Source organism: Cinclus cinclus, chromosome 2, assembly GCF_963662255.1.
Source record: "Cinclus cinclus chromosome 2, bCinCin1.1, whole genome shotgun sequence".
Classification (NCBI taxonomy): domain Eukaryota; kingdom Metazoa; phylum Chordata; class Aves; order Passeriformes; family Cinclidae; genus Cinclus; species Cinclus cinclus.
The window spans coordinates 42,683,254-42,827,432 of record NC_085047.1 but is presented as its reverse complement, the minus strand read 5'-3'; the positions used below and the strand labels follow the sequence as shown (position 1 = coordinate 42,827,432).

Below are 144,179 nucleotides of genomic sequence, written 5' to 3'. Positions count from 1 at the left end.
AAGTTGCACTTTTCCACACAGAGTTCTATTACAAGAATTGATAGAATTATAGAAATGTTTAGGCTGGAAGTCATCTTAAAGATTGCTTTATTTCAGCCCTGCTGTCACAGGAAGGGACACCTTCCACTAAACCAGGTTGCTCAAACCACCACTAAACAGCTTTGAACACTTCCAGGGATGGGTCATCCACAACTTTTCTGGGCAACCTATTCCAGTGTCTCACCACACTCACTGGAAAGACTTTCTTCCTAATAACCAATCTAAGCCCACCTTATATAGTCACATCACATGCTATAAAGGTTTTTCCTCAATGACTTAAACTTCAGAGAATCCTCTCCTTTGGTCATACTCAGGCACTTGACATTTTTTGAGTGTTGACTCTGAAAAGTAGGGCTAGGAAACATTCCTGGCAGTTCAAATAGCAATCCTTCTCATAGTGTGCCACTCTATACAGTGGGCTCTCTGCTGAATGCTGAGATTCAGCTCAACTACACATTAGTTTAAAAGAAAATGAACCTGAAGAGAACTGGGTATCACAGACTAAACTTTGGGGGTTTTCACCTTTTTTTTTTTATCAGTAGGTTAATAGAAAAATCAATTTTGCCTAGCAGAGTCGATTCTTCTCTGCCAACTCTTTTTGAAAACAAAATTAGTGACCATGTTTCATTCACTTTTTCTCTAAAATTAACACAGAATGCCAAATTAATTAAATTATTATCAACATTAGAGAAGAAGATAATGGATTTGCTAATCTCATCCTATGTAATCAGGCATGACAAGTCATATCTCTATTCCACTGGAAACGTAGCAACAGGGTACAAAGCAGAGAGCCAGGGACCTAATTTGGTTTACTGACCCTCGGATTTGCAGAGGTATTTTTTAAAGTGGTGACTTGACCCGAGCGCAGACGCTGCCTGACAGACCGGCGAGGAAACACCAAAAAGGGGCTGGTGGTGTTTTAGCACCACCGGGTGGACAAAGGAGGGAAAAAAGTTCATTTTTGTGGCCCTATGCATGGGTGTCCTGGCCGGCAATAGTCCCACCTCGGAGCAGGAACCCTGCTGAACAGTGTCCCAACCTCACCCCTGCTGTTCTTATTGACAAGTGTCTCAGGAAGACATCTCCTCACCAAATGAGGCATTTCTGTCACACTGCATGTGATCCCAGAGTCTGGAAAGTCTTCCCAGAAAACATTAGGTTTGCAAATACAAACATAATATCTGTAATAAATATGACCACGATAGAAAACAAACGCGATCTGTAATTTTTAATTCAGAATTTCAGTTGCCGCAGAAATAGCTCAGACACTGCTCAGACACTCCTCAGTGTTTTCTGCCAGTTTTGTTTCTCCCTTGAAATCATTGCCCAGGTAGGTAAATGAGTGGGTTCTTTAAATCACAGGGGAAAAGCCCTGCTTAATGTAGTGTTTCAAAGTGTTTCTTACACCTTGACTGTTCTGCGGGCTTCTGAACAGTAATTGTTGTGGGTGGCCGGCCTTGGGCCGCTTTTAACGCTGTTCACAGAAGATACATGAAGACATGTAGCAGCTGTAGCTACCTAAGGACTGCTTTCCCCCGGCACCAGATAAGACAGTTTGTTGAATTAAGTAGAAGTGCTCTCACCCTCCCACTTATTTTCTGTGTGCTTTACTGGCACTCTTCTGCCTAAAGATTTGGCCAGCTCTGTGCCCTGTGGCTTATCTGTTATGGATCTGTTCTTTGGATTACTCTACAGCCCAGAGAGCCCTTTGTGCTACTCCACAAATGCACATGCTGTCTCTATGGGGCTCTTACCTTCGGCTGACACAAGCCAGGGAGAAAGTGAAAGCACAGGGCACTCTGCAGCTGGCCCAAGCTGGGGGAAAGCAGGCAGGGACGGCTCCTTTCCAGGAGGGCATCTTCAAGCTGATGTGGGAGACAAGGAGTGGCAAAACTCCCAAAATACATCCTATAATAGGGTAACACTCGGGTGACTGGTGAGTGTCCTTTGCGACACCTGACGGCGCTGCTGTAGCCAAGAGATCTCTCCTGGCAGCAGCTCCAGGGAATACTACACACACCCTTTCTGCAAATTCCACATTTAACAGCACGTTTGCTGCTTGCTTATCGCACACAGCCTGCTTAAAAATAGAAGCATTTAAGATGACGCCTCAGGTCCTCTCAGCTTTGAATGAAGGAGGAAAAAAAATTCCCCTTCAGAGATTCAAGGTGTACAAATTGCAGTTCTTGCTAAATCTGTGTCCTGTACTTCTCCTTTTCCCCGTCCCCCCCCCCCCCCCGCTCACACAGCTCTGAGGATCAAGTGAACTGCTCAGTCAGGTCTGGCAGTAGATTTCCCAGCTCCTTGTATGACATCAGAATATATGAATCCAAAATAATGCATCCAAAGACAACTAGTCCTGTGACTAGAGAAAGTGAGGACTCTGACTAGTATTTTGCACGTTAGGGCAATTTGGTGGAAGAAAATCCATCTCCTACCTACCTACCTGCCGCCGTAGACACCATGCCACCAGACATGGCATTCGTGTCTTCAGCCTCAGCACTCTATAATCCTTGGCTGCTTGACAGTCGAGGCACCTATAGGAAAATTGGCAAATCGCGGCATTATTGCAAGTTTTCCATAACCCAGACATGTTGGTGGTTCTCATTTAAGACTTGAGAGTAAGGAGGGAGTTGTCAACAGGTCCCCTGTATCCCGAGTACCTGAGCTGTGCAGCAGGCTAGCAGGCCAGGGGGGCTCAGCAGGGTGGCCCAGGTGCCAGGGCTGGCTCACCCTCTCAGCTGATGGCACACAAGTGCAGCTACAGGAGCACGACCCCTCACTTGCTCCTGGGCACTGCACAACTCACGGGGCTGGAGACCTGAACACACTGGGACACTGAAATGATTCAAAATCAGCAGGAATGGGCAATCAGTGTGTTAGATCCTGTACAATATCCCCTATCACAGCAACCTCAATCATTTTCTCTCTTCTAAAAAAATAATAAATTGCAAAGACAGCTGGGCTGAAGCCTCTGAGCTATGGACTTAAGTAAAACAGGACAGTGAAATCCCTGAAAGACAGTATTTTAAGAAATGTGTGCCCTTAGAACTTCTTGCTGGTTCATTCCAAGAAGCCTCCTAACTCTTGCCTTACCTGGTGGCATTTTGGATCATTTGAGTCTCCCTAAATGTTGCATACAGGGAAGGTGGGTGCATAACACGGGGTTCAACCTCCGTTTGGAGTAGGACAATCCTTAAACATTTGTTTCTCAACATCTAGGAGATCTGTTATAGAGCTTGTTTAGAAAACACACTTGATCTTGGTTCTGGCTGGAGCAGAGGGCCTGCATTTTGTCTCTCCTCAGTGTGCACTGCCCAGCAGTTTGTGTACCAGCTTTCTGTGTAAACAGAGCTGCTGCTGCCAGGTTCATTCAGCAGTTTCACAAGCCAGCATCTGTGACCTTGCTGTTCCCAGGCCTCCCTTGGAACAAGCTGATTAAAGGAGAGATTGTGCTATCTCACAGCTGTCCTGGTATCTTCCAGAAATAGGAAAAGATACAAATGGACCACAAATGCATTTGAATATAATTGAAGTTATTGTTCCAGCTCACAGCTGTGGCAATGACTTAAGGAAAGCAAAGAATTTGTGCCTTGATTTCCTAGGAGTACAAGGGCATTAAAAAGCTCAGATAAGAGTATATGACTCAGGTCTCTCTTACCCATCTTGCCGTGTGGCTGGCTAAAACCCTCAGGCTCTCTCACCTACTACAGTTCTGTTCAGAGCTGTAGCAATGTGTTTTATTTCCCAACTGAACTTCCATGGAAATGCAGCCTACATGTCTGACTTAACAGCACTCACCATTTCCCTGCCTCTTCCCTGCCTGGGGACCAACCAGCTTCTCACCCTGTCCCCCACCCCGACTATCTGATCCTCCCCAGGAGGCACCAACAAGCAATTAACTTTCTTATTCTGAACTTGTTTCTCACAAACACCATTCCCTAATTGGGTAACAGAACACAAGCATGGAAAGGAAACAGGACAAGACCCAGCCAGCAGGTCCCCACACCCCACATGCATCACACCATATCCCTTTAATCCAGGGTGCCACCTACCAAACCATCCGATTACATGCACCATTTCCAGAAGACAGTGAAGGAAGAAACCAGAAAGGTAAAGCATGTAAAAAGAGATTAAAATCAGAGAACCTATAAACGAAGAAAACTGTGGATTCTCTGCAGTTCTGATTTTCTCTCTTGGTCTCCTTTCTGACATCTGCAAACATCTTCAGAGCAGGATTCAGCAGCTGTGCAAAGGCAGTTGCCTCCTCAATGTGCAAAAGAGGTTTGCACTCACAGAAAACCCAGGCACTTGCACAGATTAGTGTAGACTGTAGATCAGTTTAACAGCAAACAATGTAAATGAACATGCTACTGAAATGTACTAGGTTATTTTTGAAACAAACTTTCTTGTTCCACAATTACAGCTGCTGGAACAGTTCTCATCCCAACGGAGGTGTCCATTTGGATTTACCCAGCAGCTGGGTAACTCCACATCACAGGGGTTCATCACCATTAAGCAGGCGCCAACGATTTAGGTAACTCTCAATTTACACCCACAGTTAACCTGAGAGCATTACAGATGTAAAACCTGGGGGCTCCTTATCTGGGGGCTCAGTGTGAGAAGTACCTACAGCTACCATAAAATAGTGCCAGGGTATTGCTTTTTCATGAAGATTATGGTCTAATTGGTCTATTTGAGTTAACATCAACCCAGGGAAACCCCACGGCCTGTGTTATGCCAGATATCAGATTAGATAACAGAACCTGTCTCCTGGATTTACAGCTGTGAAATGGCTGAATCCTTTCTACAACTGACTTTTAAGCCTCTGTGAATCCAAAGCAGAGCTGGCTAACCAAATTGTCCTGTAGACAGTTTATCCCATGGCCTTGGTGAGCAACAAATCTCCTAAATATGCCATTCGTATCTACTGTCTTATTTTTAAGCTTGTATCCGAAGGTGATATAAAGGAGATTCAAACAGTGTCTGTAGATGGGTGTTACAGACTACCAAGTTTTTTAGTTGTCTTTATCTGAAGCTCATTCATGTGCAAAATTGTAAGTCAATATTTCTTTCCTGTTTCTCACATGCAGCTTTTTCTCAGCGTCAGGAGTCTAAAAAATTATTACAAAATAGGGAGTGAAATGAAGCATCTAATAATATTTCTGATTTTGGGAAGAAACTAGATTTTGCTAAAAGCGCCTCCTTAAAATGGAGCTACTCCAATCTAAGATGTCCATGGCTTCATCACTGATTTTTTTGCTGCCTTCTTTTAAGTAATGGTTCATGATCTGGAAGCAGCTTTACATAAATTGTACAATGAAATTCAGTATCATAAATGTTAATGTAGTCAGGATCACATGAATTTGTAGATCTGTCTCCTTTGCATAACCCTTTTTAAAAATGAACCCCAAGTATTCTCAGCTGAGTTGAGCAAACCTTTTCATGTTTTCAGAGATGACTATTAGCAAAATGAGGAGAAGAGAGCAAAATACAAGAGTTCTCAGGTACAAATGTCACCCAAAGCTGACGTTAGAGCTGACAGGAGAGTTCAAGAGCGCTGCTCCAGATGGCAGGAGCTGCAAGGGAGGAAGAGCACGGCTGCGAGAAGCAATGAAGGGAAGCTAACGATAGATGAAGGGGGATGAGAAACAGACACTCCAAGGCATGCATCCAATTCTTCAGGTTATGTAAAATTATTTTTACCATTTATGCACTTATCCCCTTTTCTGGGCAATGCACATTGCAGATAGAGTTGGTAGCAGTGCTTGCAATTACCCCTGCCTGACAGTCCTTGTTACAAACTCCTGCTTTCAATTGCTGCTAAGTTTGTTAGATGTTACTCATCCAGGCTGAAATGGCTTTTGCAGAGGCTTGGCCTCGGGCTGATTCTTTCCCCTTCCATTTTCTTCTGGGAGGAGGAAGGGGGAAGGCAGTTTCAGTAAAAATGGTTCAGTGGTTTCCAGGGCAAGATTAGGCAACTGTTTATTTGAGCATGAACTTGAAATTTGGCAAAACAGGGGGGTAGGTGACCCCAATGCCAGAAGACGTAGCCAAGTTATAAATGTTTTTTTTAAAAAGTCTCAGCTCATGTAGTTTAACAGAGACTTGTCAGCTTGGCAGATGTATTTTCAGAGGGTTGTGTCAGCAGCACAGGGCGCAGTGTGTCCCCTGCCACTTTCCAGGCCCTCACAGGACTGCCCCCAGCAGAACTGGATGATGTCTCCAGTGCTGCCACTGGCCCTGAGCAGGGCAGGAGCTGCCTCTGGGTGTCCAGGCTGCCACTGCCTTGGGGGGCTGAAGGCTGGAGGTGGGTGTGAGCAGGGAAGTGGGGCTGAGGTATCAAGGTAAAAGGCACTTGGACAACAAACTGTGGAGAATCAGACTGTGATGACATAAGGAACTAGAAAGATGATTGTTAATGACCTAGCCTAGCAGAGAGCCCAGGGTCTGAAACAGGGTGACTGGTGGAACAAGAGGTGCAGGATGGTCAAGGGAAGGGAAGGGAAGGGAAGGGAAGGGAAGGGAAGGGAAGGGAAGGGAAGGGAAGGGAAGGGAAGGGAAGGGAAGGGAAGGGAAGGGAAGGGAAGGGAAGGGAAGGGAAGGGAAGGGAAGGGAAGGGAAGGGAAGGGAAGGGAAGGGAAGGGAAGGGAAGGGAAGGGCATCTTGATGATAGCTACCCTGTCCTTTCCAGAGCACAGAGCTGAGGTCACCTCCAACAGACATCTGGAAGTCAACTGGCATATGTGATTTTTCCTGCTTGCAGGGTCTTCTGCACTGGCTGAAAACTTGTAACTTCTTTTCCTTTTTTAGGTCTAAAGTTTCAATTCTCCAGCAGAGAGATGGATTAGCACCTCTCCTCATTGGAGCACCTCAGTTTGGGATCAGGGCAAACATCTCTGCCATCCATCATGCACACTCTCCCCGAGTGCTGCAGGGGAGATGAGGAGTGAGAGGTGGTGCAGAGCCAGACTAGCTGTCTGTGTTACCCTCGTTTTTTGGGGAAAGAAGAGCAGCTGTCCCCAGGCTGGGCTGCACAGAGGTGACCAGACATTGCTTCCAGTCCTGAAGCACAGCACAGAGCAGTTATGGAGGAAGAATTGAAGAAAGGCCAGAAGCAATGGCCATTAACCTTTTCCTTGCTCCTGGGTCCTAATGATCTCTTTCTTCCTTAGCCAAGTCAACAGTCAGTGTTCCCTCACAACCCTACAAATCCTCACTCCAATATTTTCAAACAAGATAAAATTAACACTCTGTCCTTATCACACCAGCATGACTTTGTTCTGCACTTCAGCATCTTCCCAATACCACTGCCACAAGTGACCATTATCCCTCAGGCCTCAGCTCCAGTAACATCTGAATATCCCAGCACCTTCCTGATAGTTCAAATCCAGTGACAGCCCTCTGGAGCCCTTCTGGCTCGTGCATTAAACCCTGTTACTCTGTAGCCTCCACACACTCACGCTCCAGACATCCCCACACCACCACTGACCCTCTCCAACACCCTCCTCATCCCTGGTGATGCCCAATTCCCAGTGTCACACTGAGCACCTTCTTCAGCCTTCTCTTCAGGTGGACATGAAGGCCTCACCAACAAAGCAGCACAGCACTTGTCTACAACCAGTGTCTGACTTTTCTAGATACAGCCCACTGTCCCCAGGGCTGGGATTCCTGCCAGCCGACCTTGCACACCTGGGTTCAATCCAGTGGGGATCCATTTCCTTCACAGTGATGAATGGAGATAGCTGGATACTTTTAGGTACCACTGACCCACTTTATTTTAGATATTTACTTAGACTGTTCCAAAAGAATCATTACCTCTCTAATCGCTATAAGAGAAGAATTATCTCAGTTTAGATGTGTCCTTTGCTCACAACACAGTTGGGCAAAGAAATGTCAGGGTGGTAAGAGTTATTGAAAGGCAGAAATAAGGGAAAGTTCCAGGAATGATTTCTCTACCAATTCCACCCTTGTTCCTAGAACACACCATTCTCAGCGGGGTGTTTTTTTAGAACACATTTAAGTGTTATTTTTTGTTAAGGTCAGTATATTCCAGTTTGATCAGCTTGACCAGAAAAGTTAGTTGAAAGTTATAGAGACTGGAGAATGGAGGAGACAACAACACTATACAATGGAGAGCTCCAGGTTGGGCTCATGTCTGTAATTCTCTGGGCAGTTTTCCCTGTTGAAAATGATAGTGTAGGAATGGCAAGGCTCCAAGAAGGGATGCAAAGGCTTGGAGGCTTAGGGACAATTTCACACAAGGAGTACTTGAGTGAGCTACAGTTTTTTCTGCTCATGAATAGGGAGAATTAAGGAGAAAAAAGATGAAATATAAATAGGAATAAAGTGAACAGGAAATTACTCCTCACCCTTTCTTGTGTTACAAAAAAAAAATAAAATCAGACAACATCAAATTAAATTTGTAGAGAACAAGTTTAAGACAAGTAAGATTCAATGGTTATTTTCACACGAGTTAATCAGGTGTGTGTGACTCCTTGCCACATGATGTAGTGAGTACTGAAGTGTTCCCATCTGTCAGGACAGCATTCAGGGCTTCCACAGCACACTCACAGTACACAGTGTGCAGTGTGTCAGTGCTCTGGCCTTCAAGCAGATGTGTGTGCATGCGTGTCTCCCAGTGCTTCCAGCCTCTCTGCTCTTGGCCATAGCTGGCGAGGGGGTACCTGCCTCTGCAGAGCTTTTCCCTAGGCATTTCTATGAGAAAAAGACAGAATTTAAACATGAAAATTCAGAAATGAAAACACAGTGCACAAATATGTAGATAAATGTATCTAAGTTCTTTTTCCAGTTGATCTTAAGCAGTTGTTTTCTAAGTTTTACAAGAGAAAAACTGATTTTTTGGGGGTGTGTGTATTGAAACAAGAAAATCTGAAATAACATTTTCTTTCAAAAATTAGTCTCAGTTCCAAACTTCTTTTGCACATCATAGGCTGGTTCCTCATTCACTGAATATTTTCATTATGTGCCTCTGTAGGGAAGTCAGTTTGTAGCCATATTTACTTGAAGACTATATTACAATGAATAAGCCAAAATAATGTATGTGAGAAGGCAAGATAGAATTGCCTGGCAGCCTTCAATCTGTCATTCCTTTGACTGCTAACTTGGCAATTTGTGTGGGACAAGTTATAAACCAAATAATCCTGAGGTAAGGCTTTCATTGCCTACACAGTGCTGAATGTATTTATTTTTTAATTCCATTCAGGTCCTGAGTGCTGTCAGAATGCCAGAGTTTCAGTCAATATGATTTTTCATACTGCAAAATCTTCTTTGTTTAATTTAAAATGGAGCTGTCATATCTCCAATGTTATTTTACAAAGTTATCAAAAACTATTGAAACTTTTCAAGCTCTCCTGAATATTTCTGCACGAGATAAGGTTGTTGAGGTGAGCCACAGTGTCTCTGGAGGCTGGCAGAGAACTTTATAACCTCTTGAGGTTTTTCTCTCTTTTCTCTTTTCTGGTGGTTTAGTAGGTGACATGGTGCCCAGCAAGAGCTGCATGCTCATTTAGAACACTTTCTGTGATGGTGATTCTACCACTGCCCCCAGCAGCCTGCTCCAATGCCTGACTACCCTCTTGGTGAAGAAGTTTTACCTAATGTCCAATCTAAACCTCCCCTGAGGCCATTTCCTCTTGTCCTGTCACTAGGTCCCTGTGCAAAAACATCACCTGAATCTGAAGGCTCTGCAGGGTCCCCTCAAAGTGCCTCTGCAGCAGCACTGAGTTGGGAAACTCTTTGTGGCATGTCAGCAGCAACCCACTGTCATGGAGGAAGAGTATCCTTAATGCACATCCCCCACTTTCCAAGGGACTTGCAAAGGCTTCTTCTCCCTTTATAAAGGGGCAGACAGTGGTTTGCCTGAGCTGGCAGAGAAGCAAATCTCCTAATGCTCTCCAGCTCATCCCCTCCTTCTTCTTCACATACAAATGAAAGGGGGAATGAAGGAGGAAGCTGAGCCCGCTTCTGGGGATGAAGCAGCTGAAGATCCAGTTAAAGCTGCCATATAGGTTTCTTCTTTATTTACTGCTGCAAAGCAGAATACAATTGCCAAGGATTTAGTTAATCTATCATAAAAAAATCAATCTACTTAGAAGGCTGATGTTTTCCTTCGTATCACTACAAATGACACATCCTTTTGCTGTTCCAGCATCAGTGGCATGAAAGTGTTAACAATTAACAAAAAAAGCTAAATTAATCATATTAAATTTGTAAGTATACTCTGTGAACAACATAAAAATAGCTTAGGGTGCTAGAATTGTTCCAAACCAAACACAACCTAAAAATAATGAAGTTAAATTTAACAGAAATCAAATATATTTAAGATCCAGGAAATGTTCAGCTAAAATAACCCTACTTTGCTCTGACTCTAAAAAGTTATTTCAGGATCATAAACACTATTTAGATTTATACTGAGGTAGGATTTTTTTGAGGTTTCATCTACATATTTTCTTCTATTTGAGATTGTGGCCTTTACAAATGTTTAGCATCGGGCATTCAAGAAGCAATTTAGCATTTAGAAATGGACATTCCCAACTGACTTTATGTCTAGAGCATTTTTCAGGAGGCAAAGGCTTGAGGACAAAGGAAATTCTTCAGTTTAAGACATAACCATTTCAGAAGTTAAGCACTACTCTGCATAAGAGAATTTTGGTTGAATAATGACATTTTCAAACCAAGAGATATATACTGCCATTTACTTCATACTTGGTAAAAACATCATTCAGTCACATATCTAATGTAATCCATTATGAGAATCTCTTCTGATTTAAAAAACATCAGCAAGCTGATATTCAGGTTGTATATTTGGGGTCTACGCTTATATATTTCCTGTTTAAAATTAGTGTGGTTCCTACCAACACGTCTCCATAAAGCCTCAAAGCTTTTGAATTAGGTAATGCTATGTAGGATACATTTTCTTTATCTTTTTTTAATGTAAGCAGCTGGTGCAAACTCCATATCTTTGGAAATTAGTCGTCACATATTTTCTTCTTTCCTGGGATATAGTTTTTATTTATCCCAATTTTCCATAAATCTGGGTTGAGGTTGCCATTCTGTTTGGGAGAAGGAGGGGAAAGACTATTGCTTCAGATAGGATTGGCTGTATCCATTTCAAATTCCTTGGGTTGGAAAAAGTAGCAGAATTGGACCAGAAGAAAAATTGGGAAGGGCCAAGACCCAAATATTAAAAAATCAGTTACAAATTGTAGGCTGCTCATTTATTACTAAGGAGAAGAAGAGATGAAGTCCTAGCTTTTTGTGTCTGTCGGTGAAAAACTGAGATTCTCCCAGCTGGTAACACAGCAAAATTCACCCCCAGGTTTGATGTTTATGAGCTCTCTCTCCCAGACAACTGTGAACTAATGACATAAATGCCACAAAATACAGAAAGTCAGCTTCAGCTGTAGAGCAACAGCCCTCAGGCAGTTTCAACAGCAAGAGTGTCACAAGGACCATCTCACCCACTGAAGTTACTTGGTGGCTTCTCCAAGCCAGTTAAGCCAAATCTCTCAGCACACACTTCCTGAAGATATATGGAGAGCTTAAAAGGTTCCCTTGCTCAGATGTAGCACTGCCACAGAATCCCATCTTTTGCTCGTGAATTTAATGGGTTAATCCCATTATCACAGGAATTTGTGTGGATGTGAGGACTTCAGAGGACTTGCTCAGGCAAGGATGCTGGTGCCTGAGTCACCAAATCATTGGTGATCCCAGTCTTTTATGTAGAGTTCCCTGTGGTTTGGGGGGACCTGTAAAGGGCTGTTGGAATATCTGACACCCTGGCAGGAACAGAGATGGTTCAAACCAGATTGGCCATTGTAGCATTTGGATCACTTTTCAATTCCTCCTATATCTTTTAAAGCAAAAGTGGAATTTACCCCGTAAAGGGAAGGTTAAAATCATGCAAGATTCATCAAGGAAAACTGGATTCAGTTGTTGTTGAATGTCCTGCACACAGATCTGTGATTTACTGTAGGCTGGAAGCAAGGTTTAGAGTTCCCTGTCATGGCTCCTAATTACGTTGTGCAGAGCTCCAAGCTTATTTAAAGTTGTAGCAGACAAGTATGATTTGTATGTTTAGGATCAGGGTGATTCACTCAGACACATGAAAACCTGTGGCCTGTACTGGCAGGGGGACAGCCCAAGGACAGCTCAAGGTCAGCTGAGAGTGGGCTCTGCTGGTATCAAGTGTAGTTATTCCTATACTTTATTTAATGCCAAAAAGAAGGAGCAATTTGAAGGTAGTAGATTTAAAAGTATTTCTATTGTAAATCAGGGGGGGGAAATCCATCTAAATGGAGAAATCTCTTTTAGGGGCTGCAGCTCCTACTGCCCCATTGGCTGCATTTCAGTTTTTTTTTCCTCAGACAGAAAAATAAGATAGGACCTAAACCAACCATTATTAACTTTCAATTTATGGCACAGCACAGTTGTCCAAAAGGATGCTGGATTACTGGCTCTGTTTGCTTTTATCTGTCCACATTCTGGAATAATGCACTTAATTCAGTGTTTCCTAAGTTTTAATTGTGGTCATGCTTTGATAATTGAACTACACCCTGGGAATGGGATACATTTCTGACACCTGGCTATCACACCCTCCACTAAAAAAAACACAGCGAAGGTGACATCATGATTATTTTTTTGGTAAATGATGTCTACATACTCCATGTACCTACTGAATGGATGAATCAAGCAATTCACCTTTCATCAAAAGCACTTTAAGATAGCTTTAGAGGATTAGTAAACTTCATGGGAAATAACAGATGAATGGGAAATGTACTCTCACTTAAGTCAATTGCACTGGCTATGACTGCATCATTACTGGCATCTTTGCAACCACTTTTGTCAGTCCTGAGGCTGACTACAGGTTCCTGTTCCCCTCTCCTGGCCAGATAGAATGGGATTAACAGGTTTGTATCAAACAGTGAATGCACTTGAAGAACATCCCAGTGAGAATTTTCCATGGTCTGTACTACCTGTGGTAACTCATTTCTACACCTGTGATTTGACTTGCCAGCATTTTGATCTTGCTTTTCATAGAAAAATCTGAGCAGCTTCTTAAACATCACAGAATTCATGAACCCTCTGGTACAAATGAGAGAGACCAGGCTCGCCAGGGCAGTTTTCTGGCATCCCAGAATTTCATGGCAGGTGTAAGCATTGCCAAGTCCAACAAGGTGACACTGTTGATGAGCTAGGCTCCCAGAGAAGGCACTTGCACTTTCAGAAAATATTTGGGGAATTCTTAACCCTGTATATTTTTTTTTGTGTGTGGCTTTCAAGAATGACTTGTTAGCTTGTAATATGAAAGAAACACTGCAATGGCTTGATAAAGCAAGTTACTTTCACAGTAGTAAATTAACTGTGCCCATTTCACCCATTAATACAGACATGTGATGGGAGGAGGTTTGCCAGAAGTCTGTGCTCCATTAGAGTTCAGGGTTTGGTTTGTGATCCTGTGTAATACCCCTGCCCATCCATTCACAGTGACTACTTCACTAGTCAGAAATATCGAACGACTTTCCATGCAAAGCAAACTAGAAGAACTTGCTCATATAAAACAGCTGTATTATTAATACCTTCTTTTCCATATCAGGGAATCTAGAGAACTACTGCATTTTGTAGATCAGGCCTCCAGCCACAGTTAATAATCTCAGAAAGATGGTGTGTTGTCTTTTGTGCAAGATGGATGTGTACGGTGGGAAGGAGGTCTCTGCCAACTGGACTCGAACACTACTTGAAGAGAACAAAGTGTTCCCAACCCTCTTTCCAAAAATAGAAAAGGGAGAAACAATACTCCTTAAGACATTTGCCAAAATGATAAGGGAGATGAACAAAAACCACTCCCAGCAATACTTTAAGCTCCCCAGAACGCTGCTTTACCTATTCTAGTGCTGATACTGCTGATCCTGAACTCTCGGAAGTCCCTTCCTACCTGTGCGAGGCAGCAAGAAACAGCAACATTATCTTGCCTGCAATTTGAAATAAAATCATTTGAGGGGAGAAAAATTGTTGGTGAACTTCTGAAGGAAGTGACAGAGTCTTTGATGGTATCACCTAAGTCGGCATGCCCGGGCCTGAAACCCCACCTCTCAACATGTTGTTCGCTGTACATTTAAGTCACTGAAGTACATCTCTAGGGAGGGGCTGTCTCCTGAAAGTTTCAAGATGCATTGCTTCCTGTCTCCCTAATCAGCTGTGCAACAGGGTAAATTTAGAAACAAAAGGCAGCACAGCAGTGCTGGCAAATGGGTTTAGTGCACATTAAAACCTGTTCTGGAGAAGTCAGAACAGGTTGTGCATGTCTTCAACTCAAGCTCTAAGCAAAATAATAAATGGCTTGCATACATTTAGCACCTTTCATCCTGAGAGAGCCTGCAGTATTTTACATAATAGGAGTTATCACCTACCCACCCATGAGCAGGCACCTGTGGAAGGCATGGCAGGCTGCATGGGCCAGATGGGGCACAAGCGTGGTAAAGAGGCAAGTGAAGACTACCATCTCTATTCAAACACACAGCAGGAATTTAGGTGGGCACATGAAATAGCCAGGTTGGAATTTAGCCAGGAAAACAGCATATGAAACAGTCCTTGCTTGGCAATAAGTACAGTGAATTATTTAATGACCCTGAGCCAAACACAGAGCATTTCATCTTAACTTACTGAAATTGCTCCCAAACATGTTTATATTCTACAAAATTCTCTTTCAAGTCTTCTGAAGCTTATTTATTTAAGGGCAGAAGTATGAACAGCAGAAAGTTTGCTACAAGGAAGACCTTTCTCAGTAGGGAAAAAAAGGAAAAAAAATGTTGTAGAGAGAAAGTTTTGAGGTGAAGGGGGAGGGAAATATGCCACTCCCTTAAGGGAAATACATACCAGTAAATAAATGATGTGTAAGTCTGCAGGCCATCATTTTTACCACACTGCTCTACACCAGAGAACGTGCAAAAAAGACTGTTCCATTAGAAAAGACCACACACTTATTTGGCTGGACTTTTTCCCCTCTTACCCAGTTTGATGCTTTTGTTTTTGCCAAGACTGGTATCTGGGCTTAGCTTCAAGCTCATCAGTATTTCTCCCCTAGAGTTTCAGCCAAAAATACATCTTTTCCACAAAGGCTGGATGATTTTCAGGATGATTTTACTTCTCTGCAGGAGGTTTTTCTCCTACTAAGTGGGAGCTGTGCTCAATCTATTGTATCTTGGCCACACTCGAACTCAACTTGCTGGGTTAATTCACAGACAAATTGCACACATGCAGTACATTTAGTTAGAAAACAGATAGCAATAAAGCAGCCCTTACCACAGTGGAAATATTTTGTCCAGTTTATTAAAGCAGTTGACCTTATTTAAAGCATGAAAATATTTTCAATGGAAGAAAAGAGAAGCTACCAAATGATGTCTTAAGCAGAGAAATAATCAAAGCTGGATGAATGGAACTATCAAGTAAGTTTCTTTGGATGTAATTTTTTGCATTTTTAGGCCATCAGTATGATTGTCCATTGTAAGGAATTACCAGACAAATCTGCAGGGTCAAAACTGCACCTTTCTAAGGTGTTTTTGTTAGCTAACAACAAATTGCAGGAGCAACAGCTGTTACTAGCTGATATAAGGAAGGGCTCCATTTTTCTGGAGCTCTAGGAACCTGCGTTTTCTAACCCAGTCCTTGAGCTCTAGCAGTGGTCCCAGTTCTCTGACTTGGTGCTCAGGAGTGGACCCCAGAGGTCACCTTGATCTTTCAGCCACCCTGAGGCCAGGCCAGCTCTGTCCCATTCTGAGAGATGCTCATCAAACTTGTTCTTTGAATGCTGCCATGACAGACACGCTACAGCCTCCTCAGGCACCACAACCAAACAGCCAGAAGAGTAAAAGGTTTTACTAAAGTTTACTTTACTCCAGTGTAACCTCTCACCCTTTACTCCATGGATAATAGATTCATAGTAGCACTTGCCTTTTACTTGAAGATCATCTTTCCCCATTCAGTCAGCTTTTCCGTAGATAAACAGCCCAGTTACTTTAATCTTCCTCTCTCACATTTTCCTCAACATCACTGCTTGTCTCTGGACAATGTTCAGTGCCTGTCTTTCATCAAATGCCGTACCCAAAAAGTCTGACCAGCGCTCCAGCTGGTCACTGATACAAACCAGCAGAGGATTCCCTAGTGCCTGCTCTATTTGCATTTGTGCATCCCATGACAGCATATACATTTATTTGTCAGTTAAACAACAGTTTTCTGTTGATCTCCTGAGCCACAAAAGCAATTTTATCTACTGTGCTAGTAGGTCCCAATTTATGGTTCCTGTAGCTGACTACTTAGTACATACGTGTGTATCTGTCTCAATTGGTTTGTCTCCATTTTTTCTCCAAACACTTCATTGTCTGATCTCTTATGGCACACTTGAAGCCTCTCCGAATTTTGTGTATTTCCAAATACAGTTCACAAAGTATTAGTTCACATAAATGCATAAAATGTAAATATCTCATCTGAGATTTGAATATTTGGATAACATAGAAAGTGTATAATCCATTTTTACAGATGACACAATGGGGAAAGAAAAAAAAAGAAAAACAAAAGAAAAGCCTAAGATAGTAGCCACTGGAGTAAGTTCTAGAAGCAGTCAGAGTATTGTATGACTATTATGGGATTTAAAAATCTCCTATTTGTTTCAGTAGCAGGCTAGGTCCAGTGCAAGGACAGCATGGAGTCCAAAGGGCTGATTCAAGATCTAAGGTCACACAATCATAGAATCATTACAGCTGGAAAAGACCTCCAAGATCATTGAGTCCAACCTTTGACCTAGCACCCCCTTGTCAACTAGACCATGTCCAGTCGTTTCTGGAACATCTCCATGATGTTCCATCTCCATGTTCCATGATGGAACATATCCATGGATAGTGCCTCCACCGCTTCCCTGAGGCGCTGAGGGGCACTCCAACCCCTCATCCAGATCCTCGATAAAGGCATTAAACAGGCCTGAGCCCTGCGGAACCCCACTTGTGACTGGCCCCCAGCTGGATGTAACTCCAGTCACCAGCCCTCTCTGGGCTTGGCCATCCAGTCAGGTCCTCAGCACCCAGCAAGCAGTGAGCACCCAGCACCTGTCCAAGCCATGAGCAGACAGCTTCTCCAGAAGCTGTGGGCAATGGTTCAAAGGCTTTACTGAGGTCCAGGCACACAACATCCACAGCCTTTCCCTCATCCACAGGCAGGTCACCTGGTCATAAAAGGAGACCAGGTTGATCAAGCAGGACCTGCCTTTCTTAACCTCATGCTTCCCAGACTTCTGGTTTCAAAAGCATCCCAAGTCTGCTTCAAATGCCTGCCATCCTATATTCCAGTGTTGCTGATCTAACAAAGACATACCCAGCAACAAAGTCAGAGCACAGAAGTAGTTACACTCAAGTGCAGAGTAAATCCACGTTAATACATTTTAAAACAGGCTAGGCCCACCCATGGAGGCATCTTAAATCTTTAAAACCAAAAGAAACCTTAGCAACTGCCATGGGATGTTGGGGAATAGGGAAGTAATAAAAAAAAAAATCTTAATCTCTATTTAAAGAGAATAGCTCAAGCAAGTAGCACAGTATGTGCTGTGTATCAGTGGAACATGGCACTCCATTGTATTAGGCACCCCTTAGGGGTTAATCCTTGCTATGAATAAACTCTTTGCTCTGTAATGTACCAGTTCATGTCTCGACTGCCACACACACACATTTCTCTTTGTGACTGTGCAGTGACAGAATGCACTCACACTAAGGTGCAAAACATGGATTATGCATTAAACGTGAAGGCAAACATCAGTGTAGACAAATCTAACCTGCAGCCAACTTCCCTTTGGTCCCAGCTTAAAAGGAACACATGCTCTCTCACAGAGGCAGAGACTGGCAACCCTACTTCTCTTACCCAGCTCTTTGGTTTTGTATTTTTTTGTGTGCAAGGTGCCTTAAAGTCCCCAAAAGCTGACTACTCAGGACCAGTTTCTCAAGAGGCAGTACAATGAAATAACATGCATGTCCATATTCTCTCATTGTTCATTCTGGTCTTCTGATTGAAATGATCCTATGTCGCACCTAAAACTCTAAATATTTAAAAATAAGTAACAACCATGCAGACCTTGTAACTGGGATGACACTTCTACTGCTTTTTTTTTTTTTCCTTGTGAAGCCTAGAACAAATATAATGCTCATGAGAAACAGAGTTATCCTTAGGCAGGAAATCAGTGTTTATATATAGAGTATCTATATATAGACACATACTCAAATGCATGCAACAATACTCTATGCCTGCATATATGTATAATGATTCAAGATTTCTTCCCCCTCACATTCATGATCATTGAATGCACTTCTAACGGGTCAGGCTGGCTTCCCAGAAGCAGCTCAACAAGAAAACTCAACCTAAAAACATAACTAAAAGCTTAAGGACTTAGGCACAAAAGTTTTCAGGGAAGGAAGAACTGGTGCCTGTTAATCTACCAGTGGTAACTCTGAACTCTTTTCTACCAAATAGAAGGGAATTGAAGCCAACCAGTGAGCAGCACAGGAGGGCTAACTTGAGTCAGTTCACCCTTCCTACCGGGTGTTCACATGCCAGTGAAAACCATCATTTGGCATGCGCCAATATATGACCTTCCTAAAATGCATTTGTGAGTTTAAACTTGTAGAATCAGATGCATACCTCATACTACATTGCAAAGATTATATTCATATGTGGTGATGTCACTGAGTAAAAGCCCCAGAATAGCACATCTTGAGAATGAATTAATAGGAAGCACTTAATGCTTAAAGCATTTTGCAAACATTCACATTTCGGTGCTCCGAGGACACAAGTAAAAACATGCACACAGCTTTCCTGGGAAATGGTAAAATGCCTCACTCAAAGGCTCAGCAGGAAGTCAGATGTGCCATTACAAGGTGGGAGCTGTCTTTATCCAGGCCAACGTGTACCCAGGTAGATTGTACATGATTGTACCTGATTTTAAAAACCATCTTTATCCTGTTTCAGATGTCTCCAGTGCAATCACTTCAATAATGTCATCTGTTAGATGTTAGCAACGTTGAAAATAAAATGCAAGAGAATGTGAAGTGCCAAGACCACCAGATGTCTTCAAAGTGAGACATTTCCAAGGGGATCTAAGAAACATGGTCCTCATGCTGCAGCAGTACACATCTGCTTCCTTCCTATTTTCACAAACCTCACCAGACTACATTACTTTCTTTTCGAGGTGATGCTAAAGCAAATCCACATATTGCAATAGCAAACTTCACCAGCAGAGATGACAGTTGAGAAAAACCTGAGCTCTACTGCAGTTATGGATTTTCATGTAAAATATCAGCTTGTTTTCCAAACTATGGCTAGTATGGATGAGAGGAACTTGGATGCTGATACTACTGTTTGGGTGACAGATTTTCTAGCATTCTTGTCACTAAGCTGCAAAGAAAAATTTCTATTTCTCATTGATCTATTGGTGCTTATCACACCCATATTAATTAGAAAAATCTGTATCCACACAAAGTTTACCAGATCCTGAAAGGCTGTTCACAGGAACAAAGACCTTTAAAAGGAGAGTAATGTTTGAAGTGAAAAATATTTGAAAAATAAATGAATTCAGAGTTTTACATGCTGGCAAATACAAATCTAAACCCCAGGGCTTCAGAGCAGTTGCTTGAATCACCTGAGGGCAAGGATGAAGGGGATGGCGGGTACAGGCTGCACTGATAGGGGAGCTTTAATCAGCCCAGCAGCTGCCACCTTCTGTAGCACTGACACTTTTCTCAACCACAGCCTGAATCTCTCCTGTATGGTAGGACTCAGGCTGCCCTACAGGCTTTGCTTTTGTCATCAACTTCTTGGACTACACAGCCATTGATAACCACTTTCAGGCTGAACTCCACTGGACTAACCAGAAGGTACCTCGCAGTTACTGCCATCTGCTGTGAGGTATCACCACCAAAGTAACACTATTTCTTAGCACTGTAGGTTTGGGATTTTGTCATACACAGATATAACCAGTTACCTCGTTTCAACTGTAGACTTTGACAGTCCAGGATTGCAGCTGAACCTCTTAGAGGCCTCTGGGTCACACTTCAACAGCAAATGATGGGTATGAAAGGATTACATTGCTTGGAAAGTCTGAAAAGGGCCCCTTGTCAGTCAACAGAGCTGAGACAATTGTATTTGCATGCCTAACAATGAAACTATGAGAGAAAGACTGAACTACTCAATCAGCTTAAAAAAAACCCCATCATGGCTAACATCAGGTTAAGTGCTGGGTAGGAGTTCTCCAACAGGCACTATGGCACTCCCTGCTCCTGCCAGGACAGCTGGCTGCAGAAATCAAAGCAATGACACAGCCAAAATTTTCCAGTTTCAAACAAGAACAGGAATCCACCACTGTTCAAAAAAAATCATTCTTCACCATAACCATCCTATACCAGAAGCTGGGCAGCAGCACATTTGGAGTCAGACTGTAATTCTGCATTATATCACAGATTTCAAACATGATGGCAGCTGGATTTCAGAATGGAGGAACTCTGCTCTCCCCTGGAGACAAACAACACCTAGTATTACAGTCCAGTTTCTAGGTGTTAGGAAAGCAAAACTCACAGATGATAAATACAATAAATAATTCGAAACACACTAGAGCACCCCAGAATTTACATATATGGGAGGAACAGAAGGAGCATTTCAGATGAGATTGAATGTACCATTTTTATAGAGCTCTAGTTTGTTGCTGCAAGGCGTTGAAAAAAAAGCCTCTTGGGCAGCTCCTGACCCCTTCCCTTAAAAAACAAAACAAAACAAAACAAAACAAAACAAAACAAAACAAAACAACCTCCTCCCCCCAGTCACACTTGCTAGTAGACAGGAAAATCCCATAAAATGACTTTGCCTCTGATGTTCTAAACCAAGCCAATTTCATATTGAATATTCAATCATCAGAGTGACCAACTGCATTCCCACACAGAGAAAATAAAACCAGTCTGTGACAGCCTAGATCTGTAGCATTCACTGTTACAACCTCTGTATTAAAGACACAGGAGTATGGAAAAGTAAAAACCATGAAGTTTTCCACAAAATCCAGAATTAGGCAGCTTTGTCAGGTGTGTGTCTATACGTTTCTCACTCAACATGCTCCCTCAGTGCCTAGAGAAAAACACACTGGCTGGTTTATTTAAGAGGCATTCAGTACTGGATATGGTCGTTGGTACAAAGTTCTACCCTCTCTTCTAAAGACAATTTGATTCTTCAGTTAAGAGTTGGATTCACCATTTCACAACAACCAAGATCTCTCAGCCTGTACTGACATCATCCTATTTTGATGATACCTAAGTTTAGAGGGTGCAGATAAACCCTGTTAGCAGTAAGAAGTGGTGACAACAAAGGTCAAGAAGCACACCTTTACTCTCCAGGAGGAACATATAAAATCTGGATGCTGATAATGTAAATAAAATCAATGGTTTATCTCCAAATGAACCTCAAAACAGGAGGTGCTATACAGATCATAGCTTGATCTCAAATAATTATTCTGTTGATGATCCAAGATAAAAAATGCTTTCTTTGGCGGGTAACTTGCACTTGCTTCCTTGGAAGCATATTATTTCTGGCTTACTGAAATAATTTTTTTTTAACTAAGCGTTGAAAATATTTCAAAGAGAAGTGCCAAGTGAGCCTGTAATACCTGGACCAAATACCCTGTTTTATAGTAATATAGTCTATTTAGGGCTGCCTCAGAAGGTCACTCGTACTTCAACTACTGCAATATGTCACCACCTTATAAATGAGAGTGATATCAGCAAAGAAAATTGGTGCCTTATCATTTCCTGGCACTGGCTGCCTACTCCCAGGTGGAAGGTGTGATGTTACATTTAAATGTAAAGGATCTGGGTGACTAAAGCTGGCTATGAACTCAGAACTGCAAGACAAACTGATAAATCCATCAGGGGCTGTACCCTTAACTAAGAAAACAAACGTGCTGAATTCCACAGGGTTGGGGCATTTGGTACTGAATATAACAATTTTGGAACTGCTAAAATGCAAACAGTGTCTGACTTTGGCCTTTCCAAATTGTACTACATTAAAAAAAAACCCCCATCTTTCAGACTGTTATACAGAAGGTCAAAATTAATGAAATCTGTCAAGGTATTTTAAACTAAAATCTTCAGGCACTTTCAAGGTATGTCATTACATATTTCACAATTCATAAGTCAAAACTTGGAAATGAAAATAGTGTGTCTTTATTGATAGTCTGCCACAAATTAATGCATAAACTTAAGTTAGAGAAAAATGTATCTGCCATCCTAACATGGCAAGCATTATCTGCAAAAAGTGGATGCTTTCTTCTAGTAGATACCCAGATGTTCTGTCACCAGGTCTCACTATAGTGCCATTTACAGTTAAAAGTATTGTTTTGCACAAACTACACGATGCTCACCAGAGTCACTGTCACTTCATTACTGCAAGCACACAAATGTACACTTTAATTCTAAGCCTTTACTGAAGCCAGTGGAATTTGTTTGTCTCACAGGTGAGCTTGCACACCGTATCTGCAGAACTGGAGGTTATGACTAGAAAAGCAATGACAAGGGGGACAAGAACAGACGCACTACAATAGGCATTCCAACAATTCAATGCATCTATCTTATGGAAGGAAATCATATCTTTACATACTATTGAATGCTAAAAACGAACAAAGATGTTTAAGCACAAAGTATATATTTATACCAAATAAAACAACTGAAAAAGTATTACATAAAGAAAAATAATGTAACAGAATGTACTTAAGTACCTAGCTTACAGTCATGCTCGTATCTAAAAATAACATTGTTAAGTAATATATATAATTTTGGACATAATTCTCTAACATACAACATGATTCTGTGATTCTAAATGTGGAGAGTACTTTTTCCATGATACAGAACACAAATTATTTTATACAGGCACACCTGCTAATTTGTATAAAAAACATGCTTGTAAGTGAAAAGGTCACTGTAGTACTAATTTACTAAGTAGTGTTAACCATATTGAAATTGTCTCTTTTCCTTTTGCATTGGTGAGCGCCAACACTGAATGGTACAATATTTGATCCATATGGTTCACTGACACTGCAACCTGTTCCCAAGCAGTAGCCCTGCCTAGGTGTTAACAGTACAGTTCTGTACAGCCCCATCTGTCTGCATATAGTGTATTTAAAACTAACAGCTATTACAATTATTACAATGATTTCTGTTTCAATATATACATCAGTATAAAATACTACCCAAAACACTTTTGCATTTCAAACAATTTTAACCACTTCATCAAACAATGCATTTGAAGAATTAAAAAAAAATCCAAATCAATATTGATTGCCAAGAGTACAGCATCTCTATGGTGTATTTCCTAGTAAGTAAGAGAACGGAAATGTCTTAATTAAAATAAGTATTACAAAACATAATTAATGTTAGAGCAGTTCAAGGATTCCCAGTTTGTCAGTATCTACCCTAAGCAGTGCTACCCGAATACAGTATAAGCCATTTAGTGTTTCTACAATGAGAATAAAACATTCAAATATTAAAGCTGTGACAAACACACAAAAGCAAGGAAAGATAATTTGTTCTGTATTCATTTCTGTTGTAGCAAGGTACAGCATGTCAGGAGTTTGCACTCAGCGCATCGTATCTTGTTGTGTGCATGGACTGGGGAATGAGATGCTAGGGAGCAGTGCCACGGAAAGTGACCTGGGGGTCCTGGTCAGTGGCAAGTTGGACATGAGGCAGCAGTGCCCTGGGAGCCAGGAGGGCCAGCCCTGTCCTGGGGGGCATCAGGGACAGCATCACAGCTGGGCAAGGGAGGGGATTGTCCTGCTCTGCTCTGAGCTGGGACAGCCTCACCTCCAGTGCTGGGGGCAGTTCTGAGTGCCACAGTATGAGAGGAATATTAAACTATTAGAGAATGTCCAAAGGAGGGCAATGAAGGAGGTGAGGGGCCTTGAGGGGAAGCCACTCCTCACAGCTGAGGTCACTTTGTCTGTTCAGCCTGGAGGAGGCTGAGGGGAGACCTCATTGCAGTCTACAGCTTCCTCATGAGAGCAAGAGGAGGCACAGGTAAGATCTCTTCTCTCTCAAGACCAGTGACAGGACCTGAGGGAATGGCGTGAAGCTGTGTCAGGGGAGGTTTGGGTCAGATATTAGGAAAAGGTTATTCACCTGGAGGGTGGTCAGGCACTAGAACACGTTCCCCAGGGCAGTGGTGACAGCACCAGCCTGGCAGAGGTCCAGAAACATTTGGACAGCACTCTCTGGCACATGATGTGACTCTTGGGGTGTCCTGTGCAGGGCCAGGAGCTGGACTTGATGATCCTGATGGGTCCCTTCCAACTCAGCTTATTCTGCGATTCTCTATGTGCTATGATACCTGGATACAACTGTGGAAGATAACTGAAATAGTATTAACTCTGGATTTCCTTGCTGTTGTGGTTTTATGTCAGATCGTTCAAGTTACAAAAACTTAGTGTCTTTTTCTTTTCCTGAAGGGAAGGAGAGAGAGGGATTCATAATGAAATTGCAAAAATGCTACTAAAATCCCTATCTTGGACACAGTACACTGCTTTAGGAGCTACTGTGTCATTGCACAAAATAAGTGGCCTATTTATCACTGATGGTGTAGCAGAATATATATAATTGTGAATGTGTTTTAAAACTTGCCTGTATCCCATAACAGACCACAAAATTTTGTGTTTTTCAAACACTAACACGTTTATGTAAAATAGTAAACATATGTTTACAGTGGCAAATTTCAAATCTCTGCCTCTGCTGCTTACTTTTTTAAAATGGGATTTGGTTAAGAGTTTTCATTCTTTACATCATCCTAAATCAGAATTATTTCTGAAGCATAGAAGAAATCCAAATGGCAATAGTAATATGATGGGGTTTTTTGTTTGTTTTGCTGTTTTGTTCCTAGCCTAAAAAATAATCAGTGTCTTTAAAAAAATAAGCAAAACAGTAAAACTCAAAAAATCTCTCCTCAGAAGTCCCTGCTGAGAGATTTTTTCCAAAACTAGGTTTCACACTTACAGTATTTTATAGTCATGCTACACACCCTTTGAAATAAAGGCTCCATGTGGAGAATGGTGACAGGCCCTTAATTATAGAGGTGTTAACTGGTGACACTATTTTTCATCAGAAAAAAAACCCCAAAAGCCCCCCTAAAATTCTATAGCTTATACTGAAAAGTTTGATTCATGCTCATTTTGTTCATTTAAAAATACTCTTTGGAAACTTGTGTCAACTCCTGCAGACTCCTGTAGTAATACATCTTTTCCTGTTAAAATAAAAATTATTCATATTCACCTCTACCCCATGCTAAGCTCTACTACTAATATACACTTCATTACCTGCTCATGTCACCATCTAACACATATCTTTACAGTCTTCTACATATAGTGTCCAGGGCTTATTTTTCACCAAACAGAACGTGGTAACTATTACACTTAGAAGTTTTTATTGAGAAGTTTTTTGGTGTTCTAGCCTTTTCACTGCAATGCACAGTAATAATAATAGTTCAGAATTTTTGTCTCTGTTAAGAAACTTTTTATAACTTTTTCCCATGAAGGATTTCAAAATCTGAACTCACTTAGAGACCAAAACTGAAAACCAGAAGAGGGATTGGATGTAATTTTAAAATGGTTCTGCTACTTTAAAATCCGTTTAAAATTTGTACACATGACAAAGGACTCTAACTTTTACACTGCTGTAATCAGATTCTAATTCAAAGTCTTGTAAATACACATGAAAAATAAGCCACTGGTCATGAAATCTAATGATTACATTCAAAGCTAGCCTTTAAACAAAATAAAAAAGTTACAGGCAAAACATACTGGTTTATGTACTCACTAGCTTATCAGGCTACAATAGGCATGGTTTAAGTATAAAAAAAAGCAGACAATTCAGATTTAAATAAGACTGTGTGAAATCAGAAAAAAACCTTAGATTTCACTATTTAAAAAAAAACCCAGAACACCTATAATTACTTCCCATCCTACAGCTACAGTTAAACCAACTAACAAAAATAATCAAAATATTTCTGACAAATGGAGTTAGGCTAGAGTATGTGGCAACAATCAAAATTCATACATGTTTCTATGTAAAATGACTCATGATTTACTATAACATAAAATACGAACAAGAGCACTTTGTGGCTAATGCAAGAGCTACTAGTAGGAACACTTAATGCCAAACAGTCTTCAGCCCTCCTTTATGTCATATCTCCAAATCAGTATTGACTTCTTTTGACCAGATACATCATTTTTGGCTTGTCACCCCAGTATGTCATGTTTTATCACTTGCTACAGGCAGCAGGAGACAACTAGCTGAGCAAACTACAAGCAGTGACATGCAGAAATTAACTCTCAAATCTGAGTACTTAGATAAAATGATATGCAAGCGCACACTAGGACAAAAGGAATGGCATTCGTCATCCAAAACAGGCTCATCATCCCTCCCCACCCCCCCAAACAGTAGTTGCAACAGCAATAGAAAAAGATCAAGAAGATGTCTGTTCTTCAGAGTCAACTGTGGAAAAAAGTCAGCAATATATAACAGCAGCGATGGACAAGGAAGAGCAAACCCAAAGAATCTTGTTGAGTATTTGTTCATTTACTTTTTATGAACACAAGCCAAAGTGCACCACACTGGCTTGTTCTGGACTTCAGATACAGATGTCCTAATCTCCTTAGATCCTTCACAGATTTAGAATTCAGTCTCCCTGAGGCCCCTATAACCAAGTAAGAAAACTCTCTTTATCTAGCTTGGTGGCTGCCAAGACAGATTCCATGTCATTAAGGATGTCAGAGCTCAAAGCCTCTTGCAGACTTGGCATCAGTTCTTCTCCTTCTATATTCATGCCATCTCCTTCCAGTGTCCCAAGGTCCACATTTGTCCCTGGAATGGCTTCAAGGTAGTCTGGGAAACGGTTCTGATGGGATGGTATGTTACTTTGGCCGATACTGTCACCTAGTTATAACACAAAGATGGATATTAAGTGTACTGCAAGTACCAAACCCACAATTTATCAGGACAACTGGTTAATTATGTACCTCTTGCATCATACAAGCAGTGTGACTCATAGAAATCCATCACAAACCCCAAAGATAACTTGACTGCATTCGGATGTACAAAGAACATGCCTTTGTTTCCAACTTTCACCTAGTGGCCCAAATCTTACAGATCTTTGATGTCATTTAGCAGAATTTAATTTTTACACTTGAAGGAAAAAGACAATACTGAGTCAAATATAGTTTTGGAGTAGTATTAATAACACTGTATGACATACTATTCCTAGCTCTGAACAACATTACTTCAAAAAGCAAACACACTCAAATTCCTTATAAAAACAGGAGTGGTACAACTTAGGAGCAATTTTCCCATCATCTCAATACAGTCGAATACAAGTATATTTTTTCATAAATCTAACCATAATGTTCCTATCAGAGGAACAGGGGAAATAGGAAAAGGTAAACAAACAATGCAAAAAGTATCACAGCTCTTCAGAAAAGTATCACAGCTCTTCAGAGTTCCTTGTTTTCATTGCAAATAGATACAAGAGTATTTGGAAAATAGGCATTAAAAATGTACACAAAACCTGACCTGTATCCATCTCATCCACGCTGTTCAGGAAGTCATCTGGGGTTCTGGGTACACTGTAGCTGCTCATGCTAAGTCCACTATCTGTGCTTTCATCTCTGGAGTGATACGTTCCACTGTAACAGAGAAAAGGAGGGAAAAAAAAATGAAGGTAGAGTACTGAAGAAAATAAAATATATGCTTGTTTTGAACTAATTTATGGGCTTTGAAAACATTGCTACTATGAGAAATCCTCTATTCTAATATAAAACTGAAGCATTTGTTTGCATGAGACACCTGGGTTTTATTTGACTGCAGACCTTTTCCAATTAAAACCATATTATTTAGATTCAACTTAACTTCATGAGAACATACCTAAGGAGCTTTAAGAAACTGCCTACTTGTGCTGTGCATAATTTTAATCTTTTCACACCCACCCACCCACAGCTGAAACCTTTTGGAGCATATCAGATAATCCATAATGATCATAAAAATAATAATAATGATGGTGCACCCTTTTATGCTTCCATAAGGATAAAAAAATTACTTCTAACTAATGTTCCCATGTTTAATCAACCACTGAAGTGTATTTTTAGGTCACTGCTGTTATAAATAGTTGGAACTCCTTTAGCAGTTCTTCAATTGCTTCCCACTGCTGCATTACTACTTGTTAAGTCACACATGTCAAGGCAAGAGAGCACCCAAATATAAATCAAATACTGGTACAGAAGCCATCCTATAAACAAACCCTGCTCAGAATGATCTCGCTGACAGAACAGTTAACCAAACTGATGGCATGGGGCCTTACATGCCTTCACTTTCTTACTGCCATCTCCTGCCAGCGCAGCAAGCAAGACCAAGAGAGCCACAGTGGAAAATGTGGGATGTGGAGGGGAAGCAGGCCAGTGTGTTGAGTTTCTACAGCACGGTTTTGGTAGCAGGGGTCTGCAGGGATCACTGGGTGACACAGCAGGAGGAGCTGATCCCATGTCAGCCAGAAGCTTCCAGCTGTCTCCAAAGTGGTGTAGCCGCCCAAAGCTGAGCCCATCAGTGACAATGGTGGTACTTTTGTGATAACATATTTAAGAAGAGGGGAAAAATGCTGAACAGCAGAAGGGAGAGAGGAGTGAGAATGTGAGAGCGTGAGAGAAACAGGCCTGCAGATCCCCAAGCTCAGTGCAGAAGGAAGGGCAGGAGGGGCTCCAAGCACCAGAGCAGAGAGTCCCCTGCAGCCCACGGTGCCCATGCCATGGTGAGGCAGCTGTGCCCCTGCAGCCCCTGGAGATTCAAGGGGGAGCAGAGATTCACCTGCAGCCCATGGAGGATCCATGCCAGAGCAGGGAGATGCCTGAAAGAGGCTGTGACCCCATTGGAAGCCTGTGCTGGAACAGGCTGACAGGACCAGTGGCCCCACAGAGACAGGAGCCCATGCTGGAGCAGCTTTGCTGGCAGGAGCTGTGGCCTGAATAAGCAGCTGTCGAAGGCCATCATTACCTCCCTCTCCTCTGCATCTCCTAATATTCAGTCTTCACAAAATATTTTCAAAATCTGTATTTCTTCAGGTTAGGGCAGCATTCACTGAGAATCCTTACTGGTTTTCCAGCTGGCATTCTAAATGAACCTCAACTTGATTTACTGTTCAAATTATCATTTGAAGACATACTGATCCTCCTCATGATGCACTTATGAAGTATACAGTACATGCCTTTTTGTCAAGTATGAAGAACCAAAAAAATTATGAACAGCTATAGAACAAAAAAAAATTATGAACAGATATTTAACATCGGATGCCAGTAGAATGCCTTCAGCCAAGTATATAAATATATATATTAAATATATATATTTGATTCCATGAGGACATCTTTGCCATACAAGAAAGGAACCTAGCATTTCTATATAGATAAATCGTAAATATTTATCTTTTTTTAGACTGATTTAAAAACAGAATCACCACACATTCAATACAATCCTAGTAAGTAAATGATTTGGAACTTCTGTGAACAAAAATGATGGTTTACTTTATGGGACAAAATACTAAAAACAGAACCGAGACTACGCTGAATTAAATCACTCCAGTGGAGAAGGCTTTTTGGCTGATGATCTCCCTTCCTGGAATGTCCATCACTTCTCTTCAAATCACTCCTTAATACACATTTCGTCTTTCTTCAACAAGGATTTGTTCATTTAGAAGTCACACCACCCAAAATTACCACATGCAACTAAACAGCATTACCCAAAATAGAGTGGATTCTTCTTCAACTAATCATTGTTAAAATATGTGTATACAAGAGAAGAAATACCAATTTAGGAGTTAAACAGAGAATTACCATCACTACCAATACAAATCTAACCGACAAAAATATATAAACAAGTGTGGCAAATGAAAAGGTGAAACAGTCTAATGAAGCCTGCACTGCTGAATATCCCATTAAAAAAAATTAAATAAACCTTAATGACAGTCAGTACTAAAGATAGCAGGCAGATTTGATTATACGTTTTCAACTACTACTGAGCATTATATCAAATTGCTCCAATGTAGTGATTTTCTGAGATTTTATGCTTCTATTATATAGGCAGCAAAAAATATTAAACAACCTAAAATCTGAATATATAACTTCGAGGCCTAAATTTAGTACTATCTCACCAGGGGCTTTATATACACCCTATAAAGATAGAAAGGAGCATTTCTCCAAGTCTAAACTTTAACATAAGGAGTATCAACAAGATCTTTAGGTCAAAATTATTGGACTGCTTTCTGAGACAGCAATGCATATTCACAAATGTCCTTTCTTAAAAATCCCTTTCCCGCACCCAGATGACAGAATTTAGTGTGGTGCCATCAGCCCAGGAGGAGACAAATGGTCAGACCAAAATGCAAATTAAGATTATCTCAACTCAAGTCAAATACAGATTTTCAATACTTTGCATGGGGTAAGGGCTACATAAAAAAAAAAAAACAAAACCAAAACCAAATCAAAACAGTTAAACATACATGCAACTAGGCAAGCAGTTTCTTTGTGCACTTTGCAGTAAATATCAACCAGCCATAAAATTACAAAATGCAATTTTGCCCTTTCTAGCTTTTCCCCCTGTTCCTAGTTAATGGCAAAGATCCATCACTTTACGTGTGCAGACTCACAACGTATAAACTGCATCAGTCCACTGCCATGCCCATTTGAAACCTGAAGATGCATTTCCTTCAGGTCAGAAAACAGGTTTTGAAGATGTGAGGACCTGTAAGATGTATGATGGCAACAGCCTTCCAGTAGTTCAAGCTAGAATGTTACTAAACCACATCAATACCATCATCTATTTACAGAGGCTTCCCATAGGAGAGCAAGTCAGGTTTAAATTGTCTTGTCTCTTTTATTTCTTAGGACAAAGCCAGCACAGTCGAGGCTCACACAGGAACACCCTACAGGATGAATTCCATATAGGATAATTCCTCAAAAAACCATCCAATTTTCTCATCATAATTGTCTGTATAGGACATAAATCTTCACAAAAGGATTACCCAAAATACAGACATCACTAATCTCAAGCTGCAGCAGTTCTCTAAAGTTATAATGTTCGGTATGAAGCATTTGCAAGCTGAAATTTGAACAGTAATTCCAACAAAATAAACACTTCAAGTCAGAGGGATTTAGGAAAAAGTTTTATGAAAGACTAGTCTGTACTGTAAGATTCTAAACCTTGAATGAAAATACCCACTTCAAAATAACACAGCATTTAAAATGAAACATGCCACTATTTGTAGACCTAACATTAGCAGAGTAAAAATACTGCTAAATACCTGGAGGGGAGGGGTGAATGGAGAAACCTTAAAATGAACCTCAAGCTGTAATCCTAAATGTGCCTCACTGTTCATTTGATCTCACAGCAAGCTATTCACAAATTATTTGAGTCAGTAATTTGAAATGACTGCTAGTCAACAGATTATGCAGAGGCAAACATGTTATGACTTTGAATAAAAACCTTCCTGCAAGTCTGAACAGACTACTTCCTCCCACAGGAGACAGCTTTTAATCTTCACTTTTACTAGACTTGCCATTTAAGGAAAGATTCATTTACAGCTGTGGCTCTTGGCACAGACAGATGTTCAAAATAAACTATTACATGTACCAAACAGAATTTTAAATCAAATTTCTTTCCTCTAGTAGCTACTCCTACAAACCTGTTAAGAAAGGGATCAGAACTATTTGTAGTCATTGTTCTCAGTTCCTGAGACATTCCAGGAGATGACACAGGGTTTTGAGATCCACCGTCTTGTTCCATTGTTGGAAGCTGGCTACGGAGAGCCAATTCCTAGAACAGCAGGAGAGGGAGAAAGAGAGATCATGCTAGGCATTTGAGCACACTTTCTGGATACATAAACACATGATATTATAGATAATTGATGCTTTTACTGCTTCCAGTTACAAGAGTTAAGTGAAATTAAACTAAAGTTTCTGAGGACAAACCAAGAATCTGTACTGGCTTCAATGAAAATGCAAGTTCCAACAGCCATGTCCAACATTACAGAGACTGCACTGTAAATGTATTTATGGATATAAACATCTGTATGTTTACACAAATATTTTCTAGTTCACTTCAGTATCTTTCTGCTAAATCTAGACTTAAACCAAACCAAACCAAGAATCGTTAATACTATCTGAGCCCTAATATAACCTGTTTAGCTCTGCTAAATAGCACTTTATCCCCATTTCTTTTAAATTCTGATTTAGTTCCTGGCTTCCTTTGTACCTTTCTTGTTTCAGTCAGCAAACTTTCAAGTCTTCCCCTGAAAGTTTCCATTCACTCCTCTGTTTGAGGCATGCATTTGAAATTTCTGACTGATCAAATCAGTGATTTGTTCCCTAAGTAAATTTCAAAGCTCTTCTGAAGTTACAAACCTATGCTACATACAATTTACACATCTGAATGTTCACCAGCTTGAATCAAACCATCCATTAAGCCTGTAATTACTAATTAATGAAAGTGTTTATATAAAAAGCATTAAAGGCGGATGAAAATAAGCAACACTTTATGTAATTTCCAGTGACTCCTCTCCCCTTTAAACAAGTAATTTTATAAATTTTTTAAACAAGTAATCCATGAGTTACATATGTGAAAATACAGTAATTTTGTTCAAGTAACTCAATTCAAACATCATCAGTGTCTCACCAAGATTGAACTTTGTTAATGAAGAGACTGGTGAATCTATTGACAAGCTTGTCACCATTACTGGTAGTGTGTGACTTCCAGGCTGTGCCCAGGAAGATAATCTCAGGCAAAACCAATCCTGTCAATCTTGACAATACTCAGTATTTCTCGGTTGTGAGATGAGAGGTCTTCATCCATTTTCAATGATAAGCTTAAGGACTACTGTACTGTAGTTTTTCAGTATATAAAACTAACTTTCCCCCAATTCTTCTTCAAAGTGATTTCTTTTTAAGAAATCCAAGGTTATTTTATTTCCAGCAGACCGCGTATTAAAGCTTCCCTACTGTCTGGTTTTATTTTCTTTTCTAATCTGCATATGCTCCACTCTCATTCCTGTGGATTACTATTCTACATTCCTTTTATTCCTTTAAGTTTTGTGTCATGCACTGGAAAATTTTCTCACCAAATTGATTAGATGTCTGCAGAAAGTATAAAAGCATACCATTGGTTTTTGTGTTCATCACACCCAATTACTACTTCAAGTAAACCCAGCCCTCTGCTCATCACCACTTATTTGGCCTCTGTTCTAACAAACAGTAATAATACTCCATATCTCCATTTTCAGACCACAGGATGTTAAGCATCTTTTAATAATCTGTAAAGGCTTATCCATATGATTTTCATTTGCTTATGTAAGAAAACCAAGTGTAAAGCCTATGTAATGACATCTTACTTCAAATATAAGTTTGCAACTTTATATCAGTCACAAGTTACCTGACATATAGGTAGTCTCATCCATTCGAAAAAATGAAAGAAAAAAATGTTCTTTCCTGGAATGCTTCCCAAACAGTGATCTGAAGAAGCCAGAAGGTCTTAGGAGCAGCTATCCCAGAGATGGCTCAAGAACTGCTCACCCACGTGCTCTGTCCTTTTCCCCTTCCCTCTTGGTTTGATCTGTATGTTACATCTTTATTTCCTTGGGCTGCAGCTCCTGATTTGGATGAAGAGGAGGAGCCAAAAGTGCCAGCAGACTGCAGAAGCAGCTTAATGACACACCAGTGCCACAAAGAGTGGTAACAAAGCAAAACCTATATGGAGTCGTATCTGTATATGAACTAAATTGACATTCTATCTCCTTTGTGTGGCTTTTCCAATCAGGACTTCCTCCTGACTCAATAGTTGTCAGGAAGAAAAGAAATCCATACACGTCTCTTTTTTCAAGAGCTACTGACACCGGGTAAGAAGAAAAAAACCCAAAATTTTTCCTCTATTATCTTGAAAAAAAGTCAATACAAAGGAACAATAAGTTTGGAAAAACAGGGAAGTTACCTTTGCATTTTTCTAAATCTTTAGTGTAGGAAAGGTTGAAGTTTCATCAATATATGAATTTCAATAGTATAGTAAAAATAAATGCAGCCCAAGACGCTAGCCAGCTAAAACAAACAAACAAACAAACAAACAATCTCATTTCTCTAAAGGTCCACTAAAGAGATGTATTGAACCAGGAGAGAGAACTGCATTTTGCCTATTCTTTGGCATGTACTAAGTAGTGAAACTAGTATTTTAAAATTAGAACTACTTTTATCTTTGTTTCAACAACATTGCTAAAAAATGCAAAATAGCAACTATTTTAAACTATTTTTAAGTAGCAATGCTGCTACTTTTTCAGGAGTTAGAAGCACTTTCCCCTCAAAAGAATGTTATTACTCATCTAAGTAATAAATTTATGTCATTCTGGGAGTCCGAAAGAGAAAGGAATTACCAAAAAAGAGAAGCTATTGAGAAACAAATACAGGGTAACTTTTAATCATTCTGCAAGAGAAGCACAGTTTCCTAAAGGCCTAAAGAGTATGTTAAGACTATTTTTCCTGAAAGGTGCATAAAATGGAAGCTGAAGTTGTGTTGCTTGAAGAACAGTATTTTCATTTCTACATCCTTATAAAACCTGTTTCGCAATAAAAAAGTTGTATGTTTTCTATACTTAAAAAAATGTATGGGAGTGTCAAAGTCTCTCCCAGCACCAAACACAGCAATGTGAACTCTAGGTTTGGAGGTAATGCTTTAAAATATATGCTTTATTAGAAGTATTAGAAGTCTGGAGGCAAAAATAAAACTATGACAAAATCCTGGCTTAGATTTCTACAAATTGATCTCATCCTATATTTAAGTATGTCAAACTTGTTTAAAGTACCTCTGGGAAAAGAAAAGCTTAGTATTCCTATTGTTAGCACTATAGCAGAATTTCAGTTATTACACAGAGACCAAAATGATTTGTCATCTCTAAGTAATTTTAAAAATAAGGTCAGTACTGTGTAATTTATCTGGCTGACCTCATCCACTTTTTTTTCGTAATTCCATATAGATTAAGTTTTACATGAAGTCACAGGTCATTCACACCATATCCAAATTAACTTCATAAAACTACCCTTTTCAGAGCATTTTTACCTTCACTGGCTTTTGAGGTAAGGCAGATGACTTGTGCAACTCACTTATATTCTTACTATGTTATGCTACTCAATTTGACTTGATACATCCCAATAATCGGTTTTGCAAATTTACTTTGAAAGTGCCAGTTGTTCTGCCCCTAACCATTGCTTGACTTCCAAATGATCCACATCCCTTTCCTGGGATGGGAGAGAAGTTTCAGGGGAAAGAGAAGACCACAACACTTATGGGCAGACTTGCAGTACCAGTTGTTTCTTCAGATTAAGTGTTTGCATTCTTGTGAGGGTGACAAAGTTACAGCACACATACAAAAGAAACAGATGACACGTGGACACATGGAAGACAAATGAACTCAGCAATGAGGAGTTAGGCAATTTGTGAGGACTGAGCAGGAAACAGACCATTCACTGCTTAAATCATGACGACCAGCACAGCCAGTGAATGCACAGCCAGTTCTGATTTACTAGACAGACTTTTAAACAAGATATTTATGCATAAAGATCTACAGATATGAGCAACCAATACAATTATTTTGTTGATCTGTAAAGCTTAGAAACAAGCAGCAGATACAGAATGAGCAAGCATATACAGAGGGACTTGTCTCATAAATGTGTAGTATGCTGACCTTACTAGCAAATACTCTAATATCAACAGCAAATAAACAAGAAATCTTCCATTCTCAGCACAAGAAAATAGTCTGCACAACATCCAAGAATAATGCCATCAGTACCTCAACATTATTTGCCTCTATTTCTTTCCACAGCACACTGTAAGGGAAGAAATCCGTTACTTAACATCTGTTCAATTTTGTGACATATACAAAACTTGATTGACATCTGTTCTACATTAGAAATTGTTGACAACCAGATGCTAACTGCATGAAAATGGAAAGAGAGCTGGAAAGAGAAGGAAAGAGTGGGGATGGAGTGAAAGCCGTCATTCAATCTCTTTACTAAGACAGATGGGCATCTTGAAGGTTTCACAAATAGATGATGATGATTAGCACAAGTAATTGTACAGATGCTTGGTGTTTTTAAATTTTCTGAATGTATTAACAGCTCTTGCTGATACACAGTAAGTCTGAAAGTTAAAATTTTTGCTACAGTTACCTTTGACAGTTTTAGAATTTCAGTAGAATACATCCTCATTCAAACAAGAAGAGTGTCCTACAGTGCTTGCCATAAAAAAATGAAGCTGAGCAGTCATTTACTCTTTTCAGAAGGTGCTAAGGCTTCCATACATAACACCTGGAGTGTTAGTGTCACCACAGGATACTACAGTATCATGGCAGAGAGACCAAAACCTGGCAGGGACACTACAGTTAGCCAATACCAAGAAAACCTGACCATAGATATCAATCCAACCATGGTACTGTATCCAGGCTACATGGGGAAAAATATCAAGAAGGATGAGGATGTTGGGCTAGATGACCTCCCCCAGTCCCTTCTAACCTAGTGATTGTGTGACATGAAAAGCTCAGAGATCCAGTTAAAAGTTAAGGAACATTTCTCAGATGTTTTTAATTGATCTGTACAAGAGAAATCATTGGAGGCAAGGTTCAAGAATGCTGGTGTTACATAATTTCTTTACAAATGAAAAGACTTTGGCAATCCCTTTCTGAAACAGACTTTTAGCCTTCCCAGAATTAGGAGCACTGAACATATGAAGATTTGATTTTTAGTATTCCTGAAAAGAACATCTAAAATTTAGCAAGAGAAAAAACTACTCTGCTATCAAGCACAGATTTATCATCAGGAAAGCAGATAATTCCTCCAAACTTCATTAATTTTATTCAAAAAGAAAGAAAAACCTGTCAGAAAGAAAAAGTTGAACAAATAAATTTTTATTCTTTCTACATGTTTTCCAGATTCACTAAGTCAGCTGTGGTCTGATCAGATGGGGGCTTCTGAACAGATTGGGACTTCAACAGCAGCATCATCAGAGAAGACAGACTACATTTGCCTGTACAGTGCAAGGCCTCAAGAACCATTTAGAAAACCAGAACCCAGAAGCAGTTCTCTAAGCACTTTCTTCCACCTGTGGCTGCCCATTACATTGCTGAGGTGATATGAAAGCACAAGAAATACATTTAGATGGTGCCACACAAATAGTCCAGTATTACAGAACTTTAAAAGGTGACATGATTGTCCATGCTTCTACCCAACAGATCACTCACACACACCTTAACTCATAAGCAAGTGCAGACTAAAAACTGATCCCAGGCAGGAGGTATGGTAGGAAGGAAGTTTAAATATAAATGGAATTCTGATTTTTGTGTAAATCCTTTCAACAGTTCCCACTCCAAATAAAGCAGAGTGACCACTACATATACATTTAATGAATTATCAGTATAGTCCCTTTGAGTTTTTGCAGTTTTTTAGGATTTAAAGCCATAATCTCAAGACGTTCCAAAAACCTCATCAAACAGACTTCAGTACGAAACTGATGACAAACTTCTCCATTTCCTGTATTTTTTTGAGTTGGCAACAGGAAGAAATTAGTGGAAGAGAGAAAAATGGTATGACAGGGCTTAAGGCATAGAAGAAATCATAGAATACAGAATACACTTTTGGCATTCCGTAAGAAAAACATCCCCTATGAATGACTCAATTATGCCAGAAAGTAAGGTGTTTTCAACTGGTGTGGAGGAGTCCTCCTTTATTCATTCTCTTGTATACCCACAATTCTTGAGGACTATTTTTGTCCTCCACAATAGGATCTAATATTGATTTATAAGATCATTACGTGGCTAATGCCTTGTAAATGAATCAAATTACTACATCTCAATTAAAATGCTTGTGTTAAAGAGCTGCTCTGGTACTGCCAAACAAACAAGTATTCTTTCCCAGGGTGTCAGTACTAAGGTCTGAAGTTCCTTTTTCTCAGAACTAGTAACATACAAATTGTTTGGTACTCTTCAGAATGCAACAGGTACACCAGTACTCATGGCTTCCAAGCAGAGGATGCTTTCTTTTCTTCTGTTTTTCCTGCCTAGTGCATACAGAGGTTTTTCTTAAAAAACAAAGTACAGTATAAGCCAATATAAATATTGTACTAAGAACCAGTATATTAAAACACTGTTACCAACAGTAAATATGAAGTTCTCTGAATATATCCATAAATCCACCCTTCCAGTGATTCATTCTATATTCAACTTCTTTAGAGACTAAAAGGAGACCATATTAAACTGCTTATTATGCTTCACATTTTGAACAATTGTACTTTGGTCTGAGCTTGAAAGGCTTTTCATAACTGTTGTTTGCCATACAGAAAACGTATCTGTGCAAGAGCCAGTTAAATGTCAAAATGGAAAAATTATATCTGCATAACAAGTATTTTGTTAGTCTAATCTATTAAGAAATTCTCTTATACTATACATGCTTAAAAATCTTAACTATTTCAAGTGACTTTCATTAACTGATAACAGATATTCATCTCTAAGATCATACCTGCTTAAACAAACTGATAAGAACATTCATACGAACAGTACTTAAAAGCCACCAACGAACAGTACTTAAAAGTCACCAACTACTACCTCAGATAGTTTGCTTAAATAAATATCTGGATGACATCACAACTGGAACAGCAGTATCCTCAAGAATGCTAAACAAGAAGGTTGTTTTCATTGTAAAAAAATGTGCCATGAATTTCTCATTTGCTCTTAAATATTGACATAAAGTTGTGGTAATGCAGCACTCCTAAAAACAGTGTTAGGGCTGTGACCAGAAAAGTGATTGAAAAATGTGCATGGCAGAGCTTCGTTTTTTTTTTTTTTTCCTTTTTTAGAACTTCAGCAAAAAGTTCCCTGCTAGCCTAATGCTTTCATTTTTCTAATTATGCTGAAACATCAGTTAAGAGCCTACCTGATGTTTTGGAGAATTTGCTGTGCTGGGATTGATATTCCGCAATGCCTAAGAGTAAAAATAAGATGGATAAAAATTACTTTAGCTGCATGGTTTACCTATGCAGGCTGTCTTATAAACACCATCTTGTAGTATCAAGCCCCCAAGACAGGCCAGATGAGACAGGATAAGGGAGTTAAGAAACTGTGAAAATTATGACACAGTGAAATAAAACTCACAGATTTACCAAGGATGCGTATTTGACAGATAAGCTTAACGACTAAAGAGAACAACATGAAGAGAACTGGTTGTCACCTGCTCCAAAGTTAGTCAGGTTCTCAATGACAACTGAGGGAAGAAGACAATTAGAAGGCCTACCTAGAAGCATGCTAGCACAGGGTAAAATGTCTGTTTGTGAATTAATTGCAAAGCAGGAACAGCAGAAACCCAGGTGCTTAAGCAGAGAGGAAAGTCCTGTTGCCACCTTTGCAATATATTCTTACCTAAAGTACTATAAAAAGTAACGGATGTAAAGATGACCCATCTTACACCAAGAGATGCTGAAGATTCCTACAAAACAGTCCTTGACTACAAAGGGGATAACGGGAGTCAGATTCCAGGACAGAATACTGCAGGCGATGAAGAAAGAGAAAAGCTGTCTTTGAGGACATTAAGATATTATCCTCTTCTGATACAAGGCCCATCACCCAAAGTGAAAAGGGAAAAATTCTAGAAGTTTTTCCTCAAAGAAAAGATTAGTACTTTTTCTGGCAGTGTCAAAAACCCAAAGAAATATCCTAAGTATCTAGCACAGATGGTAGTAACTCTTAAAACACTCAGATTGAACAATCGAAGCAGAAGGCTTAGAGTCAAAAGGAGATGAAGCCCGAATTCCAATCCAGAGATTGCAAAGTCCAATCCTACACTTTTACATTTGCTACAGCCATAGACATAGAGTGGATAATACAGCCATATCCATATAGTAGAAAACGCTGAAAAGGCATAGCTTGCAGTCTTATTACGAAGTTTGAAACTCTTCAGCATAAGAAAACCACAGGTACGAAATGCAGCGCAAGTTATTCATTTGTTCCATGCTCATTCCACTGTTGAATAGGTAAGATTTTGAAAACAAGGCATCTCCTCAATGTATCTTATATAAACGTTAAAAATACTTCAAAATCCTACAGACTGCAACAGGTTTTAAAACTGAAGATTCTCCTCCACTTAAAAGGGAGGACTAACTTAGCTGTGGGAAATAACTTTTTGCATGACTTGGAACTCAATGAATATGAAACACATTCTCAGGAGGAATATCCAATCACATCAACAGTCCATGTTGTCATTCTTACAGTTTGTGAAGCCTGCTCTTTTAAGAGTTTTGTTAGAGGGAGGAATGAGGAAGGAAAGCAAAATACTTCAGTCTAAAAAATCAGATACTTTCACCAACAAGCTGATGTCAGTAAGAGAATGAATTCAGATGTTTTTAGATCTCAAAAGTTTTGTGTACAGCCACAGTCTTTAAGACTCACTGAAACAACAACTTTGAAAAATCAAAACGTAACATACGAAAGAAATAGTGGAAGTAGGTTTCTAACCTGTGGCCTCACCTGCCGAAGCAGTTCTTGATGCTTCAGTCTCAGCCTTTCTTTCTCCATTTGTAGCTGCTGAAGCCTCATCTGTTGCTGCTGATTGGAGCTACTCCCTCCCATCACACCACCCTGGGGACTCTGAGGAGCCAGAGGAGGTGGCTGTTTGACTGGAGCACTTTGGCTGATTCGCTGATTCATGGCTAAGGAACCAAAACAATAAACATTTAAAAAATAAATTCAAACAAATACATGCAAGGGAAGTATTATCCATGAAAGGTATACATTAAAAAATCTACAAAATTACAAGGCATGGCAGTACAAAACATTCAGTTACACTGGTGTTGAGAGTGTGAAATTATGCTCATGTGTGAGCAATCAATGTGTGTAAAACTAATGCAACAGTCTCATGGTTAAGATTCCATTGTTCTAAAAGCTTCTGAAAACAGTTTAATATGCTAACTGGTGAAAAATTCGAAAGTGGTAGTAAAATATTTCAAGCTGAATTAGAAAAATCTCTGTTCTTTCCAATAAACTCTTCTCACTGCAGACACAAATAGTAAATGACTTGTTTTATCCATGTGTAATCTTAGATTCATTTAACTTGAGAACACAGAGAATGACAAAATGGGTCATTCCACTTTTAACAAAAAACAATTAAAAACTACCTATTGTGATGCAAGGTCATGCAACTAGCATTCACATCCTTGCCACATCAAGCTTTTAGTGTTAGAGACTTCATTTAGAGCTTTTTGACAGGCAAAATCAGAGTTGGTACAGAAATGGCAGATAAATTATATCGCAATAAATACTGACATCAACATAGGAAACATTTTGCTAGTGCCTAATTTTCTTTTACCCCTCAGAATTATGCATTTCATTTTTCCTGGGGAGCAGAGAAGAAAAAATGCAACTGTTTAAGCACAGTGCACAGTGAGAACCCATCTTCCCTTCCCGTACAAAAGCAAGGCCTAAGACAATTTTATTTTATAAAATAATACATGACTGGGATGCATCTATTTGACAAGCCTGATTTCTCCCTCACATGACACCAATACGGTTAAAGTCAACAGAGGCACCAGAGTTCCCAGAGTGAAAGAGAGGGTGGGAAACGCTGACTGTATTGCAAGGGCACTATTTTCAGGGGCTTTCAGTTTGGAATTAGTTCTCCATGATGTTCTCTGTAACAGACTGAATCTGTTAACACTCACAGTATTCTGCAGAATGCATTTACTGAAGCAGTGATGGGAGCATGGCTGGGATTTTTTTTTTTTCCTGGGAATGAGGATTATGGTTTACAGAAACCAAGGAAAAAAAAGAGAGAGCTTCTTTTAGGATGACAGGCTGAAGTGGGACAAAAAAAAAAATCGGTAGAATTAGTCTGAATTAATGTTTTCATCATGTAGAAGATTAAGGGAATGTTAACATTTATAAATACCTTAAGAAAGGAGAATTTTCTCAAAAAAAATCTGCATCATTTTTTCACTGAAAAGCTCTTCAGACTCCACTGTCTTTTGAGTGTTCAATCTGCTCTTCTTTCCCAAGAAAGCAAATATATATTTTTCACATAATACTAAACCAGTTAAGAGAACTAACTCTGCAGTCTACCCTTTCAACTAACCCACTGGTCCAGCACAGTAAAATGCACAAAAGGGTTCATATTTTCATGAGTCCAGAAAACACAAAATGCTGTCAAATAGCTTAAAGTGATTTGAAACAGTATTTCATGCAGAACCTTTTTAAAGAGCTTCATATATATGATTGCTGATACGATAAAATTTTCTCTAAGGTAAGTGAACCTGTGAAGTAGGAATAGAAACTGGATCCCAGTACCAAGAAAAAACAACTAGGGCTGCAGTTCAGCTCCAACCTGCAAGTCTCATCCTGATCCAGCATGAGAAAAAATAATGGGAAAAGGACATTCCTGTGGATGAAAGCCTAAAATCGAGCAGTTGATGTTGCAAGACATCTAACACCACCATCAGAATTGAACTTCAGAACAGAAGGTGACCTGAGTGAGCCAATTTACCAGCTTTGCTACACGAGCTATGGTCTCTGGGCCAGGGACAGGAAGATTGGCCCCAAGACACCAGAAATTGTTAAGCAAAAGTTCTAACAGCATCAACAGCAGCCCTGAAGGGTGTGGGATGTGAACATTTAACTATAAGCACCAGGAGCTCCCCTGGGCAGTATCTGCTGGAAGCTTGACAGCAATTAGACAACCTTCATTTATCAAAGCTGAAGCAAAGTTGAAGCTAGAGAAAGCAATGCAAAAAGCAAGGCAGCCCATCTAGCAGTTTTAGACAAGCTAGACACAACACTGCTGGAGTGGGGAATAGATCTCCTCCTTTCTCTCTCTTCAAACTGGAACCAGGACCGTGCCTTTTGCTCTATGTTGCTCTCTTTCAACTTACAAGCAGAACTGAAGAGGTTAGTAGGGGACAAAAGAAAACAGCCTTCTCCTGCTAGTTAATTCCGCAACCCTATCCAAAGTCTGTGCTACCCCTCAGAAGTTCCAGGATCCAAACCCTGCTATTAAACAAGATGGAAGCTCAATTGCAGTGTGAAGTCAAGAGGGAGAAAAGTTAGAAAATTACAATCACCTGAAATGAGCACATCTAAGTTAAAAACAAACTAGCTTGCAAAATTTAAGTACCCAAAGGTGAAAGATGTCAATTTTGTTTTGGTCAAAAAGGCTTCCTTTGTAGTCTAGTCCCCAGTTATATAATCATGGTTTCAGAGTCCTACCTCAACACAGTTCACAGCCAAATCATGTTACAGATAACCTCATAAAAATTTAACAATGTCTAACCTTAGTTAAACACTTCAGTGCAATTCCACTAACATTCCTTCAATGTGTTATGAATTTGTTTTTCCTGCATGCACCATACAAGTATTTCTTTTCCACAAATAGGCAGCTTTGTATTTCCTGCTCATGCCACTTTCTGCACTTATAACTTTATATGTGTGTCTTTCTGACAGCTGCTTGTATTATTCCTGTTCTCTCTGACCACTGTTTGCTCCATTCTTCTCATCTACTGACCTTGCAATTTTAACTTTAAGAAAGAAATCATGTTTCTGTGATGTTTTTAATTTTATTCCCTCATCCTAGAGTCCCAAAATGTCTTCTAATGTCTACTTTGAAAGTATTTCTAACTAAAAGCATATCTAGAGCAGGAATATAATAAGATATTGAGACTTTGGTGCACACTCAAAATTCATCAATAAATATCAGGGGATAACTTAATGATATGATTTGGTAACTAGTTGGAAACTGAATCTAAAATTAATTTCTAAATTATTACTATTACTATTCACACATCCATTGAAAGGATGTTTCTGAACGTTTTATTATTTCAAGAATGAAAGTGCAGAAGACTTCAAATTGATAAGATTTGAAACTGTCCTCAGAACAGGTCATGGAGATGTTTTTATGCAAATGAATTATTTTTAAGCATGAAACTAAACTAGGATATTAGAAGATGAAGCTGCTAACTGTATTTTACTGACTTAACATATCCAAGTGAAGAACCAGTGAAAAAACCCACAACAATATGATGTTCTATGATTATCTACAATTTCAAACATAGTATTTTGTGAAAAAGGTGGGGAGATGGGGGGGACACATCTTGTTTCAAGTGACAGGAAAAATAGAGGGTTTTAAAGCTTTTTGTTGTTGCTTTGGGGATGAGGTTTTTATGCTTGCTTGTTTTGTGGGTGAGTTTTTTCATTGTGCATTCCTATTCCCCATTACTTACCAGGACACAACTGCAGAAATCTGCCCTCTATAGAATATGCTTATTAATATGATCTCAGACAGCAGATTTTATTTTTTCTACACCTCAAGCATTTGTAATGATCCTGACATGCACAGCTCTTTTCAAGTATTTTGAATTCAAAGGCGAAGAGCTGCATTTTATCTGTTAGCTAGGACTCACCAGTTTCTAATGCATCCTGTTCCTTACCTTCCATGGCTATGGAAAGCATTTTAAATAAGGGGCTCTGCACCCACACAGCGGAGGCTGCAAAGACCTCACAGGCAGAACAGGAACAAACAAGTCTTTGTTTCTAGAAGAGGGGGATTTGAGGGAGGAGGAGGGGCAGACAAGTTAAAAAACACAGGCAACTTAAGACAATAAAAAAGATCTTGTCCTAAAATATTGCTTCACAGTCTGCAGAACACAGCCAATTGTAATTGCTGCAAAACCTTTTTGAGAAAATTACTCATCTTCAAATGCTATACATTAAATGTTCTACTGTCAACAGCAAAAATGCCTCTTCCATACTGTACTGTACCAGACAATGCCTGACAATTCCTGAAAAAAATTTAGACTGCTGTCTACATACATGAAAAAAACCAAACAACCAAAAAGCAAAAAACAAAACCAAGAGAGAGAAACAATTACCATGCATTGGTGCTAGAGAGAAAAGGCCAACCAAGTTTTAACAACTCAAACATAAAAGGGCAATTTCTCTCCAAAGATCCTCTGCCAGTTGAAAATCCCAAGTCCCAGGCAGTGTCAGTTTGCAGTAACAGAGCACCTCTCCCCTATGCAGAATTACATGAAGAGATTGAACCCTTAATTATTAGTAGACACAGCTGAATGTTTGACATTGTTTCTTTCCTACTTATAATTTCATCCTTTCAAGTAAAACCTAGTTTTAATCCGCAAATTCAAACATATTATTTAGTTGAACAAACAACAAAAAAGTTCAGGATGCCAGCATATACTAGCTGAGTGTCCTTACTAATAGTAATCAATGTTTTCACTGGGGCAACTAAAAAAAAAAAACAACAAAAAACCCAAAACCAACCAAACAAAAACAAACAAACGAAAAAAAAAAATCCCAACAAAACAACAACAACAAACCCCCCAAAACAAAAACAAACAAACAAAAAAACCCCAAACTTGTCCAGTTCAACTTCATGTTGAAACTAGACAGCTTATTGTGCATCATTTTTGGCTACAGACCGGTTTTTACCTGGTGCTAGCTTGCAACACATCAACAAAGGCAAAAATCCTCTTTGATTACATTTAAAAGAGCTGTGAAGAAAAAAAAAAAACAAACTACCAGCAGGATTTGAAAGAGTCTCGGAAGTAATAAAAACATGTTCCAGGGGGCTTTTTAAGAAAGGCTTGGTACAACAACTTGTTGTTTAATCAAGGATGTAAGTCATGTTTCTGGATTGTATTCTTTATAATGTATTGCTATGCTACTCTAAGGAAATCCCAGTCACAGTTTCATACTGCTGTTGTTATAAAACAACCTAAAAATTAGCACAGTAAAATATTCCATTGCTTTCAGTTTCTGATTAATCTGACAATCCTGGATCTTAAGAGTATGAGGGAAAGCACAAACAGACTTTTCTCTGGGCTCATTTTGCTGCTTTAAGTGCACAAACAAATCTTAGTGTATTAGGCAAACAGAAATATTCACAGACTCCTGAGCTGAACCTTTGGTTAAAGCAAAATATATCCAATGAAAATACTATTACAGAATCATGTCCAGACTACAGATTGGGTACTCTGCATATATCAACTAGTTTAATTCAAATTAAATTAGTATTTTTCTTTTTTTTGTTTTACTACCACTATCGCACCTGCTGGTTAAAACAATATAAATTAAGTTCCTTTTTTTTTTTTTTATAAATCTGCCTTTTTTTTTTTAAGTCTTTCTGTATTGTCAAATGTAGATGTGCAACAGCCGAGCTGACCAGAGCACCATTAAGACTCTACAGCAAGTACAGACAGACTCTTGAATCACTGGTAACTAAACCAGAGTAAAAAGCTGTGTCAGTTCTTTTCACCCCATAGCAGTAAACAGCAGTATTTATAAAGCACTTCCACTCAGTGCATGCCAGTTTCAGAAGAACTGTAATATTCTGTTGAGCCAGAATATGATACTCACCAGTAAAGTAAGTTAAGTAAGCAGCTTTTAGAAACTTCTGCTCAGTGTACACATAAAAACCAAAACTCTTTAAATAATGGGCTCTTACTGAAACTCTATATAACTCCTTTTCACCTTTTAAAAATAAATCAGTTTTAATTTTGGAAAGCTAATCAAGTTTTAAATTACTTGACTTACAGAATGCAACTGACACTGTAAGTATTAGCACTCCAGAGCCATATAAGACACACTGCATTTGACAGATTATGAGAAGAACCCTGAACTAATGGTATTTAAATTTAAATTCTATATATAAAATACTGAAGACTACAGTAAGTGCAGAAATCTGAACTCACCAAGGCCCCATGTTTGTCCACTGACTCTAGCAAAAACATGCTTCATGAAAGCTAGTCCACATGCTAGATCAAAGTTTAATCAGCGAAGAGTCTACTTAAGACTATTAGCTGTGAGCAGTTTCACTGTTTAATCACCACATAATACTTCCTGGGTAAACTAACCAAAAGACATGCTTCTTTACAACCTCTTATAAAAGAATATGATAATTTTTTTTGATGCAGGTTTACCTTTGAGTGGAACAAACCCTGCACATTTCATCTTTTTTAAAAATTTCTGTCTAATGGGCTTATGCCCATGAGAAATGATTAAACAGAAATTACAAAATCCAGAAAAACTACCATAAAAAAACCCCAACATTATATTGTCAAGAAACACTTCTGTATATAAGAAACTGCCAACATGTTTCAATTCAAAGACAAAAAACCTGGTGTATCTTTGAATTTAAGACCATATATGAGTAGATATAGACTACATAATTACTGCATGCATATATAGTTAGGTTACAGATAATGAATCATATTCAAAACAATCCACCTTCAACTTTTAACAGAGTATGCTCATTAACAGAGAAGTGCAAATTGCTGTATTAGAAGGATATGGTGGAAAAAGTGTCCCTGTTAGGAGTGCAGTTTCACTATCACAGCTGCTTAGCACAACACTGCAAGCATGCATTATTTTTACTGGCACCCAGACATCATTAGCAATAAATCTCTTTTCTCAAACAGGATTCAATTACTCTGAAAACAAAACAAACCCCAAAATAGATATAAACTTACATAAGCCTAATGTGCTGATAAATTCTTAAGAAAAGTGTGGGTTTCTCTTTTATAGTCTAAAAATATTCTACCTAAAGTGGGTAACTGCATCCTGACAATACTTGTGGACTGATTTAGTGATTTCTTCAGTGAACTAAAGAAGCAACAGCTAAGAGGTATAAATACATTGGGCTTTCAAACAAACCAAGATTTCACTTTCTGACTTTATCGTACACAAAAAGTAATTATTTATCATCATTACCATAAGGAAGCACCTGCCTTTCATAAAGGGATGCTTACCAGTGAAATTTCTTCTGCCTCTGCAGATTCGCAGCAGGCTTTGACAGAAGTCACTGGTTCACTGAAAACTGATATTGCCTCATCTGTACACATCTCCAACACACATACCATAATACAGAAGTCTTTACCCCACCCTAAGGGATGTCTTGAAACTGTTCTTTTGGAAAAACAGAGACAGGGAAGTGAAAAATCTAACACCACTAGACCTTTTTAGATGAATCAAATCCTCTTTCATTTCACAGAGTATGCAAAGAGGATATGCCACTGCATTTGCAGATCAAAACCACTTGTGGTTCATGCTCTGCTTTTTGGGCAAAAAACTGAAGGCAGATCTGGAACTTAAGAAGTCTAAAATGCTACTACGATCAGATACAAGGTCTGGGTTTATTTTTTTTTTTTTAACTGACTAGACAAAGGCCAAACCCCAGTTTTCCAATCCACAGTTACAGTTCCATCATGTACAAAAATTTGCAACTTGAAAGGCTTTTACAAACTAATTTGAAGGAACACATATTAAACAAAGTTCTAGACACGTAAGAAATAAGAAAGCAACGCTATGGAATACCTCCTTTTAATTTCTGATATTTAAGAATTAGCAGATGCTCTGAATCTTAAGCTTTTAATTGAATTTCAAGCTTGTTGTGTGTTTGCTTGCTTTATGTTTAAACAGAAATTATAAATACATGTTTTGATAAAATGTACATTTTACTACAATGTTTCTGAGCAAGCTCTTTTCACTTTTTCATGGTGCAATGTATTTATAGTACAAAAAAAAAAGGAAGCAGAAAAACCTGGTGTGCAATCTTTATAATCATACTGTCATCATCAGTTTTATTTCATTTTCTAATTATGTAGTCAAGCAGCTACTGTACACAGAGACCCTATGGCCCTTTACATGATGGTATTAAATACAGTCTTGCCTTACCTTTCCCCCTCACCCAAAATTTATGCAGAACGTCAAAGAACATTAACATTATCTCTAAGTGGGAATGATAAAGTCGTAGCAGTGATTTCAACCTGAGGTCACATATTTTGCTTCATACCCCATGAATGCAGCTCCAAGAACTGAAAGACCAGAAGGAAAGAGACTGGGAGTGTGCAACACTGGTATGACCACTGGTTACAAGCCTTTAAAACCCAAGTTTAGAATAAAGTAACAAGGAAGCTGAAACAATATCTTGTTTTATTCCAATCCCTACAGACACTTGCCTGACTACTCTACTGGAGTAGTAAGGTCTCCACATCAAACTTAAAACAGCAGAAACATGGAAATCAACTGCCAGTTTCTAGTATTTTCCCATTCCAACTTCATCTTTGAATTTAACCTATCAAGCAACCTCAAAGGGCAAATCATTTAAGGTTGCATTTCAAAACCACGTCCTATCATTGTCAAACTTAAATAAGAGTTAAAATCCCTTTAGTGGTTTTTGATGCAAAAGCCAATTCTTGGAAACAGCAAAAAAGCTGAACATTCTAAAATTTCAACTCATCCTAGGAAATTTGATTTTATAGGAAAAGCAGATGTTCTTCTATTTCACCAACTCCAGCTACTCTGAATGCATAGCTGACCTGCTTCCTATCCAGATGTTGAGTATCAAGAAAACGCATTATGCTATCTGAAAGGCTTAAAAACAATCAGCAAGATCTGTGAAGAATAGAACAACAGCAGAAAAGTCAAAATGGTCCAAAAGGCAAGTTCAACCTGACAGTCCAATTCCCTCAAGGAAAAAAACCCTTTAATAAATTAAAAAAACCCCAAAAACCCAAAAAAAAAAAAAAAACCCCCCAAAAAAATGCAAAACAAACAACAAAAAAAGCAACCCAAGGCAAATGGAAGCATCTTTCTACAAGGCCTACCAGGACACTGAGAAGGTAGGACAGCATGTTTTTACCAGATGCTCCACTAGACAAGAATCCTGCTGACACAGGCCTAAGGACCAACCCCCTCCCATCCCCACTCCTTTGATCCCATGTCATCTTTTTATGACTGTCTGTGCTTGGCATAAAAAGACCTTCCTTTCATAGATCTTTCTGATATTAAACTTTGTGAATTGCCCTAACACAAAGCTGTTTTAAAGTCACATTCGTAGACTTGGAGGATGAAAGTCTGAGCCACAGGACTTCACTGACACTTAAGTGGTGTAGCTGAAGACCTCAAACCCATTTCAAAGATGTTAGACTCGAATTTTGGAACTAAGTTCTCATCTTCAACTTGGAGCACTCAAGTTTTAGACCCAGCCTACCCCACAGCTATTCTGACAGAGACTCTTTTCTGATGCATTATTTCTAAAAGCCTGCTCCAAGACAAGAATACATACTAACTACATTCTTTTATTTTCTTTTTAAAAGCATAAATGCTATACCAAAATGCCCTGTATACCAAGTCAGTCCACCTAAAATAAATTTTCCAACTGATTCTCCTTCCCCTCTCTCTTTTCTACCCATAATAATGGAAAATTCCAATCACTATTTAAAAAAGAGCTGTATCCACACTTACTAGAGAAAATAAAGATGAATGCAAAGCTTCCATCTGATAAGGAGCATACAGAGACTTACTTAAAGGCTGTCTCCCTGGAAGCTGGGAATTCAGAAGCAATAAGGGCAAAGACTTCATACCTTCTGCTTCTGAATACTGGAACAGAGGAGTATGTTTGCACATACCATTCAAGAGCTTTGTTTTCTTCAATGGTTCTTAAGATTGGTGAAAGTGGCAGACAGAGAAATTAATTCCCCCTTCATTTTCAATCACCATTAGCATCACTGTAATAACCAAAAGCTTCAACAAGACAAAGATTAATTCATCCTGCTTCTGGAAGTATTAGTAGTCAAAAATATTGAAAAACCAAGCCCTTATATAAAAGCACAGAGACAGAAAAGGGTATGGTCATCCTCTGGGGTAAAATACCAACAGAAGTTTTCAACCTATATTAAGCACAGAAAGGTAAACTTCTGAGTCATTCACATGCTATTTAGGGTCACAGCACATATTTGTCGAGGATGTCCATATGGTAAATAAATGCAAGGCTCAGTAATTTAACTCTGTCAAAGAGATTTTTTTTCTTTTTGACTGGAGTGACTTAAGGAGGTTGCAAGTAAAGCAACAGGAATAGAATTTTGCATTTTCTTGGCTCAAATGATAAAAACATAAACCACAATACATTGTGTATAACTTAGGTTTTCAAGGAAAACTCCTTCAAGCTCAACAGCAGCTAGCAGCTTGTCTCTATTTGCTGTCACTCTAGATCAGAAGAGCCCACATGCTTTTTTTGCCTTTCCTGCCCCTTTCAGTTACACTTGAGTTCTTTGACTGAAAAGGTCTGGAACAGATTAAAAGTCCGACCACAAAATAAAGAGCCTTGGCATGTACTCAAGCCTGTCTGGGATACACATACACAGTGGGCCCAAAAAGGGAAGCTATGCAGCAAGAAACCCTTAATCAGTCTTTTGGACATTTCTAACTTCTTTCAGTTTAACTGCACGGCCTTAACATTTGATGGAGTTTCAGTATGCACAAGACAAGCAGCTTTTGACCTTACAATTGGACCACTCTATTTACAGGAATACAAAATAGTTGTGAAAAGCAAGATTCATCTCACTCACAACCTCTGTCCATTAAGGCATTTTCCACAGCCCTTTTTAATTCTAGTTCATCTTTGGAAACTATAAAGTAATGCACATAAAGAAAAACAGATATCCTGCCAGATTACCTGAGTAAATATAATTGCAAAAGACAACAGTGATTTTCAAAATGACTGCTTCCTTTTCAGCTTTATTCACATACTAAGTAATTGTGAAGTTGCAAATTACCCACACACTCCTTTTGCAACATGCAAACAGGTCTGTAGCTCTGGCTGGTGTTAAAGCCAGCATGGACATTTGCCAAAGCTGACACCCCACCTTTGGGCTCAAGTTGCATAGTGGTTCAACCTGTCTACAAACTGGTGAGCAGTTTATAAACAGAGTGTGACAATCTGGCCTTCTCCATAAGAGTAAATGGATGTTGCAAGTAAGCACTCAAGCCTACAGACCAAAAATGAAGAATTTCTAACAGACATTTCAGGGAAAAAAAACCAAAAAAAACCAGAACAGTGACTGTTGAGTTTTGTAGCTCTGTATTTATATGGCATTCATGGAGTTAATGCCTCTCCCAAAAGGGGCCCACAGCTGTTGTTAGGTCAACCCCTGTAAAGCTTCAAAGGTTTTGCATCCCCTCAGCCTGACCTACTCAGTGATCTGCACACTGTTTTCATTTAGCTGCATTGAGTCCAAAAGTAAAGCCTGAAAACCACAATGATCTCTTCTTCATTTTTTCTTTTTTTTTCTTTTTTTTTGTTTACTCCTACTGCTTTTCCATGGCTCTGGAAAAATAACTAAAATCCAAAGGAGTTGAAAATAGTAAGTTCTTGGGAAAACAAATCAAGGGCAAGCTAATAAGGCTGACACACACAGGTCATGGCTTTACAAAAAACCAGAAATTGTAATGCCATATTAAATTCATCACTTGGACAATCTAAGAAAGTAGTTGAGAGTCTTCACATTATATGTGATTTCTATTCATAGTCATCAGTGCCAATACTTTATTGAAAAGTATGCAGTCCTGCTCTTCATACAGACCAAAAACATTACTGAGAAAAATTACATAAAAGTTCTGTTTTGTTGAATTTCTCCATCTAGACTTTACACTTCTTCTCCATTCTAGTGATCATTAATTTACTATTTCTACTTCCAGTATTACATAGTTTTTACCCCACAGAAAGGTTATTAAAGTAGGAGCAACAAAACTAACAATTCCTTATCATATTGTTTAAAACAGAAAGTTTTGTTATGATAATCACAGTGACAAGCTGGAATTATAAGCTGGTATATGTTTCAAGTGTACTTAAATAGCATGAACTATTATTTGACAATGCCCTCTTAAGATAGCACTAAGGAAAGTAAATATTTGTTTATGAATTAAAAGATTCTTCCGTGGTGAAGTGTTGCTAATTTAAAGGGACGAGAGAGCTTGACTGAAACTGTCCCAATAAGTTACTTCTGAATGTCACCACTTTAGGGAACTGTATGGATCATATGGCAAAATACCAACCCGTAGCATTAGAAATTTGGGTAACATACAGTCCTGAAGGATATAAGCTAATAGTTTTTATCTTTAAAAAAATCTTTAAATGAGGCCTCTATAAATCAAAATATGTTTTAATTGTACTATAAAAAGTTTTCAAAATATGCCTAGAAAATTAAAGTTGAATGAATTGAAGCAAATCAAGAATTCTGAATTGAGATGAACTTTTACCAAAGCGTGGGTCAAGCCTTGGGTCTAGCCAAGATGTGGTCTTGTTCTTATGGTTTATGTAGTAAATTTCTCCATCCTGGGTCATAGCTTGTTCCCATCCATCGGGGAGTGGGCCTGCAATATAGAAGGAAGGAGTTGATGGCGGGCTCTTGTTTGCTCCAGCTGAAATTGATCTAAAAAAAATTTTAACATTTTACATATATAACAGTACATGAAACAGAAGAGTTTCAAGCTCATTTCTGGGATTAAGTGAAAAGAAGTGCTGGGTGGGAAACCAAGGAACAGGAAACACTTCTATCATTTTATTTAGGATTTGGACTTCAATTTTCAAACTTGTTTGCATCCTTTCATATGCTTTTAACACATCATTCTGCTATAGCATTCTAGTAAAAAACCAGCAATAAGTCAAGCCTGCCAGAATGAAACCAGCATGAGCACCAGGAAAAAGAAGCATAGAATAATTCTACCTGTCATAGGAAAGTTTATCTACTGATTAAGACACAGCAGCAGCAACAAGCTAACACTGAAGAGATCCTGAAATTTTCCTGTCTTTCACAATTAGAAAAAGAGGTGACAAAGCTCATTTCCCCTTTACCTCATACTCTAACTTTCGGTGAAAGCATTCAAGGCTTAAGCAGACAAAAATGCAAACCTGAAGAACAAGGCAGGCAAAAAAGCAGTGACAAAGCAAAGGCAAGAAAACACCATGAGCAGCCACAAAGACACAATGCTATGAACAGCAGTGCAACGCCTCCACAAGCAGAAAGCACATACAGGAAAAACTACTTCTAGAAAATGGTCAAAGGGAGGTAATGATGTTGTGGAGTCCACAGCTGATGTCTGAGCACAGAGCCATACGAGTAATTCCCGTATGTTCCCATCGACAGCTTTCAAGAAACTACCTTTCATTCCCATACAGTTCTTAAACCCCTCATTCCCATCTCTATATGATCACATTCACCCATACTTTACTTAGATTAAAAACTATTTAAAAAAAAAAATTATACTTATCCTATCTGGCAGGTGCTTTACAAATACATGGTTTTGAATTTTTATGTTCACACTGACATGGACTTTTAAAAACATCTAAATTAGATAAAGTTAAGATCTTCCCTGTATTTTAGATTTAAGTACAATCCTCAAATTATTGACATACACAACAAAAGATTCACTACATGTTAACAATGTACAAGAAATGATAACAAAACCTGCTGTAGCAGCAAGCCATTGTATTTCAAGTTCTTCTACTCTTCTTCAGTGTAATACAGCAATACAACAGCAGAAGCCATCTGGCTGTTAGACTTGGACTAACAGATTATTCTGTATAATGTAAGATACACTAAGTATACACAAACAGCATTATTTCATACATGCGATTCAGATATACCCAAAAATATGCATCTATCTGATAAATGTCTACTATATCCATCTTCAAACTACAATAGCTCTTGACTATAACTTTGTCCTGAAGCTATGCTCCTGCTGAAGAATTCAGTCTAAAGCTGGGAGGAGAGGTGGGTAGGATAGATTTGTTTGCTTAATCTCGGAAGATGTTCTTGGAGAAATGTCAAAAAGAGTGAAAAAATAATTCAACTGCATTCCAGTAATATCCCAAGGCATAACCAGGACAAGAATTTCTTACCGTGGTCTCTGAAGATCCCTTGCAAATTACATTTCTAATTTAAACTTTAATTTCATTCAGAAAACAAAGCCTTCTCTAATAACGTCACCACTCCATCATTAGAACTACAGATTTTCAAATGAGGAAAAACAGTGAACACTAGACATTTTCTTCCCACCTCTAACGCTCACAAGCTATAAATGTTGCCTACAAGTAATAAATACCTTAGCTTTTATCAGAAGCTAGTGAACAAACAGGCGAGAAAGAGTGACAATACTGCAAATAATTCTTAAACCCTAACCTATTCACTGTACAAAATGACTTTGATGGAGAAATGAAAGCTCCAGCGCAAAGAATGCTGTATTTTGTTACCATACCCAAAGACCAGCCAGCTAATCAGTGAGATTTTTTTTTTTATAAAACTGGGGCACAGGAGCACAGAGACATGCACTCCATCATCCAAGCGTAGAAGCCAACGAAGAACCAAAGCCTCTCCTTTACTGCTGAGCCAAAACACTAGCCATGCGGGCAGACCTTCTCACTACCATCCTCCTCAGAGTCCTGTTAAGCCACACATTCCTTGGAGAAACTTGGCAAGAAATTATTTGTGAACTGCAAAGCCAGAAAAACCCTCTGTGGGCCTTTAGGAAAAACAAAACCAGCCCTGGGGGTGTCAGTCTTGCTGAACACTGAAAGCTGTACTGGTCCAGCACGTTCCTTTGCAGCACGTAAGAACGAAACGCCTTTGAAGAAGGCTGCCAGGAGTTGATCAGTCCATCCACCTGGTGGAATAATGCTCCTTACGAGATTCAGTGATCTGATGAGTACTAGCTTACTACTAGAGACAAACCTGAGCAAGGCTCTCTTCCTAAATAAAATGCTCAGCTGTGGAACAGAAAGGCCCATCTGCTCACCTGGCCATCACAGCAGCAAGCCTTCCTTGCTAACTGCCATAAATGACCGTAGAAGCAGAGCTTTTCTCTCTAGAAACATTTGGCATCAATAACTTTCTTCATCAGTAGCTTTCTTCCTTGGACAACAAACTGCTCTTATGTTCTTGCTATCATCCTTACATATTGAAAAGGCAGTTCAAAAACTGAAATTATTGCCTTCTGTAACTCCTGTTTGGTTTTGTAAGTAATTATGAAACTAGAAGACAGGTCTGATTTTCTAAATGGTCACTTGACAAACTCTATTACAGGGAAGTACCATAGGAAAGAATGAAACCCATGCTGAGGAACAGGAGACACACTTGCCCAGAGCATATAGGAAAATTCCTTTGCAATTACATGCCCATTTTGCCCCAAAAGGCTCGACAGGAACAGCATTTTTAGTATTAGATAACCTAAGCCACAAAAGTTAAGTCCTATACTGCTGCTATTCAGACCTTCACTAAAGTTTCCAGAGTTACCTTAGCTCATGTTGTACAGAAACAGTAATACTGAGTCTGACCAAAAGTCCATTTAGTTCAGCCATCTAGCCTGGGGTGATGGACAGATCCTGTTGGTTGCTGAAAGTAGCCCATTTAGTGACTGTCACACTCTATAAACTTTTAAATAAAGCACCAAATACATATGGAGACCTAAAAGGTATAGAGGCTATGAACAGTCACTTGGCTTCCAAGTATGTTTGGCACTGGAACAGGCTCCCCAGGGACATGGTCATAGCCCCAGTCCTGACAGAACTCATGAAGTATTTGGACAACGCTCTCAATGCTGTGACTCTTGGGGATGTCCTGCGCAGGGCCAGGAGTTGGACTCAATGATCCTTGTGGATCTCTTCCAAATCTGGATATTCTGTGATTCTATCACAAGTTATTCATTGGGTCAATTTCCGTCTGCTTACTAAGTGCCAAGATATGTCTTTTACAAGTATCTGTCCAGTGTCCCCTCCAATTTTTGTAAATATTTAGCATAAACAATATCCTTGCAACATTGTCCCCTACTAGCTCTGTTTGGTACCTCCTATGACAATCGAACACTATCATAACTTCAAGTTTAGAATTCTATGGAATTATTTGCACAGGGAGACACAACCCTTCCAGGTAGGGAACTCAGCCAGCACTGAGCACTTTTAAGGACAAAGTTACCAAAAAATTAAATTCTAATTTCCAAATGTAAGCCATCTTTACAGAACTACTGACAAGCCACACCTCTGTAACTAAAAATTTATATAATGGAGTAACTTTATATAAATAACATGTAATTTTGAAAGCCTGTGTGGATGTTTCTGGTGCATGTCTCTACTTTTTATGAGGTTTTTTTTTTAAACATTCTCATATGCCATGGAATCCAGAATGCAAAGCAGAGCTTGCTGCTGGCAGATAGAAAGCAACTGGTAGAATAACATGAGCAAAAATGTAGCAGAAATTCAACCTACTCTGGGATCAGAAGTGAATCTTGCAAGACTCTACAGTTCCTAACACTAAATTTTAAAACAAATGTAAACAAAGACATATTTTATCAATAGGTCAATGCATGTAGGAGGGTATCTGTATCTATCTACCAACTGAATATGCATGGACAACCTAGTAACTAGAATACCTACGTTCAACAACAGGAATCACCTTCACCTAATACAAACACTGATCTCTAAGACCTTTCTTAATCTTTCTCTGTGAAAGCTGAACTTTTTCCCTTCAGCCACTGTGGTTCTAAAACTTCCAAAAATTATATCAAAGTCTACAAAATTTACTTAAAGTACACCTTTAGCCTGTCAAATTAGCATAAAAAGACACTATTTAAAAAGGGGTAGGCTTTGCAGATGAAGAAATAAATGAACATTACTGTCACACAGATACTTAGAAACTCGTATTTCGCAATTGTAGTGTTGACTGTAGTGCTGACTATATATAAAACAGGATCTTGTAGTATGACTGTCTACACAGGAGCAATATGCAACTGAAGTGAGCAAGGATCTAAGAGAAGAGCTAGAACTTGTTTTAGTAATTGGCATATTCCTTCCTGCCTTCCTGCCCCCGGAGAGTTGTGAATTCAAGTGTTCATTTTCATACCAACATTTAACATGGCACTACAACCCTACCTTAAGAGACAATGGAATTATACCATGTTTACAGACTTTCACTGGAAAACTCAGTTCAAAACTGCCACATAACAATGAAGACAAAAGAGGACAAAGACACAGTCTGCTCCAAAGCAAATTATCTAAGGTCTATGTGCAAGCAGAAGAGCCTATATTATGCAGTGTTGTCAAGCATGATTCAAGAATGATTCTGGAAGTAAAAGTATCTGAAGAACAGAAGTATATAAATACAATTATCCCATCTCTGTTGTATCAACTGTAATTGTATATGAAACAGCCACTGTTTATTTTCAAATGTGTAAATTTACCTCAGTAGGAAACGTATAGGAGGTGCACCTAAGAAGAACAATGTACTATTACTACTACCTTTTTGTTTGTTTTAAATCAACACAGAAGAAACTATGTTATTTTTTCTGTTCTTCCTGTTTTCCTTTAGGGGAAAAAATGGTTAGAAACATAGTGCAAAAAAAATCAGAACAGTCAGAATGAATTTTTATATACATGTGGCATATTTACAAGTAACAGTCTTGTTTACTTTCCACTATCGAAGATGGAATCCTATTTCACAGATTAACCAACAAATGCCATCTAAAAGACCACTGTGCTCCTTCTCTGCATACATATGGCCCAAACTATTTTAATTGATTACATGTAGTAAGCTAAGTTAAGAAAGCCTCTGAGACAAAAACCCCCTCAGTTTTCACACACTGATGACTTCCGAGAAAGGATGTAGCTAACTAACATTCATAGAATAACTCATTCACAAAAAGCATGCCTGGAACAGATCAAGCTGGTTCAAATGTCCATTAACTTCCTTGAAGAAACGTAATTTGCAGCAAGATACCTGGGTTCTCATCCAGTCTTCACTATCAAAAGAGATGGAATTTCTTAAGACAGATAACCTAAAGGTTTCAATGTCATGCTAAACTACATCTTTCCCATTTTTATGCTTTAGCAATCTTTTGACTTGCCCTTATCACATCTTTCCTGAGTTGTTCTTCTCCTATTTATCCAAAGAAGACAACGGGTTTATCTACAATATGCACACATCAGCCTTGAGAGTTCTCGTCTCTCTCTGCATCTTCAGTTTGTTTTCCTGTTGTTAATTCTAGCTAATGCCAAGAACTCGAATTCTGGCTAAATGGTTAAAACTTCTAAAGTCTCAAGACAGCTCACAGAAATCTCTCTTACATTTCAGCACAGTAACTTGACTTACAGGCTCCTGCAGCAGTACACTAGAACTTGGACAGTCACTTTAACAGCTAAAATTAACAAGCACCATACAAGGTATATACAGAAAGGAATATATTCTCCTTTGTGGCATTTCAGACACTTTTCTGCAACTCAGTGATCTCCAGCTGTCACAATACTTACACTAGTTTTTTCCTAAAATCTGTCATGAAAGGCTCTCATGCACTAGGATATGTTTCACTGCCAGCAATATTTCATAACAGGAAGCTTCTTGTCTTAAAGGTCTCAACTTGATTTCCCAGTTCTTGAGGATGAATACCCAAATTAGAACATTAAGCAGTCTTAAATCTGAGTGCCAACATCATGACTGTAAGTTCCACTGTGCTGAAGTGGTACACAGTTACTTGACTTTTCCATTTCTCTCAAAGATTATTCAAGAGGCTACCAAGGAAGCATAAGCTACCATGAACTCAGTAATAAAAAGTAACAAAACTAGGTATAAGGGACTTCAGTAAAAACAAATTTAAATTACAGTCATAATTTAAAATTAGTACATAAGCATTTGCCAGATGAAGCATCAGAAACAGAATCATAATCATATCCAATAAATGCAGGTTTGGTATTATTTCATTCAAAGCAGACTTCTGTTGATAGCAAATAGGAGTAAGCAAGTTCATCCGAAGAGCCAGTTTCAAGTCACACTACCTCAACTGACTTAAATTTAAAAAAACTTAACACCACATAATGTGGTGCAGTACACAAGAGTTCTGACTCCTTCATGCACTTTATCAGATTCAGAGTACTGGGGGAAAAAAAGAAAATTTCCCAGGATTTTCAGTTGATACTCAACACAGTATCATCTGTGAAATTAATAATAAATGCTTGATGAACTTGTATCCAAGTAGGTGCTTTCTCAAATCCCAAGATAACCCACTTGCACATTATAACTGTTCTTTATTGCATGAACAACAATATCTATGCAGCATCACTCATATCAGGCAATTTAATGTAAATTCTTCATGTTCTTTTAAAAATAATCCTTGTGTCCAGATTGGTAGCTTCTTTTATCACCCTGTTACAATCCAACAGTACATTTTTTTGCTAAGGACCCTTCATTTCTTTCTAAGTACATAAAGTGAGTCCTACTTTACTACCAGTATTTTTTCCTGTCAATTCTTGGTACAACAGAAGGTTTGAGGAGTTAACTTAAAATACAGAATTCATGTCAATACCAAAACAGCAAGCATCTGGTTTTAGTACAAATAAGCAAAAAGGCAGGACAGACGAAGGGAACTGTTTCCTTTCTCCTATTCTCCCTCCTTAAGCAGTGTCCCTGCAAAAACATGCCACCTCTATTGCTGCAGGTTTCCTGGGATAAATTTACAGGAAAAATAATCACACTATTTTATTTTCACATCCGAGCCTGAGACCTTAATTGTTGTGAATCACGACTTCCTGAACTTGAACAGGACTCATTTGTTTCAGGATAATCCAGCCTCCTGGCCTAGCCAGCAAAAAGTTTGATTAACTTCCCCTCTAATACTCAGTCATGAACGGCACAGTTTGGTCACGCCTGTTAATCTTTAGGTATTGTCTGCAGCACATGAATTGCAGCATGAAACAAAGCTGTCTAAACAGACCACAAAAAGCAGCACCAGAGAATAACCCTTGGGAAGTACAGGAACAGCAGACACACACAAAATACAGTCAGACTGTGAGAAAATAAATATAACATGAACCTCAGTGACAGACAGGAGGTGACAAAGCAAGAGGAACACCAAGCACTCAAACTAGCATGACAACAAATCTATCTGCTTGCTCTCTGCATAATCAGATGAGAGAGCTCTGAAAACATACAGTAGATTCCATAGCAAGAACAAGAACATTTTACTGCTGTCTACTGACAGCCCCCCACCAGGCCAGCTGAAAAACAATTCTATATTCCAGGAAAAGACATCAGACTTCCCCAGCTAGAGCAATAATGACCATGATACTGCATTTTGGATATAATAGGAACACAAAAGGAAAATCAAAACACCTCTCCTTCAAAACAAGATTTTCAAGGTATTTGCTTGATCCATTTAGGGAGGACAGGAAAAACTTGTATGTTCATATTAAATATTGGAAATGCAAACAAATGGCAGTATACCATGTCTAGTCAGTGAGCAAACAGAGTCAGAAGAACACTGTGAAGCACAAAAGCTTTCATGTAAATTGAGATTAATTTAATGGAAATTCCTAAATTTAACAGTACTTCCTAGTCAGAAGAAAATAGACAAAAATTCTGCTTCCTTAAAGTTTGAACCATTCATTTGAAAAAAATAAAAATACAAATCAAAGAACTGTATACAGTGTACTTTCTATTGACAACATAAATATTATAAAAATTCTCTTGCTTCAACTATTAGCCTCTTGCTTGATGAAGCAGGCATCAACAAATTTAAAGTTTTAAACCAGGATAACTAGAAGAACACTTATCAAATCTGGACTCCTTCCCCCCTGATTACAATAGCTTGTGATTTACTTGCATGATCTTTCTCATAAATGCAAATTTTGCTTACCTGATGCCGAGTTCATAATGTTCTGCTGCACAGAAGGACTGGTGGGAGCTGTAACATTCATCTGGGAAAGCATGGCCTTCCTAGGATCTTGCCATGTTGTTGTTTGATCAATGTGACTAAGACAAAACAAAGGAAGAGTTAGGACAGTCATGCATTCACAACAATGACCTGCTAGCACAGAAAGTTTAACAACAAAAGATTAAGCCTGCCAACAACAGCCACATTCAAAACCAAACACGAATTGCTTGGATTCTGTCCAAGCATCACTGTATGTCAGATTCTCAAACCCTCGCCCTGGCCACCACCACTTTCCCAACCAACAGCTGCAGCAATCAGAGCCAGAGCAATGGTGAGATAAAGTTCATAATGAATACCATAATCTAAACTGTTGTACCATAACTAGATGTTGTACCCTTGAACTTAAAACTCATTTCCTTCTCTCTTTGATCAGTTATTTGCCATTTTAAAATACGACTTCACAGATTTTCAAACCAAGCCAGTTATGTCTGGAATCTCAAGCATAGTCCAGTACCTTGGCATGATGAGTTCATATTCAGGACCTAGGGAGTGGTAATGAACTGGCTAGCACACAATCATTAGTCCTCCCAAACGTTTTGTGCATAGACGACCGCATCCTCAGACTATCAGACAGGCTACTCTCCTCCCCACTCCCACCTGAACAATCTGTCCACAGTAGCTGAAGTAACCAGTCACACTAAAGCAGTAATGTGAAAGGTATGTACAGCTGCCTTTCAACTTCATACGAAAAGATGAGTACAGTGGGACTATCAAATAACCCACCCAGCTCCCTGCAAAACTTTGGAAGCTTAGATTTCTCTGTTTTGAAAAAAAAAGGTGAGTATATTCATGGCTGCCATTCACAGAAGTATTCAATTCAATAAAAACACAGAAGTGTAATGAATCATTATTTTACTTTTGGAATATGTGATTAGCATGCTTTGTTAATGAGCAACAAATGCAGTCTATTCATAACAAGCATCAACATTGTCTTGACACCATTAAGCAACACTGCTCTGAGAAGTACACGGGGACAAAGATACAACTCCAAATGCACATGAACACTGACAACAAAATTTGTTATCCAATCATTTAGAACTGCTATCAATTAAAAATTATATTCAGATATTGTTATGAATTAGAATCCAGTGCATTATTAACGTGGTACCATTCTTTCCCTAAATAAATTATCCTTGGCATTATGCTTTTCTGGATTACATGGAATGCCCATTTTCAAATAATTCAGCAAAACCACAACAAGTAATGAATTCAGAAGAACATAAAATGAGGCAGTAGTCACCAAAACAATTACTTATGTCAAATCACTTATCACATTCTAATCTAACCTTCTGTTACAAGGCAGACATACCACAAAATGGCTTTTAAAAAAGTTTTAAGATATGTGTCTTTACCCTCTCTAAACATGCACACAAATAATTCCAGATCAAAGAGTTACAGACACACTATAGTAGGGTCACAATACAGCTCATTTAATACAGTATGTGCTGGTTTTGTCTGGGGTAGAGGTTATCTTCTGCACCATGACTAGTACTAGGCTACATTTTGAATGAACCTGACCTACTTCTGATCATCACACCAATAAATTAAACTGTTTGATGGCTGGGGTTAAACCTCAACAAGGTTTAACCTTTGCATCTTTGGTTGCATATGTTTTCAAATATTCAGCTTCACTGAGAAACATGCCACATACAGCAAGGCTACTTTACTTCTTTTTAAAGCTTATTTATTTATAAAGCATGGTGCAACATAGTACAGACTGCCCTATATATACTAGACTCTACATAAACCTTCATACTGGAGAACAATTTTTCATTTTTCTGCTGGTCAGTTTTGCAAAGAAAACAGGTAAAGATAATACAGATGTAAAAACAGTGCACTGTAATGCTTCATGTGTTTAAATTACTGTACCAGTATGTGCTACTCCTCTCCTACATTTCTGATTTGTTGTGTTTGCTTAACTCAGTTCTGGCAATACTGGAAACTGGGAAAACACCGCTACACCCATAATAATACATTCATGTATTTCCATTCAACTCTTATAAAAATCCATTTAACACTGTGAACTAATAAAATGTAAGGCACATAATTTATAGCCTTTTTTTTATATGCAGTATAGAGTGCAGAGTAAGAAATAGAAGGAAAAATGTTTTCTCCCTGCATTACAGAACCATTTTTACAGTTAACTGTAGAAACATACTCTCACAACATACTCTCAAACAACATTCATCAGTTTTTGAAAACATATCTGAACATGGGACAGAAGAATGGACTATGGAAGAAGCAGTTTTAGATGTACCTCCAATTTTCAGCACAAGGACAGCATTATTGATTCCTCAAGACAGCTTAAGCGTACCTCTTGAAGTACAGGTGATTTTCATATGGAGTTGTTAACATGGCTAGCTATTTTAGGCAGCAGCAGCTTCCAGCTTTTCCCTAACTCAGTATCACTTGAGAAAAGTCAGCATGTTCCTTACGTGACCAAGTGAACTACAGTCAGCGTCTCAGAGCCAAGAGCCATGGAGGAAAGACCTCAGAGTAAGCAAGCTGATTACATTAATATCATAATGACCACATGACTGGTTCAATAAGGCAAATGTTTTTCCCTTCCCACTCAGCTTAGTGCTTCATTACCTACATATCCATTTCCTCTACACCTTCCTTCAAAACCTTTCTCTTCAATCTCTATCAAATCATAGTCCTCATATATGTATCTTTCCCGCTCCCCATCTTGAGTGTTTGAATGCTATGTACTAAGAAACCACATAAAAAACACATCACAACAGAGCAGTTCTTTCCTACAAATTCCAAATAATGCTGAGCACCTGATGGAAGTAGGCAAGTTCCCCACTTACAGGGATGAAATGTTTAAATAAATCCTAGTAGTACATGGAGGAATATAGGACTTAATTTTGTTCCTACTTGCAGCACATGGACCAGGGTAACTTACTATAAACAATGTGTATTTTTAATTATCAAGTTAAGTATTGAAACAGGACATTCTCCACAGGAAAGATATTCCCCTCTGCTTTGAACAGGAGCACAGAAAAGGTCTCAATGGACATAACAAGAACTGATATCAACACTACATTATCTTTCCCTGCATTAAGCAGATTTTTTTCTCAGAATAGCTGAATTACATGACAACTGCCCCAACCCTTACACTGAAGATACATGAGCTTCACATCTCAAAAAGAAACTAGTGTCAACACAAAAGATTAAAAAATGCTAGCAAATTATATGACATCAGTGTAACCTATCAATCAGCCACTATATGTAGTATGTATTAGCAAATTAAAACTTAAAATTCTACCTACTCAGGAACACAAAACATAGCTCTGTACTGTGTGAACAGAACCAAGTGAGTAAATATTCCTGGAATTAAATCAAAATCTCCAGGATAATCAAGCAAGGTAAGACATTTTATTTCACAGAATAAAATCTCAAATCTAATATGTATCTACCATTTATTATTGTTCATTTATGTCCTGGAGAAGCAAAACTTTGTTAAACTGGACAAACTAAGTTTAAACTTTTTTTTTAAAGTTTGTCTTAAACTTAGTATAAACTAAGGAAATCAATTCAGACTGTACCCATAAATGTAGGTCTGTGGTAACAGGCCTTAGAAAAAGGTAAAGCAGCCACATGCTAAGTATTTATTAGCAAAGTTACATCACTTCTAGTATCAAGAAGACTGACTGTTCCAAGACACATCACCTACCATCCTCCACCAACAAGGACTTTCAAAATGCTGTGCATTACGAAGAGTACAAGCTGCATCTCCTTACCCATCCACAAGTACTACAGTCAAATACAAATTATTTGCATTTTGATAAGAACAATTTCAAAGAAAAGAAAAATGTTCTCATTTTATGTACATAAAGAGCACTTCTGCAGTTACTAAGAATCAGAATTTCCAATTGAAAGAAATCTTTAGTGGCATTAAACACTATCACATGCCTGAAGATTTGTCAGACTCAAATTCTAACCTAATTTTGGAGTCTAAGGTTTGAGGTTCGGGTTTGTTGTGGTGGTGGTTTGTTTCTTTTTTTTTGTTTGTTTGTTTTTTGAAGGAGAGGGGTGTTAAATATTTTGATTTGAGTTTTTTTTGTTTGTGTTGGGTTTTTTTTGAAAGTACATTGGAAAAGAATTAGGAGATCTAGAGACCAAAACAAGGAGAAAAATTTACTTTTTAAGAACCCTTTGGACTCTAGTAGACTCATAAAATAACACCATTTTAAAAACGAAGAACTCATCTACCCCTGTACAAAGTGTAATATACCTTTCCATTCATTCTCCAGTTGCAGCACTGAAAAGACATGTACTGTTTTGTAAAAATCCTTGTCAGAAACAAACTAACACAAAAAAGATACTCAAAGAATTACTTAAATGCTCCAAGAAAGGCTTATCTCAAAGGCCTTCAGTTTTGATATTCTGCAGTATGTATTGCAACTACAATGCCCCCTCTGGCAGGTACGCTTTCCAGAGTATGCTGAGAACTTCATTTAGAGTCACCTTATATATGCTACACAATTTGTAATCAGAACTTCCCTTTCACAAAACCAGACCTTAGGACAGACATAATTAACATAAGCAAGACAGAACTGCAAGACTATTTTACTGAAGTGTGCAATCGAAATGTAATGTCAGGAAGAAATGTAAAAAAGAATGAACAGGTATTTTAATCCTGAGTGCCAGATGAACATACTGTATGAAATTTCTGGAACAATAAAAAAATGTAAGAGGTCTGATCTACCCACAAAAGAATAGAGAAGAATAAATAATCTGTTGCTTCTCAGTACATTTGGACATGACTCTTCATGAAAGGACATTTCAAAAATTTAGTCTCAAACACACAGAAAGACAAGTTGCTCTTAAGTGTAAAAGAATCTCTCCATAATGTAATGCTTGTGTTTTAACAATCTAGACAAGACTTGTATTTTATGTCTGTGAGAAAATTATTTTCAGTCCCTAGTGAACTTGAGATGACTAACTTTGGACTTTGGTTTTCAGATTTTTGGGACTGTAAAGAATTCACATTTTATGAAAAGCAAAACATGAACACATACCACTGACCACATCATGACAGACCTCCCAAGGCTGTTGACGTGGCATTGAGTACTTTTTGTTCTGGGGATAGCTAGGAAAGTCTTTGTGAAACATAAGCAAGTGAACAAATGAAACTAAACTTAATTATGTTCTGTTTTTGGTGTGAAATTTAAACTTTTCATTAGATCCCAAATGTCAGCTGCTCCACTGACAAGCATGTCACCTATGATTCTGTTTTATGTTAAATGAATGAGATGCAGATTCTACTTTCATTTTTCTTTTGTTTTCCTAACCAGCTAGTTTCTTTAATCCACATATTGCACCACTTTCTGAAAGGCTCTCTCTTTTTATTTATATTTTTCTATTAACTTTAAGGACTACTAAAGAGAAAGTGTCTCCTCATAAAAGCCAGAATTATTTTAGAGCTCTCACCAGTGTATTTCAGCACATCAGGTCTTGATGTATATAATGAAAGCTAGCTTTCCTGGTAATGCCAGGAGAAACTGTGTATTTCTGCTCTTGAAACTACCATAAATCGTTAAAAAAAAAATCAACTAACCTCTCAACCAAATCTTATACAAACTTGTCCTGTGCACAGGCAGCATAGGGTATTCCAAGACACCAACCTAGCTATCCTTTTAGCAGGCAGAGAAGAAATCAGAATATCTACTTCTGCAGAGGCCTGAGCTCTACAGCAGAATACCAGTGTGGTGATTTGATCATAGGGCAGCTGTTAAAGTAGCAGCATCCACTAATTCAAGAACAGACATGTATTCCTAAGAAAGCAGCAATAGCTAGAAGGCCAAGATCAGTTTGGCAGGGCTGCTGAGCTAATGGGATTCCCATAGGTAAATTTTCCATAGCTGCATTTAGAAATGGGATGAAAAAGAAGGTTTAGAATATAAGGAGCCTCGACAACAACTGGTCTAATTACCACTCTCAAAACCTGGAGTGTAGCATGCAGAGACTTCTGTGAGACCACAGCTGTGATTCCACTAACTTTGAAATAAAACAAAAGCAAAAAGTAAGAGAAAGGTGGGCACAAGCATCCTGTTGATCAGGTGAGAAAAAAGCCTGTCAGAGCCCAAGTTTCTTAACCTAAATATGAAATAAAACTACATATGCCATCCTACAAAATTACAGTCCTAGGCAGCAGAAATTCTTCCAGCAAATTAATGGTTTGAATCTGAACTAGAAAATGCAGTAAGGGAAACTTAAATGCATCTGGCAAAAAATTTAATTTATCAATAAACAGATTTTGCACAAAGTCATTACTAGTCAGACAAGTTCTTCTACAAATCCCTCTGCAATTTATTCCTAAGGTGGCTGAATATTGTAAGATACTAACAGGCACCAGAAATTCCAGAAAGCATGGCCCATGAAGCTGTGAACACTGACAATTTTACAGAAACACAAAACACAGTATTTAGTATTAAGGTATTCAAAGGCAGCCTTCATTAGCACTGGCCTACCTGCAGACAGTGCACAACACATACAACAAGGACTTAAAAACATAAACTTCTTGTTCTGAGTATAAACACTCAGTTCTGAAGCTGCAGAACAGCACTGCACTTCTTAGGAAAGCACTCATAGAAAGGTCCTCACGTCAGAGTGTGTAATGCTAAAATGGATGTGTGGGCAGTAGGCAATCTGACCACACATGCATGATTAACAGAAAAGAGATGAACACGTGATATGATGTTCAAAGGTTTGCTAAGATAGCACCACTTTCATTATAATGTGCTCTTGAAACAACTACCTTTTGTCAAAGCAAAAATGGAGGCAATAATAGCCTTATTTTTGCATTTAGTATTCTTTTTCCTCCTGCCCCTTCTCCTGCCCTGCAGTTAAGGACCTCATATAGAAAAAGTAGGGTTGGTATCATAGTGCTTAGAAGTTTTTAAACTGATTCACAATAGTATTATTCTTGGATTCCTCTGTGGATTTCCCAAATAAAATAATTTTCTGAGTTTCAGGAACAAATAAGGAGTACAAGGACATTTTCATTTCCAGAACTTTTGCCATTACTTTCAAAACTGTAAGACATAACAGTATAACAGAGACTAAAAAGTTTTTACAGTTTTTTTACCAGTTTAATTATTTTCCAAAGTCTATAAAGGACTAAATGTTGTGATCACATTCTATAACAGATTTTAACTTCCCCTCCCAGTTACCCAGCAGAAAAAAGGCCGATTTTTAAAGAAAACCTCCCTTTTTTTCTATCCTACCTCCAAAGTTATGAAGTCTGCTTCCTATGGCTAAGTCATTCAGCATATGAAGAATCCATCTTTTTTTATCTCCTTAATTTTCAATTGAAGAGATAAAAATATATCACCAAGGAGGGCAAATCTAAAGGAGGAACTGTCTCTGCTACTATTTCAAGTGAAATTACAATATCTGTTTGACTTTACATATACACTCCTACACTCCTGTTTAGCAAATGCAGACCTCAAGATGCCTTCTGTAACACAAAAGCCAGGATTACACAAACACTAGCTTTCACGTTTATTAAGGGAAAGCAGAGGATTTTCAGAAGAGATGAGCCATGGAATACTTTATCACTTTCGTGTCCTTTTATCTCTGAGATTCTATGTCATTTCTCTCTCTTAAAAGGAGAAAAAGAAAGCAAGAGGGAAATCAAATGCTTCTTTGCATGAAGAGAAGCCAAGCAATTTTACGCCCCTCTCAAAACACCCTACTTTTGTTGCCTGAAGGTTTTCAATTCAGAAAGGCTTGCCTAAGCATGCTGCAATAAAAGCTGCTATAGCTAGCTAGCTGTCTTAGTGTCTAAAGGGGGTTGTTCCTAGCAATCCTGTCAATTAACCCTGAGGCTAACCAACACCAAGGAAAACAAAATATTAAGATAAAAAGATTCTTTAGGTTGTTTCCTTATTGCCCTAAGTCGGAAGTCTCAGAGGGCAGTTCAAACTGGTTGCTTGAGTGTTCAGACAATGATCACTCCCAGATGGCCTTGACAGGATGAGCTGACTCTTAGGGAACCATTAGGTAGGACCTACTGGAAATGAAGGCACAACTTTCGGCTACAAAGTGAACCTGTTTTACTTGCCATTAAAATCATTAATATTGACGGCTCTTTTTAATTTATGTTTCAGAGCTCACACTTCACAACTTGAGTAGATCATCTGTTCAGATGTTCTCAGTTTTAGTCATACAAATAGTCTTACGGACTATCTTTTCCCTCATTTGAGGGTTGCACTTTATTTCATAAAAAAAACCCCAAGTCATCTGTTTCCTTCTTATGACTCTGGGGAGAGCTTTTTATTTTTGCAATTCAGACAATTGCCACGTGCTGCTGAGGTAGGAGGCAATTATTCTCGTGCCTAAAGACTGCAGAATGCAAAGTAAAACAAAGAAGAGAATCTTCCAGCAGCAAGTTGCTGCCTGAGTCAGTACTTGTAAGATACCTGTAAGATACAACCCTAGGCAATCTTGTATACTGTTTTTCACCAGCAGATTATTCTTTTTCCTCCCCCACCCTTCAAGCCCCTGAAGACAGATTTCACAAGCTGCAATCCACCAGAGGGAACAGATTTCTTGACCCCAGATACACCACACTGTCTGAAGGCTATGCTTTGAAAAGCTATTTTTATTTACCCATTTGACCTAGAGTAGCAAAAAAAGAAGAAAAGAGCAAGAGTCTGAGAAGAAACTGAATTACTTAGTGCATAATTTTAATTATCATAGCTATCATTTAAATGTATAGTTCACTTAAATATAATAGCTATAATATTTATCTTTAAAAGTGACCTTAAAATATTTTTGACCTGAGAATTACAAAGTTTCAGGTTTTACATTTCTCTTCACCATTCACAGAGTTTAAGGAACATCGGTTTAAACAGTATTCAAAGGCCCATTGTAAAATAAGCAAAGGAAACCAAAACTAATTTTGAACTCAAATTTCACTGTATTTTTCAGAAGTTATCAACTAGAAATATTAATTTTCTGGTTTGTTTATTATATTATTAAGAATTTGGGTATTCACAGAAACCAAAAGGTTGAAGGGATTACTGGAGGTAATCCAGTCCAACCTTCCTGCTCAAGCAAGTAACAGAGTAATAGCCAAGTCCAGGATCAAATAGAAACTAAAAGTTTGACTGTAAAATCATCATCAGCAAAACAAACCCTAGCTTTCTAGAAACAATTAAAGTTTTAATTTATTTCATTAACTCATCATAATAAATATCAATACCTCAGCATTTATGTATTTGATTTGCAATACTTTAATTTGCTTTCCAAGTAACTTTTGGTACAGAGGGAATTACAAATAGGGATGACAAGATATGCCAAGGACATGATTTTACTTAAAAGCATGTCACTTAAATTACTAACAGTTCTTGAAGTACTAACAGTTTAGTCTTTGCCAAAATTAGCAACTACCACACTTTATCAATAAACATAGCAAAGTACTTATTTAGAAATTGTTCAACCCTACCCTTAGATGCAAAACAGATCACAAAGCAAAAATCACAGATCTCCTAATTTCACTAAATTTCAGCAGATTTCTAAGTGTTGAAGTTCCATATAAATCCTAAATAACTTAAAGTTATCACCTTAACTTAGTATAAATTAATCCCAAATTTATAACCAATGCAATCTTCATCTACTAGTTATGAAAATCAGCATTTGCCATCGGGGGAGGGTGATGGTGAAGGGACTGAGCTGCTGCCATGAGAGAGGGGGAAAAACACTGTATTTACCTATTGTCATACATTTTTAAAAAAACATGTACTCACCAAATACATGTCTAGCATTTAAAATCATGCTTACTAGTAACAGTAAGATACTAAGCCTCTCTAAAGATATGAATACATCCTACCCACACAAGAGATCAGACTGCAAGTCACACGCTACTGGCCACTACTAACTTCTGTCTCAGAAGACAGTTGTCTGGGTTTTTTAATGGCTAACATTGTAATCAAGCTTTCCTTCCAGCATTGCCCTTGCCCACTTTCTAACAGTCCAGTTTAGAGACTTACATAGCCCAAATTTTATGTTTGGATAATACAGAATTTGTTTTCCTTCAGGAAGTGAGATCAGTTCTTAAGAAAAGAACTCTTGTACAGTGAGTGTTTGCTCACCATTAGTCAGCACTTCCCTGTGACCCATCCCTTTCCTCCACTCCCTTTCAGTTCCAAAAGCTGCCATTATCGGCTTCCAGTTTTTTAGGATTTTTGCCTGCAAATTCACAAAGTGTTTTAGAAATCTCCAGGAGGATGAAGCAGCTTTTTTCCACGAGCATCGTCACTTCGAACTCTTGGACAAACTGAGTTCCTTTAATCTCTTCTGTAAGACAGACTTCCCATAGCCAGAAGTCATATCACTATCCTACAGGACCACGTTTGCCCATCAACTAGGCAACCAAAACTGTTTTGAAACTTTCAATTCAAACAAAATTCTAAGTGCAGGCTCTGGAGGTTGTCTAGGTTTTGTCAATTTACTTGGGTTCAGCTCATTCAGTAGCTAGCATATAAAATTCCAAAGACAAAATGTATTTTGTTTCATAACCCATGTTTAGAAAATATAATGTTCCTGATGTCAGAAGAGCCAAAGTGCACTATCACATATCAGTAATTTCAACAGCTGAGTAATAAGACACAGCTTTTCTGAAATTTTAGCAGTAGATTAGAGAACACAGTTAAAGGAACCATATTGATCCCAGTTCTATGCCAAGCTCTCAGGAAACAAGCCTGTATAAAGGTTACCCGATACACATCCGCTGGGGCAAGGTGCCTAAACTGCACATGAACAATTACAACACTCAGTGACTCATTGTCACTGCAAACTTCAGAATATATCCGCTCTCGCCCTTCAAACTCACTCCTCTAAATTGTAATCTTCAGATCAGAAGATGTAAACCAGACCTGAAGGCAAAAGATGAATGATATATCAAGGAGACTGAAATTCCCAATATATTTTTTAATTCATGATACTTCATAGTCATCCATGCTTGGCTTGCTAAAACTGAACACCGAACTAATATAATCCTTTTGGTTTGCCCCGTTCCAGTAATCTTTGGTATTCCCATAAAATGTCTGAACTGTATTTATCAATGCACATTGATTGCTTCTAGTCACCATGTAAAGAAAGCTTATTGCAACAGGTGTCTTTTTCTTTCCACATAATTTTTATATTCAGAATTATGGAAGAAGGAAACAAACCACTCTGCTCCTCAGCTCCAAGTTTCTCAGTTTTGAACTAAGATGCTTGAATAAACCAAAAAGTAAACATTTACTTGGCTAATGTTTTCTAAGCTGTGGTTTAACACTTTATAGTTCCAGGTACTTACACAACAACTTCCTTCCAGACTTTATCACTCAAAGTTCAGTAGCAAAAATTCACTCTTTAGTGTTATCTTAAAATTTATTTTGCAATCACTTCATTATCACTACACAGGTCATAATTTTAAACTTTATCTCAAAACCTTTTAAAAGTAAACTGTATATAAAAAATAAATAAATTTATTCCTAGATCCTGTGATTTTAGTTGTATAAACTGGGACATTAAACATTCCGGTCACTCTTCTCTGATATCTTGTTATCCTTTAAATATATTCTCAGAAATCTATTCCTTAAGAAAATTGTTACAAAATTGCTCAAATGAGAATGGAAAAGGACTGTTACATGTCTGACAATATGACATGCCTCTTTACAAGAGAACTACTTAGATTTTCATGTGTATCAAGAACCACAAAATTTAAGAGTACACCAAGAGCAAAGAATATACTGGAGAAGACATATGAAAGAAAGTCAACCAGGCCCTGGAGTCGACCGGCTGTATTTCAGAATCCCATTTTTTGTGCTACATTTCTCCTCACCTCTGACTTGACTACTTGTATATGCTGAGCTAGTCAGGATAGCAATCTTACTCAAGTAGCCTGCAGTAGTCCTGTAATCTTGCAGTCTATCCGATAACTCTCCTACTCTACTACAGGGAACAGCTGCTTGGATAGCAAGCATCACCTAAGCAGCCAAATACCACCTTTCTGTGCTACAGCACGCACCGAGCTGGCTGGAAGCTGCTGCTGCCAACACTGCTCCCACATGTGGGAGGAGCAGGGCCTGGGGCACCCTTGTCCTGCTCACAGAGAAGCCAAACTGCTCTATGATGATTCTGTCGATGCAATTACTGGGTGATTTGTCCCTTAAATACAGTAACTGCAGTGAGACCACGTCTGTGTCAGTACACAAGACAAATCTGCTGATAGACTCACACTGCTACAGTATACTTAGAAAATCATCTGTGGTGAGTGATTTCAAACAAATCAATTTCCTGAATATCTTCATCAGATGCTAAGTTATCTAGCACCTTATCTGAAAAATCACTGTATATGTTAGAGTAAAAATGTCCCGCAGGTAAAAGGTGCTGAAGAGCAGTTTGCACTAAATTAAAAATTAATTTGCATCCTATCCAGAACCATGCAATGATCTAATAAACTGTTTAATTACTGAACACCTGTAGCTATTTTCTGAGATAATGACACTCAAGTAATTTCTGTACTTTCATAAAACTGAAGGGCACTACACTTCAAAACAGCAGATTAAAACATTGTTTACCTGACTCCGTAACTGCTATTTATTTATAGTTATGTAAAAAAAGAATATCACTGTTAATCACTTCAGCACACTACTAGGGAACAGCAGAGGAAAGGATGAAACACCAAAAGAAAGTGAATACTCTAAGCATAAAAGAAGAAACGTCTTGCAGAGGGATCTGGCAATCTCGTAATAGCAACTTCTCCGAAGGAGCCAAGCTGCATGAAGAGATGCTATAGTAGCCAAGGAAGGAGGTCAAAATCTGCAAATTTCCAAACCACAGGAAGAATTCTTGCTGAGAATGAATGAGATGATCCACTGGACAGAAATATACTGGTCTGGAAGACTAAAATGAGAGGGAGAGTCTCACCAGAGTGGAACAAAGTACTGAATAAAAACATTATGAACCCTCTCCTACTCTCAGGCAGAGGAAGAACACAGAGCACTTCAGCTCAGGTGGGAGAATGAACCCAATCTGCTGAGCAGAAAACTTCCACAGATAAGCAACACAACTTATCAGAATACCAACAGTAACAGAAGGACACAGGCATTTGTGTATCAGTGGCAGAAGAACACTGAAAGAACATAAGGGAGAAGAGAAGATAAAAGATGATATAAATTTTTCCCAGTGTTAAGAACAGGTTTGATTTTTAATCTGTACAAGCCAAAGCAAAACTTTACATACATGCAAAGTGAAACTACAGTTCTTTCTCTAAGCACGCATTTGAAATTCACTGTAAGCGTCAACTGAAAAATGGAAAAAAATCATCAAAAGCTGCAAAGCAGTAAGTTTTACAGGAAAAAATATATGCCAGCTGCATACAAGAAATGATCACTTCCCAATGCTAGAATTATTTTTTTAGCATTGTGCAATCCTCTTTTGGAAGTCTTGACCTCCAAAAAAGTTTCCTCACTCTCACGTTGCAAATTATTAGATGAAATGCTTTTACTTCACCATAAGTGGCAACAACCGAGATTTTCCCTTAGTTTTGAACTGAAGGGTTTTCTAAACAGGCAACAAATATCCCAGTACCCTACAGAAATGTGCACGTACTTTATGTAAGGTGGTAACACTGTTCTCAGCACAGAGAATGCCAGTACTGACTTAGCAGTTTCGTGCACAAAGCTGCCCATTTGCTCCTTGCTCTTCTTGTTTTTGCTTTGCTGATCAAAGGAGTTGCCAAGTTTTTCTTTACCGTTACAAGGCAGGAAAAATGGCTCTCCTCGGAGAGGCCCCTTGTGAAGGTCAAAAAGGTTAGCTCCACAAGCCCTGGAGTCTGCTCTGATGCTGGAGTGATTGGCTGGCTTCCCTGCAGTTACCCTGCATTTCCCCTCCTTCACAATAGTGCACTGGTTATGGAAACTAAATATGAAAGAACTTGGTGGGGGAGGAAAGAATTTCTATGGAGACACATTCTAAAAGACTCAGAAGTTCTACTTGTTTGAGCAGCCTGGAAACCTAGCATTCTAAAATATTTGACTTCTTTCTGAAAAACTCAAAAATTTTCAGCCTGCAAGCCAGCCTGTCTATTCTGAAAGGAAAACCCACAAAGTTTGCTTCTTTTGGCATGTAAATACATAGATACCAGTCTGCCTTGGTCTGGAAGAAGTTTAAGATGTTTACTTGCCCTATCTCTGGATTTGAACAAGTGGAACCCACATGTCCTACCATCTTAATGTTAAGACCAAAATGAAACCAACTAATCGGGATTCAGATTTGTAGCACTTTCCAGCTCCAGAGCAGTATCACATCAAAGACATTTTTTTACTTTTAGGTCCCAAAGTTAAGTAATGCAGACATCTTGAGATATCCAGCAAAACAATCAGTACTGGTACAGGTACGAGAAAGTAGTACAAATTTTGTGTACTGAAGAATGAACTTTCTGAGGCTTCATATACTGAGGACACAATTTCGTAACACTTTACTCAAATAAAATTTGATTCTCAGCATTGCTCAAAAACCTTTCTTACCACCCTGAAAGTCAAGCCAGGCTCTTTCCTCTCTGTGTAACTGTAGGTGTCAAGTTCTGTCTCCAGTGCCATCCCCCCTATATTTGGACAGATGAAGCCAATTAAAATTCAGCCAGTGTGTTTGATGCTGAACCTACCTCTCTGCAGCTGTTCTGAGTTCATTATGTTACCAGGAGTCAAAAGTAATTCCAGAATAGTCAAGATGTGCAGCCCCACTAACTTGGTATTTCAAGCTGTTCAAGTACTCTCAAGACGTAACAATGCCTAGTAAGAGAGAGGCTCATATGTTACAGCTTTATCTTCCTAGGTGGAATCAACAGGCTTCCTCTTCTTAACCACTTGCCTCTGTCCACAAAACATTAAGGAAAACATACCCTCTATACTGGGACACACCAATAAAACACTGAGAATGCCAGAATCCTAAGGTGAAAACAATAAAATACGTAATTAAAGAAGGAATATTATAGATCGTATAAAAGAAGTGTAAGTGGGATTTTGACCCAGTTACTTGTATTTGTTCAGCTGTAAAAAGATATAACAAAAATAGAGACGCCTCACAGGGTCTCCAGAACTACTTCAGTAAGTTTAGACGTAGATACAAGAAATCCATACAATAACCATATTGTAATAAAAAGCAAAAAGTATATGTAGGAAAGAGCTGCATCTGATCATCATTAGTATTTACTGGAGAAACTTTTAAAGAGGTACAAAAACACAATACCAAATTCCTTTTCTCCTCTTTTGCAGGAGAGCTTTTATCATCAACACTTGCCATTTTTTTGTGAGCTGGGGTAATAAGGCATAGCACTTCTGACAAAAAGCTTTATCAGACTTCTCAAGCCTTTTCAGGGGTGGGCCACAAAGGTAAGCACACACCTAACACCTACCAAACCCAAGCCTTCCTCTACTCTCATACAAATGCTGGGTACAAAATGTGCTGGCCAGCAGAAAGCACAGACACCAGATCACCTGAGACATTTGCAACACCAACACAGCGCTTAACTTTTGAACTCACCATGACAATAAAACCCCAGAGGAGAAAGAACTGGGTCAAGAGTCAACAACACGTGCTATTTTGCCACCAGATGCATCTTTGACCTCCTCAGTACAGAACAGAAATTCTTATCCTTCTGGTTGATGTTGCTATGCAGACAAGAAGCCTCCCATGATATACATTGTGATAACATTAAGGTATTTCACCTGCTTTTGTTACTCAGGCAATACAAGGAAAAAAAATCCTTTCTTATGCCACCACCTATCCAAGCCACATTATGGGCCTCTGATGATTTCATCACATTTTCTGACAAGTATTTACTTCATGATTATATTAACCCCTTTCTATCTACAGAATGAAATTTATTATCTGAAAAATGTGGAGCAACATCAGCTTACTGCAGCTCCTGTGTTCTTACAATTCCCACAGTTAAGAGGAAAGAAAAAGCTTTGGCCCAAAATATCTACGACATCCAAAAGTAAAAAACCCAACAGTAGACACTTCTAAATGAACAAAAAACCCTCTCCGTAAGCAGCTGTAAGACCATGATACCACTCAAATCTGTAACATGGGAAAAGGCTAAAGTTTAGGACAATGGTTTTGTAAGTTTTTATGTTAAAGGTCCAGATAGCTGCAATGCTTTAATAATGACACAACTGGGCCAAGGAAAAGATGCACTGAAACTGGCCTCTTTCTGCTGTATGTAATACAGGAAGGATGTCCAAGACTGTTTTCGAAAGCGACCCCCTTCAAAAACATATTTTATGAAAATGCTGAGTAATTCCCTCATACAAGACTCAAGCAATTCAAGAATCTCTGGAGTGGCTGTAGGACCAAGTGTCCTACATCAATCCTGCAACTGTACAGAAAAAATATGTTCAGATCTATGCCTTTTCTTGAGCAAGTTAAAGAAAAATTACTAAAACCAGCCTGAACACCTGTATTTCTTAAAATTTGAACTGAAAAGACCTTCATGTATGGCAAAATGCTTAAATGTTTCATTTGCACCTCAGTTTCATTTCATTTCATGACTTATGATACAACCAAGAGGTCAATAAGCTTGTAATTTCCAAATTAACAAAATAAAAAAAGACATAAAACATAAATGAAAAATAATATAGACAAAAATGAGGATGAAGATCAAAATACTTCAGTTTTACGTTTCCCACTTGAGTAATATGGATGTCTCAACTCATCCATATGACACATGACCTCCAAAGTTAGGATTTTAGCTTAAACTGTGACAGGCCTTATTTTTGATTTAGCCTTTAAACACCAGTAAACCTAACACTATGTTGCTAAAAGCACACAGTATTTCTTGGAAATGTAAATTATGATATAACACAGAAGTGCAACTTCCAAGATTTTTATACCAGAGCAACTGAACCAAAGCAATCTTTACTACAATTTTATTATTCACACCAGACAAACTCACATACCCAGAGGTAAACCTGAAAAGTGAAAACCCCTTTGTTCCTGGTATTTTAAATACCAAGTTATAAGAGAATGCAGACGTTTTCCAATACGAAAGGGGACCAGGACAAAGAACACAACAAACTTACACATGGCAAAATGTTTGCTGCAAGGTAGCTTAGACCACTGGTCTCCAAACTTCTTTACCGCAAACCTTATCATCAAAATAATTTTGAGTATGCACCCACAATATATATACATTTATTAATAATATACATGTAATACATGATGCACATTATAAGACATATATAAATACAGGAAGTAGAAAAGGATGTACTAAAGATGAACTTAAGCATTATTTTACTTCTTAATTTTTATTTATTAATGGTCCAATACACATTTTCCTCACCCCACTGGACTGTCTCTCACAGCACTTGGGTTATACAGACCCCATACTGGAGACCACCAGCTTATACTGTCTGAAAGATGAATGTCATCTTTCTGAAATGCACTCAATTTCAGAACTCAGTCTTTTAAACGTAAGTTGAACAATTACTGGAAACGCTGATGAGAGCTATACTTTAAATCAAGGCTAAAATCATACATGTTTTGACTGTAATATACTTTTATTTTTAACAGGGATCACATTTGTTACATTCCACCAAAAGTTTTTTGAGCCTTCCAGAAGTGTAAGGAGGAGACAAAACAAAGCTGGCAGCATTTAACAGTGCAAAATACTATTTCATAGGTGGTTGCATAGCTTCACCTTTCCAGCTGGGGAATCCATTTAGACACATTACAAATATTACCTGAAATTAGAAGTCCACACTGAAAGCTACTGGAATATCTCTTGTCTGCTTTCATAAATGCAAAGAGAAATCTGATCTGAGGTTCATGCTGGAGGAGATTCAGTCTGAATTAATTTTCTACCAAATACAACAGGATTGGGAGAGAGAGTGAAAGAAGGAAGAAAGATTGTTTTAATACAAAGCTGAGTCCAAATCCAGTAGACAAAACAAAATCATATGCAGCAATGAAACCAGGCCTGATGTAAAAGGCACCATACACTACAAAGACAAGGCTCCTCCATTTGCTGCTTGCTGCAGACAAGAAATCCTTTAGTTTGCCATGATTTTAACAACAATTCATGTCTGGAAGGTGACCAGACAGTCCACTGGCCACCTCCTGAAAACTATTACTTAGAGGATGCTGACTTTAGCTTGAAGGATGATGCTCTATTAAGAAAACAGCTATGATGATTTACAGAAATACTTATTTCTTCTAAATGCTATTACTTTTTGCTAGATCAAACAATTAGGTGGTGTACTCAAGCTATTGAGAAGGGGGACAGGTTCAGCAATACTCTTAGTGATTTCTGAGCCACTGGGTCACAAGGTTACCTTTCTATATATGGATAAACGGGAAAAACAAATAAAAGTCATGTGCCCAGGAAAGTCAGGAAGACAGGCAACACTTTGAGAAAATCAGCCTTACATTGATCCAACACTCCCGAGGTAAATAGTATTAGCAACCCAACACAGTCACCAGAAAGACTGAAATTCTTCTTCTTCAGTTGCCCAAAAAATCCTGGTAAAGTGGTAGGGGAAATTATGGCCCACTTACTAAGCTTACATTTGTTATAAGAGAGTGCTATTTATAATGTCACATGCTGGAACTTGTTCCCAAGCTAGCTAAACCTACATGCTTAATTGACTCAATAGACAATGCTGCATTGTTAAGACTAATCTCTTCCTACAGGCTACAGTTTCCAAACCATGAAAGCTTTTATACATTTTAATTTTTTTTCAGAAGTTCTGAAATCAGAAAACTTCAAAATACACATGCACATACAGACACACACAGTGTGATATTGACTACCACTAAAATTCACATATCCATATGCAAACTGAGTAATCAGAAAGTTAAAGTATTTTAAACAACATATGAGCAAGCAGGTTCTTAAAGTTGCTATTTCAGACATCCAAGATGGAAGGGACTAAGGAAGAAAAAGCCTGGGAGTGTGCTTGTCATCATGGAGCAGCAGCTCTCACATCACACTAGATTTTGACTAAGCCACCTTATAAAAGTACTTGTTTCAAGTTACTTCCCAAGAGTAAGGTTCTGGGAACATCTAATTAGCTTTAAGTCTGACAAGTTCAAAATTAAAAACCAATTTAAACAAAAACTACCCTGAATGCTGCAGACAGACTGGATTGCAGACTACCTTAGTTTTGCACAGTAAACAAGTTTCATGAAGTAATTCAGCCATGAAAATGAACTCAAATTTTTAAATATTTACATACCAACTATCAAAATAATTGCTGAATTTTAGGAATTGAAGTGATTCAATTACTATTTATTTGAAACAGCATATTGGTTCAATCACTTCTATAACCATCTTCAGAAAGCTGAATTTTGATATCATAGGATCCATCAAGCTATTTTGATTTTAAAGTACTCCTTCTGACTCCACCCCAGTCTGAAATTGATGAAAAGAAACAACTTTGAGAACACTACTAAATCTCAAAATTTCTTGAGTAGCTTTAGGAAAAAACAACAAAGATGAAAAATAATTAAACTATGCCTTCTCAAACTACTGCCAGATGTAAGCGATTAGCAGAACTGAAGTCTTCACAACATCACCAAGCAACTCTGACAAGAAGACTTGAGTGCTCTAAGTCAATCATGATCGGCTGCTCTAAATGCCTATAAACCACAACTACACACATCTAACAGTTATCAAAATACAGAGACCGAAAGTCAAGATAAACATTAAAAGGTATCAGTGTACAGATGTACTTATGTTTTCATGTACAGACGTGCTGTTTAATGAGTTTACCTTTGAATTTTTTACAGTTAATATAATGAAGATTTTTATTTGAACTCCTTCTTTTTGTTGCTAGAATCTCAACAGGATAGCACTCAACAACCAAAACAATCATCCTCTTCAAACAACAATGCTTCCCTGTAAAGACAGCCTCTAAAAGGATATATTTACATACATGCAATGTTTCTCAAATAACATGACAGCAGGAATGACATGCCGAGCACTGCTGATAAAACCTGTTTTAGATAGTCTCCCATATCTCATGTTTCATTGACTTAAGCTGAAAACAGCCTTCTAAAACACTGGAGGGTTAAATTAACAACCATCACAGCTTTCCTCTATAACACATCTCCTAATTTTCCCATACCAAGAAGCCATCAGGTTTATACTGTAGGAGGATAAAACAGCTCTGCAAAAACAATGTATGATTCCTTTTAATCTGAAGGAGTTTTTAGGCTGAAGGGCATCTGGTCTCATTTGTTTCACTTTTTTATGATCTTCACAAAAACACTATTATTTAACCTGACTGTAAAAATAAAGAAAAATATGTAGATAGAAAACTATTAAATTACTTAAAGTATAAAAAATGGACTCCAAAAAGCCAAACCATGTTGGGAAGACACTCTTTCAATCGCCACAGGGTCTAATGATATTTTGACAAGACTGCAATTATGCTTCTGTTATAAGAACAGATCTTGTTCTTCACGTCTTGCCAGGATAACACTGCTTTTAATTAATGCTTTTGTTGTGAAGTGTTCCCTCAGGCAGTAATAACTTTTATAATAATTTCAGTATGTAGCATGTATTTCCCCACACCATTTACTCAAAATTTCTCATCATTTGGCCTCATGGATAATGCCCAGGCCCTTGCTTCCCAGAAGGCTTCAAAACATGGCCAACCACTGCCATGCTGAGCAAGACACTGTTAAAACATGTCTTCATATAATTGTTTTCCTCTGCTTCCCTCTAGAAGAGAGAAACATTACATACCTATCAGACTGGCACAACCACAAGAGAACCAAATTTCCTTATAAACATCAGTCCCAGTTTCACTTTCAGGAAGCAGCACACACGTCTTTCTTCCTTTCAAGTAGCTGATACACGCTTTTAGTGTAGATTTTAAAAAGAGTTGCAACCATTGCCAAAGTGTCATAAAATACTGATCTTTCATTCAATTTAGTGATCCCTAAACCTGGGTAAAACAAACCTGGGTGCAGCTTTTCTTCTTACAATCCACTGTATATCTCGCCTCTTGAATTTGTAAAGTTATGCTAAAGGAAGTTCCAAACCAGAGTTTCAGCAAACAAGCCATTACTGAAGTCATGGAACTACAGACACACATTTATCTGAAGCTTGAGATAAGTACAATAATGGGTGGGAAATATTATGAAATCCCTGTCAAGAAAACTAGGCCTCTGATTTATTCCACTCACTGCCTCTTTCTACCACCAACAGCTGTGAAATAACTAACTTGTTTTTGATTTAAATGTTACTAATTAATAAAACACGACTGTCTAACTCCACAAGAAGGTGGGAAGTTTCAAACAAATTCCTATACGCCAATTAAAACTGGCTTTACAAGGTGTTTTGATAGATTATTGACTTGTAAAGTCAATAAACATACTGCAGGGCCTCTGCAGGGACTTATTTTTGTCTGTCACATGTTCTCTGACCATTTCCAAGAAGAGAAATTAAAATACTAAAACTCACTTCCACTGAAATATTCAAACTTTGTGCCTTTTCTTTCCTTATTTAAAGTGTTAGTGAACCTTTAGCAGGTTCAGTTCTACAAAGTTTGAGCATTAAAAGCAACAGTATGTTTATACCTTCAACAGAGGGAATAATAAATGTTACAATTACAAACAGAATTACAAACATTATTTCCAATTATTTTACATTACGTTTTTATTTATCTAATAAAATGAATCCAATACTCTGTCTGATCTCTCAAAAGCAAAATTAGTTTCAGAATCCTGTCCCCATTTCAGGCACAGTTTCTCCTACATGGTCTTTACATGACTTCACTGGAAGTCAACATTCAAAAAGACCACTATTTATTAAGAATAAATGCACATACTGTCAACAGGAAAACTGATGGATTACATCACATAGCCTTTATCAAGAAGGTCAAAGTAGGTGACAGATGTCTCTAGTGCTTCCAAATTCCCTGGCTGTAGCTGGAAAATGCATCTATCTAGAAGCACATCATTTGAATTTTTTAGCCAGGTTGGACTTGTGGTTTAGTCTAAAATCCGATGAACTAGTAAAACCAACAAATTCTGTGATTGTGATTGGCAAAAGCTACCAGTAAACGAGTTCCAAGGCTTTCAGTGTAACAAAAAAATGAAGTTATTTAGTATGAACCCTATTTAACAGATATAAAACCACTCACACACAGGAACAAAAAATGGAATTGTGATTATGCAACTATTTTTACACTGAAACCTACCACAACCTTGAGCTTTTGCAACCTTAACTGACAATTTCTTTTACACTGATGACATATTTGCCCAGAAAATAATTACTGATGGACTTAATCAGAGGTCAAATCCAAACCAATAATAAACACAGGCTTTCTTTACAAATGGCTAAATTGCCCCAATCAATAGAGGTCCACTGGTTGCCTCTGAACAACAGGCTACAAGCATCAATTTAAGAAATTATCCTTTTGACCCTTCCCCTTTTCTTCCAAAGGAAGCCTTACTGCATTACTCCATTCCCAACATTTCTCATATTAAACCAAAACATAATTTTGGAATTAAAATGGACTCACCAAACAGAAGTAGACTGAATAAAGAGTTGAAATACTAGACCTCTGGTAATCAATCTTAATACAATTAATACCAAATTGTTCACTAAAGAAGGCAGTATCCAACCTCTAGAAACCTGCAGATTGGCTTTAATTGACCCTACAATCAAAAAAGCTTGTATTATGAAACAAAAATATTAAGAAAGGAAATCAAATTAATTAATTTTTTACTGTGTACCTCCTGTAGTTACTGGGTGACATTACCATCAGTGGCATACTAGTACTACTAGAAACAAAAAATAGCTTACAACCAAAGTGTAAAAGAAGTGCATAACTCAGAACAGAGATTTCTTTCTTTCTGATTTTGTCACACTGGCTAAGCTGTATAGTTACTGTATAAAGAGTATTAAAACCCACATGAAATTACTTCAAATGCAAAAAATTCCAGAATCAGAAATACCACCTTTTGATCTCAGGCACACCTGATAATTTCTACTTTGAGAGAAATGTCATGCTATACAAAGTACTTGACTGAATTTACACAAAATATTTACTGGTGCTGTGCTTTTTTTTTCCAAGATGCATCAGGTATTGACGTTCTGTATTGAGCACTGAGACTTTTAATGGGACTTAAGTCTTAAAATATACTTTTGTGTTACAAGACTGACTTCTGCTTAAAATCAAATTGTATTTTGATCTATGTATCTGATTATATACATATGGGAGAGTAAAAGATTTGCAGATGAGTTGAATACAACTTTCTGTAATGAAACATGCATCGAAACTATCTGCTCTATCCTTACACAGTATGACAGTTAATTAAAGCATTCAAGCTTTACTTTAGTTTTACACAGCACAGCAGTTAAACCAAGATGGTCAACTGGATTAACAAGTCACAAACCAAAAAGGCGCCAGCCATGTGTAGCAAGGAGCAAGGCCATTTTTTACTCTTATATTTGAGATGAACTGCAACTGCAGTAACTATTTACATAAAGAACAAGAGATTTTAGAAAAGGATTGAACTTTAGAAAATTTACAAAATACTATTGTTTAGTCACACTTTCAGATGTTTAGTAGCATATCTGAAGACAATGATACACACTTGAATTCTTTGTTAGTATCAGTTCTTCCAAGAATAAACCATGACAAATTCCTTTAGTAGCAGACCTGTACCTACATGTTTCTTGTTTTCTTGTTTCCCTACATCAATTCCTGTTGGTCTGACACTCAGTATTCTTCATCACCCTGTTCAGCCTAAGGCAAACAAAACATCCACATGCATTTTCAAGAAAAAAAACTGCAGCAAAATCCCAAGCCCATCCCTACTCTTAGGCTTCCATATCAAGTCTAATTTTACTACAGGACATAAAGCAGTAGCATGCTAATTCTGTCACTGAAAAGCATAACAGATTGTACTATATAAGCATGTGACTGTAATTTCAAACTGTCCTTACTACTTACAAGCAAGCTAAATCCTAAATCTTTTACTGCTCCTGTTGAACAACTTTTCTTTAACACAAGGAAAAAATGAAGAAATGCCAACGCTGCATTATTTTTCAGTTCCTTTCTATTTCAGTCTCCCTCTAAACCCTCCCTCACATTACCTGCTGTGTGAATTTGAACCTTGCTCAACATTTCAATTTTGCTAAGTGTGCTTCAAGAACTTGCAACATGGTCAGCAACAACAACAACAACAAAAAAAAACCTCAAAACATGTTCCCTAACAAAAAGCCCAACCAAGAAGCAGGAGTGCGGTGTGGATACACTTCTTAACAAATTTATTCATTTGCCCTTCTCAACAAAGCTTGCATTCTGTGATTTATTCTATTGACACAGACCTTCAGACCATTTGAGACTTTTGCTTGCACTGATGTACTTACAACAAAAAGCTTCTGAGAACAGAAAATAATTGTTCTGATTGTACCTGGACCAGGAACAGTCAGAGTTGCAACAGACCTACTACTTTAAAATTGGGCTGTTACGTACAATAGTTAGACCATTAAATATCCCACTTAGATCTAGCACAACTTGTAGTATTTAACAATACCTCACTTTAGATCTAAACCACTTGGCTTTTGTAAAAGGCTTTTTTTTCCCTCTCTCCATTTTATTCTTAGAATGCTTTTATCAAATTATTACTGAGTGCAGTTTTGCGCCAACAAGGCAAATATTTTGGTGGGAGTCTATTACAGACCACCCAACCAGGATGAAGAGGCAGATGAAATACTCCGTAAGCAGCTGGGAGAAGTCTTACCATCTCTGGCCCTTATCCTGATGGGGGACTTTGACTTACCAGACATCTGCTGGAAGTACAACACAGCAGAGAGGAAACAGTCCAGCATGTTCCTGGAGTCTATGAAAGAGACTTCCCTTACAGAGCTAGTGAGGGAGCCAGCTAGGGAAGGTGTGCCCCTGGACCAGCTGTTTGTGAGCACAGAAGGACTGGTGGGTGATCAGAGGCCATCTTGGTCACAGCACTCACAAAATGACAGTTTTCAATTCTCAAAATAAGAAGGGGCATCACCAGAACTGCCACCATGGACTTACAGAAGGAAGATTTTGGCCAGTTCAGGAGCCTGATTGAGAAAATCACTTTGGAGGCCATCCTAAAGGGCAAAGGAATGCAGGAAGGCTGGGCATTCTTCAGGAAGCAAATTGAAAGGTATGGAAATGGGCCATCCCCACATGGTCGAAAGACAAGCTGTTGAGGAAGACTGGTCTGGCTGAATGACAGATCTGGCCAGAAGTAATGATAAAAAGAAGAGTTTATGATCTTTGGGAGAAGGGGCAGGCAACTTATGAGGACTACAAAGATATCACTGGTTATGCAAGGAGAAAATTAGGACCAAAGCACAACTAGAACTTAAATTGATTACTGTTGCTAAGGACCATAAAAATGTTCCTATGAATGCATTAGCAACAAAAGGAGAGCTAAGGAGAATCTCTGTCCTTTACTGGAAACAGGGAGAAGCATAGTGACAAAGGATGATGAGAAGGCTTAGGTACTCTTAATACCTTAATTGCCTCAGCTCCCCTTAATAGTTAAGACAAGTTGTTCTCAGAGTATCCAGCCCCCTAAGATAACAGATTGGGATAGGGAGCAGAATAAAACTCCCATAATCCAAGAGGAAACCATCAGAGAGCTGCTACACCACACTGACACATGGCCGTAGTGGAAATGCTCACCAAGCCACTTTCCATTGTTTACCAGCAGCCCTGGGAACTAGTGAGGTCCCAGTTGACTGAAGGTCAGCAAATGTGATTCCCATTTACAAGAAAGGACAGAGGAGCTGTGGGAGCACAGGCATGTCAGCCTGAGCTCAGTGCTGGGAAGGTCATGGGACAAATCACCCTGAGTGCCAACACTCAACACATGCAGGACAACCAGGGAATCAGGCCCAGCCAGCACAGGTCTGTGAAAGGCAGGTCCTGCTTGACCAACCTGATCTCTTTGTGTGACCAAGTGACTCTCTCAGTGGATGAGAGAAAGGCTGTGGATTTCATCTACCAGGATGTCAGTAAAGCCTTTGGCACTGTTGCCCACAGCATTCTCCTGAAAAAAAACCAAAACTGTCTGCTTGTGGCTTGCAGGGGTAGATAGTTCACTGGATAGAAACTGCTGGGATGTCCAAGTCCAGAGAGGAGTTGTGAATGCAGTCACATCCAGCTGGCACCCAGTCACAAGTGGGGTTCTCAAGGGGTCAGTATTGGGCCCAGCCTTGTTTAATGTCCTTTCTGATGATCTGGATTAGAAGATCAAGTGTCTACTCAGCAAGTTTGCAGATGACACCAAGTTGAGTGGGAATGTTGATCTGTTGGTGGCTCTGCAGGGCAACCTGGACAGGCTGGATTAAAGATACAGTTGGTCAAGGGCAACTTTATGAGGTTCATCAAGGCCAACTGCTGGGTCCTGCACCTGGGTCACAGCAACTCCAGGCAGTGCTGCAGACAGGAGGCCATGGCTGGAAAACTGCTCAGAGGAAAAAGACTTGGGGGTGCTGGCAAACAGCAGCTGAACATGATCCAGGGTGTGTCCAGGTGGCCAAGAAGGGCATTGTCATCCTGTCCTGGATCAGCAGTGGTGTGGGCAGCAGGAGCAGGGCAGTGACCGTCCCCCTGTGCTGGGCACTGCTGAGGCCACAGCTCCAATCCTGTGCTCAGTTCTGGGCCCCTCACTGCAAGAAAGACATTGAGGGGCTGGAGCATGTCCAGAGAAGGGCAACGGAGCTGGGGAAGGGTCTGGAGCACAAGTCCTGTGAGGAGCAGCTGAGGGAGCTGGGGGTGGGCAGCCTGGAGAAAAGGAGGCTCAGGGGGGACCTCATCACTCTACAGCTGCCTGAAAGGAGGGGGCAGCTGGGGGGGGGTGGTCTCTTCTCCCAGGTAACGAGTGACAGGAGAAGAGGAAATGGCCTCAGGTTGTGCCGAAGAGGTTTACATGGGGTATCAGGAAAAATTTATTCACCAAAGTGTTGACTAGCATTGGAATGGACTACCCAGGGTAGTGGTAGAATCACCATCTCTGGAGGTATTTAAAAGACATATGGCTCTTTGGGTTGGTGAACACAGTAATGTCAGGTTAGCAGTTGGGCTGAAAGCTAACCACAGTAACATCATTCATTTTGTACAGATTTTAGATCTTGTTAATGGCTTGAACAGGCTGAAACCTGTTCGAGCACTTGTAGGCTCAAAAATCAACACTTACATGCAGTGATAAAAATCCAAGTTGTCTTCCTCCCAGCACTCCTCCAAAAACCCACACTATTTCAGATCTTCCAGTTAAGCTAGAAGTTTTGGACTCTGATAAATTACAAGGAAACAAAAGATTCTATACAACGGCAATACAATTTTATTTTAGCTTTATTAGCACATCATCTTTGATAGCACGTACAATGTGAGCTAACAGCTTAGTTCAATGTTCAAGTTTTTTAACTAAAGGGAAAAAAAATAAATCCAAAATCCTCATAACCACAAACCAGAAAGAAAAGAAAATCCAGCCACAAAACCACCACACATCCCTTGCTGATTTCAGCTGAATTTAGCTCACACATCAAATCTGTAGCTACAGCAAAGCCAAGTTTATCCATATTGTTAGAATAAAACCAAGCTCAGAACTCAATGAACTAGCTACAGAACACACAATGGATCACAGCAAAGTATAATACTTATCAAGCATTAAAGTATGCCTTTTTTTCTGGATTGTCCTTTTATTTTTAGTTGCCAGTCCTAAGTAACTAAGACATGTATTGATGAGATTGGAAGAACCATCGTATCACCCTAGTCCAATTTCTGTGAAGAAGAAAGGTGATAACTCTACACAGATGGCTGCAATAAAACTTGAAGAAGTTTACAAGCCAGACAAACATGACTGTGTTTGAATTTTTTTCTCCATATGGCTCACTAAAAACTCCTCCCCATTATTTTTTGCTGTTTGTGAAGTTCATATTAACCACATATTAATGGATGCGTTTATTTACTAAAAAGAAATCAAAAACACCAAGAATGATGCCCCAAAAGAGCCATCTAAACCAAATAATTATACATCCTCTGTCCCCCACTGATGTACCACATATTTGGACCAGAAGACTGATATTTTCAGTTAGATACTAAAGCAGACCATCTCACACCATGTTCCAGACTACTCCATTCAGTGAGACCTGTGCTTCTATAAACAGCACAAGAATGCAAATTCCACAAACATGATTATTATCACATACCTACAGGTGCCTATGCAAGGGGGATTGGTTTTTTTCTCGTTTTTTGAACCAAATATCTCCAAATACAATTTAAAAAGTGACAATCTGTACACTTTCAAAACTCACTTCTTGAGGATTTCAATCAGCTTTCTGAATTTTAGAATAAGGATTGCTGTATCTGTTGAGCATCACCATAGCTGCTACGATGTGCATAAAGATTAACAGAAAAACCTGAAGGGCCCCTTTTCTGGAAGTTTTTAATAGAATCTGGATTCAAGACAGACAAGCATAAACATTATGCCTTATTACTCAATTACTCTTGCAGTGACTGTGTTTAATTTCCACAGTAAAGTTATTAGCAAGAAGAGTATCAAAAGAACACTACTTAGAAGCTTTAGCCAAGAATTTAGAAGTAACATTTCAATAAAGCGTTAACAAAATCTATGTTGTTTATCCTGTACATGCAGGTTTATGTTCAGTCACTATGAAGTTTGTTAAAACATTGCTTGATTGCATCACAGGGTAAGAGAATAAAAACAGCATCAGATAAACCTAAAATATATTTAATGCAGACAAAACAAATGGATTAAATACCACTAAACCTGCCCAGAACAAGACAATATAGACTTCACTGATTTGTCCACAGGAGAAGATAAACATGTGATTTTGAATTGCAGAGAATAATACTTACAGTAAATGTAAAAAAATAAGCAAACTATACAACAAAACCTAGCACTCCCCCCCAGAAAACCCAAATCAAAATCCATAACCCACTACACACCCAACAACCTCCTCCTCTAAACCCCCAATCCTATCCCGTACATCCCAACTGTAAACGAAATATTTTATGGAATAGAATCTTGTTTTGACAAAAAAGTAAAACTAGATTTTGATGTCAGATAGAATCTTTCACACGCATCTCTCTTTTGTGCCATCACAGATCTGAGGCTTAAGTCACTCTCAGGAAGCATCTACCTCACTTCCTCCTCTGAGCAGTCATACCATGACCTTGGACCAGAGAATGAACTTAGTTGAAAAAACATAATCACAGAAAAAGCTGATATACTGCTTACAACATAACTACACAATAATTATGCATAGCTTTAGCTACAAAACCCAGTTAGGCTGCCTCAAACAAAATCTGTGAACAAACCTTGCTTTCACTCTTCAAGCTCAACCTCTTCTAACATCTCTAACCTCATTAGGCTCCACTGTCTTCCCATGACTTTACTTTTTCACATCCCATCTGCCATGACAAGTTCAACAACCAAGAGAGAAAAATTAAGACTGACTGCAGCACCAAGAGTCAGTGAGTACCACTACTGACAAAAGACCATCCCCATGTACCAGTGTGATGAGCTCACATTACAGCCACACTCTGGAAATCAGATGAGAAGTCAGTCCTGTAAGACGTCTTTCCAAAATCAAACTACATTATAAGACAAGCTTTCCCAATGGAACTAGGCTTCTCTCTGTTCTATCTAGTTTCCTCTTCTCAGTTCTAGCTTGTTCAGAAACCCATAATTACAGTACACTGAGTGTACACTGTGAGTACAAATAAAGAGGATGATTTCATAGACAAGGAGCAATTTCTTCTATTTTGAATAGGATTCCCTGCTATTATGACTTAGCACTCACCATATACATTTAAGAAACCATGTCACATGCAGACTGCAATGCAATTACTGTATTACACATCCAGTAACCTGTCAGAGCTTCATGAAATTTAAAAGAAATTGCACAAATATGATCACAACTGTAAGCAACAACCAAGGAAACTGATATATGTTAACCAGGTATTCCAGTAAGGCAGATCCCTGCATGAATTACTGAATATATACTACACTGCAGAGTACAGCAGTCATTTGAAGAACTTACTCAGCATAAGATGGTTATGGGATATCACAACACAGGACTAACTTAAGTATGAGAAACAGACCACGAAAATGTTAGTAGGCTGACCCTGTTGGGCCATCAAGTGCCCACCAAAGCTGTGCTATCTCTGCTCTCCTCAGCTGGAGAGAAAATAGAACAAAAGGCTCATGGGTTGAGGTAAGGACAGAGAACTCACCAGTTCAGTTACTGTCACAGGCAAAACACGTGATGCAGGGAAACAAGTTTAATTTACTGCCAGTCAAATCAGAGTGGAATAATAATAAATAAAAACAAACGCCTTTACTCCACGCTTCCTTCTCCCTGGGCTCAATTTCACTTCTGATTTCTCTACTTTCTCCCTGACAGCAGTGCAGTGGGACAGAGAATGGGGGCTGCTGTCAGTTCATGACATGCTGTCTACTCAGGGCCCCTGTTCCAGTGTGGGGTCCCTCACCATGGGTTGCAGTCCTTCACTAACAGCTCCAACATGAGATCTACCCATAGGCTGCAGACTGCTCCTGTGTGGGTCCTCCCCACAGCGTGGGGTTCCCTTCAGGAACAGGTTGCTCCAGTGTGGATGCCCCATGGGCTCACAAGTCCTGCCAGCAAACCTGCTCCAGTGTGGGCTTGTCTCTCCATGGAGCCACAAGTCCTGTCAGAAGCCTTGTTACAGTGTGGGCTTCCCATGGGATCACATATTCCTTCAGGCATCCACCTGGTCTGGCATGAGGTCCTGCAGGGGCTGCAGGTAAATCTCTGCATCCACATGGACCTCCATGGGGTGCAGGGGCATAGCTGCCTCACCATGGGCTGCAGCAGGAGCTGCAGGGAAATCTCAGCTCTAGAGGCTGGAGCACTTCCTGGCCCTCCTTCTGCACTGACCTTAGGGTCTATAGGGCTGTTTTCCCCTACTCTCACTCCTCTCTTCTGCTATTGCTGCTCTGCAGCAGCTTTTTGTCTTCTTCTTAAATACATTATTCCAGAAGAACTACCTCTGTCACTGATGGCCTCGGTCTTTGCCAGCTTCTCAGAGCCAGATGGCATTGGCTCTGAGAGACATGGAGGAAGCTTCCAGTAACTTTTCAAAGAAATCATCCCTATAACCCCCCCACTACCAAAATCCTGCTATGCAAACCCAATATAGCAACTTCCTTAACTGCCTTTTCTTTAATCATAAGACAATACCACCTAAAGAATATTTCTTTGTTTGGCTAGTAGAGAAACTTCAGCCCCTTGACAAAATCAGTGTGTCCATCAGAAGCTATATTAGATCTTTTGCTCTGCTGCAGAGAAATCATCTTATGAAGGATCATTTTAATACGAGGAAGGGAGGATGAGGTATCTCCAACCTTGGATGTTTTCCAGACTTGGCTCAACAGATCACTTCTGACCTGATTAAGCAACATTTGTTTGCTTTCAGCAGAAGGCTGGATGGATGATCAACCTTCACTAAGTTCTTGGTTGGATAGATAATTCTAGTGACACTAATGGCCATGGTTGTGAACTTCACAGGAAAAACTGAGAAAAAGATTTAGACCATGTCTAGTTCACTTGCTGATTCATGGTTCTTTGTACTTCCAGTCAGCTTAAGACCTGAACAATACTGAACTGTCTATGCAGAATCAATCAACCTTTACTGGTGTGAGAAGAAAGCTCCTGTTGAGCTAATTACTCAGGTGTTTTTCAGACTCAGACAACTGCCCCTTATTATCTATTTACTAATTGCTACACTTGGAACAACATTCAATATCACAAAATCAGTTACAGATGGTTGACAACCTTAAAAAAAATCACAAATCTGGTGAGCCAAATACTTCTCTTTTGATTAATGAACTCTTGTGCTATGTAGCCATATTGCATGACACAGAAAAATATGGTTTAAGCATTTGGTATTCAGATACTAGGAAGTAAATCATGGTACATGCAGAAGTGGTATTGTAGCAAAATTTAGTAGAAGATCAAATGACAGTTCCAAAGCATGGTTGAGACTGTCATTGTTTCAGCATCACTGAAATTGAGTATATGAAGAAACATAAGCCATCTTCCAAATACTCTGCCACTGCTCACTTCTTTAATCACACTTCCATTCAATTCAAGACCTACATACACTGAGTAGGTTCAGTACATCTACAGATAAATTAGTACATATGTACTGTTATCCACAATATATTTTATTCTAGAAATTGATCTTGCTTGGGTATTTTAAAGCACATACACCTCATTTTATCACACCAGCACACTTCCATTTGGTTGAAGCAGCTCCCAAATACAAGCCAGATGGAAGTGCAGATAACCTTTCTCTTTCAAGGTGAATGCACCAACAGAAATATTTGCATCCCAACATTTATACAGAAGGCTCCCCTTCTGCAGATACAGCAACCACAGTAGGCATTAAGCTTCAGAAACCAGTAACTACAATATCTAATTAGGAACAGCAAGTACTGCTAGCTTTTATTAAAATAAACAAAAGGCAGCTACAGGATGTGGATAGGTCCTGATAGGACATGAAGAAACAGTAACAGTAAGAAATTATTATAAAGCAAGCACAAAGCACTAGGAAGGAGGAATTCCCAGCTTTTGCACCAGAAGTGGAACTCTTGCAAACTTCCACGCGGGCTTATACACTGGAATCTATCCAAGAGAAAGCAGCAGCAACACCACAGTTCCCCAGTGATACAAAATTACTTTTGGTCAACTGCTAACTGCAAAGAACTGGGGAGAAAAACAGTTATATAGAGTAAAAGGACAAGTGGCAGTAAGAATAAACAGAGTACTTTTTATATGCAAGATTCAGAATGGTGAATGCTGCAAAACATTCCTAACCATTCACTTGAAAAATAACAAAAATTGGAAAATGCATGAGTTAAGGATATGAAAAAGATAGGTTGCAGGGATAACTGAAAAAACCAATCTATTTCATGAAGATCCGGCAGGTTAGGACCCTTCAAATTTCAAAAGCAGTAGTTTCCAGAGAAAAAGACAGCAATCTTGAACAGAACAAATATGAACCAACTGTCCATTTTCACATTTACAGTAAGACCTGGGCACCACTAAATGCCACTGATGGAAGCCAAGCTCAGCAAAGATGGAAGGTGTTTCTTCATGCAGTGGACAGACAACCAGTGAGACAGACTCCTTGCCAAAGCATGCAGCCAGTGCTAAGAGGGGCCTCAGGCAGAGACAACACAAGTCTTGGAGGGCAGCTGGAAGCCAGCAGAGTTCTCAGAGAAGAGTATTTGCTTGAAGAGTATATGCTTTCCCTGCTTATTAGTCTTTCCAAGAAATTTGTCCAGGATCACTGCTAGCATCAACACAGCTACCTGGACAGGCATCTGGACTCAGTCTGTGTAAATGAGGGTAGTTTCAAGTGATGCTGTTAACAAGGTCTCTTACAGAAGCAATGCTGGCAGGGCCCAGCAGTTGCTAGGTTTTAAACCATCTCAAGAACAGCAACAGGAGACTCAAGGAGAATAGCATAGCTACTTCTACTGCATCCCTACAGCCAGAATTGCTGGTTTTTATCTCCACTTCTATCACATCATCTTCTGATTCTTTTCAGTCACCTGATAATTTTAAATATACTTTAGATGTGTTGCTCAGAAAGATACCCCTATTATAACACAACACTATCATCTGATTCTAAAGTTCAGCCTTGCTGTAGGATCCACCAGCACTCATCTAAAATGCTGGGCATCAACATGAGCTAAACAGCCTAATAGCTGTTAGACAACAGACAAATAAATGGTTTTTTTCTCTTTAGCAGAAATATTGCCTCAAATGGTATGCAAGATTTATACAAACCTAATGAAAACCTACTAGTCCTAATGAAGTGCAAATGAAAGGACTGTGGTATAAAGCACAGCATGCCAACACCAGTTGTTACTGCACTGCAGTAATTTAATATAACTTTTTGGAGTTTGTTTACAAGAATTTGCATCTTTATAGTCTTCTGCAAGTCTTTTGCAGAACAGAGAAGATTTTTAGCTGAAAGTCAAGAACTGAACTGCATCCTATAGAACAGAAGAACAGCTTTTATCTAAAGTGTATCTTGCAGTTTGACTAGATGAAGGGACACAGTAAGTGCATAAATTGCTGCATAAGATAGTTGAGGCTGGAAGATTTTTATCAACAGTGAATGTGTAACTGAATGGTTACATTCAGTTTTTATATACTTCAGTAAAGTATTCTGAGATGTGGTAAGTTCATGTCCCAGTAAGGGCAATAATGATCAAATATATTTATCAGGAGAAATCAGAAAGAAATCATACAAGCTAGTTAAGAAGTAAAAGCACCACACATTAGCAAAATTGTAGGTTTGCTTATTATACTTTTCACATAAAGAATTTTACAAAGTTACAGGCAAGTTATGCAAAGATCCTGGTGAAGTAAAAAGCATCAACACAATCTCCTGTATTTCAAATAAATTCCATACAAACATGCATGCACAAAATAAGAGTTCAACTGTTTCTTGCGAATATAAAAAAGACTTCTTCCCATAAACTGATTTACATCAATTTTATCCATGACAAAAGCCAGCAATTTTCACTTTATTGCCACTCCCTCAACTATTTGGTAAGTTAGCTGTTAGCTTAGCTTGGAAACCACTTAAAATCATCCTCCTTAGGTTTCATTTGAGGACATTTTAAAAAGATAAAGTTTGGCACAGACAGGAACCCACACTTCTACTCCAACAAGGTTGCGAGCAAAGGAATCAAAGTTCATCCACGATGTCCGAGCTGCTCACCATCACAGCATAAACAGGATTCAAACTGTAGCTGTGAGCAAAAGCTACACAAATACTTGCACCAGAAGAAAAAAGCATACCCTTTCTGCTTCCCTGCTCCCTGTTCCAACACAACACTGAAACTGAAAGTTGGAAAATGGGTACCACAATGATGAAGCCGATTGATTGATTCTTTTTTCCTGGCTACATTACCACATAAAATTTAAATTTAATTAAAAAAACAATTAACTGTCCAAGTTCCTCAACAAATTTGCATAACACAAAGCTGATCATGTCAGGACCGGCAATAAAAAATGGGGACAATTTTGAACTGCAGACAATTTTTAAAAGCATGTAATTAAAGACTTCCTTTGACCTTGTTAACATGGATGCTAAAATGTTAATTCTTAACTAACTGTTCATGCTATGGTCTGTTTCACATTTTCTCTTCCTTATGCCTAACCAATGTCTAAATTACCAGGATATTGTTAAATATCCAACAGACCTTCTTCCTGCTACTAGTCATTACAGGAAAAATAAGAAGACAAAGCCAAACCCTCACAATCATAAAGATTAACAGTTCTAACACTACAAATCTGAAAGTTCCTGCTCTCTGTTACTTACTAATTATTTGGTATCAAAATCTAAGGTCTGCTTAGTTTTAGAATTAAAATCTCATAAAATGAAAACTTGAAAAACCAGGTTTTCATTCAAAGAGAATGCTTACTTCAGCTCAAATGTTATACTCACTGGCCAGAAGTGATATACACAGACAGAAATTAAGTGTGCACGTCTTTAGAGGCTGAAGGCATAAAAATGAAACACAGCTCCACACTGATGATAACATAATTCTGTCAACAGCAGAATAACAAAAAGCTCTCAAAAATCTATCCATACAAGAACTAGAACACAGGCAATTTTGGCTTAGCCAGGTTCTTTTGTACAAAACCCTGTAACCACAGAATGTGCTATTAACTGTTTTCACTGAACACTGGAGTATTTAAAACATTTCACAGTTTAATGAGTACAATTCATCATGACCCAAAGACCATCACTGAAGTCAATGGACACTTAAACTCCAGTTACAGTACGGTATTACTTTTTTCTGCAAACATGTTTTTTCTTATATATACAAAAACAGCCTCTAAAGATGGCATAGAACATGCTTCAAAGCAACTTTGTCACAGCCTTTTATATATCAGATTACACCTTTTCAAGAATATATATTTTATATCCTTAACTCATGCAAAGCTGGCTGCTCTGAGAGTGACAAAAGTTTTGTAAATAAAAATCACTGCTGAATTATGTGTTCATTGGACATTTAGATCTATTAACCACATTAACTACACCAACAGCATAGTCAGCACAGGAAGAAATTTCTCTTTTATTCTATTTTTCACTATTCTAAAGAGACTATGTGAAATGTTGCAATCAACTTGCCAATCAAGCTTTTCAAATAAATACAATTAGAAAAAATAATTGAGAAGTGAGATCCAGCAAGAAATTATACGTGTGAGTTGCATTTATTTCCTTTATTCAAAGAATTCCATTTTGCCTATAAACCTATGCTTTTTTGCTTTCAGATGCTTTATTCAGCCACAGACATCTAACTTGATAACATATCCAGTAAAGGCAAAAAGTTAACTTGCAACAAGGGAATCAGAATTGGAAAGGCATCCTTGAGGTTGTAACACTGTTTAAACGAATCTGTGTAATGCAGACAGACTTCCAACAAAGTTCTCAATAAATCAGAACTCACTGGAGATAAAATAGCAATAGTAAATGACCTTTACTTGACTTTCCTATAAAGCAATTCAGCATTAAAAACGGGCTTCACAACCTCAGTGTAATAATCAGTAACTACACTGAACCCCGAACACGGATCTAAGTTACCAAACAGTATGTCAGAGACTCAACAAAAGAGATCTGGTCTTTCACTGTGACGCAGAAAAGCCTCGTTAGCAAAATTAAAGCAAAGTCCAAGACTGTTTTCAAGACAGCTTTGTCTCCTTAGTAACTGACATGACTGACAGGCAGTATACTGGTAGAAGTCTAACTTTACAAGGCAGCTTTGTATTATTACTTTGACTTAACCAGCAATTTAGAATACTTGCCTGAAACACAGCCTGAAGTAACTTAGTTAAAAGCCAAATAAAACAGCAATAGAGTGAATCCCAGAAAACAGAATCCAAGAAGCACTTCAGGAGGCCATGAAACAGCAACACAGCTTAGTCACGCCTTACAAAAACTTGTCTTCTCCAAATAAAACTCCAGCTTTATTTAGCAAAAAGCAGCTATGAGGTACCGTTTTCATATTAAAAACAAATTTCCCCCATGCAGATTCCTATTCAAATGCCTAACAAAAAAATAATACAGTCCATCTAGTAAATTTCCCAATAGAGCCTGACATCAAAAATAGGTTTTAGCAAACTGGACACACTGTCCAGCCAGTACATGGCAACTATCTGTTAAGACTCCAATACAACATTCCCCCAAGAATGTTTCCCATCATGCTAACTCCCACACTGTTAGATCTCCCCTAGACACAATTCTGTCATTCTCTTGGGCCAACTACATGGTACCATGCCTGTATCTTAGAGGCATCTACCAGAGGACTGCTATTCATAGAAATCTCCTATAAATTTCCTGCATTCAACCAAGTGAAATTTTCTTTAGAATTCACTTGAGAAACGAGTCAGGTAAATATCAGTGTTTACATAATCACTCACAGCTTGTTGCCAGGGGGAGAGGTAAAAAAAAAAAAAGGAAAAAACACACCTTAAAAAAAGGAACATTTACTCAAATAGCAAAAGACAGCAAGTTCCACCCACCATTACTGAGTTCTACTGCAGATGTATATGAGAATTCTGCAAACGATAAATGCAAGTATGTTGGAATATAAAAAACACAAGTATAAAAACCATAAAAATATAAAAACCACAAGGACACAAATTAACATGAGAACTGAGCAGCTATCAGTTTTAAAAGGTTAAACTAAAACTAATTACATCATCTGAATTTGTTCCCAGCTGTGAAGATAAACACATGCAGTGCTCTGGCCACATATAAAAAAAAGACAAGCATCCCTAGTTTTGGATGACAGATCTCTGTTGCTGTTTACCTCATTTGTTCTTTTTTCCCCTATGGTTGGTTGCAGAGAAGTGTCTAGTCTTAATCAAGATTGCTTGTAATTCAGACTGGTTTTAACAGTTAATCTTGTACCTCAACCCTGAGCAACATCTCTTGCTCTCCCGGGCATCACTTCCTAAGTGCTTACATCCCATATGGGAAAATGTGTCTGAGAGCAACAGGAACTCTGCTTTAATTTTACATGTGACTTAATTTAGGTCCGGATGTTAAATATTTCAGCACTCCCAGTGCTAATAAGTTACTTTTCTCAGGGTTTAGTCAAAACAAGACAGAGGGAAAAATCCAATTTGCTTGCTGTGTCAGCTTTTAAAAATTTGCAGCTGTTGTGCCACAACTGCAGAGGGAAATTGAGCAAAGTATAAATGATGACTTTACATTTTGAATTTTAAAGCCAGTGCTCTTTTTCATTTCCATAAGGAGAAAGATAAGAGAGTAAGAGATGAAAAATTTGAAAAATTTCTTGTAAAATTTGGTCTAATTTTATCCAAACATGCCACTGATCAGTTCAACAACATTTACCTATTAGAAGCTTCTTGCAAGAATATGATGCAGCAGTGCTCAGTCTCAAATTGATGGGAATTTTCAAATTAACATTTTTTTTATTATTTTACTGGTTTCTATCAGGCAGCAATTTCCATCATGTGACTGAGGGGTTAAGACTACCCTACACTACAAGCCAGATAACTACTAAAAACCCCACTACTGTAATTCTTTACCATCTTCTGCATACAGAAAAAAAAAAAGGAAAAGGATAAAAATCCAGAAGACTCTCATCTTGATTTATATCAAATTCTTGTTTGTCTTTAGAAGTCAAGACCTCAGAAAAGTAGTTCCACAGCACTGTAACTACATTCAGAGTTTAATGCTACAGCTCTCAAATATAACCATTAAATATTTAATAAGTAGAACTGCAGCAACATATTTTTTAAAACAAGAAATTCTGATTAAACCTGTATTCAAATACTCTTCTCATTACTAATCAGAGATACTTCAGTATTTTTAATTTTAAAAGACTTTATAAGTTAAGACTTGGTCACAATTCCAGCTTTCAACATAATAAAAAGTTTTCAGATCATCAGTAAGATAAAACTGATCTCAAATTTAATTCAGGAGATAGGATAGCAGTACCACAAAACAGTATGAGATACCTAAAGCATATAAACCCAAAATCAGACACTATAAAGCACAAAGACTATTTTTGAGAGATATGTGAAAGATAAAACCTGTGGGAAGAAGAAAGGTTCAGATCAACAACTAATTTTAAAAAAATCCTCTGAGAGAATTTAATTATTAACTTCCAACAAGGTGCCACGGATGCTGTATTTTCCCCAGTCCTATTTTCTCCTGAAGATAATAAACGTCAATATGCTTATAGATAAAACAAAAAAAATCAGTGGAAACCACGAGATATGTTTTTGATTTAGCTGAAATCATATCTAAACTGCCTTTTGGAATAGTCTTATAAAATCACCTTGTACAGCAGGGTACTGAATGCATGGATATCGCTGTTTTACCCAACACAAGAAATGTGTGACACTGCTTTCACTGATGCCCAGTATCAGTGCTAACACAAATGAGGCATATGTTTGCCCTTATTCTTCCTTGGCCCTTTCAAAGATACTGAAATCTTCAGTAGAATTTGCAAATTCAAAGTAACTTGTGTTATTATTCTCTCACAGGACTCTTCAAAGTAAGAGGCAGAAGGAAAAATATACACTTGGTAGCACTGTGACTGTCTTCCCTTAAATTGCCGAAAACATACCACAACAAGCTTTCCTTTCAAAGTGTTTTAACTGAAGTTTTTCCTTCAGCTGTGTTCTGAAACTGACAGTGTCTACAGTGTCACTTTTTCATGACTTTTTCTAGGGAGATCTTTGATATTTTGAGTATAGTCTTAAACAGTCAAACCATCAACATAAAAATGCAACTAACTTGACATATTACAAATAGAATTTAGTAACCAAAGATCTTCATAAGTGGAGAAGTCCTTCAAAAGCAGTGGCTACAGTTTTGGCTTCCAACAATACTGCTATTTTACTGACCAGCTTGCCTGAATAATAGAATTATAAACACAAGAAGTCACACTGATGACTCTGAATATGCACCTGCACACTAAATTATGGTATTCAATAAAATATGCAGCTGTGGCTGCGTTTTTTCCAATGAACATCTTTTGTCCTTGGAATTACTTTGGTGAGGTGGGGAGACAGAGGGGAGCAGAGGATATCAGTGTAGTGGGTAGTACCAGGCAGGTGTAAAAACAGGATGCAAGAGGATCACTGAATATTCTTCACAGGTGACACGAGGAAATTTATAAAAACAGAAACAAAAATCATAGCAACAAACTTCCCTATTGTCTTAAAACTAGTTGGTTTCATAACATCCAAAGCCATACCTCTGTATGGAGCACATGAGAAATGTGTAACAGCAATCTTTTTTTTCTCCCCGATGGATAAACACCTCAAACACACCCACAAATACTAATGAAAAACACCTTGGCCTCCTTCAGGAAGTCATTCAACACTTCACAGAAAAAATAGGAAGTTGTTGATAAACTGCTTGCAAGAAGTACTTCCTGTAGGAAAAATAATTACAAGACTTGTTTGCTGGACAACCAGTTAGCTTTTCCTCACCCTACAACAAGAGAAGGGGTATTACACAAGCTCTGTAAGAATTAAAAGCATAACTCTAATTTAAAATGATACAAGAGTAATTCTAAAACTGAGCAAATTTGTTTATTCGTTCTGTAAGCTGTTGTCTGCTACTCCCACTGCACATTATCATTTGCCTCGAGAGCGATCCCCTATCTTTCTGCACAGTTCACTGAAATGTCAAGCAGCAGCTGGCTAACAGGAAGCGGTTAAAAAGCAATGCAATTGACATCACCACACAAACCAAGCTCAGCCTTCTTATTGCATGTTTAAGAATGGGCTAAAGCTACCACACCAGTAAGAGATGACTCAGATGTGGCCACTTACTAACCAGGCAAGTCTTAGCTTATGAGCTCCACTGAAGGAGCAGTATCAATAAAAAGTTTTACCAGCTGTACAGTAAGCAGGTCTTAACCCACTGCTCAAAAAAATCACTAAGGGAAAATTAAACTCAGCAGTACTACTCGTGAGATGAATGCTAATGAGTGAAATTCTGGCAAATCATATGTTAGGCATTCATACATACGGGGTCTATTTACCCAGATGACAGACTAATTTACAAGAGTAGTTCTGGTTCAAACCCTCTAGTACTACTCTCACCTTCTTATAACATGTATGGATACATGGGGTGTATAAATAAAATACCTGGCCAAACAACTGTGCATATACCTCTATATATACACACACGGAGAGATGATTAAGTATTTTCTCTCCCACATACACTCTTTTCATTTCTTTGCACAAATCACTATGTTTGCAGTGCTTGACCCACTGATTAGTGGAAGTGACTGTAATTCCAGGGTGTATTAAGTATGGTGCTCAATTTTGTATTATTCTCTTTGCACTGTAGCATATTATGATAACTACAACCATAAGGCCTACTGACATCTGGAAAAAGTCTAATATTGTTACCTATTCTGCAAAGATCTTTCTAGAGCCTGATTACCAGACTGCTCACAGAGGGGCTACAGAACAGAGCAAGTGGAAACAAAGAGTGATGCAGCCAATCAAGAAAAAAAGCTGAATACTTGGAAGAGACACTGTGCATATGGTAGAAGGAACCACATTAAAGTTATTTAGAATCAGAAATCTTAGTACACTTCAAACAAATGTTTAAGGTATAACCAGGCAAGGTATGAGTTTTAATAGGGGACTTGTAGGTGTGAGATAGAACTTACCACTCATCACTGAAAAACCCTTCAGTATACAAACTTGTTACTCAAAACTAGTCTTAAATTTCTTTGAGTTTACATATAGAGCAAACACTCCGGTAGTACTTTAAATGGCTTTTACAAATCTTAACAAACTCCAATTAAGTTGGTGGATCTCACCTGTAGATAGACTTAAGCAACCTTTCATGAACAAATGTTCTTCAAGTGTGAACAGAGCTGTCCTCATTACACTCTCCCATACCACTGCATCACCCAAAGAAAGCCAAAAGGAAACAGCCCATTACACTGTTTAAAATCTCCCAAGGTCAGCATGTGACCCAGCAGGGAGAGGTTCAAAAAGTACAGCCTTTATTTTTTTTCCTAACAACCTGGTTTGTTTCCACTCCTTTCCCCTTCAAGACACATCCTTCACAGCTAGCAGCTCTTTCAATCATTTACTTTGGATGTCTGCTTGAGAACAAACGACCTTGCTCATGCAGATGAGTTTGCCAGACTTGTGTGTACTTTCCAGTCTCAGTCAGGCTCTTTATTGTTCTTGCTGAAACCTGACCCTTTGAAATGGATACCAGGACACTAAGAAAGGACAAAAAAACTTGCAGAAGAAGAAGGAAAGATTGCTGTGGTAATAATCAAACAGCAGAAAAAGCTTTCCAAGAATAAATCTTTTGACTCTGATTTCACCTGAATGAGCACAATTTTAAAAATTCATTAGGAGCAGGAAGACATTTTTCATGTCTTAAACTTTTTAATCTTCTGTAAAATTGACAGGGCTATCAAGAACAACTACTTGAGGCAGTAAAACTTTAAAATCAGGTATCTATTTTTCATGCTTCATAAGCTGCTCTTTAAGAGCTCTCACCACCACAGTCAAAACAAAAGTTTGCTTTCCCTTTCAAAACTCATTCTCTTCTTTCCTCAGTGTTCAATGAGCTACAGTTCTCAAATGGCAGAAACTTACACAGCTTAAAAAAACCTTCTACTTGTGCCTGCTGAAGAGCTCATATTCTAGAACACACTGATCTGTTAAACTTCACCAAAGAAAATATCACATCTTCAAGATCAATAGCTAGTGCTTATTTTCACATTTCTAATAGAGAATGATTGTTCTCAAAAGGGAACCTTCAGGCTCAAATAATTTCAGACAACTACTGCAACCTCTTTTTAGTGAAAAGAAAGCTAATTTCTCTGTATGGAAATACCACAGCTACAGGAAAAAGAAACATTTTTCAGAAGTTCTGAAAGTTCAATTTTCATTGCAGACAATGTAGATTTGTTTTTGAGGGTACAATGTCAACTACTTCAATCAGATGTAGGTATGAATCACAATGTCTGAGAGAGAAAAGTAGGGATAAATATGTTTCCTTGGCTGAAACAACTTTTGCATAAGTAACACAGTATTACCTCTCTCCACCCTGCAAATGACATATAATGGGTTATTTACAGACTTGCTGTTAAATAAAAAGTTCAAATTATAGTCAAAATATTTGAGGGCAAGTTATGGTCTTGGTGGGCACACTTTCAGAAAGAAGGACAAGACCCTGGTTTTTAGAAAACTGCACAGAAAAAAATGCTTCCTGATGGATTGGGTGTCAAATGGATGACAGGTGTAACTTTTCTTCTTAGGGAGAAGGTGATACTAATTTTACTGTGGGGAAAAGTTACAGCTCTGGAAACATGAAACAATGTTAGAAATTCTGAAATTTCCTTTTCATTGCCAGGAATGCAGATGAGTTAAGTTACAAACACAAATACTGCAATCAAACACATATGTTAATTACCTCAGGAAGAGAGAGTAGGGGAAAAACATTTTGACTGTGTATTTAAACGATTGTTCTTAAACAAAACGTAAGAAGTCCTGACATATTGTCACTACAATCGTCTCCCACGTTAACTCTGTATTTTTACATCAGTATTATTAAAATGACATAAAATGACCTGCATGACAGCTCTGACAATATTCAGCAAATCCAAGTGTCTTATTGTTCAGGAATGACTATGTTCATTTCACTGATTTTTCAGTACACATTATAATGGATAACATTCTTTAGCTAAGATTAAGATAGGACAAATATTCACAGAATACCATACAGTTTTCAGAAACAGCAGAGTTGATACTGAAGTGGTAGGGTCCCCTACTTCAAATCAGGAGCAGGAAAAAATAAATTTATTGAAATTCTAAGAGTGTAAAACAAAATACATATTAAAAAAAAAATTAAAAAGACAGAGATACAGCTAATTGAAAATAAATTTTACTTACTTAAGAAAGTATCTCTGTCCAGATGGTGTCTTAGCCATCTCCCAACCTGGTGGCAAAGGTACATCATCAGGGATCTCAAAAGAAGACTGGCGGAGATGTTGAGAAGATGGAGCTCCAGGTCCACTCACTACTCCAGAGGGTGTAAGTGTCCCTGGAGAAACAGCTCCCAGCTGCAGAGATGCTGGAGAGGAATGAGCTCGGACATGCTGTGGGGTCAGGGCTCCGGCTGTCCCGGCATCAGTGCTGGCCTGCCAGGAGTGAAATAATTTTTATTAAGATTTCTATATTTCAGTAGAAATGCAGCTGTCAGAAGACATTTCACTTTAAATGAATGTTTCAGGAAAAGTTCATAGCTGAGTTGTTCTAAAGTTCTGCTTATTTTCCAGCTGTTACCGTTCAAGCAAACCTCTACTTAGTTTGATTAATTAGCATCACAAAAGCCCTTGTGCAAGTCAAGAAATATTAACTGTGCGTGTTGAGAGCCCTTAGTTTTATTTTGAAAACTGAAGTTCTTACTCCTCAGCACAGGGTTAAGAACAAACCTGCCTGCAGTCAGCAGATCTCTTCCAGCACAGTGAGTGGTTTGTTACTGGACTGCACCCACTCACTACCATCACTCCCACTTTCTGCTGGAGGAGTTAATTTCCCAGTCTCCTTTTCAAGTGGGGGTGTGGGGATTCAAGTACAGGAACACACCACCGCCCACCTTCCGTAGGGGTTTGAAGGATCACACAAAGAGCAAAGCAACACTGAAATGCCAACGGGCAGCAGTGAGTTCCAATGGAGGAAGACTCATGAATCCAGCCATAAAAAAAAAAACTATATAAGAAGACTGAACATAACATTTCCTAATAACTCAAACTTTTAAGGGTATAAAGAGTCTGTCCATGCTTTATCCAAAGCAAAGCTTCAGCAAATGGTTGAACCAGTCAATCAAAACAACTCACAAACACATTCACTGGAGCCACCACTTGTAAGTACACCGAACATCCCTGTCAGTAGTAAATACATGTCCAACAAGGAACAGAAAAGGCACCTCTGAAAACTTGATTAAAGTAAAAATAGCTTTTAAAAATATCTTAACCAATTAACTGGTTTTATAAATAGACCAGAAAAACATTAACACCTATAATGAGATGCATGTATCAGTCCCTGTCACACCTCTCTACACAAGGTATTGCACCATTTGAGGCCCCACTTACACACCCTTACAGTCCTGCTTCACTGCATCTGTATGCAAGCACACATGAAGTTCCATGTGTTCAACTGGAAATGAATCGGTCTGCACTTACATCCAGACAAAATAATCAAGTAGTAAATCAAGTGGATTTGCAGTATTTTAATTCCAGAGAGTCACAGAATTACAGAAAATAGAGATGTTTTCTTTAAGCAGAATGTTTATATGGCACAGCTAAACAAAAGGAAAAACGAAAACAATCCACAACGAAGTGAATTCTCTCTTGCTTTAGTTGGATTTCAAGTTTATGTTTTAGGAGCCACTGAGTGGTACAAGAACAGTGATTCAATTAAATATGCTTTACAGACGAAGATTAACATGAACAAGGAATATAAGGCTAAGCCTAAAAGTACATACATACAACCAAAAGTTGTATGACCATCACACACCTTATGTGCATTTCAAATATGATAGCTATTTAACTGCAGTCACTGTATTTAATAAGACAGCACCAAGTGTTAGACGAATGTCTACCCATTCAGATTTGCACACAACAGAACTGTGGTGAGATTTGCACAAATTGGGAAAACACTATACAGAAACCCCCTTATTCCTTGCTGGTTTTCAGTATGTTCAGTAAAGGTCTGCAACTCGGGAGCTAATGAAACTACAGAAGCAGATCAGCTCCACCCCTACCAATTTTCTTTTCAGTCTTCCTATATAAAGGCCAGACTGCTTTTTTGAGTATTTGGAAAATGAATTAACTCCTAGGATGGGAGATTATGTGCCAAGGTTCAGCCTGGAATGAACTTCTGAAGTAAAGTTATAAATCGTTTAAAACAGAAGTTTAATAATGGAAATGTTGACAGACCCTTAACACGGGTACCAGGCACCAGTACACAGCAAGTCTCACTGGCTACACAGATAAAGTGACAATAGACAGTAATAAAACTTATTTTATAGCTTAGCAACAAAGTTCATTACTTAATAACACGCAACTAGGTAGGCACAACCTCCTTCCAAAAAGTTGGTAACAACATTAGCTTTCGCTCGTATTCACACCAGCACTTAGGTCTTGGCACAAAAGTCCCGCTGTTTAAGCACCAAACGCTCTCGGAGATCGAGCGACGACCGTGCCCCGCATCCCCCACCCCGCTCCTCCACGGCCCTGCCCCCGCATCGCCCCTTCGCCCGGCCCCGCCCCGCCCCTCCCCAGCCCTGCCCCGCATCCCTCCTTCCCTCCCTCCCTCCCTCCCTCTCTCCCCCGGGCCGCCTCGGCCGAGGCCCCACGGCTCCGAGCCCCGGCCCCAGGCTGCCGCCGCTGCCCTGGATGCGGGCGCTGCGCCCGGCGGGCCCTGGACGCCGTCAGACCTGGCGTCTGGCTCGGGAATTAACTTCGGAAGTGGTGCATGGGTACGTGGGGGGTTAATCCAACTCAACCCAGCGCCGTGCTGAAATGGTGGAAAAGTCACATCCATATTTACTGTTCGACGGGGCGAGGGGGGGTGGGTTTGACACCGCTTCATCGACCCCTTCCACAGAGGGCAGGGAACTGGACCGCAAAGCTAAATTCTTAGCGAAGCGTTTTCGCCCATGTTTAAGGGGCTCACCCCCAACGTCGCCCTCCCGGTGAGGCTGATAGCCAAGGAGCGGATGTGGAGTTCGAGGGCCCCGCTGGAGACCAGGACGGGGCCAGCGCTCGCCCGCCCTCCCGCCGCGGCCCCGGCCCCGGCCCCGGCCCCGTCGGCGTCCCGGGGCGCGGGAGGCGGCTCTGCCGCAGGGGAAGAACAAATAAAGGGGTGTGGGGGCGGCAGAGAGCGCCCCGACAGCCCCAGCCGGGCGCCCCCCGCCCCGCGGATTCCCGCCCCGACCCCCTCCCCCACACGCCTCCCCCGGGAGGAGCTCGGCGGCGGGGAGGGGGAACACGGCCCGGCCCGGCCGCTCCCCGCCCGCCCGCGGTGCGGGCCCCTTCCTTCCATCCCCCTCACCTGGCGGGAGTGGGCCTTGGGCTCGGGCGGCTTGAAGAAGGAGTCGGGCAGTTTCCGCAGTCGCATGGGCAGCGTGTGTGGCACGTTGGCGCCCTTGGGGTTCATCACGGCGTTGAACAGCGCCTCCAAGTCGGTCTCCGAGTCGCCCCGCACATGGACGATCTGGTGCCCCGCCGGAGGGGGCCCCGCACCCGGGGGCTGCGCCGCGCCGGCCGGGGCCCCCGACACCGCGCCCGGGGGCTGCGGCGGCGGCTGCTGCTGCTGCGAGGCCGGGGGCTGCGCTGCCTGCGGCGGCTGCTGCGCTTGAGGCTGTCCAGGATCCATGGCTCCGTCGGGACCCCCCGGCGCTTCCCTGGCGGGGCTCGGCGGCTCAGAGCCCGGATTCCCAGTCCCGCATGCCCCGCTCCCCGGGCCGCGGGCTCGTCCTGCTGTCGCCGGTGCCTCTCACCCCTCGGTCGGGAAGCCGACCCGGCCGCGGCAACTGGCAAAACAACTCTGGCCGTGCGGCTCTTCCCCGAGCCCGGCCCAGCCCGGCCGGCGCCTCTGTCCCGGCGGCGGAAACTAACTCACACAACACACTAAACAAAAGTTCGCAGTTACGCCCGCCCGAATCACTCTCCGCCGCCGGCTCCGCCCCTCCTGAGCCCGCCCGCACCGTATCCGACCGAGGGAGCCCGTGCCCGCAGCGCTCCTGCGCGCGCCCGCCCGCACCGCCTCCCGCCCGGTGCGCTGGGGGCGCTGCGCGGGCCCCCCGGATCCCCCGGGCCGGCCGGCACCGCACCACCCCGCACCGCACCGCACCACCCCTCACTTCGCGCCCGCCCGCGCCTCTCTCCCCGCCGCCCGCCCGCCCGCGGCCGCCACGGAGCGCTGCCGCCAACCAGAACGTTTTTTTCCTTCCTAACTTCTATCCCAACTTCCAGGAGGCCGCTCCGCGAGGGGGTGGGGAGGGGCGGCCGCGCTTCCCTGCCCCCGGCCCGGAGGAGGCATCGGCCCGGGACCCCTCCCGCTCTTTCTCCCCGTCCCGCAGAGCCTTCTCCGGCTGCATAGCCTACCCTGCAGTTACGCGTCGCGGGTCTGTAAAGCTGACTCATAAAAATGACAAGACCTCTAGAGAAATAGTTTTTATTAGAGAAAATGGGTGCGGAAAGGGGGAAAACGGCCAAGACAACAGCTTCAAGAACTATAAATACCCGAAAACTTTTATCACTAACTACATCGTAACACCTGAGTGAACGGAAGCACTTCCGAGTGTGTCATCAAGGAGTAGAGCTTTCCTCGTCAGAAAACTATGCAATGTCTACCTGAACCCAACATAAAGAAACCAGCCGCCATTATAAAACTGGAGACCAGCCAAGTTTATAACTAGTTTGTAAATAGGCTTCCACCGAAACAGTGATACAGAATATTTACGTGTCGCTTGCAGGGATCCACAATCAAGTAGGCAAAAGTCTGTAGGTGGCTTTTGCTTGAAGGGTAACACAGGCCATTAGCATCCTGAGAGGAAGAAAAAAAAACCAAAACAGTATTAGGGACAAGAGGGCTATCCGTAAGAGAATTAATAAAAACTGAAGTTAATAATTTTGTTCCAATTGTAACTGTTCATTGCACAACAAAATAGCACAAATACACCACAGTTTATTTAAACGGCATGTCCCCATGAGGATCCCAACACCACAAAATGCACAGTAATTCTGGCTGGATGTATCAAATAACCTTGAAATGTAATATTAATATAAAATGTAAAATTAAAAATGCAAGCATGTGTTTACACAATTAGAGCTTAAAATACAAATGATTAAATATACAACAGCCCATCATGTTTCCTTTGAAAGAGAAAAAAAAAATCTATGTTAATATATAAAGCTGTTCCATCCATAATTTTTTTTTCACTTAACACTTGCTAATACATCTGTTCAGGCTGCAATATTTGCATTTAAGTGAAATGCTCATTACAGATCACATTAACAACTTTGGACTATTATTGAAAACATTTTGTGTGCCATTCCTCAGAAAGTGTTTGAAGGGATTCTAGACACCTAGCTGCAAAACCCTGGTTCTGAAAAAAAACCATTCAGCTGACAATGAGCATGGGAACTGGGCTCTTCACGTTAACATCCTACGTCTGCACATGTCAATAAAATCTTCAGTGTTGACAGAGCAGCACAGCTGGACCCACTTCAAATCCAGTAGGGATCCAGAAATTAGATGGAGGGATTTTTAAAGGGTTGGGTTTTTTTCAGTCAGCGTGGTAATTGAACATGTGAAAGATCAATAAATATGTAGCTGACACCTCCTTTCTTTTAAAACATAGAAGAGTTTCCTCCTGCTCCCTAACACCTTTGTGCAACAGTTGAAGAGATGTAGGTGCTGTTACACTTTTCTTGATTGAGGGAAATTGCTATATTGCATATATTGTTCATCTTCTCCAGGAAAATTTTAAACTCACGGACTACAGACTATTCTGGATTCCACATCTCTTGCATTCTTTTGTTGAAGCTGTCTTCCTTTGCATAAAACAATCTGTCTTTTTTTGGACCAAGGAAATATGAAAACTGTAACCTCTCTTGCTGGTTGAGTCAGTCAGCTGAGAAGGAAAAGAGCTGGGTCCTCATTTCTGCACCAAGAACCACTTGTCAATTTTATCCTTTAGCTGTTACTGGCATCCCATTTTCTGCTGCTATTTCAAAGAGAATGAATCCATTATTAGATGTTCTGGTGTCTTCCTTTGGGGGACTATTCAAACCCTTAAATCTTAAATTAAGACAAGCACCTCATAAAAACACTGTTTTGGCCAGGTAGAGATTTGATAATGTTTATTCCCAGAATTTTCCAATGGTAGTCAAATGCCACAAGCTAGAAATAGCATTCTATTTTTAAGTGGCACAGCACACACACAAGGTCTGTAGCTCCAATTGTAGGATACTTAGCTCTCTTCAGGTGTTTTTTTAAGGATATATGTGTAACAAACACTGGAATCTCAACTGCAGTAAGGAGAGCAAGTTTTAAGATTTTTATAGTGCTCAGCATCAAAAGGCCTTTGGAATTGATCCAAAAATAACCTAAGCTCATGCATGTAACTGAAGAAAAAAAAAAGTAGGACAAGATTAACATCATGATGTGATTTCTAGTTAAACTCTTTTCCCATTGCTACCAAGGATCCCACTCCTGAAGTCTTTGTGGAATTGATGGATGGCAGTTGAGGTCTTGACTGTTTACAGGCAGTGTGAGCCCACTAAAAATTTGCTCAACAACTCAAGAACAAAACCAATGTAAGTTCTGGTGATGAGGCATTTCAAGCAATATACCAAACTTGGTATCAGGAAAATAATCAATATAACCTAATTAAATGAAAAATATAACCAAATTAAATTTATTTTAATTAGCAGAAGAGGTCATAAAACCCCTAAAATGCTTGAGCATAAAGGCTCTTATATTTACAATCATGCATGTACAAAGTTAAGAATCATACCATTCCATCTGCAATCACTGCAATTCCATCTGCAGTGTGGACTTTGGTTCACACATGCAGGGGTGTAATGATTGATTTACTGATGTTAGAGTAGGATCATTTTATTTTTTCTTTGTAGCAACACAGCTGATGATTTAAGAATACATATGCCTAGCATAAAACAGAAATAAAAATACTGCTGAACATTCTCAAAACTACATCATATAATTGACAATTTTTAAAAATACTTCTTGAATAAACTTTGCATTATTCTGATTTCTAACACTGCCACAGTTTGGGTACAGGTAAAGAAAGTTCCAATATATCAGTGAGCATTCCAATACATAAGCTGTAAAAGTGTTTCATTATATGCAAGGTATTTGCAAAGCTCCAAAGCTCTCAAGGGTATTTCAACAGAGTTCAACAGAGTACTTTGTCACAAGACCTAAAATTATTTCTCTTGTGATGCCCAAGTCTATCAGGTTTTGATGCTGAAGAGCTCTACAGACATTTGCAAGAGAGTCCTCAACCAATCAGAGGGCTAGGCAATCACCAACCATATGGAGTTCAACAGGAGAAAGTGCTGGATTCTGTACCTGGGATTGTTCAACCCTGAATGTATGGACAGACTGGGGAATGAGATGCTGGGGAGCAGTGCCACGGAAAGGGACCTGGGAGTCCTGGTCGATGGCCAAGTTGGACATGAGGCAGCAGTGCCCTGGGAGCCAGGAGGGCCAGCCCTGTCCTGGGGGGCATCAGGGACAGCATCACAGCTGGGCAAGGGAGGGGATTGTCCTGCTCTGCTCTGAGCTGGGGTGGCCTCACCTCCAGTGCTGGGGGCAGTTCTGGGTGCTCCAGTATAAAAAAAGACAATAAATTGTTAGAGAGTGACCAAAGGAGAGCAAGGATGATGATGAAGGGCCTTGAGAGGAAAACGTATGAGGAGTGGCTGAGGTGACTTGGTGTGTTCAGCCTGGAGGAGACTGAGGACAGACCCCACTGCAGTCTGGAGCTTCCTTGAGAGGGGAAGAGGAGGGGCAGGCACTGATCTCTGCTCTGTGGTGACAGTGACAGGACCTGAGGGAATGGCCTGAAGCTGTGTCAGGGGAGGCTTAGGTTGGATATCAGGAAAGGGGTGGCCGAGCACTGAACAGGCTCCCCGGGGCAGTGGTCACAGCACCAGCCTGGCACAGTTCAAGAAGCGCTTGGACAACACTGGCACATGGTGTGACTCTTGGGGATGGTTCTGTGCAGGGCCAGGAGTTGGATTTGAGCATCCTCATGGGTCCCTTCTAACTCAGCATATTGTCTGATTCTGTGAACTATAACTTAAAACCTTGAGATATTTACATTTCTAGTAGTGTGTATTTTTAGATACCATTTTTAGATTGTGCTCAGCTGCAAAAGTCACTTCTATGAGATCAGCTTTTAAAAATTTATTTATTTAAAAAATTATTTATCTATTTACATGAGGCTAGGAAGGTATGTTCTTTTCTTCCAGATACAAACCTAGAAAACTTGGCTTAAGAACTGTCAGCTCAACATTAGGATTATAATAACACCCCACAGTTAATTATCAAATTCACTCAGAAACTAAATCCACTGCAGAAATGTAGTTACCTCCTTGAGAAAAACCTTTTCATCACAAACACAAGACATTTGTGCTCCAGTAAGTGTCCTTCCTGTAAGTGTCAGTAGAGTGGAGTAGTTTTGATGCACATAACCATCAAACAGTCTAGACACACTGTTTAAGCCTTTCTGTTTTCTGAGAGAAAATTCTTCAGGATGTTCCTTAATAGCAACTGTAATTTCAGAATTCTCCTTCATCCCACAAATTTTCCATTTTTCCTCCAAGGCTACAAGGAGGATAGCCTGCTCTACATTAACACTGGATCTTCTTTTGTCCATCCATTTTGTTTAAAAAAAGTTGCTAAAGTGTGTCTGGGGCTTTGTTTGTTTTTTGTTTTTTTCCTTTGTAGAACTGATGATATTTAGTGTATGGCCAACACAGTTAGGGGAGCTCTTTAATGTCCATCTACCTAAACATAGAAATCTGCAAAGTTCACATCAATGCATTTGATTTAGAGGTGAGAAAGGAACATTAATAACAGAAGAACATCCAGTTACCAGGGTTTTACTTTTTAATTTTTATTACAGCCCGCAACCTACCAGAAAGACAAATTTTGATACATCCATAAAGTGTTTGTTTTCAAAAGCCTTTTATGAATCACACATAGTACATAAAAGACAATGACCAACAGATGAACAACTGGGCTATTGGCAACCTCCAGGGAAGTTTGTGCAGTCTGAAATGACATCAGCTACTGCTGTTGAAAGTCAGTACATTATCTGACATTTAATTATCACATATTCTGGTTACTCAAGAAGAATTTGGAGTAGTTCATCCTACTGCAACAACTTAAATGACAGATATGCTGAACCTAGTAAACATGCAGCCAGTTCTCAAACTTATCTTGATGGCAAATGTATGATTTTGCAAGGAAAACAGATAGGAATGAGACTTAACAAGGGAGGGGAAAAGAGGTTAGCAGTCATCTCAACACCCCAGCCTTTTTGTTTGCTAAGCTTCCTTACAGTCTTTACAGAAACAGATGCAATACAAGCTACTCACAAAGCTCTAGCAACATTTCAAAAAACAGAACTGTAAGAAGTCAAGAGTGAATCCTTGATCCTTACTGTTAACTCAAATTTTATTAATACCTAAACCTAGAATTACTCAGACTTTTTTTCTTTTTTTTCATTAACTAGTTTTGGAATGACTATTAAGGCTTCCACTGTAATCCAGTAAACCTATTTTTTAGCGAGATACCAAATAAAACTTTAGCTGGTAGTTACTAATGAAGAGTTAGTAAAGAGGATGAGAAACAGGATGAGATCAGAGAAAGACTTAATGAATAAAAAGATGACAGCTATGGGAAAATAACCCATTACAATGGAATCTTACATTTTCTTTGTCAATCCATTATTTTCTTGTTATGTATATTACTGCCAGTAAAATCCCATATAAAAATTATTAATACTTACATATGCAGACACTCTGAAGACCGTAGAAATAACATGTATATCTTTTGTTTCAGGATTCTTTTGAACACTGAAATACAGGGGTGTAATACATACTTAATATATATCATAAATACTGATAATTAGACTTTAATTTATTAATTACATTTTAAACATATGAACAGTGTCCTTGCTCAAATTTTATGAAGGTCAAATTTATAGCTAAAATTCAACTTATGTCATATTAAACATTAAAAGCTATATAGCCATTGTTAGCAAACTGGTTATTGTAACATCTAACTGAAAAATATTGAATATATCTAATAATCTGACTTGGTTTCACTGTTCTCAGCTACTAAATCACAGCAATATTACCCAGACCTAGATGATTCCAAATAGTTTTCATTTTGATAGATATGCAAAATTATGCAGCTAAACATTTCATAAAAATCTCTTCACATATGCTTTGAAAAAGAAACCTGCAAAGTGAAATGCATCTTAATACAGACTACAAGAAGTAGCGGCAGTACTGCTGAAGAAATACATTCTTTAGCTCATTTTTAATTAGTATATAATTATAGTTAAGGTTTATTTTTTCTCCTTTGGAATTTTGTATATATAGTCAGCTATGCAACTTGGAATGGAATGAGTTCTGAGCTTTTATATTTCTAGACTGTTTGTTGTGAGGACTGCCATTTATTTAATCACATTTACTAATAACACTGAATATTACTGCAAAGCACCCAGGCATCTCAGACTATTTAAAGTGTTTTAATATGTCATTTTCCCACAAGTCTGCTTTAAGTGATGCTTACATTTCTTCAGAAATAAGATCATGCAACTGCTATTCATTTATCTAATTTTGCAGATTCCCATTTACATTAATTCACTTGTAGAACAGCTGAGGCTTAAAACTTCCATACTTACATGCTTCCAAGAAATGCATAGCTCAAAACCTGACTTGTCACAGATAGGTTCCATCCCCAAGAAAGGTCCCAGTACAGACAAGGTACAAGAGGATTTGTGAAACACAGCCCAGTTGAACACCACACCAGGTCCAAGATGTGACAGCAGTCCCCCACTACCAGTGCTTTGGCAAAGGTTCTTTTTATAAGAACAAAGGAACCCCCCCAAATCAACCAACAGCATCTTTGTTGAGTCAATCTCTGCAGCCAATAAGAGAGATTGGCTCTCCAATTAACTGATTGCATCTGCAGAGTAATGACGCAGTCACGTTTGAACCTATACTGTGAAGCTGATCTTCCCTGTGGTCAGTCAGTAATGAGGCTTTCTCAGAACTTTTTGTTGCATCTGACATGTTGACATAGTCAACAGCGGATGAAGGCAGCATTGCTGAAATCGGTACTGACCCAGCAGTCTGCCTTCCCGCCCCTCCAGAGATGATTGCCTCCTCAGCAGGACAGCTCAGCTACCTCATGACTCAGCTTCTGAACCACTGCAGTGTATGGACCAGCACTTTAAGCCAAACTAACACTGATGTCACTTCATGCTGACACACCAGGCTGTAACTGCAGCAGTTTAGAAACTCTTCAACCATCTCTGTGGAAGGAGTGACAACTTTCAGAACAAGGCATAGAGGATTAGTGACATTATTGCCTTCTACCATCTATCACCACCCCCAAAAGCAACAGTTGTGTTTAAATTACTCTAGCTTCAGAGTCTTCTGTCAGAAAACTATGTTATCAATTTTCATGTTTTATATTTATATCTAGGATACCAAAGTAAGAATTGACAGAGTAAATCTCTGTATTTATTCCATGACCTTGAGAAATTTTTCCCTTGTGGTTAGCTTCCTGTAAGTAATTTTCCAGAATGTTTATTTCGAGTACTTTGGTTATTTTTAAGGCAAAAATTGTGTCTGTTAAAATCAGATGAGATTCCTCCTTTGCTGACTTGAAAGAAAACCAAGAGGTTGCCTTTGACAAGCTCATTTGCTCCATTTCTTTTTTTTCCCCCAAAAGGTTTTAGAAAAGAACTATTTTGTCCTTTTGAAGAGGATAGTATTTCCTTAATAATGTTAATAGTCCCATGTTTTTTCAAATCATTAACTTCTACACTATTCATTGGATATGGTAGTTCATCATTTTAATGTGCATCTATTTGCTCTTTTTATGAAGAGCAAACATCCTCATGGTCTCTCTATTCACTTTTGGCTTTATTTATATCTTAACATTACTGGCAATATTTTACTAGGCTTTCCAAACAACTTAATATTTTCACATGCATTCATTCATTATGGGGGAAAGGGCATGGAGACTGTGATTAAGAAAGGCGAATAGAACAATCACTACAGGATGCTACAGCAGCTGTCACCATGGAGACACACTGTCAGAAAAATCAGGGATTAAGTACAGAGGACAAGATTTATCAACAGAGACTCATAGATTCTATTATAAATAACAAATTTTTGTCATGTAAATATATTATTTAAATCAAAGTACTACAAGGGATTTTATTTAGGTTATACAGGATACAATATTAACACTAGAATTTTGGATGGATTCAACTGATCACAGACTAATTTCTGATGGGTTAGTAACAGACAAAAGTTGTGAATTTTTTAGTAAGGATATCACTATTTTTGCAAACAAAAAAAAAGTCTGCCTTTTACCAGCTGTATTTGGAAGTCCCTAGCTTGTCAGGTATCTAGAGCTGTTAATTTCAAATAGATTATTGAATTCTCTCATGATAAAGCAATGTATATAGAAATGCTTTAGTAGAATGAAACCTCAGAACTTTTGACACTATTTTGAATGCTAGTGCCTTGGAGTTAGAATTCAGGTATGGTCAGAAAAAAAAGCTGTAATAAAGACAAGTAGGGAAAAACTCATTAACAGGTCTGCTGCTCCCAGCAGCCAAGGCTCTTGCCCATAAGGAATACTGTAACAGGACTAAACAGTGGTAGTTTATACAACCATAATCTTACTGTTATTAGACTGAATTCATCTGTGGCAGCTAATTTTTCAATGCACACCATCAGCCAGCAGCTAATAATTATTGAAGTATCCATTTGTTTTTTACCAGGCCTTCTGATCCTCAAACATAAAAATTAAACCTTAAGGACAGTACAGTTTACAGAATTTTAATACCATGGAAAAGCTTTTAATATCACTTTACAATGAGTAGAAAGTGTCCAATGCAACTGTAATCCAAGATACAATGAAACCAGACAAAAGATAGCAGTCTGAAAATAATACAAACAAAACTTGGTATTCAATAGGAATTTGAGGGTGAACTTTTCGGTAAACAGAATTTAAGAGATTACTACTATCATTAACAATCTTCTACGGAAAAATAGGAGGCTAAAAGAAAGTAATTTTAATTGCTTTATTTTCTGGTGCAATTCATGCAAGAATTAAGTAACACAAGACACAGCATGGACCAGAAATGAGATATTAAGTCAGGACTTAGGACTTAAGTCATTAGTGTCCCTATTCGGAGCCTGTCACCATCTTTTTTTCTCTTAGCACAGTGGAAATAAAACAGGAGCATCATTTTGGATAAACGAGGAGCAGGGGGAAATGAGACCAAAAAAAAGACAACTGTGATTCTGAAGGGGGAGGAAAGGTCTGAAATGTCAAGATCAAAAGCTTTTCTCATGGGATTGACAAAGAACTCAATACCAAAGGAGAAAGATAAAAGATTCAGTGAAATGGTAAGTTTTGTTTTCAACTGGTAACTAGTGCTATCACCAGCTCCTCTGGCAGTAAGAAACTAGCAGACATTTACAGGCACAGAAACAGAGAGACACATGGTACACAACTACTGAAGATTAGTTACGTCACTTCAAAACTTGGGAGGATAGAAAGCAATCTGCCAACTGGCAAAAAAAAAAAAAAAAAAGAAAACCAAACCAAAACAAACAAAAAACCCCCAAAACACAACAATAAAACAAAACAAAAAAAACCCTAAACCCAAAAAGCATAGGAATAGATCTTGAAATATTTTCTCCTATATGTTTTATAAAGGACAAAAGCAGCACGCAAGAGGAAAATACAAAGTGCTAATAGGAAACAGGCTGAGGACACAGAAAAAGTAAACTTTGAAAACAGGATTAAATTGCGGGAGGATCTTGGCAGAGGCTTTTTTCTGTTTTAAGCAACAAGACCTGTTTGACATCCTCATCAAATTTTACAGCATGAAAATGAAAAAGAATGGAAAGAGGTTTAAGGAGATAGGGAGGTAAAGAAAATGAGTGGCTTAGAACAGAACTTGAACATGTTTAGGATAAAACAACTCAACAGCAAAGGGGAGCAGTAAAGTGAAGGAACTGACTGGATTTGCACTTTGTCCTGGATTAATTCAACAACAGAAGGGAAGAAACAGCTGCAGTCAATGCAGAGTCACCTATGGCCCAGGACTGAAAGAACAGGCAGCTTGATTCACGTGCAGTATGAACAATATATATAAAAAAAGAAGGGAGGGTAGAGTTAAACACTGATGGATCCTTTTACCTCAGATTCTATATTTCTGAAGTACCCACTTGATTCTCATCTATGTACGAGACGAAAATACCAAAACTACTCATACTAACAGAAGTTTTAGTAATATATTTTACAATCTTTATATTCCCATTAGCTTAACTAAGAATGAGTCTGTATATCCAATAATTGTATTCCATTTCCCAGCAACCAGAACATAAGAAGTTTTGTCAATCAGAGAAGTCAGCATATGGATATATCAAAGCAGAGCAAAAACTGTGGTTTTAGTCTAATCAATTACCTCTAATCTCAATGGAAAAAGAAACCCCTCACATAAAGTTCCAAACAATTACAGACACCAAACCTGGTAAAAAATGGGTGTTAGTTCACTGTGTCATGTTAACAGCAAGATTCTATCACCTTTAGCTTTACACTGTGAGAAATGTATTTGCAGAACTAGGAAGACCAAAATCCAACTGTATTAAAAAAAAAAAAAAAAACAAACAAAAAAACCACAACAAACCAGCAGGGATAAAAAATATATGTAACTGAAAGTTTTATCAAATTATTTCAATTTTAAAATAAATAAATAAACAAGTAAATAAAAGCAGTCCAATTGAAAGTAGCTCAAGATCATACAGGCAAGATTTAATTGTTGATATTTTATCAATAACAGTGGTTACACAGTCTGTTTCCAGTACCATGCCATGTCTTCAGCAGACAATTAGAGAAAAACGTATCTCTAAATTTGGAATTAATTATAAACCATCAATGTCCATGAATGTAATATAAAAAATGTTCTTATGTGGGACTGATACAATTAAAATGGCATATATTTTGCCACTGAATTGCTACCACTGTTCCATGGTATTTTGAGAGTTGGACACAAATAAGCTTGCAGGTGGGTTAAATAACAGCCGCATTTTTGAAGCAGTAATGTACAATAAATTTACAGAAATCGACAAAAAGTATCTATGGACAGTACATGTATACAAGCTGTATAAAAAGTGAGCAACACCTACCTCACCAAGTCTTTATAAAAAGCTTTTGTAGTTTCTAAGTATGGGTCAACTGCATCTTCAAACTGGCAAAGAGTTCCTCCAATGCAAAAATGCTTAAAAAGACAGAACAGAAATTCCTCACGATCCAATTGAGTGAATAAGTCATAATGGTCAGAATCCTCCAGAAGCAAGACCTTGTGGAACAAGGAAAAACAAGAAAGTCAAATTGATAATAATTTATTTAAGATTCATTTTATAAATAATGCAGCTAGTATGCTGTATGGTACACGCAAATTATGTCCATATAAAATACGTGGATAAGGGACAGAAATACACGTTTCTAAATCCTTCTTCCAACAATGCAATTAGGTTCAAAATTCTTACATATAAGATAAACCAGAATCACTGTCAGATTTATGCCCAAAAGACAAACAGGAATATTTTTCAAGTCTTGTTATTTCACTGGTTCATTATCTGTAATGCTAATGAAACCATCAATCTGAAAATAATCTACCTGTATTTGATATGTCAGTTGCTGTTAATCAAACTGGTAGCTGTTTTTGGTAACATTTTCTTTTTCACTTTTAAATTGACACCGTTATTTCACATTTGTAAAGGAATCCTGAAGATCTCCCAGAGGAGATCACTCAAACTCCCATCATTCTTTACTGCAGACTCCAGTGAGCCTTGATCTGTAGCCCGGATTAGCCAGTCATGCATCCAGCTGCCTCCATGCATCTCACCTGTCTTTTGCTGAGACATTATATGAACACAGAGGACTTGCTAGATTAGTATCAATACTGGTTCATGTAAATATGGACAGGAATTGTAACTCACAATGGCTACAAGACACTGGTGTCATGTCAGCCAAACTGCAGATGCCAGCCCAGGCAAATTTGGACATCAGCCCATTGTTCTCTGTCCCTCTTTATAACGAAGCTACACAATCTGAGTATAAAGGGGACAGGGCAACAACTGTTCTGTATGGCCACGTCATACATATCCCAACTTCCTTGGCTGAAACAAGAGAAAACATGGTAGGTAGGAAAGAAACAGGGAGTGCGCCAGCCAAGGGCCACACTCTGACGCCAGGAGACAGTTTGGTGCCCCCTACAGTCTTTTTGTCCTAGAGACCCGACTAATTAATTTGAAGCTTTGATGTCATTCCTGGATTTTGACTTATTCTTTCTGCTGTCCTAGGAGTAGGAATCACCTTTGTTTCAAACCAGTGTTAAACCTCAACTTGCAAATGCTGACACACACATCACTTCCATGGGAAGCAAACTGGGAAGACACTGAAACCCCAGTAATTTCTAATTTTAAATGTTGCCTCTAACCTTCCTACACACAATATATTTAATTTTCAGAAAACATTTCACTTGTACCCAACTTATAAATAAATACATAGTATTTTGAACTGCTAGGCTACAAACTACATCTGAAATTCAAATATGAGCTTGAGTTCTCACCTTTTCCCAGAACTTTACAAGACAGACCAGTATTTCAGGCCACATCCTGTAACCAGTGTCACTGGTTCAAATACATTGCCTTCAAAGGATTTGCCAAGTGCAAATGAGTGCAACTCTATAATTATTTAGTACTTATGTTGATTATATATACAAGGAAGAGCAAAATCCAGTTCTCCCACACTGTGCTTTTCTAATGCTACACAAACATAAGTTTAAAAAATGTTTTTAGCTTATGAAGTCAAAAGAAACACAGTAAAGACATACATTGATTACAAGGGTGCCACTGTTAGAGATTCTTTTTCAGATAATCTGCTTTCTGACACTTCCACTAGAGCATACCAAAGTTTTACATTGCAGTCCTGTTCAGGAGTTGCATTTAGTCATTTTCCAGTATTATACTGAAAAATAATTTCCTCTTTCATAGTTCCTCTTGCTTTAGAGAAAATGTATTAAGAAGGCTTTCTTTAAATGCCTTAAGATATAATATGATCAGCACTCCTGTCCAAGAACGCTTCAGGGTGTAACTATTGAATACATTCAATTTCACCCACTACAGCTCCGAGTATCACAGCACCTTCTCTTTGGCACCCTTTCTTCCCCCTCCTAAGCAAACGAGTAGCTGCATTTCCCCACACATCCCCCAGCACTGTCTGCCTGAGACAAAGGTGGGAAGAAGGCTTTACCTTTTTCTCCCACCTAAAAATGAAAGAGGGCTTACAGGCACTGCAGTGCCTCAGTTGTTCGTAAACCATGGCTACTGATGTCTTTTTTTACCACTGTCAGAAAAAAAAAGCCTGAAAAATGTGCCCTTATAGTACCTAATAGAGTGAAGCAAATAGGAACAATGATAATAAATTATTCTTTACTATACCGACCTTCCTTAATTCATCAGCAATAAGAATATCATCATAATAGTCATCATAACATTTCACAATAGTCCCAGCTTCTCTAACAATTCCTTCAGAGTACAGCCGATCAAAAAATGACAAGGAAATCTGTGTACAGGGTACCACTGTAGCTTCAATTTTTGTCACTTTGGAACCTGGAAGATATAGAAAGCTGGTTGCATGTTTCATGTTTTTAAAAAAACCCACAGAACATGTAAGTATGAATCAATCACAGAGTCCCTAAAAAAAAATAGCCAAAGAAGGAAGAAAAGAAAGAAGGAAAGAAGTGCAAAGAAAACATTAAATTCATCTGAATACTACTTTCCATTAAGGCTCATGTGTCTGCTCCCCCTGTTGGTAAATACCATCAACCGAAACTAGGGATAGATGGAAACACCGTGTGAACCCAGCATCATATTAGATCACACCCTCAGAAAATCATATTCCACAGCTTAAGCCTTAAAGCATCTGAGGACCTATGCCAAGTTTGGCATCATGAAGTACGGAAGTCAACAGCTGCTAACAGCACCCCACAAAGTAAAAACCAAAATGAACACAGCCTCGAAGAATTTTTGATTTGTTAAGTATTATACTGAACTTCTTAAAAGCTTTTTCATAGCCACTGTGAGCTTTATTAACTAGCTATTTCAGAATATGAAAAAGGTACTATCAACATTTTCTGTATGAATATGGAGTATTATCTTGTAATCATTAAACGCAGAATATATTTTTCTATAATTTTTCCCCCTCTGCTTGCAAATGGTCCAAGGCTGGATCCTGTTGCTCACAGACATCTAATGCCATTTGAGATGCCCTACAGTATTTTCCTTAAAGAGGTATCAGTCCATAAGGGCACATATCTTCTCTATACACAGTGCTACATCTACAAATCTGTCTGCATGGTGTTGGATAACTTTTGGCATCTCCAGTAATTAGGCCCCATGTTTAAGAAGCTTTGGACTCAGCCTAGTTCTGTCTGCTCTCCACAGGCCAAGTGTTCAGCCCAAATGTTAGAACATGTTCTCTACCCATCTCCTGGTCCCTCTGAACACCCTTCAAAGTGCTTCTGAACAGGAGAGGGGAGGAGAGCACGAGTGAGCATTCAGCACAAGGGCAATGTGTCCCAGCAGAGAGAATAATCACAACATTCTAGCTGTCCATGAGTTTAATCTTATCTCTTCTCCTCTGTTCCCTTGATGGGAGACTGTCCAGCAACATCACAGTATCTAAAGGCTTCTTACCATGTAATTAAAGATAAAATTCAGTGCTGTCCTGGCAAACTGACCTAAGGGACCACAAAGCATTACTATTTAGGAAATGTCTAAATTTCCCTCTGGATGACAATATGTCAGGAGCAGAAACATGCCAAAAAGGGATGCATGAACCATGATCCTTCCAAGACCACCTACCATTTCACTTCAATCCTAATCTTTGAAAGCACAGCATAAGCTAAATTCTCTCTTGCCCCCACACCTGTAGAAAGCCTTGGAATTTCTGCCATATACTATTACATAGAGACTATTTATTCATAGGTTAAGTAGGGCTAGCATTTTAATACCTAAACCTGGGTAAACGGTACCACCCAACCAATCAATACCAGGGAAAAAAAAGAAAAAGAGAGAAGTTATAAGATGATATCTTGAAAATATGCCTACTTAAGCTAAATTACTGACAGGAAATTTTAACATTTTATTGGACCATTGGGATGTCAAGAAAATATATTAAAGACAAAAACACATTATTTAATTGCTTGGCTTCCTGTCTACAGACAGGAATAATCATATTACATAACCAAAAAAAGTCAGAAAAGTAATGAATTACAGCCTTACAACCTATGAAAAAACTCCAAACTTATTTATATTTTTTATTTGTAGTCCCTCCCATCCCCTCACTTCAGCTTCCTCTAACTTCTAATTCCACATCTTGCTTTCACTGGGAATGAATTTTTATTTTATAAGGGATTTAGTACGAGCCAAATCAGCTTTTATCACATAAATTATTCTGAAATTAACATTAAAACCTGAGTCGACTAACAAACATCAGATGCTAAATGATTTGAGAAAAGTGAAAGATCCAGTTACTGAACTAAAAGTATAGGAAATTGAACTATTTATGGGCCTTAAATTATAAGGATTTTATTAGTGGAAGGGAAGGAGACTTCTGCTCTGAAAAAAGGTTTTATGAAAACTTTAATAATGAAAAAAATATCAAGAGCTTTGTAATTTATTCAGTAGTTCAGAAAACCAAACTACACATGGAAAAGTTTAAATACACTGGAAGGTCCTACTCTCTATTTGAGAGGTGAGATTTGAAATTCAGAATTTCCTGGACAGGAGTGATAGGTTTTAATAACACTATAAATGTAAGCAGTAAAAGAGGAAGAAGAAATGCCTTGACAACTCTACAAGTGGAAAACAAAGAGCTGAGAAATCCTGAAATAGTTTAGGCTTATTATAAAAGCCAACTCTGGAATATCTATAAAGTGCTGCCAGTATACTTTTAAATTAACACATTGCATATCTAGTATGGGGCAGATAAACCCCAGATTAAGTATATTTAGAATTCCTCCAAAATCTAAGGAAGTTTTTTATGTCAGAAAAATATCTTTTAACTTACTATTTACAAAACAGTTTACATATAATGCAAGTTCAGTGCTCAGAATTAAAAAATAGGGTACTTTAAAAGTAAAAGGTGTAGGTTGGTGATTTATGGGTTCATACGATATCTAAAATTCTTCACAAATTAGAAGCTATAGTAGTAGTTTAAAAATTGCTGATTTAAGATTACCTTCCAGATTTTAAAACCCCTGTCTACAGACAGAAATCGTTGGTGCTTCAAGCACATATGGGAACTCAGAAATCCTTTTTTACGTAAATCCAAATTTTTTATTTATGCAAATAGATGGTAACTTTACCCCTTTGAAGATAAATTTTCAAGTGTTAATTGAGCTTAAGCAGATACAGTCCTGCCTCCCTAAGACTGCTGACAGGTGCAAGGCCAGTAATGTATCCAGGGAAAAATGACTATTTAGGTCTCATTGCAGCTATTTAAAAAGCACAAGTCTCAATACATAAATGGGTATGCATTAAATTTGTTCCTTTTACAGCTTCTATTTTTGAAATATCAGAGTAACAGATGAATAGATGGCTTAAAGCACATCAGAAATATCAGCTACTCTGCCATGCAGCCAGAAGGACGGGGAAAAAAGATCCCCACTACAACAGGCAAAAAAAGTTCAGTATGAGACTAGGCCATTAAGTATCTTTCTGATCAGAGGGAGCAGACTAGAGAATGTCCTTGGATATCATTTACCTAAAATGTTTTATTTCAAGCAATATTGAAGCTGGAGTCATTGAAACATTTTATTATTGTGGAAATCTACCAGGACAAAAAAAACATAGTAAGTGAAAAGGAGAGAGAAGACCACAGCCTTAAATAAGAAAAAAATTACTATGAAAACAAACACTCCTGTAAAGTTTTATTGATTTCCTTTAAAATGCTGATGTCTTTCTGTGGGTCCAGGAGAAGGGAAGCTTCTGTGCATCTATCTAAACCCCATCTATATTATGCATTCAATCTATCTCCCCCATAAAGAAAAAAAATTACTAACATTTTTGTTTGTAACAGAATAAATGCGGTATTTGAATCAACACAGACTATACATTTTCTTCAGATTTTCTAAAAAGCAAAACAAGCATGTTTCCAGTATTTTTTTAACAACAGGAATGTTGTTTTAAAGTTACTCCACAGTGATAAGCAAATGGTATATCTGGATTAATGTATCAGCATGCCTGAAGAAGAAAATACTAGATGATTTTTACCTCCTCCCACTCACAGCTAATTCTTACTATATTTTCAAAAAATGCACATGAAGACTAAGTATAGAAAAATGTGCCAACATTCCTCACCAAAAATAGGCAAAGAATGGGAAGATGAAATTTTAAGAGCAAACAGGGTATACCAGCTGTTCAGGATTTAGAAAGGGAACCCTTCCAGTCCTTGGGACAAAATGCTTCACTTCTGTGCGGAAGAAGATTGAGCAGAACCAAGAGTTAAGCTGGGCTACTTGGCAAGAGACCCTCCACTCTTAACACAAGGTATGTAACCTACTGACCTCCACTACAGGGACTGTCAAGTTGTAGACTAGACAGATAGCCTAAAAAAATCCTGTCTGAAGCAAGAAAAAGTTTACTATTGGCTTAAAATACATCAATTTTCTTTCTGCTTGCTAGAGAAAGAGGTACCTGAAGGGGTACTTGAGATATTTTTTGCATTTTATATATTTCAATTGTTTTAACAGTTGGGTGAAGTGTTTGGAAAATGGATTTTTGCTAACAAAAAAGTGGCAATGTCTAGTGTCATTGTATATAGTGGGAAAAACCTATGCCAATTCCAGAGAGCTGAAATGGAAAAGTTAGAAAATTCCCAAAGCTCCATTAAATATTTACATACAGTAATATTTGCAGACAAACCAAAAGAAACAAGGACTACCCACTACCCTCCTTTAAGATATTCCTATTATGGAAGATCACTTTGGCAATATCAGAGATCACATTATGCACAAAACACCTCAACATTATCGCCTGCAATTGCCACGAATTTTTGTGTGCCATTTACATAATGAAAAATGCAATTTCAAAGTGGTCATAAATTTGCTGTTTGCTTTTGGCCTTCCTGCTTTAGTGTCTCATCTGCATCTCCAGACATAATGGAGTGTGTTCAGAAATTTCTGATATGGCAACAAGTTGAAGTGACCCTCATGGCATGGCTGCAAGTGGAGCAACCTGTCCCAAGGGGCTCTTCTGTGCCTCCACCACCACAGCTGGACAGATGGCAGATTTACACGAGCTCAGGGTGTGCTCTACCAATCCTCTGCTCTCAGCTTTGGTTTGTGACAGAGCAATCTTCTCACACCTGTCCCAAGTCAGGTCATTGCATCTATAGAAGAATGTCCTTCTCCAAGTGTTATCTGAATAAGGTACTACCATAGCTCCACAAATAATGCAGTTGTTTATGTCTGGGTATGTGATCAGGTCAACTGGATGTCACAAACCATTTATAAATGTTCATAAACAGCTTCAGGTGCTTGATTTATGGAACAATGCAGAGGTCAAAAGGAAAAAAAAGGCATAAAAGGTGACAATTTAGTTCTTATGTTCTAGAAGTAGAATCTCTTCCTATTAGTAAAAGAAGTAATTCTTTAAGATATTTCAACTAGTTGAAAATATACACAAATGAAGTGCCATTATTAGAAAATGGTAAACTAGGGCAAAATAGTTAAAACACAGACTTTTTTATTTAAGATTAATTTATTCTAAATTTACCCAATGTAGTCCATTGTCCAGAAGCTGACAGCAACTTTAAACTGGAGTTCACACTTTGATCATTAAAAAATGCCTATAATATGTAAATAAGAGAATACCAGTTAAGGAGATGAAACAGAAAATCATTAATTATAGTGCCTTGGATACTTTCAATCCAAATTATGAGGCTCCAATTAGTAAGTAGATTTCACACAATCTACCAGTTTTTGTACTAAATGTCACATCACCAAATCCATGGGGTTTTATAACTCAGTGTAGCCAGTGTCTTTGATACACAGAAGATAGCTTCAGGTGCATATTTATATATGTAGAATTAAAGTTTTATAATAAAGCAGTTTTAGTCCAAGAATACACAAAATTGTATGAAATTAATGGAGGTTCAGAAAACAGAGGAAGAGATGAAACATTCTATCTCTGCATACAATGTTGAAGTTAAAAATGAAATGCCAAGTATGATTTTAAAATTTACTCTTTTTAAATAAATTTGAAGCTTGGAGAAGTATAGAGAGACACAAAAGTCATTAAGCCTTTAAGTCATAAGACACATCAAGTTATTGAAGGGATGGAGGATATATTCCCCAGTAAGATTTGAAGAATTCAATCTTACTGATTTATCAATTTAAAAAAAAAAAGGAGACATTCATAGTAATGCTGATAGCTGGCAAGTTTCCTTGACAGATAAGGCAACTAAGAAAACCCACACTTATGCATATGCATACAGAGAGAATAATCACTGAAGAAACTGTTAGGAAAATTAAATGATGGATCTTTCCATTTCTATATCACTGAATTTCTTTATCACCCCTCTGGGACACAGAGAGATCAGACATTACATATAATGGTCCTTTTTTCCCCAGTTACTTCACAGCTCTTCAGATTTCATAACTTCATGGTGATATCTTTACATTTTTAATTCAAAAGACATAAGCATTGAGAGGGTAAACAGGTATTCTGTAAACTTCGATAATTTGGACTGTTTATGAGTGGAAGATGAAATAAATATTGGTGCATTTCTGTGAGAATTTCTTTAAGATATAAAGAGGCTGAATTCTTTATGCAGGATAACAATATAAAGTAGACATACAAAACATCAGAGTTGTTTTTAAAACAACAGATGTAAAAACCACGTTGTTTTTAAAACCACAGGTTTGGGGTTTTTTCTGTCTACAAAGAGATGAAGAGATTTGACTTTGCAGACAACAGAGATGGGGGACACAAAATCAGCAAGAGATTTGAGTTTCAAAAGCTGGAAGTCCAAAATTCTAGTATAAAGCAATGGTATCCAATACATTTCAAAGTTGTATTTCCAGATATGTGGTGTACATGCACATCTAATTGCACTGTGAATTTACTGTGAGAAATTTACTGATAGCTGTGAGCATTTACACTGTTTGAAGCTTCACACTAGGTGGACTTCCCAACATGAAGCGCTGCGGCCAAGAACAGCATCCAGTTCAGATTTCCATTCTTGGGAATCCTGAAAGGCTAAATTGTTCCCTCATAAAGCAGAGTAACATTAGACTAAAACATTTGTACTGGACAATACAGTCTTGAGCACCACACCTAAATCACCTCCTTTCAAGGAGACAGTGAGCAAGCCAACAGCATTCAACACTGCTGCATTGTTCACTGTTATGCAGTGTTCCAGTAGCTATAATTTCATGGGGATAAGACAAAGGATTTTGAACTACCATAAGAAACTCATCCTTTTGATAGGGCTTAAACTGCTGGTCAAAACTGAACGCTTGTGCTGTGATCCTGCCTTGCATGGACCTGAAATGAAAAAATGAGATTAAACATTCTGAAGACATACATAAAGCCCTATTCTGACCATTTATACTTTCCGCCTCCCATTCCCAGTCATAAGCGCCTCCAACCCTTCCTTGGAGGGCTGGAGCTGCGCAGGAGCCCCCGCTGCGAAGCTGAAAACAGATCCCGGCTCACTGTGGGAGGCGAGGACAGACGCCTCACACCTCAGAAAGCGCGGTTTGCCTGCCTGGAAAATATCAAGGGCACTTCAAATTAAGAGGCTGTGGAAAATAAATAAATTTAAAAAAAAAAATTATGTGTAAGGGATGCGGACCCGCCGCCACCGGAGCGGGCGACCTGCGGTAACGGCTCCAGTCCTCAGCACCGCCCGCCTGTTCCCCGCCGGCCCTGGACAGACGCGTCCCGCAGCGGCCATTCCCCGCACCATTTGAGGAGTCGGCCCGCGATGTCCCTGTCCCGCAGGCAGGAGAAGGTTTTCTGCGGCAGGGCTCGGAACACGACGCGCTCCGGGCCGCGCTCGCCCTCCGCGGACATCTTGTGGCGGCGCGGCGCGGCGGTTGCCGTGGAGACGCGGCCGTGCCGCTCCGGCGGAGCCCGGCCCCGCTCCCGAGCGTTCCGCCGCCCGATCGGGCAGGCAGCCTCGGCCGTCCCCCTTCTCTTTGCTGTTTCCCTACAAAATCCCTTAAATCGACGCCAGCCTTCTCCCCTCTCTTCCTGTCTCTGCGCCGGGAAAACTGCGGCTTGCCCAGCAGGCCGAGGCAGGGGCTGCCATTGCCGCCTTTGCCAAGGCCGCCCCAGGGGCCTTTCCACTAAGCAGGAAAAGGCCAAAGTTATGGATTATGAACTTCCAGCGAATCAGGGCTGCTGCTTGCTTCCCAGGGTGCAGAGCCATTTGGGAATAGCAAAACCGCGCTTTCAAACTCTTCGCAGTCGAAATTAAAGGAAAGACCATTGTTACTGCAGGAAATTAATTCTTCAAGTCTAGTGAAGCAAGGGACAGCTTGCACAGGTTGGGGAATTTCCTGCCCTTTGCAGGAAAAGCAGTGAGAATTTAAGGCTGCTTCACATCTCATGCTATATCTTCAGCAGCCCACCCCTTCCAAACCCTGTGATTGCTTAGCCACAAATTTCCAAAACTGTAATTTTCTCATTAACCTATTCCTCAGGCTTAGCAGTATTCCCATGTCTAAGAAATTTGGCAGTGGTTTTGTTGGTTTCTAATAATAGTAACAATAAAAAAATAAAAAATAAGCTAGTCCACATCTTTGATTAGAAGTCAAAACTGCCAGCACACATCACCTGCTCTCATCAGCCTTTAAAAGGCTCCCAAAGATTTAACCTGTGAGATGTTCTTCAAACAGGCTTGTACCAAAGGAATTCAGAAGAAATTGATATCATAAGCCTGTTAAGAAGCCCTGTGTTCACTATGTACTCACTAAATTTTCTAAGAGTGGAGTGGACTTCAGTTCAGCAGACCAAATTGCTGCATAGCAGCTATGTATGTGAGATTTGAGGAGCCATTCCCCTATATTTTCTCCATTCTGTTTTCCCCAAGTGTTTTGTAACACACTTTCATTTTTTTCCCCCAGTGAATTTTGATCACACCTAAGCAATGATGGAAAATAAAGCTACAGTATACTTCAAGATGTTTAAATGGTTAAAGATTTTTAATGGGAGCTCAGGCGGGGTAAAGAAAAAGTGCTCCTTTCTTCTCAGTGTTTAAATAAAATGTCAAGTGGTAGCATATGATACAAATTATTATAACCTTCTTCTCAACAAGTCTCCACCTACTCCAGCACTACCCCATCTGTTGAATTCCTCTTGCCACTAATATTACTAGCCAGTGATTAAATAGCCAAAGTGACAGAACTGGTTTGGGTAGGGAGTGATGCGTAGGAACAACTACCATACATAAATTCTTAATTTCAAGTTGTGTGGACTCAAATGCAGGATTTAAAAAGCAAACAAACAAAAGACTGAAACTTTAGGTCTTTAGGAAAAAAAGTTCCTACTGACTTTAGTGAGGATTTTACCTGATTAAAGAGTTGAATCAATTAGCATATGCTCAAAACCCCACAGAAATCTAGAGTGTTTAAACACTTTGATGAATCAGAAGTAAGGAAATGAGCAAGGACTTCAGGACTGGCCCAGAGGGACCAGGACAGGAAACTCTAAACTATGGAATTAATTTCTTTAATGTTGTGCCATTTACCTATCATAGTTTATGATTCAGTAGTTCCAGTTTAAGCAGTACACGATAATAAAAGTTAAATTGGGATTTTCAGTTTAAACACTGACCTCAGTATCTTCTGTTGTCATGAACAACAACCTAAAGAAGAAAGTCAGGCACAATACTCTTTTAAACACACTGAAGTAGTTTTCTTAAAATGCTGAGCATTTTTTCACCTCACAGAAGACATCTGGAGGGTGGAAAATGTATTTTTCTGCTGTAAAATGAAGTCTGGTAAGTAGATAGTGTTAAGTATAGTAGTAAGTTAATAGTAGTCACTCCCCTTTAAACAGATGAATTTTCAGCATTGTTTGTTTTTCACTTATTTACTTATGTGTGATTTTGAAGAGTCTTACAGTCCTGAATAAACTGCAAGCCCTAAGTGCAAAGCAAACAAACCAGCCTATCCATAGCAAACAAAAATCAAATAACAGAGGACCAGCCCTGTTGTACCTCTGTGAAGTGCATCAGTCTTTAAGGCAAAGGTCAGCTGGTGACAGAGGAGCAGCCTATTCCAGTTGGGGTGGTAGTGAAGAACCTGAATGGCAGCACCACCCTCCCTCCTGCAGAAGTCTTCAGCATTGCTGAGGGATAGTTAAGCCATGTGAATTAGCCAAATGGAGGAGGGAAGGAGTAATTATCAGTCTATATATTCATATACGAAATAAATTAATCTTTACACTGTTAAAATACTGTAGGATAAGTCTGATGGAGAGTAAATTAAGGTCCAGATCCTGCACCCAGTCTGTAATGAGGACTAGAACCACCCAGCACAGAAGGCACTGTACATTACAGTGAAGTTCTGCTTCTGCAGAAGATTTATGGGGTATCAATGTCCAATTCTAGGCACTTGCACTGAAAAAAGATTCCAGCTTCAAGTCTGTGAGAGACAGAGGCCAATTAGAAGCCAAATAAAATGTATCTAAATCAATGAATACAAGTCTGTGGCATATCTGAATTTCCCCCTTTCTCCACCACCCCCCCAAGCATTACTCTTCAGTAATTCAAGATTGCAAGGCAGGAGTCATTGTCACTCCAGAGTCAGACTCTGGATCCTCAGGGGAAGGCAGGAATTAACACCTCTGCTTGCAGAGACCTTTTCTCTTTCAAAAGACAACCAGCTGGAAGCCTCACCCAAGAAGAGGAAGATCAGGATTTTACCATCTTTCAGCCTGAGGAAGTCCAAGCTCAAAGATTTTACATCTCAAGTGCCTCAACTACTCGGACTGTTGTCACATCCTGAATTAACCTGCTGCTGTTCTAGCAAGTGTATTTCTGGATTAGGGTCAGGACCCTACAGAAACTCAGCAGCCACTTTTTCCTAGTGGTAGGGCTGTTGCACTCAAGGCTAGCTCTACTGTGACCTTGGATCAGACAGCTGGGTGGGACAGAAGTGTAAGGCACCTCAGTGGGATCCTAATCCTCTTGGCTTGGGAACTGCATTTCAGCTCCAGCTGTTGTCCCAGCTTCTTGTTGGAGCTGCATGGACACCATGCTTGAGCCTGGCCATAAACCCACCAGTCCTGAGCCTGGCCTCAGATTCAACCTGTCTTTGGACTGGTCTGATGATCTGGATTCATGGCTGAACATGGTCACTGTCACCAGACCTGCTTTACTGGTTAGGGTGCTATGGGATCATACCTGTATCAGGTGGGGCACTGCCCTACCAACTTCACTGTCACCCTTGGCTGCCAGCTCAGCTGATTTTACAGAGCAACCCCCCTCTTGCAGCTGCCTGACACTCAGTGTGTGGTTAAAAAGTTGTTATGTTTATGGCAGATTTATCCATACTGCCTGTCTTAGTTTAATCAGCTTCATATATCTGAGTGACTGCTACATTAAAGGTTATTAAGTGGTTATTAAACCTCTGCTTCCAAAAGGTGCATGGTACATTGCTTTGTACATGAACTACAGCCTATTCTGAGGCTTAATTCAAAAAGTTATATATATATATATATAATAGATAATTTACAATTTGCATCTTAAAAAGTATTTGGAAATAAGTCGTAAAGAAAAATGTGAGGTTTAATACCTACAGTAATAGGTATAATAATAGAATATAATAATGTGAGTTTAGGTATCAAAGCAACAAGCATTGCAACATCTAGATTTTCTTTGGTCCTCAAGAAAGAGATGCTGGAGATGCATAGTTAGAATTAGAGTGAGGCCCAGGAAACTCAACACAGTGTGTGCGTGTGAAACTATCCAGGTCTATTCCCCCCCACTCCAAGGGGGAAAGAAAGAGGATTCACACACTTAAGTCTCATCTCTCAATTACAGTTTATATACTCTCCTGGAGTTTTACTGCCTTCTTTGAAGGTTGGTGTCTAAACACTTTATTTAAATCAGATACGGGCTGCTGCTACTTTTAAAACAAGCAGAAGAAAAAAAGGGTTTCTGAGCTTCTAATCCTCTTTTCAGGCAGTACATGAATTTATCATATACACAAACAACAGCTGAGATGCCAAGTTTCAAACTGACCTTATGCTTTGAGAACTCAGCAGTATACCCCATTGTAGGCCCACAAGCCAAACATATACTTGCATACGCAGTTTTACTGCACTATTTACATACAAAAGCTTACAAGGTGTCTGGGTAGTTGTGTCTCAGAAACTGTTTCACTTAGTAGAAAATTGTATTTTACTGTAGTAGTTGGAGAGCATAAACATGAATTTGTGTCTGGAATTTTTTGATTAAGGACTTTATGAAGGAGGGAAGAACTCTGGGGCCTATTTGAGTTCCAAAAGACTCTTTATTACTTTTATCCAGTGACTGCCTGGCTAATAGGAGATACTGAAATAATCTTGGATTTAGGCCTGCAAATTCTTCAGAAATCCTATTTTTAAATGTTTTTTTACTTAATCTGGCTAATTTTTTCCTCACTATTTGTGTAGCCATACTTCAAGGTGTTCTGTTACAAAGTCCTTTAAAGTGTAACAGTTTATCTGCCTGTATGTGGCTAAGCACAGCTGAACCAGGCTAGTGGATATGCTGTTTTATCTGGACAGTGGTCTGGACTTTTATAGGAGTGACTGAAAGGCTAGGTGCTGGAAGCTTGATTCAGTTGTTTGAACTTTTTGTCTGCCACTCAAGGAGGCTGAAACATCTTCATGTCAGGTATGACACAACACCTAGAGGAGGCCTGTGCTTCTCCAGACCAGTGGCTAGAGGCCAGGTGGGAATTTTAAATGGCACTAGACTCGTATGTGAGAGCTGAGACCTGGGGGTATGTTTCAGGTTTAGAGACGTAATTTTAGGTGTCTACTTGTAGGTCTTTACACATCAGATAAGCCTTCATTATCATCAAGGGAGATTGAGATCTCAATTTAATTGCAGAGAGAGGCATTTCAGATGCCCAAGGTAGTTTTCAGATTGCCCCAGATACCTCTTTTCTGGTATGGCAGCTAGAGGCTGACTCTGCTCTTAAGTAGTGGTGTCTCTGCCAGCTCCAGAAAGGCCATTGCCTACTTTGTCTCAGATGAAACTAGGTGGCTGTGTGGAGGCACCTGAGCTGAGTTCCAAGTCAGTTCTGTCCTTAGAGTGAACAGATTTATTCAGTTGATGAGATGAATGAAGCTCCATAAGGTGGGTTCAAAACATCCTAAGCTCCATAACTGAGCAACAAAATTGAAAGCACAACTGTCTCTTCTACTGTAAAATTACTTACTATCCCTCTTAGCTCTGTACACCTTATTCTCCACCTATATTCTCAATAAAACATGTAAGACTATTACCTTCCCACCAGTATTTTGTATATCCCAGTTTAGCCCCCCTCCCCCATGAGCAAATTACAGCTATCTAGAGGATCCCATCTTTCTCCCTCCCTTGCTCCCAACTCTCTCACATTGTACCCAGCCTTGGGTTACTTTGTTCCTTTTACCCACACTGACCCTCAGGGTTCTTTGCATCCTCTGTTGCTCTCTGTGCCATGGCTTGCAGATATCACTCACACGACCTTCACTTTGTGTACCAAAGCCAGGGGGTTGTTGATCTTCCTTACTAAGAGAGGGCAGAAATATCACCACTATCTTTTCACCTTTTTTTCTTCTGTGAAAAGGGGACACAATATTAGTCCTATATTTAAACATCTTATTTTTGCATATTTTATATCAGACTTCTGAAGTACAGATGAGTTCTAAGTAGTTCACTAATGTATACTCCTTGAGTGCTAATTCTCTTAATTATTCACCTTGATATTTCTTGGCTCTTCTTACTGAATGGGACTTTATGGGGTTTCCTTTGTTGGGCTATCAAATACAAAAATCAGTCAGTAACTGAGGGTTTTACAGGTTGTAATACTGCACTTGAGGAGTATATTAAAGGTTTCAGGGAGGGAAAAGGAAAGCTCAGTTTCAGAAGGAAACTGTGTGTGGTTATCCAGCAGGATATATTTGCCACTTATATTGTTGGGGTGACTTTGGAGGTGCATGTGTCAAAATTAGCAATGAACAAGCAAACGTTTGCCTGCAATATTGATTTTACATTGAGAGGGATGCAACATGACAAATCTAAATGCAGTTTGACATAAATAGTTTGAAGTTAGGATATTTAGGACCCAGAGACACCTTGATTTCCCTCCTACATGTATATGAACATGTGTCATGTATGTGAGCTACCCAACAATACATTTCACTTTGAAAATCTTGCCTAGTTAAAAATCAGGGTGTCCACAGCTGCTGTAAAAGTCAGGAGCTATGAAGGGTTAAGCCTTACAGTGTGAGGTTTTTTCTCATCCAGAGTCTGAGGTTAAGGCAAGGAAGGAAGCTATTAATACATAAGATTTAGAATTTAGCACTGTTGCCTATCAAGACCTTTGCTTTTGACATTAAATTCAGTCTTTTTTCAGGGCTGACAGGCAAAGCAAGTTCTGTTGCTCTCTTAAAAGCTGGGAAAGAGGTCATGTGACTTTTGCTTCCATAAAAATAGCTTTTATTGCAAAAATAAATTTCTTTTTCTGATGTTTATAATGCTTAAACAAAGCTTATCAAGTGTTGTAAAGTAAGGTACCCATATGTCATCTTCCATTCAGTCTGACAAGCATCCTTCATTGCATAATCATGGATCTTAACCTAGGCTGTCTGAGACACTGGCAATCTAAACCCTGATCCAGTCTGCAAGGGTGGAGAAACTGCTCTGGTTTTGGATTTGTTCATTAAATTTATGAGGTTTTTGCTGAACTGCAGTATTTGTTCTTTGACCTTTGTAAAATGCCTTATTTGTTTGTGTATTTATTTTAAACCATTATACTGATCTAAATTCCTATGCTGATTTTTTTCTTGCTATTGTTTTCAGTCATATAGGGAAATCTAGTCTACACTTTTCTTCCTAGACAGGGGAGGAAAAGAGGGGCTCCACTGTGAATTGGCTTCTTCTGGACTTTGCAGAACTGAAGTCAGCTCCCAATATGATCACAAGCTTCTACTGCAATCTAAGCAAGTGATTTAACACTAGACCACAAAGGGCAGAGAAGGTAATGTTGTTGGGCTGGGGTGACCAAGATTCAGATTCTATGTCTGAGCTGCCACTTTGGAAAGTCCCACTCTAAGCAGAAAGGTGCCTAAACTATCCAACAGCAAACAGTATCTGACAAAAGGACAACTTCCATATGAATGATGAGAACTGAGGCATACCCTTGAATTGAAGTGTTCACGATTTCAATTAAGAACTCTGGCTGCTAATTCTGTCATCATTTTTATGCTCTTCAGCTCAACAAGTATGGCACTTCTGCCCAGACACTTTCAACACTGAGACTGATGGAGACCTGTCCTATACTGCCCTCTGATCGGGAGGTTATTAAAGGTAATGCATGAATGCACATTTTCCCTATAGGTAAAATGCACGCAGATGAAAGAAGAGTGACACAGCCACTGTCTCTCTTGTTTTATACAGGATTCTCTGTGCTGGGACACTCAGGGAATGCTTACTGAATTGAGCTTGGGAAGTCACATCAAAGAGGAAGGTCCACACTTTGAATCCTGATAGATCTAGGACAAATATTCAGTGAAGTCAAGTTTAAGATTGTTGTAGACGTGTCCATAAAAATAAAGAAAGCACCAAGAAAAGTTTTTTCTGGGGGAAATTTTTCTCCCTTTAAATTTTCCAGCCAATTATCTTACTGTTTCCCTCCACAATTATGATTTCCACAGCAACCAATAGATTATCTGTCAAGACTTTTTTTTTCTCAAGGTGATACCAGTACCTCCTTCCATGGAAAAAGCAGAGACGTTTCATGCAATTTGGTTCAATTTTGATCAATATGAGATAAGATTCTTCCAGAGACCTGGTGATAATGGGTTCCTTGCTAAGCATTAGGTGCCTCGGCTGTCCTAGTTCACCTGTACAAATTCAACTCTAGGACAGACAAAATGTCTAGGGACCTAAGCAGAATAAGTACAGGGGAACAGAATGCACCCATGTAAATGTCTGAAGTAAAAGGTTCTTGTTATTCTACTTAACCTAAGAGACAGGCTGTAGCAATCAGGACTAATTGAAGAGTGAGGGTAGCCTTTCAAGGATATCTATTTTGAGAGTACTAAGGCAGCACAGCCTGAAGTCAAACATAGGGTCAATTTAGGAAAACAGGTGTCGTCAAAACATAAATGTCACTTAGTTTGAACAAAAACTTTACATTTCTACATTTTCTACAGAAGAAACAGGAAATAGAAATAAATAGAAATAGAAATAACTTTTTGGTTAAGTTCCAGGAACTCTGTGTGGTTAATTCAAATCTGTTGGTGACTCTGGGACTTTTCTTCAATGTTGCAAAAGGGTTTCCAGGAGACAGGAAACCCCAACGTAGTTTCCCAGGGCAGATCTGAAAATCTAAAAATTGGGTTCCACAGATTATGATGGATGTCACCATGTGTCCAGGCTTCTCCCCCAGTGCCAGGCTCAAGTTCTCATTAGAGTTAGAAATTTTAGACTCTGAGAACAACAATATAGAGTTTAGGAATACATATCTATCTGCACAATAGAGCTATCTCGAATTCACAGAATAGAAAAGACCCAGGTCCTTATTACTCTACCAAGCAGTAGTTTTTTTTGGTGACAGGAAACTAGGAGTCTTTTTATTCAGAATTCAGAGTTTTGCCTTTGATTCATATAAATTGAGATTATCTAATGCAAGCCTGCTTCTCCAGAGCTTCCAGTTACAGAGCAGAGTAAGATAACATATCAGTGAATGTGATTGCTATGTTATCTTTGCAAACTCCTCCTCCTGGATCAGCTGGTGGTTTTCTTTCCCCCTACTTTCTGTTCTAAGCTTCTGTGTGGTTGCTTTATAGTGTTAAATAGAAATCTTCTGACAGCATTGGGCTTCAGAATCTACATTGAAGGAAGCAATTCCTCTCCCCAGATACAGGCTCAATACTGAGAGGTGGAGCTCTTGTTTATTGGCATGAGTGTGTGGCCTAAATATTGTGCATGTCCTCCAGTAGGAAACCAAATCAGAGAGCTCATCACTTTGCCTACAGATGCCAGATGACAAAAGGATACATACACTAATTTGCCTCTGTAATTTATCTGGTGAGAATAAATTTTCACCTGCAAATTGAACAAAAAGGCTTCCACCAATCCACAGCAACTAGAGTAGGATAGTATTCTTGGAAGTGGAGAAGATTCTTCTAGAATCTGTTCTTATATTGTCTTCCCCACAAGGTGTTTGCATCTCTTGTCAGTCATTGAGTCTTAAAAATCATGTTGTGTAGTTAGGGCATCAGCATCAATCTTGGCTTCCCTTTGACTCCATTTTGAAAGGATCAGGAAGAATGAGAAGAGCATCCTCTTAGCTCTCCAAATGAGTACATACATCTCAGTTACTAAAACAATACTGTCCCAATGAGGAAATGACAAACTCACTCTAAGATATGAACCACTGAAGAGTCTCACTTGTGTTTTATTCTGCACTGTTTCATTTGAATAAAATAATATGTAAATTCCTTCTTAAAATATTTCCAAGAATATACACCTTTTCCTTGAGCCAGACTATGAAATTGATGGAAACCAATCCATTCCATCCCCTGCAAAAGACACTGAATTGTCTTTTCTGTTCAATTGACATGATGACAAATGAATAATCCCCTTTTATTCCTTAGCAATGAGTTTGAAAGAGAAATGGCAACATTTTGCTTTTGATTTTAATACCTTCTGTATTTCAATGTCTAAATTAAAATTCTCCTTGCTAGAGCTCAAGCTAAGAAGCAATTTTCCAAAGTTTTCAACTTACAAACTTTATAATCAGAAGTCCTGGCAGAAGGATGTGAGGTTTTTCTTCTGAAGGATGCATGATTTATGGTGCACAATCTGGTTCACAGAAGGAACAATGGGATCATTGCCATTTTCTCTAAAGCTGCAATTCTCTTCCTATTCATGTTGTAGCTCAGCTGAGGAATATTTAGACTAGAGTGGTAAATGTTTGGATATTAAGACCCTCTTAGGAAAAAAAAATGCATAAGGGACATTTAGAGAACATTTAGAGAACTAATATTTAAAGAAATTATTTATATAGCAATAAAGCAAGAGGTCCTTGCCAAAATATAGACTAATTGTGCCAGACATGCGCATACAATAAAAGGGTTTGTAATCTGGAGGAGAGGTGTAAATGGTTTTCAAGATGTATCCAAGACACAGCAAGGAGGGAAAGGCTAACTTGCCCTTAATAAACCAATAACTTCCTTCAGAGCTTAATCTATTAAATGCTCTCAGAATGGTAAACAATCTGACACTTCACAATTCTATTTAGAGATCTCCATACATTTCTGAAAGGGCTACTTAATTTTCTAGACAGCTTGTAAGCATTTCCTTATTTCATAAGCACAAAGAAATACAGCAATTTTTCCAAAAGGCTTGCAAGAGAACTTCATACATGAATATCTTAAAATGCAAAATTATCACTTTTTGTGGATAGTTGGGTTTACAATCTTAACACAAAATTTTACAGAACATACTTTTAAAAGTTAGATGTAGAACACATTATTATTGAGAACATATATTATTATTGAGAATTATTGAGAGAATAGCAGAGTGTTCAAGGAATAAACAAGGGATCTCAGGAAGCAATTTTTCATACTGATTTATCTTTTTATTTGTCATCAGACAATTAGATCTCTGATGTTGAATATCCTGAGAACTGTAATTCTAGCAAATCATCTGTCTCTAAAGTGCCATTACTGAAACTTGGTGGGTCAAATCCCATGACTGAAGTGTGGCTGTTGATGGCTGCAGGATGTGTAAGACAGACAGGCAAGGAATGGGGATCAAACAAGTTGCCTTCTACACCAAGAAGGGTGTGTGTGTGTGATAGAGTGAGAAGAGATCTCTCTGAAGAATAGCCATGAACAGATGGAAAGCTTATGGGTAAGAATCAAGATTCTGAGTCAACAGAGGGAACCTCATGGCTTGTCTCTCCTACAGCCTGCCTCATCAAGGAAACCCCATAGGTGAAGCCCTCTTCAGGTGAAGCCCTCTGCTCCAGCTACAGGAGGTATCACACAGGCTCTTGTCCTGCTGAGGGACAGTAACATAGACAGTGGGATCAAGTACACCCCCAGCAAGTTTGCAGATGATACCAAACTGAGTGGCATTGTTGACATGCCTAAGGGATGGGACTCTGTCCAGAGGGACTCTAATAAGCTCAAGAAGTGGGCCCATATGAACCTCACAAAGATCAATGAGGCCACATGCAATGACCCAGCAATGTGCATTTGCTTCCAAAAGAGCCAATCATATCCTGGGCGACATCCAAAGCAGTGTGGCCAGCGGGGTGAGGGAGGTGATTCTGCCCATCTACTCTGCTCTTGTGAAACTCCACCTGCAGTGCTGCATCCAGCCTAGTGGTCCTCAGCACAGGAAAGGTGTGGACCAGTTGGAGTGGATCCAGAAAATGGTCAGAAAATCAATCAGAGAACCACACAGCCACTTGTTCATCCCATCCTGGTGGGATGGAGAGAGAATCAGAAGAATACAAATGAGAAAACTCATGGGTTGAGACAAAGGCAGTTTAATATGAAAAGCAAAAGCCATACATACAAGCAAAGCAAAACAAGGAATTAATTCACCATTTGCCATGGACAGGCAGGTGTTTAGTCATCTCCAGAAAAGCAATGCTTCATTGTGTGTAACAGTTACTTGGGAAAACAAACATCACTCTGACATTCCACCCCTTCCTTCTTCCCCCCACTTTATAAGCATGATGCCATTTGGTCTGGAACATCCCTTGAGGCAATTGGAATCACCTGTTCTGACTGTGTCCCCTTTCAACCCCTTGTGCACCCCAAGCATCCTCATTGGTGGAATGGGGTGAGAAGCAGAAAAGGCCTTGATTCCATAAGCCCTTCTTGGCTATAATGAAAACATCTCTATATTATCAACAGACTTTACAGCACAAATTCAAAGCACAGCCCCATTCAAGCCACTATGAAAAAAACAAACTTTATCTCAACCAAAACCAGCACAATGACCTTTAAAGGTCATTTGCAACCCAAAATATTATATGAATCTGTAAAAGAAATTTGATTACATTGGAAGCACTGAAGGTCATCATATATATGTAAGGTGGCCCCTGCATAGAAGTATTCAGATGTTAACAGAAAAACTTCAAACTCATTGCCATCAAGTTCCCCAAGGTAATTGAAAACATAGTCAGAATTAGCTTATTCCTGTTCATTATTTGGTTAGCAACCAATGTAAAAGGCTGGCAAGCTACACCTCTTCTTCCCTGGGCAAAAATAAAGTGAATGCCTTTCCTAGGATCATGTTTATTTTTAGTGTCTTCCTTTACTCCAGACATTTGTTTTAGCAAAATCAACATGTTGACTATGTCCTAGTGAAGCCTTGATAGTAAATGTGAACACTCTCTGCAACATTATCAGAACAGACAGATTTCTCAGACTCTCATCCTGTCATTGGACAAAAGCCCTCAGCTAGACAATACAACTGCTTGATTTGTGGGAAAGGCAATGTTAAGAGCCGTAAATTGGCATTAAATGGAATCAGAATTGTTTGCTCCTTTTCATCTCATTGAACATACAGACTGTTTGGCTGTGTTTATACTGCTAAGTTGATTCAAGCCTTGAAGCTGAATAGCACTGACTGGCTTGTGTCCACACTCCACAGGGTCAGCTCCCTCTAAACTGGCTTCTCTCAGTGACAGCTGAAGTGCTCCAAAACAGAGTCAAAGAGAGCAGTAAGAATTAAATAGAGTGACAGTAAGTGTGAATGCCTGAGCTCATTACCTGGTCCCTGTTGGTTTGGTGGTGTCGATACTCCCTAAAGAAAAAAATATCCAGTTGCTGTGAAAACTTATAAACAAGTGACTGGAGCACCAGTGATAATGCTTCTATCTGACCAGCTCCTTGTCCTGCACAGGACCGTTCCCAGGAATCACACCATGTGCCTGAGAGCATTGTCCAAACACTTCTTGGACTCTGCCAGGCTGGTGCTGTGACCATGACCCTGGGAAGCCTCTTCCAGTGAGCCTATAGGGGTACATGTCACAGCCTAGAGAGAAGGCTCCTCCTGGGGACTTTCAGGGATATTCATGTTAGGCAAAGCAAAGCAGAGACCTGCTTCTCAAGATCATGGTCACAGCAATCAGGAATCACAAAGAATTCTGTTGAAAGCTGGG

General features: G+C 38.9%; 2 protein-coding genes across 5 annotated transcripts; both read right to left on the bottom strand.

Moving 5' to 3' along the window:
* Nucleotides 1–26,814: 26,814 nt before the first annotated feature.
* YAP1 (Yes1 associated transcriptional regulator) lies at nt 26,815–109,285 on the bottom strand. 4 transcript variants are annotated; one of them, XM_062514491.1, is made up of 9 exons: nt 108,962–109,285; nt 105,797–106,044; nt 61,684–61,799; nt 53,269–53,382; nt 40,687–40,880; nt 39,113–39,160; nt 31,837–31,967; nt 27,687–27,799; nt 26,815–27,053 (listed from the first exon to the last, which is right to left on the bottom strand). In XM_062514491.1, exons 1-9 carry the CDS (start codon nt 109,283–109,285, stop codon nt 26,815–26,817), a joined length of 1,527 nt encoding a protein of 508 aa, XP_062370475.1. The 4 variants fall into 4 exon arrangements, with proteins under 4 accessions (XP_062370475.1, XP_062370481.1, XP_062370486.1 ...); XM_062514497.1 differs by having other exon boundaries at nt 40,699–40,880; XM_062514502.1 differs by lacking the exon at nt 39,113–39,160 and having other exon boundaries at nt 40,699–40,880.
* Nucleotides 109,286–110,326: 1,041 nt separating this feature from the next.
* On the bottom strand, nt 110,327–130,860 carry CFAP300 (cilia and flagella associated protein 300). Its single transcript, XM_062514489.1, has 7 exons — nt 130,751–130,860; nt 130,248–130,329; nt 128,557–128,629; nt 123,221–123,387; nt 120,898–121,070; nt 115,458–115,524; nt 110,327–110,458 (listed from the first exon to the last, which is right to left on the bottom strand). The coding sequence occupies exons 1-7, from the start codon at nt 130,858–130,860 to the stop codon at nt 110,327–110,329; spliced, it is 804 nt and encodes a 267-aa protein (XP_062370473.1).
* Nucleotides 130,861–144,179: the final 13,319 nt, after the last annotated feature.

Bases quoted from the DNA above. Each gene is read 5' to 3' on its own strand.
- YAP1 (XM_062514491.1), bottom strand. From the start codon at position 109,285: ATGGATCCTGGACAGCCTCAAGCGCAGCAGCCGCCGCAGGCAGCGCAG. The intron at 61,800-105,796 runs GTAAGTAAAATT...GTTTTGTCTTAG, and splicing joins GGACAGAGATACTTTCTTAA to TCACATTGATCAAACAACAA. The intron at 40,881-53,268 runs GTAAAAGTTCAT...TTGGTTCCTTAG, and splicing joins AAGGCTTGACCCACGCTTTG to CCATGAATCAGCGAATCAGC.
- CFAP300 (XM_062514489.1), bottom strand. From the start codon at position 130,860: ATGTCCGCGGAGGGCGAGCGCGGCCCGGAGCGCGTCGTGTTCCGAGCC. The intron at 123,388-128,556 runs GTAAATTTAGAA...TATATCTTCCAG, and splicing joins TGGACAATGGACTACATTGG to GTTCCAAAGTGACAAAAATT. The intron at 121,071-123,220 runs GTCGGTATAGTA...TTGTTCCACAAG, and splicing joins TTGCTGATGAATTAAGGAAG to GTCTTGCTTCTGGAGGATTC.